The sequence below is a fragment of the Strigops habroptila genome, chromosome 1, assembly GCF_004027225.2.
Source record: "Strigops habroptila isolate Jane chromosome 1, bStrHab1.2.pri, whole genome shotgun sequence".
NCBI classification, from domain to species: domain Eukaryota; kingdom Metazoa; phylum Chordata; class Aves; order Psittaciformes; family Psittacidae; genus Strigops; species Strigops habroptila.
Genome location: NC_044277.2, coordinates 106,228,279 through 106,342,089, shown reverse-complemented (window position 1 = coordinate 106,342,089; position 113,811 = coordinate 106,228,279). Strand labels below are relative to the sequence as shown.

Genomic DNA, 113,811 nt, shown 5'->3' with positions numbered 1-113,811 from the left:
CGGATCCTATTATTATGTTGCCATGGAACCAACTCATGATATTGGCAAGCTTATGTTCCGTATGGGCAAAAATAACACTTACAACTAGTAAAGTATATATGTACTTAGTATGTCAAGACGTTCCCAAAGGTGAGAACAATTATAAGAAAAAATTGGATAAAAAACCATGGCTGGAGATGTTTTGGGTTTTTTTTTTTTTTGTTTTGGGTTTTTTTTTTGTTTGTTTTGTTTGTTTTGTTTTGTTTTGTTTTTTAAAGGATATATTTATTCTGGTCAATAAATCATTGCTAATACTACTGGCAGATGACACACAAAAAGAGTTGGCAAATAGTGGAAATAATAGAGTGGTAAATTACAAAGATAAGTTAATTATATACAGCAATCTCAAATGTTTGGGAAGCAGAAAATAAAAGAGGCTTGAATTCAGTCAAATGGCCACGTGCAAGGAATTGAGGTCCTATCTACGAATTGGAGAACAGTGATTCAGAATAGAAATTATGGATTGCTGATGATTGATATTAGCAAAGTTCAGAGGTAGCCACTGTTTTCTCCCTCAAGGAAATGATTGCTATAGTGTTTGGATTTAAATGTCACTAAAGCTGCCTTTACTCTATATAACCCTATAAGTGGTCATGGCAACCCAAAACAAAGATAAAAACCTGTTGATCTTACTTTAGGTCTGCCAGAAGGAAGGCTTTATCCTACAGCTGAACCACTGATAGCAGGGAGACAGGAATAGACACAAGTTTCTTCAATTGCACATCCCATTTGCTTCTGGGAAGTAATCCTATTTTTCAGTTCTGAAGCTGTATGCTGTTTTCCTCTACAGTGAATCCAGATCCAAGGCTGACTGATCTGGCTTTCTCAGGTTATAACGCAATTCTTGTTATGCTTTAGCTTACCAAATGTAAGACATTGAAATGATCACCCAATAAATAATGTATGTAATTTTGATAGCTTAACATTTATTTTATACTATGGTCAAATTATTTTAACTTTTCGATCTTTCTTTTGTCTTCTGTAACTGGCTGGTGAGTATGTAAAGTGCTGGGTATCATCTGTGGCCTGTGTTTAGTCTAAGTGCTCTTTAAAATCAATGGTCACCCTCAGCAATATACTACATTGGTCTTCAGGCTTTGATCTGGCCAATTCTTGAGCAGTATCTTGAATGTAATCATGTAAGTAGTTATATTAACTGAGAGACTAACTTCCTATTTTCTGCTTAGTCAAAGCTGTATTTGGCTGAATGATGACTTGAAAAGAAGGCATCACCTATTCCAATGCTCCTAGATAAGTTTAAATTTAAAGACATGATGCCAATTTCACATTTACAGATAAAGAGAGTGATCTAAAATCCAGTGACAGATTCTGTAGGAACCTTCCCAGTTAACAGTTCCACCCTTAGCAACTTCAATTTTGGCCAATTCAACTAAATTTTATTAGTTTGAATATCCCAACCTTTCTTTTTTTTCTTTTCCCCCTGGAGAATCAGTTAACCCAGTGCACATAAAATCCTCCTTGGGGATTCAGGATACCAGACACTGGGTTATCCTGAAGCTGAAAAATCATTCTTTTAAAACTAGGCTGAAAAATAAACTGAGCAAAATCTATTAAATCCTCTCAATTTTACACTGAGGGGTTAGGTACCACTAAATGTAAGCTTAATAGAAGTCTATTTTTCGTTACTCCTTTTGTGTGTGCATAACTGTACATTACCAGCTTGAGCAAAATGTTCTATTTACACCTAAATCATGCAGAGCTTATACCTGGACCAAGCTCCTCAGGGTTACTGAGGAGAATTGCTGAGGACGGTCCCTCCGGTGCTGTCCTTGTTTTGTCTGAATATGGATGAAAACCACTTTTAACCACTCTTTGGTGCAAGGTACCTTTGGCTTAATTTTTGAGGTTTTCTTTCAGTGTGCTTCAAAATACTACTTTTGCACTCCCATCAGCAATCAATGGATTCATCAGTCAGCATTCTCATCATTTTGCAAGAGCTGCCTGCTCTAGACTGCATTTCCTTCAACAGAAATAGATTTTACTGTGGTGGCTACCATGACCTTCCTTTGGGATGTAGACATGCCAGAACTGAGCAATAACTTCTGCCCAGGAAAGGATCAAAGCAATTTCCCCTTACCCCCCTCCCCCTGTCTTTCTGTCTTTTTAGCAAATACAATTGTGTATCATGTTTCTGATGATTCACCTGCTAGAAATGGAAGAAAGAACTTGCCAGTCCACAGTAAGAGACAAACTGTGTTCTCTCTCTCCTCCTTGGGTATATTTCAAATTCAATAGAGTAAAAAGAAAATATACAGCCCAAGTGGAAGTGGAAGGTTCAGTTCTGCTAAATTTTAAACTTAATTTTATTTCTATAACAACTACAGAAGTACAGCTCATTTTCCTTACAACCTTCTATTTCAGAGCAGTGTTTCATGTGTCTGCACGTGAAGTTAGAAATGCATGAAATCCTTGGTACCTAGATACAATTCTCAGACCTCCTTAATGAAATAAACTTAGTTGCAGATTCAATGAGCTTTTCTTTGCAGTGGGTGAATAATTTCTCAGGTAGCTCAGGAACTAAATCTCACATCTGGCCAAGATTCCTAACCAACTGGAAGTAGGCATTGGTATTTACTGGCAGAGATTCCCTAAAAGCCTATAGATTGCCCTGCCTTAAGCTTAGTTCTTTCCCTTGACTCCTAACTGGGGGTTTCACTGTCTCTTCTTCCCCAAACTGCTTTGCTCTTCCATTTGCTTCTTGTGGGTCATCCTTGTTGTCTGGATCAATTTGCTGCTTGACTGTGGCCTGAACGCCAACCATGCTACTCCTTTGTCTTGGTATTGGTATGTCTATTTTAACACACTGAATGCTGGCCTAATCTCTGATTGTTCCCATTTCTCCCCTTTGACTGGACCTTCTGGTCTCCCCAGTTCTTAGATCTGGTTTGGTCTGGCTACAGCACTTCTGTCTTCATTGCAAATTTAGCAAAGGCTTGAAGGCTGGGTTCCTCACACCCTGGTTATAATACCATCACAATTTATTGTGTAGGTCTTTATAAAAGATGATGAAAGCTGGGAACCTGTCTGTTCTGTACAAACTTTTCTATAGGCAGCTCTGAGAGAATTTGATTTCTCTGGGGTCAGATTCTTGCATACTAGTTATCTATTCTTTTCCAGCTGTGTTTGTTGTTATAATAAAAGATATGACTTCTACCTATAAACCTCATCTTAGTTGCACTGACTAACTCCCGAGAGGGGATCAGCACCAGCCGCTCTCAGAAGCCCCAAACCTCATGTAAAGTTCCCCTTAGCAGCTACAGATGCTTTTGCCGCTTTCAGCATCTGATGAAGAAAAGGTAAGTGAAAATAAGTGGGAATACTTGAAGAAAAAACCCAGATAGGTTATAATATTGTCTATCAGACACAATCTAGTGCTGTGCAGGGAATAGCTGTAAAGTAGGACAGCTTTTCCCAAGAAGCATCTCAAAGATGGTCCTTCCTGATCCTTCAGGTCTGTTTTTAATGGTGCTTTTCTGTTCTCCAGACTCAGTGAATATCTAGAAAGTCCCCCTCCTTAAGCAGCGGGCTTCAGGAGGGGAGAGAGATACAACACACCTCTGACCTCTCACACCCATGGTGCTGTTCTGCCTGCAAATTGTAGGTACTTGTTTGTACCTTTACAAGTATCAAAAGAACGAGGGTGAGACTGGGGCTATATCAAAGCTGAAGGAAGTTCTGCATCCATTCAGAACTACAAGAAGTACATTAAATAGTCAAAGATTAGTTTTGCTGACTCAAAAATTTAATAAATGCTTCACTATCTGCTTTTAACCAAGAAAATGGGCCAGAGGCTGGGAAGTAAATAGAATCTGAATTGTAATTGGCATGGACATCATGTATAATGTATCAATAGATGTTAATAGGCAGAGAGTGATGATATTTATTTTTGAAACTTCCTTGGAATAATGTTACATATTTGGATAGAAATAAGCACCATCTGTAATTTATAATGTGTCCTAGATTATCAGTTTTGGGTTTTTTTTGTGAATATTTAGACAGTTGATCCACTTGCAACCTCGGGAACAAAGGAAGTTGCCTGTGTGCATAGCGGGAGTTGGGAACAACTGGGAGACTGTGCCTCTGTAGCACAGCGCTTAGCCAAAACCCAGCACAGCAAGTCACCAACAGAAACCACGCAGGGACAAAAAGCTGCTCCAGAGATTTGAAGCACGAGTTTTAAGTTAAGTTTTAAGTACGATCTTTCAGACTAGAAATTCTGGTGTATTTACAGTGAAGGCTGCGCTCAGGGCGGCCCGCCTGGCCCAGCACACCCCGGGCTCCCCCCGACTCCCCTGAGGTGAGGCAGGGGGCGGACAGCTCCCCGATGAGCACCCCTCCCCGCCAAAGCCCGCTCCCTGGCCACGCCCCCTCCGCCACGACCCGCCCTCTCCCGCTAGCCCCGCCTCCGGCACTAAGCCCCGCCCATCTCCCTCCACCTCGGGGCGGCTTGGCCACGCCTCCCGCTTAGCCCCGCCTCTCCCCCGGGCGGTGCGCGGTGGCGCTGCGTGGTGACGCAGCAGCAGGAGGGGTTGGGGCGGCTGTGCCCGTCGTTCCTGCCGCTCCGCGCTCCACCGGACCGTGAGAGAGCGGCGGGGCTCTCCGCCAGCGCCGCTGCCAGGGCCGGTCAGCCGCCGCCGAGGTCTGGGGGAGCAGCCGGCGCTGCCGCTGGCCATGGTGGCTCGCCTGCCGCCGGGAGGGCAGGAGCAGGCGCGGCGGCGGCGGCCGCCATTGCGCGCGGGGGCCGCGGGACTATGAAGGATGGAAGCGGACGAGGTGACGATCCGCGAGCAGAACTTCCACAGCCAAGTGCGGGAGTACACGGTAGGCGACGCCGCCCGCGCACCGCCGTGCCCCTGCGGCCCCTCCGTCCGACCCCCGCGCTCCCCGGCCGTGCGGTATCTCTCCCGCCTTCCTCCCTGACCTGTCACTGCGGTGCCCCGGAGGCCGCGCTGCCGCGGGACCCCCCCCGCTCCCGCCGTGTTGTACTCTCCTCACCTCTCCTTTTCCTCTTCCTCTTCTCTCAGCCCCGTCGCTGGGCAGCAGTGGGGTTGTCCCGCTCTGTCCCTATTTCGTTCCCTGCCCTTCGCTGCTTCGCCCCAGCTCCCGCGTCCAGGCTGACCCGGTGGCGTGTCCCCTGTGGGCATAGCTGTGCGCGCATCTCTCCACCGGCATGGGTGTGAGGGGCCATGAGGGCTGGCTGGTGGGGAGCTCAGCACTTACCCCGGTGTGGGTTTTCCTCTCCCTGTGCGTTCAGCGAAAAGAGGAAATGCTGTGTATACATGCAGGACATAGGTGTGCTTCTGAATGTTCTCCTGTGCACTCTGTTATGTGTTCAACACCTCAACCTTCAAGTGCAGCCTTGTTGGTGTAAGGTATGCATGGGATTTCGTGGCATTGCTTGTGATACTAAGATTCTCGTGTCTTTTGCTGCACTGTTTGCAACGAATGTGGGTAACCTTATGTTTTCCTTTACCTCTCATGTCGTTCTGAGTGCTGCTGCATGCCTTATGCTCTCCAAGTGGAGCAATACAGAGCTCGTCAGCAGTGCTTGTCCTGTCCCATCTTCCTCAACCTTCTGTGGTCAAGTGCAGCACTACACCTTACTTGCAGTTGGAAGGGGCTGTTGTGGTTTCCTCTCTAACTGCCTCATAACTATTTTGAGGACTGTTCAAAGCTCATAGAGGTGTTTTGATGAGGCATGTTTCTCTTCTGCTTCAGTTCAAGGAAGGAAATATATGCTGCACATAGGAGACATGCAGTGTTGCCTACTATGCACGTGCTATCCTAACTCAGCTGGGTAGTTGCGCTCTCTTTGCAGTTACTGCTGTATAAAGAATAATGGATTTCTTGAATTAAAATATTTTTAGCTGTATTGAGAGATATTAAATATTAATACAATATTTACAGTATTTAATACAGTATTAAATACCACTGTTAACTGATTTATGCAGGCCTATGGCAGGGCTATTTGTTAACAGAGACTTGGTTGGATCCCGAGTGTGTTAATTTCTTTTCTGTATTTTACAAATCCGCATATGAAAACCTTCTTTCTTCTGGTGAATTATTATATTTCTGGGATATTTTTTTCTGAGGAGTGCAAAACAAGTCTGTATGAAAAGAACTGTTACTTTAGGAGATCTTCTGGACCCTCGCTATTCTGTGAGTGGATGTAGCGTATGTCATGGGAGCTGTGAGCAGTGGTGGGGCGTAGAAAGAAAAATACTTTTCTTCGTAAAGAATTCTTTAAGCATTCTTAATCTCCTTTGTGCTGTGGAAACACAGGTGTATACAGGAATCGTTCATCTCTTCTGGGTGCTGGCATCTGTCTTTTCCCTAGTGTCTGTTTTCCCATTTATATTTCTTTGGGTAATTGTCTCCTCCTTATGTCCACCAGAGTCTTGTTCCAATACACTGTATGCCACATATCCTGCTTTGGTACCTAGTAGGATGCACACTTTTGAGTCTGAAGGAGTGGTTCTGTGCAGGTACTGTTACAAAGACTGAAAGCCTATTAAATTCTTAAAGAACTAGCTCATCTGTACTGCAGCTACTTTTCTAAAGCTTTTTCAGCCCCTGTAGAACAATTGCGAACTCTTCCTGTTGGTGTAGTCATGTAAGAAATAACATAAGACATCAATAACACATTTTAGAGGTGCAGTGTTGCTTTATTGGAACAATGGAGGCAGAATATTCTTGCTCTTGAAACTGTACTTTGATCTTTAATATTGATGACAAGCCATCTATGGTTTTGTTTAACTAGTGGGGATAACAATAACAATTTTGCCTTTTAAACCATGCATTGGTACAGTTGTGATCTTGTCTTTAATTTATGTTGGAAGGCCGCAGGGTTTTATGAGTGTATAAACTGCTGCTGTCCACAGCTGAGTATGCAACCTTCTTGTGGCTCTCACATAGCTGCAGAAGCATATTGCAATTATGATTACACTTGTGGTTAGTTTAAGCATAACAAAGTACATGGAGCATGTTGCTTACATGTAGCATTATGATAACACTTCCTCCTAATCATTCCTGCTCTTGCTGGTCATGAAGTTACATGGTGAATGTAATTTCTTAAAATATGCAAATAGACAGTTGTTGTGTGGGTAGTGGGTATAATCATCATCCCCTTGGCTGAGGAGGGAACGTATTCCACTTTCTGACACATGCACACGACTTTCATGCAAGCTGCAGGTAGGCTGGGGGCAGTGGAGCGATCAATAGAGAGATTTGATGTTTGTTGTGTAATATTACAGTGGAGGAAACCTCTATGTGCCTGTAAGAAGTCAAATTTATGGTGTCTGGTAGTATTGTCTTTGGAGACCTAGTTGCGTGGCACAATCTTTACTGGAAGCTAAAATGATACATTCATGAGAGAAGAGAAATCAAAGGAAGCTGATGTAATTGAAAAGAAAATCCTTTTCACTTTTCTGTTATAAATGTTCTGTTTTCTTTGAATAGATAAAGAATTTCTAGATTGTGCTTTCTGATGGAGTCCTCAGGGCACAGTAGGCTTAACTTCAGTGTAGTGCTTCATCTCTGTTTCATCTGTTCTCTGAACTGGTGAGCTAGAGTTTTCCATGAAGTTGTGTTAAATAACAGAAATTAAAGCCTCGTTACCCTTCTGCTGGTGGTGCCTGTCTCTTTCTGTAGGTGCCAACTTCTGCTAATCCCACCTTGAAAAGACAGATGCTTCTGACACATGTTTATAGATTGAGCAAGGGTAGTAAAAGATTACTATTATTTTTTTAAATAAATCCTTCATCTGCTTTTGAGGTCAGAGGTCACTGTCTGTGATTTAAGGCTTAATTTAACTCAGGCCCATTTACTTTTGACCTCATTTGGAGTGTCTGTGCGATACCTGTTTTTTTCAAGAGCGTAGCTGTTTGCAAGAAAATAATCTGCCTTGTGTTTCATTGCTTCATGGGGATGATCTTTTAGTAATAGAAGGTTAACTCCCTAGTCTAGTTTTGGCGTGACTCTTCAAATGTGAAACTGTGATGTTGGGGATCTGTTGTTTGGAACGGTTACTGGAAACACCCAGGCTCTTTCAGACTTGCATGAACTTTAAAATTCAGATTCAGTAAAGTAAACACGGAGACTGAGAACTGATGACCCAGTATAAGAGACATGACACAGCTGTGAGCTTGCTCAAAGTCAGTGGGAGCCTGGACTTTAATAAAGCTGGAGTCATACTCAGCTCTAACTAAAAGAGGCGTCTTTCCGAAAAGCAGCTTTAGTTGGTTACAAAATATAGAAGAGTGTCTGTGTTCTGTACTTGTCAGCATTCGTATGGAGGAGTTGTAAAGGGCAGACAATGTTCTGTGCTGGTCTGATACTATCTGTTATTTTTGTACACTTAATTAGTTTGCCTTTCTTGACCCTTTAATTCATTTATAGCTTGTTGCCATCTCGCACATCCATATTTAAGCTTTTAGGGAACTGCTTTTCCCTTGTGTCCTGCTATTATGTTTATATAATGTAATTGTTCCATTTTCCACTTGTATTGTTGTGACCTGTTTATTTCAAATGCAAATCAAGTAAGTGCAATGGTTCAGTCTCTTTATATTCCCCTGGGTTTATTTTTCAGAATATTCTTAGGCTCCTTTTTTTAACAGTTTGAGTCTCCTGCTCCGCAATATTAGTTTGCATTTTTAAAATTTAGATCTACTTTTTGATCTTATTTTTCCATTTACAAAACATAGGATTTTGAGTTTGTAAAAATATACACACACACTTGGTTATGAGGTTTCCTTGGCAAAATAAATATACTGTGCTTGTATTTGTAGTGTGGGAAAACTACGCAAGAAAATAATTCGGTGACACTAGAATTCTTAGTTAGAAAGCTTAAGAACAAAACACAGTATATTTGGAAATGACTTAATTATATTAAATATGTCGTGATAAATATCAGTCTTAGTACAGTAAGTTCAAATACAAAAGTGCTGTTATAACTCAAATTGCTTCTTGCAAGTCCAGGCAGATGTTGAAATGGGTGTAATATGTAGTATTATGATTAATAACAGATGCTTCCATTTGAAGGACTAAATGTTTTCAGGTGTGTAGGCTTCAGATGCCAGGTTTTCAGAGAAACTTAGTTTCTCTACTTAATGCAGTTCCCTCTACAAGAAGGCTTTTTTTTTTTTTTTTTAAACCATCCCACTTATAATATTTATTTATTTTTACAGATGTTATGGTGGTTTAGTGTGTGTCTGTGTAAATCTAAATCTAAAAATAATTTCTAGCAGTTCAGGAAGGCCTTTTTAGGTAGTTGTAACTGTGTCATGGCTTTGTTTTCTTCTCTGTTTTCTTTTTGTACCTTTTCTCTTCCCGTCCTATTTTGGGGTAGAGAGGTGTTCAGGATTCTTCTATATGAATGAGTGCAGTGTGGTTACTGCTGGCATTTTTTCCGTGTAATCAGAGAAAGCTGATTTGAGCACTGTAGTGCTCTTGTTCCTGACCACTTCTGCCTCCTTAAATTTATGCCCCAGATAAAAATTGTAATCTTCACAGATCCTTTTTTATGCCATAATTGATGGTATTCTGATAGTGGGCCAGGAAGAAAATGCTGATGAGAAGCATAGATGATTTTAAAGAAAAAACTTATTTCAAATACCAAAATGTTTTTGATTGAATGTTTATGCAAGTTTCTTTTAGTCCGTGAAGTGGATGCCTTTCATTGTTTTTACCCATATGCTGAAAACTTGAAGAGTAATTTGTATTTTAAACGTCGTCTTGTATCTCAAAAATAACTTTGCCGAGCTTTCTCAATATTGCTTCTTCTTTCTGAAGTATTTTGGAAAAGAACTGTAACTGAATAAAGAAGTATTTGTGGTAGTGGCATGAGATACAAGGCTGAAGGAGTATTTAACATAAATATATAAAATGTTGGTATCCTTCTGTCATTTTAAACAACTACCTTTACTTGTAAGCACAGGTGCTCTACTGAAGTCTAAGAAGTGATGAGTCATCTTCTGGCTGCTGGTCCTGAGGACCAGTGCTGGTGGATCTGTCTGGAATGAGTAGGCATCTCCAAATACATGGCCAAAACAAGTAGATAGACTGATGCTTATTCCCAAAGCAGGAACCACTTTTGGAGAGTTCTGCTTTTTCTGTTTACATGTAATAAGCATGAAAGGCTGAAGTGTAAAAAGTTGCTATTAGTTACAGTTCAAAAGAATTCCTTTTGAACACTGGTGTGTTTCTTTGTGATAGCAGTTGACCAAAAGAGTAACAGACTTCGTGGAAGGTGCAAACATCTGTTTAAGAAAATTTAGATTAAGATGTAAATTAGATTTGAGAAAATCTAATGAGAAGGGGAAAACACTGATGGCAGACAAACTCAGCTATCGATTACAAGACCACAGACAAGCATATCTATCTTGGGTTTTGTTTGGATAGCTGCTCCTGTAGTAGAGGGACTGGGGAAGCTGTCAGGATGTAACTAGGTGATCACAGGGTTGTAATGAATGCCTCAATCTCTGCTGTGATGTAGGGATGCTGAGTGTGATTGAACTCATAAGCACAAGACCCTCTGGAAAGAAGTGTTTTCAGAGATGTTGAGGAGGATTGAGGGGTGGGTGAAGCAGAGAGCAGAGCAACAGAGTAGGTGGTAGATGGTGGTAATGTCAGAGCAGAGGGGGAATTAGGGAGTAAGGTGCCAGTGAAGGTATAATGAAAGTGAGTTTAGTTCTGGTGACAGAAATTCAGGTTAAGGAAGACTATCTAAAGGAAACATTTCATTCAATATAAGCTTACTGCTTTTATTTGGAGGTTATGTAAGTGAGTTTTACTGCAGTGCTTTCTCCTTTCCCGTCTTTCATCCTCCCCTGTTTAATTTAGTATTTATCCTCATTTAGGAGGGTAGTGATGACTCTTGTTGAGAAAGTCTTAACTTCTGCAATACTCTATTCTCTCCACACCCTCCCCCTTACTTTGAAAACCACTATAGCTTTCCTGTAAACATGTACTGTCAAATGACTAGGGGCACTGCTTGGCAACATTAATGTGCAAGACTTTACATAGCTTATAATGCAGGAACAGGAGAGACTTTGAAAGTCATGGTTGTAGTTTGGTTTTATGCATATAATGATGAACAGCCTTGGGTGTTATATCGCTCCAAAAGGTATGCGTACAGCTGGGTAGAGATGACCTGGACTAAGTTACTACTGTAACCCTTTATTAGTCATTCACCTGACAAGTGAAATTGCTTCATACTTCCTGCAGCTTTGAGCTGTTGCTCTTTGGGGCCCAATTTACTCTCATGAAGATGGGTACAAAGCTGTTGTTAATGTTTCATGGGCTTGGTGTTAAATATGTGTTGTAGTGTTGCTGGACTGCTTTCCACACAGGGGTTTCTAATTTCTCAATTAACTGAATGTGTTAAGGGTTTTCTAACTATCACCAACATGGTTCTTACAGCCCAGTGCTTTGTACTGTTTTAATATTTTACTAATTTGAAATTAATTTGGCTTTGAAAATTTTGATTAACTGGAAAATATTATTCTATCAAACTTTATTTCTGTTCCTTCTATTTCCATATCAGGTATGCTTTCTACAGCGAGTAGTGTGTCTATAGGTGGCATTGAAGTTAGCATATGGCTGAGTTTTATATACAGAGGATAGAAACACTATATGTGTGTGATTAATTTATTTTTCCCTTTTGCCTTCTTGGCATATAGCGGTGTGGTTTCCAGTATTAGGCTCCATGGCTGTAATTGAAATGTGGTGCTTCCCAGTTTCACTGTTGGTTTTAAGTGCCTGTTTATGCCTTGAATATCCCATTTTTAACATTACCTGTTATTTCTGTTTTTAACATATTTAGCTGATGCTAATGAGTTTATTTTGAGTTTTATAATAGCAACATGTCTAAAATATTTGCCAAGTTTAACACTGTGATAACTTAGGTCCAGTAGATAATCTGCATAATTGGTTAGAATTATGAAAACAGACAAGTATTGTAGTTTAAATATGTCTGTGTTTTGGGAGTGGTGGTGAAAAAACAGATGCGCTACTTCAAATTTCTACGGTACATATGTATGCATGAGAAGACAAGGAAGAGGATGTTTATGAGTTAGGAGGAGAGAATTCATTAGTTCTGTCTTCTAAAATAATTATGCACCTTGTCCTGGAAATTAATATTAGCCAAAGAAGCTGCCTTAACACAAATTGTTTACCCAATTGTATTAAAGAGACTTTTGAGGTTATTTTTTCTGAAAGGAATTTTTAATGGAATGACTGTGAAGGTTTAATATAACCCATTATTATAGCCTGGCTGTGAAATGTTGAATAATACTTTCATTCAGTGGGAGAATGTTAGCATGATCTAGGTTGGTGCTATTGGTGCTAATTCTAGAGGGTGTTTTTATAAGTCTTGCACTAATGCTGAAAAATATTCTTGAATCCACTTTTAATGGCATTGCTGTAGCCTGTACAGGTATTAAATAAAAATGACTTGCAGTTAGTTTTTTGTGGAGTTTTGTGTGTATTAGTAGGTATAAAATACAGTACCCTGAACAGAGGTATCTTTTACTAAGGGTTGTGGAGGTGTCATCACAACTTATTTTTTTTTTTGCCCCTTTACCCAGCAACATAAATTCATTCCTATTAAGTATATAAAAAGGAATGTAAAAGCTAACGAATTCATATATTGATTTGAATTCCTGCATTAGTTTGAAGTAGGGCTCTGCTGCTGGTGAAGTTAACTTGAAAGTAGTTTTAAGTGGATGAAGTATGGAAGCTCTCTTTGAAAGGGCTATAGAAGCTGGTTTTTATCTTCAGCTGAGCAGTATCTCTCGCACATAGAATATGTTTTGGGATGTTTCATACTTTGTTATATCCTGGAAATTTTTTCCTAGATAAGCAACTCTAGGCACCAAGCTTCTGAACCACTTTTGATTTCTTCATGACTTGGGAACCAACAAAAAAAAGTGGGTCAACCTCTTGCACAGGTCTTAAGCCAGGGAGGAGTCCTGAGAGGAGACCATAGATGTAGGGAAATCATAGGTGTGGAGGGCTGTGTCAAATGAGTAAAATCAATCTGTAGTCATCAGACATGTTTGTCATTTTATCCTAAGCTTGAGTTTAGTGTGTCATGCTGTGTATAAGGCTGGCTGGATTAGAGTGAACTTAATCTACTGATAGAGCTCAGAGTTTTTTTAAAATAAATAGTTTTATTTAGTGTGCGTAGTTTGTTATAGATAACTTACTGTTGACACATCCAAATCAGGTGGCTTTATTTGCTTTTTACATGTCAATGGGATAATGGACTTGTTAGAGCAGAACTACTTGTCTCCACCTGTATTTCTTGCTGTTTATTCCTGCCATCCTTTCCATGAGTAAACAAAAGGAGTTGCCAGGTGGGACAGTAGGAGGATGTTTTTCAGTTGTCCTGTGGCATTTTAATGGCCATTAAAATGCTTTAGCAGCATGACAGCAGCAAGAGATGGGTGTATCATGCTATGTTTAGTTGTTCTCTATTATAGAAATTAAAACCCAGAAGTGCAACACTGGTACTTTTCTGTAGGTGGTAATCATGGTCAAACAAAACACCGACAGTTGTGGTTTCAACTCTTAGATGTGTTCTACAGAGTGGTGTTACCCAGTGACCCCTGTTTTCTCTGTGCTGCCTTCTCTACCTAGGGAAAAGGGCACATTCTCTAAAGTAGCTGTAAGAAGTGGAGATAGTCTTCATTATGTCTGTAGCTGCTTTTTTGCATATCCTTTGCATCGAAATGCTGGTGGATGTAATAGTAGTAACTTTTTGTTTTAATACTGATGCAGCTGCTTTGTTACTTCCTTCAATCCCTTATTTTTTTGGAGCTTCTTGATCTTTCATTTCATAGACAGCATAGTACAATGCTGTTCACTTCTTTCACTCTTCACTGTTTTGCTCCTCCAGATTTACTTCTCCCTATTTTAAACACTAGTATCCAGTCAAGTGGGAGGAAATTATCACTTCTCTGCTTTGATGCTTTTCAAGTGGAAATCCTGAACCTGTGTTTCATGCTCGGAAGTGTGTTAAATCAAAGAACCTTACTAAGGTCTGTGGCTTCTTTCTGAAAAGGATTTCCGTGGCGGTTCCTTACTGCTAAAACTTGTTCTGGAGGATGTCTAGCTTTTTCATAGGGGGAAGACATCCCTGATGCAGTCATATAGGGGCCTATGCTTACATTAAAACTTTTAAACATATTCATAAATGACCTGGACAAGGGTGTAAACTATGAGGTGACAAAGTTTCTAATGATGCTAGTTTATTCAGATTAATAGAAAAGAAGGCTGACTGGACCCCAGCCGCCTGCTTGGAGGAGAATCATCTACAGTGTCGTTCTGGGTTATTTACAGCTTGAAAACCTCTGGGCAACTGGTTCCACTGCATGGCCCTTCTCATGGAGGAGATTTCTCCTTACCTCCAGTCTCATCCTCCCACTGAGCACTGCTGTCAAATGCCCAGCTCTGCCTTCTTAATAACCCCTTCACAAGTACTGGCAAGCTACTATCAGGTCTTCCTGAAGCCTTGTACTTAGGCTGAACAAGCTAAGGTCCTTCAGCCTGTCTGCACCAGGCAGGTGTTGGAGCCTTCTGACATCTTGGTGCTCTTCCTTGCTGCAATTACCAATGTCTTTACTACATTGGAGACTCAAAACTGGATGCAGGAACTACATGTGACCTTATGAATGCTGACTGGAAAGAGGTAATTACTTCCCATGATTATTGGCCTTACTTCTAGTAATATAGCCCAGGATGCTCTTTGGAGTGTTTGCTGGCAGGGCACATTGATTGTCAGGTGTTGAACTATTACTGGGCAATGCAGCTATATGCTTTTTACCTGGTGTAAAATACAGCTGTATTTCCTGCGTGATAGTTGAGAATATTGTGCTATGTAAATAGAAGCTGTTGATCTTTCTGTAGACAAAAATGCAGCTTTTAATGCACACACAAATTACAATTGTGAAGGTTGGTTGTATCTTGGGCAGAAGGAGGGGAGGAGAGAACCTTCTGCATTTTGAGAATATTCTTTTTTAGCATGAAAGTGTAGCTCCAGCATTTGCAACAGAAGATGATGCTTTACCAATCTGAGGCATGAATTTCAGTGCCAAAGTTTTAAAGATCATCCACATGGGCAAATTAGTGTCAGCTGATCTTTAACAACTGTCAGTGAGATAAGTACTACGTAAATTGAGTTAGTTCAGACCTGCTTGTGTTTAATGCTAGGCTCTTCAGTGCCAGCCCCTTAGACACGCATAGTTACGAACTGAAGTGCGTGCAGTTTATCTGCAGCTTCATTCTCACAGGAACTGAGAGCTGTCTGGTACAGATCCAAAGGTATGACGTGGATCATGCTTGGATGACTTTGGATAACAGATTCAAAAGTATGACTCGATGGAAGAATTGGATACAAGATACCTAAGAATGTAGTGCCGTACATCTCTAGAAGTAGCCTTTCTTGGCATGTCTAGTGTGTTATCTAAGCAGGAGCAGAGAACACTTCCTTTCCCAAATGAAGATTAAGAGCTCCAGGGGAAGACAGGTTTCTTTGCTTGTCCTACCAGAGGTTGTATTTATCCTATGCAGAGATGTTAATGAATTACATGCTCCAGGTTTGAAGACTTCTTAACGTGCTAGGGAGCCCCTAAATGTAGCATAGGATCCGTGCATTTTGTTTTCAGTTACTGAGTGGTGTGGATGGGAGAACACAGAAAAAGACATTAAAATTATTAAAAATTGCTTTACTTGACTGTTTGGCTATAACCACATAAAATCCTGTCTCTTCTTAATTTCGTTTATATTTTGATGCAGTTGGTCAAACACGGACCAAGTGCATTTCCCCTAAAATGTGGGATTATAACATAGTTGGGTTTAAAGTAGCTTCCCAGGAGCAGTCTAACTGTGGCAACAGACACAACTACTTTGCCCCTCTGTAAAGTTGGAATGAATTTAAGGAAATAAATTGTAAGATAGGAAGCTATTATTTTATGTGTGGTAGTTCTTAAGTTAACATTCTCAGAGAATGTCAGAAATCCTGACATTCTCTGTACATTCCTGTACATTCTCTGCAGTGTCTTCACTGTCTCCTCAAATCAAACCTGGTTGAGCTCCAGTGAAAAACTCCTTGCAGAGAGCTTGGGATTATGAAGAATATAGCTTGTCCTAGATTTGCTGCATTTGCAGCATCCTTAGCTTTTGTCTGCTCTTATTGTAGAGATGGGTGATGGCATAAAACACTGCTTTTTGGTTGAAAAAATAGCTTGCGGTATGATTTGGATTTAATACGGTATTCCAATATTGGCTCCAATACTGTCAAATATAATAGTTTTCTGAAGAAAATACGGAATTTAAAGAATATAGGTGTCTCCCTGAAGATATCAGTGTAGCTTTATGTGCGGTGTTTTGTTGGTTTTGATCAGTGCCCTATTTCAGTATAACTACCTATGCTTTTTAATAAGTGATCAGAAATGAAAGTTGACAGGTGATTTAGGGTACTATGAACATATGTATATGTGAATTTTCCCTCTCCCAAGGGTTTTCTAAGAAAGTCAAATTAGGAGTCAAGAACTCTATTTTGTGAAGCAACATGACTATTGGTAGAGTGTTTCTTTTGCATCTATATCCAGGAAAAGCATTGAAAGGTATTTTTTAAACTAGGGTCAGCGTGCCTTAGAAGAAGAGCTGTAAAGTGAATAAGAAAGTGGCTAGTAGAGTGCCTGGCCATAGGTGTTGTGTTTGGATCTTGGGGGAAAAGCTACTATTCAGTTTCCTTGGGTATCAGTATTAAGAAAATTCTTGCTCAACTTAAATGGAAATGAAGTAAAAAATTCTGTTGTTAGCACAAAACCAAATCTTTAGGAGATGTAGTCAATGCAAAGGAGGGTTAGAACATGGTGCAGAAAGGACTTGATTACCCTGAAATAATAGATGTGGCGTGAAATTAAGGTATGGTTTTTAAAAGACATAGTGATGAACCCTAAAAACGAGTTTCTACTGTAACTTCATAGCTGCTATGTTGGAAGCAATTGGGGAGGACAGCATGGAAGGATTCAGTGTTTGAAGGATAATGCTAAGTTCCTAGCATGATTCTCAGGTGAATGTGTTGAAATATTTTCGGGTGGATTGTTCCTGGCTGGACACCAGGTGCCCACCAAAGCTGCTCTATCACTCCACTCCTCAACTGGACAGGGAAGCGAAAATGAAGCAAAAGCCTCTTGGGTCAAGATAAGGACAGGGAGAGATCATTCAGCAATTACCATCACGGGCAAAAGAGACTCAACGTGGGGAAATTAGTTTTATTTATTACCAATCAAATCAGAGTAGGATAATAGGAAATAAAGCCAAATTTTGAAACACCTTTCCCGCCAGCCCTTCCTTCTTTCTGGGCTCAACTTCACTCCCAAATTCTCTACCTCCCTCCCCCCAGCAGCACAGGGGGACAGAGAGTGGGGGTTCTGGTTCAGTTGATCACACATTGTCTCTGCTGCTCCTTCCTCCTCAGAGGAGGACTCCTTTCACTCTTTCCCTGCTCCAGCCTGGGGTCTCTAGAAGTCCTCCATGGACTTCTTCAATGTGAGTCCTCACAGGCTGCAGTTCTTCATGCAGCTGTGGGAAGACCTGCATATTCCAGCATGGGTCCCTTCCACGGGTGTAGTCCTGCAGGAACAGGCTGCTCCAGCATGGGTGCCGTCCTTCAGGAACAGGCTGCTCCAGCGTGGGTCCCTTCCGTGGGTGCCGTCCTTCAGGAACAGGCTGCTCCAGTGCGGGTCCCCTGTGGGGTCACAGCTCCTGCCACCAAACGTGCTCCAGTGTGGGCTTCTCTCTCCACAGGACTACAAGTCCTGCCAGGACCCTGCTCCAGTGTGGGCTTCCTGTGGGGTCACAGCTTCCTTTGGGCATCTCCTTGTGCCAGCCTGGGGTCCTCCTCAGGCTGCAGGTGGACACTTGCTCCTGTGTGGACCTCCATGGGCTGCAGGGGCACAGCCTGCCTCACTATGTCTGCGCCATGGGCTTCAGGGGAATCTCTGCTCCAGTGCCTGGAATATCTCCTCCCTTCCTTCTGCACTGACCTTGGTGTCTGCAGGGCTGTTTCTCTCACATACTCCTCTCTCCAGCTGCAGTTGTGCTCTTTTGCCCCCACTTCTTAATTATGCTATCCCAGAAGGTGCTACCACTGTCACTGATGGGTCAGCCTTGTCCAGCAGTGGGTCTGTCTTGGAGCCGGCTGGCATTGGCTCTATCAGACATAGGGGAAGCTTCTGGCAGCTTCTCACAGAAGCCACCCTTGTAGCCCCCCCCCACCAACACCTGCCATGCAAACCCAAGACAATTTTCAGTACAGAAAGAAAGGCGTGGTGCTGTTACATATAGCCATAAGACCTTACCTGGAGTATTGCATTCATGTTTGAGGAACACGAACTTAAGGCAGAAGAAGTACAAACAAGGGCTGTATGTTTTTTGCAGTACAAAAATATCCTGAAACAAAGAGCATTATGAGGAGTAAGAACCCAGGATAGCAGCGTGACATGACAGTGGAATCTATTCTTTGGCTATCATGGGCAACACATTCCTTTTCCCCAACTTAACTGAGTTCCACTCTAAAAATAGTTAGGATGCTGGCTTTTGCTACTCCCTTTTGAAAGCTCTTCAGAATGTGTGGTTAGAAACACTTCAGGATCATAAGTGAATTGAGATTGAAGTGATATTTCTGAGTTTGATTATTGGCTTGTTTTGGTTGTTATAAAAGAATTTTAATTTCTGAATTACCTTTTCTTGCTGATAACTTTAAAATTACATGAATTTTTGGCAATAAACTTCATGAGATGTTTACAAAACTGTTCTCAATTCTGACAGAAGTAGAAGGATAATTACACCAAAATATATAGTTACACCTTATTGCTGAGTTGCGAAGTAGCTGTCATCTAAAACTAGAAAAATAACATTTGGCAGTTCGTGTTACTGGACAGCTTTCATCTGCTGTGACCTCAAAATATCTCAGTTATCTCTGTGGTACCTTCTAAGTGCAGACCCACATTTTCATTGTAACTTTGTTATCACAGCTAGAATAGAGGTCATCTGTTTTATTTGAAGATATAAACAAGATTGTGGTAATTTTTATTCTTGTTTTAAATATAGTTAAACTAATTTTTGGCTTAATTTTATCTTTATTTGGGTCTGGCAGATTTGTAAAGGATTTTACTGACCTGTATATATGATACCTGATTTTCAAAAGTGGATGCCTAAAATTAGATATCTCTGTCTATAGCCTTGGTCTCGTTTTCAGAGGAACTGGAAACTTAGAGAAGGACTCTCTTTCAGCACTGGCATTGTGTTTAATGATACTGACAGGACAAGCTGTGTCAGAGTACTCTGAAAATCCAAGGCTATTCTCAGTTTATTTTGTTCTTCCTGATTAAAAAATAGATCAGCATATTTTTAAATTAAATATTAATAAAATTACTTATTAATAGATTTTAAAAAAATTAAGTTCTTTATCAAAACCTTTTTGTCTTTGGACCATCCTCTGGAAAGTTGGAGCAGTGGACTCCATTCAGATTCAGTAGTTGCATTCAGAGATATAGTTACAAAATCTAATTTTCAGCATCTGTATTTCTGGTATCACAGCTCTGTATTGCCTGCACAGAGACTGAACTCCGTTGTCACTTGTGGACCTGTGGCACTGTGATACTTCTGGGAGACATCTGTAGGGCAGTTGCAGGCGCTCAAATGCTAAACTCAAACATTTGGCTGTGCTTTGTTTTTTTTATCTGTCTGTCTACACAAAAGAAATAACTCTCTTAGTTTATTTTTTATTAGTATTCCTTTAAAAGTCTGTCTTTCTTGATTGAACAATTTGTTTTTTCCCCCCCTCTCATTCTGCTGATCTAGATGCAATGCACTTATTTAGATATAAATTTTTAAGGGCTATCCTCATTACCTTTGCTTTTGTTTTTCGCTTTCACTTAGGGTAGATTTTCTGCTCCTGACTTTAAGACAGTGAGTTCTTAAAGGCAACAAATCTTTAAATGATTGATTAAAGAAATAGATCAGCTACTGCCCAGTGAAGTAATCTTGCAATTTCGGATCACGAAGGAGATAAAGCTCAGACAGAAGTAGAACACATTTAAAGTGCTGATACTGTGAATTGCAGATCCAGGCAGGGCCAATTAAAATAAACCCCAAACCTTGTACAGGTAATATGGAAAAACTCATTTTAGTAGTAAAACCTGCTACAACAGTTTTGCCTCATTCAGTTGGTTAACTGCTGTGTGTTGAGACTTAAGAGCTGGCTTCTAGTATTGTGCATAAGCAAATGAATCTTGACAGTTTGGGCTGCTTCAGGTGGCTTTTCTGCCTGTGACGTACAGGTGATCTGTTTCTGCAAGCTAACAGAAAGCAGAATACGCTGCTGGTATGTAGAACTCTTTGCTACGGCTGCTCAGGTACTTATGGAGCTCAAGGGATGGGATCAGTCATCACGCAATGGGATGCTTCTTTCTTGTTTCATTTCTGACTCATGTTTTTAATAGGTATCAGCAAACAAGATTGAGGAAACAGTGTTGGGTGCCTGGTGCCTTATTCAGGAGCAAATAATTTGTTTTTCTGCCCCCCCCCCTTTTTTTTTTGTTTCCCCACAAAGGCTTGGAGGGTTAAAACTGTCTTGTTGTTTGACTTCTTTCCCCCAAGATTTCCAGCATATTTGTAGGTGTTTCGTTTTTACCAAATTGGAATTGTAGTGCTAAATCTTAGAAACAACTTGATGCAAGTCATGCTGGGTTCAAGGTACATCTGACCTAAATAAGCCACCTACCTTAGGAGGAGGGAGATTGTGCCCTTGGCTTCTGACTGTGAAGGAAATGTTGTGTTTGACTAGCCTGTGCTTGGGCATCCACTGTGGGCAGATGAGTGTCTCGTGTGTGTGTTGTTGCCTGGAATTTGTTTGATTCAAGACGCGATGGAAATAGTAAACAGAATTGCTGTTTTCTTTCCACATATGTTAATAGCTTACTTAAAAATAAATCTTCAAGAGCCCATTGTATAAAATATGATTACCCTTAGGTTACATGTGAAGGGGATACAAAGTGTGATAACTCCTACAACACAAGTGGATTCAAACTTCAAAAAAGAACCCAACCCACCCCTTTCCCAATCACACTGTAAATGAGGCTTTTTTCTTATTTTAGAGTAAAACTTGCTTGCCATATAGTTGATCCAATACCTGTTACTCTAATAGAACTGTTCTTGTGCGTTTAACTTTCTCCTAGTAAGATATAAAACATAATGGTGTTGACGTTTACATAGAATACCCTTTTGTTGATCTGAATTCAATTTTAAACTGTAGATACTGTTTTTTCAGGTTATTAGTATTATAATCTGGGCATTTCTTTGCAACCCAATTAATGCAATGTTTGTTTGTTTGTTTTTTCCCTAGATCTGTTTTCTCCTATTTGCTGTTCTCTACATAGTTTCTTACTTCATAATCACAAGATACAAAAGGAAGGCAGGTAAGCATAAACTTTTTAATATATTAAAAAAATAATTTCATTTTTCAAGTGAATAGGTGATTCTTTTTCTTTTGGCCTCCACAAGGAAAGTGGAAGAGCTAGATCTCTGACCAGAAGTGTTTCTCAGGCTGCTGGTCTTTGGCAGCCTGGACTGATCTGATTGTATATGCTGCTCTTCTGCCCCGTCTGCTCCCTTTTTCCCTGAGCCATAGATTCCCAACGCATCCTTTGTGCCTGCTCTGGCACTTCCCAGACACTTCAATGTTCCTTCTACTATCACTAATCAATGGAAGGAGTGCACTGAAGCATCTCGGGAAAGGATCAGTGAATTCTGTAGCTGGCACTCTCCAATTGAATGACAGTGGGTGCCTGTTATGGGGGTGGTGTGGATGGCCACAATCAGTTGTTCTGTTTTGGCTCTAAATTTGAACTGTTTTGAGAGGGAAGAAAGGGGATAATTTCAAGTAGATGTTTCTGCCTCCCTTGCCTTTAGATCCTCTTGTTCTCCTTTTTGTTCTGGAAAAGCTGACATGAGTATCTTCAGGCTGTGTTCTAGCACTAAAATCGAGTTCAGAGCTTTAGCTGGTAAAGTGAGAAGGTTGTCAGTAATACAGAAGGGAAGTAGTAGATTTCTTCTAAAAATGCCGCCTTTGCTCAGGTACGGTTGTTTCGGTGTTCTCAACCTGTTCCTTATGACCTCACCACTCCTTGAGATAATCCTGTATGTTTTTTTTTTTTCTTTAGAAACATTGTCTGAAACTAGTCTGTAGCAACTCCTGTTACTTTCTTGTATGTTTCTTCTAAAGACAAATAGCATTAAAAAACTGTATAAAATGACAGAATTTGACTCTTGACAGCTTATATCAACCTTGGTGCTTGGTAACAGTCATGGTGGGGAAGCATTTTTATGCATGATGATCTTGGCACTTGGAACTTTACTGCAACCTGTTGATTGAGCTATAGTGACCTGTGTTGTTATAGAGCTGGATTCATGTTTAAAAAAGTAAACTCTTCAAGAAATTTAATACCTAAAAAAAAAAAAAAAGTACATCTCTTTAACCATGGAAAGTAAGGAAGTTAGATACTTCTGATCTTCTGATCCTGATATGTATTTTGGATACTACAAAGCTGCTGCCACTTAGGGAAGAGCAGGGAGGGGGAATGGGTTTGGCAAACACTATTGGATGTACAGGCACTTTTATTACTTTCTGGTAGTTGATGTTATCACCTAGTGAGAGGAACTGCTCTGCAGCTGTCCTGACTTTATGAAAGTTTTCTGAGCATTTAGTAAGGCGAACTTCTGTAACCTCCTAGGATCTTCCTGGGTTAACATGTCTGGAACTCTTTTTCAGGACAAATTGTTTGTTGTTTCTACAACAGGCTCTTTAGCCAGAATGATTCATAAGAGACCTTGACTTAGTCTCTCAAAACAGCATGAGATTCCCGTAAAACCCCAGAAACAATAACCCAATGTACTTTCACAGAAGAATTTCAAAATAGTATGATGTTAATGTTTATTTCAAGTGTGTGCATGACTCTTAAGAACTTGAAACACCTGGCTTTATTTATTCTTAGATTTTAAAATAAATTGAGTTACCACTCATAGAAAACCTGGGAGACTTAAAAGATGACTCCAAAATTATTTCAAATGTAGAAATGCATACATTTGTGTACAGATGTATCTAGAGAAGGATATAAAGAATAAATAAAGGCTACATTATTGATTGACCTCTGAGTTAAATGTTGATGATATTTCAAAAAGTTGGAATATTGATTGAGGATTAAGTCCAAAAAACGTAAGGAGGATTGAGGAGTAAGTCCAAAAACGGACTAAAATGTGAAATAGCAGAAGGGAAGCCTTGGTGTCTTAAATCCAAAACAACTCTCCTTCCCCCCCACCAAATCCTCAGGAGTTGAGATGAATAATGGGAGGCAACCACAGCGTCATCACTACTGTTCTAAGTAGGTTTTCTAATTTTAACACTGCATTAATATTGGAAATGAAACATCTGCTTAGGGATTTAATAGTAGTTAGTATGGACCCTAAAACTTTCCTGTAGTAGCTTGCTTGCTCTCTGTGGTTTCAGAGGTGCCCAAAGTAGACAGTTTGTAGCAGCAGCCATGGTAGTAGTAGTCTGAAAGCTTGTTTGCCATAGAGCCCTCTGGAAGATGTTTCCAGGAAGTTTTGATCTGCATGTTTAAATAAAGTGAAGTAACTTTGTAGTTACATTGATTTGAAAAGAGTTTCAGATAAGCAAAAAAAAGAAAAGATATTCATTTTTGGTAGGAACACGCTCAAAATATTGATGCTAATAAATTCTTTTAGTAATTCTAAACTTTAATTGTAAATTAAAATTGTGCCTATGTATATACATTTTAGTCTGAGGAAAGATGACTAAGTATTGAATATAACCTGCTGTAATGTAATTTTTCAGATGAGCAAGAGGATGAAGATGCCATCGTTAACAGAATATCGTATGTATAGCTCTTTTTGAAGAAGTTCTTTTCCTGAATACATTGTTGTGATAGGAATCTTTTATTCTTCCAAATAAGTAACAGTCCATTTTAAATGTGACAGCAAATAGATTGCTAGAGGGCAGAAGAAAAAGATTTAATCAAGTGGCGCTTTGAGTTGTGAAAGGCATGACAAGAGGCAAGGCAGTTTGGTTTAGGGCTTTTTTTTACCTGTGGCTTTCCTGGTAAGCATGATGTTGGCCAGTATATTGCATGAGCACCTGATGTGAGAGGTGAAATTCATGCACCTGAAGTGAATATCTCATCCTGAAGTAGACATATGTATTTGATCATTTTAATAAAAGCTTAAAAAAGAATAACAAATGGAAGACAAGCACTTGCCAGACCTGTTGGTCTGCCAGCAACTCATCTCCTCTTCCTGTTCCTTTGTAGAGCTAGATATTAATCTCTGTTTTAAATATGTCTGAAGGTTTACAGAACATCTGTGAGCTGTTGCTGCCCTCTCAGTTACGTGATTTGCTAAACTATGTGGACTTGCTGCTTGCTTATTTCAATGTTCTTAGCTCTTCTATGGTGGTACTGTCATCCCCTTGGAAGGAGAGATCATCGAGTGTTTTATTGATTTGTCTTGTACCCTGGGAAATTGCCGAGAACATTGCAAGCTGTTCACTTTTAGTTGTGCATTTGTGGCAAGCTTCAGAGGTGTACAAAGATGATGTAAGTCTTAGGCACACTTCTCTCAGTAGCATCTGATAATAATGTTTTATATGAGTTTTAAATAGTTATTGCCACAAGATCTACTTCAGATCTAGAGACAAATACATGCTTTTTAAATGCTATGAGAAAATGATTCCCCCTCAAGTAGAGGAGCATCTACCCTGTGCTTTTAAGACTATAGTGAAGGCTCTTCTAAATTGAAGATTTTTTTGTAGCAGCTGTGGTCTTAGCCTGGTTCTGAATTTTTCCGTATTCAAAAAGTCTAAGAGTCTTATTAACTGTTATCCCCACCCGCACACCTATGTTCTAGTTTAGCTTTAAAATGCAACAAATATCAGCTGTAAATGTTGTGGTTTAATGTGAAAGCAGTGTAAGACAGGATTAGCACTTCTATAAAGTAATAGCCTTTCACTAAAACTGTTGTTACAAATATAAAATGCTTCTTGTTCTTTCAGCCTAAGCTTTCTTGTTCCTTAAGTGTGCATGCTATTTCCCCAAAGCAATAACTTTCAAACATATGCAGATGGATATTTATTTGTGTAGCATAATTGTCAGGACTTAATGGGCAGAAAACAAAGCCAAGCTGCTCTATCACCTTGAAAGGCTGCATTGTGTTAGGCTTCACAGTTATCGCTTAGAGTACTTAAACATCCTTAAATAAAAGAAAAAATACTTCAAACATGTAAGAGTATTTCTTAAAAAATAGTCACCCAGCCTTTAAGTATTGTGTGAATGAACGATGGATTTGTAGACTGTTAATGAAAAGTCTGTAAGCAGCTTACTGACAATCCTGTTGTAGGAAGAATCTATTTATCTTCTTTGTCATGCAATTTTGAGAATTATTTTTAATTTCATTCTAACATTGGGTTAGTGCCGTAAGAATGTGTGGGGACTTTTGAGGGGTTTTTTTTGTGGTTTGTTTTTTTTTTTCTTTTTGAAGAACACAGTTCTTTTTAATGCCACAAGATGGCATTTAATACAAGTTGTATTTGGGATCTAAAATGTAAAACCTTAAGTATTTTAAATCTGACAATTTTTCTGTATTGAAAAAGCTATCAGAAAATCCCATCATACGAGATACTCAAATAGTGCTTACTTTTTAGACATTATAAGCTGCCCTGATTTTAAAATTTCTGATAAGAGTATAGAAAGTGATTTTTATTTATTTTTTTTTTTTTTTTCCATTCTGAGTGTGCATGTAGGAAATAAACTGAAATAGGAGACTTAGGAAAAGATATTCCATGAAATTCAGTAATTTAACGTGTGTATGACATTGGAATTGAATGTGTGCGAGTACTAGAGAATAATTGTGGTAGTTGGTTAAAACTAATTATTTTTACTGGATTCTGTAAACTGCTTGGTATTTGAAATATGCTTTTTAGAAGTGAAATATTGTGGAAATCAGTTTCTCCTACCCCTTTACAATGTAAGAATGTGTTGCCTTCGGACACTGATTAATAGGTAGGTTAACTACTTTTTTTCCCCTTGTTCAGAGCATGTTGGTGGTAACAGTGGTGCATTTCTTTAAATTTCAGGCTGTTCTTGAGCACCTTCACTCTAGCAGTTTCAGCTGGTGCAGTCCTGCTTCTACCTTTCTCAATAATCAGCAATGAGATCCTGCTTTCTTTTCCACAAAACTACTATATTCAGTGGTTAAATGGCTCACTAATTCATGGTTAGTACTCAGCATAATGTAATTAAAATGGATGTCTTCGTTATACGTGCACAGATATGTTCTTATTTTCAAACTAATAATTCTATTTTCATCTAAGGTGCTAATTGAGTTTTTAACATGTTATCGGCTGGTTTTGCTGCTGTATGATTTATCACAAAAGTCTGTCTTAACTGTTGAGTGGTTTGGGTTTTTTTGTGGGTTTTTTGTTTTTTTTTTTTTTTTTTTTTTTTTTTCTTTTTGTTAAAGAATTATGCAGACTTCATGGAATTAAACCAAATTCACTGCTGTAAATATTAGTATAGAATAAAAGCTACTAGAAGCTAACTTAAAAACACACTCTTCAAACTTCTTCCTTGTGTGTTAAAGATTCATAAGACTGTCTTTATGATGATACATACGAATTTATTCTCAAAATAAAAATCTGTTTCAAGAAACTTGCTAGCTATGAGCAGTTGGGGTTGGATAGTTAAACTATTAGTGATTTATTTGTAAACAAGGAAAATAATAGAATATAAATGTATTGAGTGTGGTAGAGGCGCAATAAAAATAAACTGTTTCAAGGAAAAGATGCAAGGGAAGAATATTACTCGTACTTTCTGCGATGATGCCTTGATGTCTGGCAGTGAGTTTTCCATGCTTTCCGATATTAGTTAACATGCCTACAAGTATTACATGTGTAATGGACACATTACTGCGTCCGGTGTTTGAACACTTCCATGTGTCTAAGGGAAATAAGTGATGGAGGCAGGACACTCTTTGGTAGGTTTGGCTGGAGAAGGGAGATTGTTTCACATAGTGAAGGTACTATCTGGAACATATAATTTACAAGCTAATAGTGCTGTCCTTTTTCTGTTCTTATGAAGAGAGAATAATTGCTCTTGGGAGGATTTTTCTCTGAAAAATGTACACTTTTTGCTAAATATCTAATAATACAGAAAATTAATGAATTTCCTGATCCCTAACTTGCAAGAGTGTGGTGTTTGGTGGTTTTTTTAATTTGTTTTAAGCTAATCTGGATAGGTGAAGACAGGAAATAATGCATATTTCAGCTGGCTAAACCCCTGAGCAACCTGATTGCACCTGCAGTTTAGCTGTTTTAAGCAGCAGATCAGACTACATGACTATAGAGGTTCTTTCTAGTTGAGTTACTCCATGATCTGTTTTGTCACACATCATGGGGAATTGCTAATTCGGTATGAGACATACCATCTTCTACATGGAAGAAAAACCCCTCAGCTAGTTCTTATTTTTCACAAGGATTTGGCTGCTCAGACAGATTTATATTCTTTACTCCCAAATACGAAAAGAAATATTTATGGAAAATAGACCTTCCTTCTGTGAATGAATTGACTTTGAAAAATGACAATCAAATATTTTAGAGAGTGAAAATTACATAATAACAAATTCAGGAATTTTCACTGTCAGAGTTGCTACAGGACTTGAGAAAACTTGGGTTAATTAGAAATCTGCTGGTAAAAGTAGCTGTTGCATAGGAAGGCCTTTGAATTTCCCAGTGACCATCATCTTTTGGTTTTAATGGGACAATCTTTTGAAAGTACCACTTTCAAAGTATACATAGCATCACTTACGTTTCATAAGTCCAATAGTAATGGCTAGCAAGGAAGTAAATTCAGCATCTTGGTGTTTCCGAGTTTGACTGTGTACTGCAAAGCTTATGGTAGGGGTAGACGTAAATGAAATAAACCAAGATTTACCACAGTTGCTGTGAAGGCTTCAGAAACATCAGTGGATTTTGGATCTGGCTACAGATTTCTGCTGCTGCAGCTTGAGAAAAATTGGTGTAACTTTATTTCAAAGCATTACCTTGGGGAAGGGCTCCCTCATGCGGTGTTCAGTAGGTTTGCACAGTAGCACTGCGCTGCTATGTCAAAACCTATTCCATGTAGTGGCAACACCTTTTTGAAGTTAGTTATGAAATACCTGTGCAAATTTTGAAAACTGATAGTGCTATCACAAGCAGTCAAGTCCAGAAAATATTCATATCTCCATAATACTGTCTAGCATAGCCTTCATATACGGTTTGCATACTGCTTTGCAAATGTTATCAAATGGGAAGATCTGTATGGCTTTACAGCACTTTTTACAGCACAAAACCTACAGTTTTGCCAGATTTATCAATTAGAGATGTAGTGTGAGGTACTTGAATGTAGTATTAAGGGTTTTTATATTGTAGACTATTGCATTAGTTGTGGCATGTAGAATAATAAAAAATGTATGCCTCTAATTTTTGAAAATTATGGGCAGAAAGCCCATACCTGGGTCTAGAACAAACACTTTCATATGATGCATGTTGAACTAAACCCAGAAATTCTTCTGAGAGCTGCATGTTCACTTGTGCTATTGTTGGATACAGCCACCAGGTGGGGGTAAAACGCAATGAAACAGCCACGAGTAGAAAAAGGACAAATTGCTGAGGGTCAGATCTATTTGCCAAAGACTGAGAGATTATTAATTTTTATGTTACATTAACTTATTTTATGGGGGATGTTGTTAGGTCCCTACAAATGAAAAAAAAAAAAAAAAAATTAAAATCCAGTAGACTGCTTAAAGCTTTTATATATGTTGATGCCTTCAAGTCTCTCTCATGTAATCTTATGATGCAGTCAGTGTAGTATGAAATAATTATTTTTCTGGGTCTATTTTAATTTGACTTCTGAAATATCAAATTAGGATAAGAAATACAGCGGGGGAAGAAGAGGGCCCTGTGTGTTCTTTACTTTGAAGAAAGTGTATGTATATCAGGAGGAGTACAGCATTGTTCTTACTTCTCATAACTCTACATGCATATTGTAGCCCTGTAGTTTAATATTCTGTAAATGTGGTTCCTATCAGCTGCTAATGTGTAAATTTATGGATTTCTTTAAAAATCACCCCAGATGTGCACTGCTCTGCCCTCCCTTAAAATACTCTGCACATACTATGCAGCTTCTAAGCACTGTTTTACATTGTAGATCTACATGTGATAGAGCCACTGAAATTAGGACAACCAGGTATTCAGCTTTGTGTTAGGTAACTGAATGCACTATCTGTCCTCAGAGAAAACAGCTGAAATGAGACCCTTACCCCATCTAATAGTATTTCTACTCTGACTCTGGTGTCTTAATTTTCTGGAAAAAAAACCTCCCCAAAACCAAATCAAACCAGCAACCAAAACCAAATGCAGGCTATTTGAGTTAATGTACCCCTAGTAAGGGCTGTTAATGACATTCTTGCTGGTGTTGCTATGTGTGAATGTTTCTTGAATGGTAACTGGAGCTTCCTGGCTAAGCAAATTCAAAAGGAAAAAATCCCCCTCTTTGTTAGCTGCAGTTTAGCTACCTTTAGGCAGTCTGTTTTCTTTAGCAACTGAGTATTATATTTCACGCATCTTTTAGAGTTTTCTTGTTTTATTTTCTGTAGCTTATCTGACTAAATTTGGGTCCTGGTGCTGTTAATTGCTGAAGTAGATTTCCTACCCCTCTTTCTTTCCTCCTCCCCCCTGTTTTTATTTCTTGTTGAAGTTTAAATAATTTCCTTTAAAAAAAAAAAAAGGAAGTATATATGGTAAAAGCATTTTTAAGGGGGTGTAGGTGAAGGTAGCTGTTAAGTATTTTACATTTGGAACTAAACACAGGAATTTCTCTCAATAATGAATTCCCCAGACATTCAGTAAATGCTTCTTTCCTTCCCTATTCTTTCTAAAATGGATAATTTCAAAGAAGAAAATGAGCAAGCCTATGCTTGAGAAGAAAGAAATAAACAAAGCTGTTAGTTCAAATTTTCTTATCATGGGGGATGTTCTCTTTTGGATTTCAAGTGATAGAATAGAGTCTTCGTAATTGTGGAAATGTGTGTTTTGGGGAAGGTGGGGGACTAAGCCTCGTTTTCTCAACTACAAAATAAAAGCTGTGTTTTCAGGATGCAGAACATGTGACACTAGTTGAATCTGTTAGCTGCTAAATTGCAGGTAAGCTGTTGCTTTTAGGAAGAACAAACACTGCATCCTGCACAACTTCTGATAGGATGATTGATGATGGGTTCATGTTTAGGCACCAGAAATTGTCTGTTCAGAAGGTGTTCATCTTAGATCTTAATAGAGCAGATACCCTTAATGGAGATCAGTTATCGCTTCAGGTCGTTTTCTAAACCTTTTCCCTTCCTGCAGATGTCACATGTGTCTTACAGATGTCCTAATTTTAGTCAGTTCTAGATTTTTCACCTAGATCAGAGAATGGCTGAAGTTGGAAGGGATCTCTGGAAATAATCTAATCTGACTGCCCTGCTCACAGCAGGGTCAGAGAAGGCTGGTCAAGGCAGTGCCTATTGGGATTCTGAGAATATGTTGGAGTATGAAGATTACAAAACCTCTATGGGCAAGTTGTTGCAGTGTTTGACTACACTCACAGTAGAAAAAGTTTGGGTTGTGTGTTGTAGTGTTTTGTGGGGTTTTGTTTGGGGTTTTTTGTGTTTGGGTTTTTTTTTTTTTTTGTTGGTGGTTGTTGTTGTTGTTGTTGTTGTGGTTGTTTCTCCCCCAGTGTTTCAGTAGGTTTTTCAGTTCGTGCTCATTGCCTCTTCCCCATTCACTGGATACCACTGTGAAGAGTCCAACACTTGTTTCCCTTTCCCCCTCTCATCAGATACCTACGTACGCTTTGTTGTGTAAATGTCCCTGAGTTAACATTTGTGAAGGCTAACCAGTTCCAGCTTTCATAGCCTCTCCTTGTATGACAGATGCTTCAATCCTTAATCATCTTCATGGTCATTTGTTGGACTCGCTCCAGTATGGCCTGTCTTGTATGGAGGAGCCCACAGCTGGATGCAGTTCTCCAGATTTGTGCTACTAGTGCTGAGCAGAGAGGAAGGATCACCTCCCTCGGGCTGCTGGTAATGCTTCTCCTAATGCAGCCCAGGATGCTGTTGTCCACCATTGCTGCAAGGGGACACTGCTGGCTTGTGTTCAACTCCTCTAAGGCCTTTTCTACAAGGCTGCTTTTGGGATGATTGGTCCCCAGTGTGCTTGTCAGCCCATTTGTTCAGCTTGCCGAGGATCATCTGAGTGGCGGGCAACTGCTCCTCCCCATCTTGTATCCCCAGCAAAGTTGCTGAGGATGCACCTTCTCCCATCACCCAGGTTATTAATGAAGATGTTAAACCCAATATTGACTTCCTGGGATATACCACTGGTAACTGGCTTCCAGCCTGACTTTGTATTGTTGGTCACAACCCATTGAGCTCAGAAGCTCAGCCAACTTTCAGTCCAAATCAGAGTCTGCTTACCTAGCCCATACTTCATAAATTAGACTATGAGGGGATTAATGGGAGATGATGTTTAAAGCTTTTGATCCACAAAATCCACTGCTCTCCTCTTGCCCACTGAGCCAGTTATCTCATCATGGAAGGCTGCTGTTGCTGTTACCATCATACCTTCTGATGTGGAGGTGTTGATGGCATTTGTGTATTGCTCATGTTAAAATCTGTGATTTGTCTGAGTTTCTCTTGGAAAAAATGTGGAAGTGAGTACACAGAACTGAATTTTGTGAGATTCACTGATAGTACTAAAATATCTTTGTCCTAAAAACTTTTAAAACAGTTATCTAAAGAGCCTTTAGTGGAATGTTGTGGAAGTGGTCCACCTGAGCTTGCTGTCTGTCTCCCAAGATTTCATACATTTGCTGCTGTTCTAGTTGGTATTCAATTTTTGTTTCAAGGTCATTATACAAAGACATGAGTATTTTTCAGCAATGACCTGTAAATAACTCTATCATAAAAAACTGTTCTGTTAGACTTGTATGTATATTACATTGTTTTATGTAAGGGGGAAGTGTGGTATTTTTAACTTCTAAAGCTAGAAAGCTTATAAATTCTTTTCTTGGTTGTTGCAGGCTTGTGGAATCTTGCCTCTCTTTTTTCAAATTTATGCTTGTTTGTGTTGATGCCCTTTGCCTTTTTCTTCTTGGAATCAGAAGGATTTGCTGGCTTAAAAAAGGTAGGAAAATGCTATTAAATACAGAGTAATTACGGTACGTATTCCATTTTCAGCCCTTGTTTCTGATGAAACTACAAATTTGCGAGAATTTGGTGCTGGAATGTGTATGCTTATGTGAATGTGTATATATGGGTGAACGCTCTTGCATAAGTAGGTGAAGCGAGTATTTGGTGTGTGGCTGTGAGTAAGCTTAGGGGAAAAATTAGGGTCCTTGAAAAGCCATTTATACTGAGATCAAGAAAATGATTGAATTTGATTCTCGTTTAATAACAGAATGTTTTAATAAAGATTTTATTTTTTGGGAAATGATTTTGCTGGGATGCTAAATGGAGAGAAGGTTCAATAAATACACTAGAAATAAAGTAAAAAGAGAAAGAAGTACAGGTTTTTTCCTAATGGGAGTGGTGATTAAGTAACAGATGACCTAGAGAAAACAACCTCGACTTGTGAATTGTAAAGTTTAACAAACATCCCCCAAAAGGTTTAAATGTGGTCAGGATTATCAATAATATGTTAAGAAAACCGTCTTAAATGGGTAGAGAATAACTAAAACCATTAAATCTAGTTGAATATATTATATACACATATATATAAATTGAGAGGGCTGAGTATTTCAGCAAGGCATGGAATTTGGCAAAACAATTTCTGAACAGTAAGATGGTAACGATTATATTAATATGTTAACTAACGAAATATAATGACTATTGCTGTAATGGGAAGCTCAGCAAAATGAATTTCACATCGTAAATATCCAATAAATTAAACTGGAATGACTGTCTGGGGGCCAATTGTAGCACATTTTCATTAATCTTTAGCATCCAAATGATTACAGTTTTGTTTTTTAATGATGGTGTGCTTGAGGGATTTCTGTGCTCTTCAGATGACAGTTATTAGAAAGCAAAGGATCTTGAAAAGTAGTCTGAAATCAGGAAAACAAAATGCATTAAAGATGGGTACAAAAGATGATGAGTCACTGGATCGCACGTAAAAAATCAACGAGGGATGATTGTGGTGGGAAGGAAAACATAATTCCTGGTTGCACTGAAAGGAGTTGGCATTGAGGCAATGAAGTTGCCATTTTTGTTCTTGGGAGAATTGGGGAAAACTCAGCTGAAGTACTACATTCAATTTGGGATTTTAAGATCCATGTGGATACTTGAGAGAAAACAGGACAACAACAACAGAAGGAGATACTTGGAAAGCACAGCATGAAGGAAGACGTTAATTCAGAGAATAATGTGGAAAAAACCAGATTTGATTCTATAGCTGAAGTTACTGGGAGGTGACATAGACTGGGCAATTCAGCCATGTCAGAACGGACCCATGGGACCCAACCAAGATGGTGTGTCAGTACTGGTTTGGTGCAGCCCTTTCTGAGCTGTTGACGCTACTGGAGTTTTACTTTGTATTGACTCAAGTGTAGATGTAAGTTACTTCAATTGCAAGTTTGGATGACCAAGCTAAGAAGTTCAACTTCAAAGGAGTTTGGTGATGGGCTGCTGTGTTTAACTCCATTTATCCAGCTTGGTTGGAAAACTCTCTCCTCTTCTTCCTTCACTTCAGGTATCCATAGGGTTAAGAACTTCTAGCAATTCATTTTGTCCTTTTAGTTTTTAGGTGGAGGTGGCTCCATTTTCCTTTTGACTATAAGTATCTAGCTCAGCTAATGTTTAACTTTTCTTCTAAAAAGAAATAAACTAACTGATTTTAGTGAGGTTGGTCTCTGGCAGTCCAACTAAAACCAAGGATTTTCTCCATTAGTGTACCATGCATGGTATTCCTGGTATGTCCCCTTGACTTCTGATGGTATGTCCCCTTGCACGGTATTGCTGGTATGTACCCTTGATTTCTGCTGGCTCCAACCAGCAGATGCATTATCTATCTCAGCTGCATTAAACTTGCACTTGACATAAAACTTTAGTTATAGTGTAACTTCTAAACTTATGATACTGGCTATCAGTAAACCCCATTCAAGATAAATAGGATCACCATTACATGTTTACACTTGGAAGTACTCATGACTCTAGAGATAGAACCATAATCTGTCTGCACATGTCAGGAAAAAGACAATTGTTGGTGCTGTAGAGTAGTTTTGCTTCTTCATGGGAGTAGATGAAATCAGATTTTAGTATCAAAACCCACCTGGGAGGGGAAACAACCTAATTTAGGGATTTTTTGTTGTTGTTGTTGTTTTGTTTGTTTGTTTGTTGTTTGGTTTGTTTTGTTACTTTGCTTTCTTCTGGATGTTTTTGGTATGTCCCAGAAGCCAGGTCTGATTCTTAGTACAGATACGGCCTTTGTCCAATGTCTGTTCCACCTGGCTGCTCTATTTTAAAGTGTCCAAAATGGATGTGGACATACTGAATTGTTTTACCAGCTTTGAGTGAGCCCTGAAGCTACTGGTGAAGATGTAGGAATTGTAGTCTATTTAATATGAACGTACCTTGTCTTTGAACACTTTTCTTAGAAAGTAGCAAGTGTCACTTCTGGAGGAAGTTGATAGTTAAAATTGAGTTTGCTTTTCTGTTCAAATTCTGATGCAGATAAATTATTCTGCTTACAAGAAGTACTCTGTATATATAATCTAAAGAATTACATCACATAATAGGGTGATTAGAATCTGGGAAAATTTATGGTTACTTGAACTTGGGATTACATGTGAGCTCTTCAGTTCTAGAATCTGTGAAGGGTACTTTCCATTTTTTTTACTTAAGTTTTGGCACATTGTTTATTTCTTTTCAGAGGAGACTTTGAGACCATGATTACTTTGTAGAATTCTGGTAGTTGCACAATATAATCAAAACCAAAATTATTTGTAAATGTTTAGGGGTGTTGTTTTGGGTTTTTTTTTCCATTGATTGGGGTTTTTTTTGTTGTTGTTGTTGGGGTTTTTTGTGGTGTTTTTCTTGTTTTTTAGATATCCTAGTGTCATTCATCACATCAGAGTAATGGGCCGGAGAGATTCAACATCGTTCAAATACTATATTAACTGGTAAAATCAGATTTTAGTGATCTCAATTTAAAAGAACATTTTGTACATTTGGCAAAACTTTTGCCTTTAAGAGAAGAGCAATCTGCTGTAAATGTGAAGACATTCAGTAAGGAGGCTTGACACAGGAGATACAATCTTTAATCTTTCAGTTGGGAGTTGGATGCAAGGAGTAGGGAAAGCAATTGATTCTAGATACTCAGCTGAGCTCAAAATTTGGATAAAAAGACTGTTCTGGTGGAAGCGTTTACGCAGGTCATCTCGAACTTGTCACAGAATTACCTTCATTATAATGAATAAATAGGTCACTTGAGATGTAGGTGTGTGCAGTCAAGATGTCTATTTGAAAGTGTACATCTAAGAATTACTTTTCAAGTTTAATAGTTCTGAAAATGAATGATTAAAAGAAGTTCAGTTCGGAAATTAAATGTTTGGGGTTTCTTATTTCCCTTTTTTTTTTTTTTTTTTTTTTTTTTTTTACAGATTTTTGTTCAGCTTAAATTGCAACAGTAGTTGCAATTATTGCTGTCATTATTGCATGTGGGCCTAACCTCCAAAGTTTTTAGCTATCTGTTTGAGTGCTTATCCTAGATTATGCTGTAGAAGTTGATTTTACGTATTCGCTGTAATGTGAACTTTTGGGGAGTTATGATACTTCATCTAGCTCATACGTTACTATTACAAGCTTTGTATAGCTTCTCTTTCCGGGTTCTTGAAAGGAAGTATTGCCCCCTTCACTGTTTGTTTCATGAATCAGAATGGGTTTGATTAACCGTTTTTCAATTTACTGCAGCTTATTTTCTTGGTTGCTAGTTTACTTTCTAAATGGCACATGGCCCCTCTTACAGACTTTCTTGATTCCCCAGGGCAACAGTTTCAAACAACCAAGGACTTGCATATTGTGCAGAGGAGAGAAATACAGAAATCAGGCTCTCACCATAGACTGATGCAGTGTTGTACCAAAAATCAAAATGATTCTCTGTCTAGTTTTTAATGAAAACTACTATGTTAATTCAAAAAGGGCATATTGGGCCTAAGGGGGGTTGATCATGCCCTTTTAAAGAGCTTAAGTGCTCTTCCTTGTTATAGTTAAGTCTGCAACTGCCATTAAATAGAACTACTGTTATCAGGAAAATAATTATAAAAGCAATATTGGAGGTGTATAATATAGTTATGGGTATATGTATATCTTTATATACGTGGACATGCTATGTGTGCATTTATGCACCCATATGTATTTTCATGCACACATGTGAATTGGGTTTTCCAAGACTACTGAAGTAGTTTGAAGTCGCTGTGATGTGTTTCACCTTACCTGATGCTGTTAACTGAGCTATTGAAGTACCTGAAGTAACTTCAATCTCCTGCGTCAGTGTTAAAAACTTTTTTATATCTTTGTCTTCTGTTGTAGAGCCTGTGCATAAAGTTATATTTCTTGTTTAGATACTCTTTCAGGTCTTTGTCACTGGCCTGTTCAAATTTTGTAGTACAATTATGAAACAAAGCTGTCAACCATTTTTTTTTAATGTCAGAATTAATCTTATTCTTTACCATCCTCTCCGAAAAAGGGAAACTGTGGTATTTGCAGCTGAGCATCTGTAGTTCAGAGTGCTGATGTTTTCATGTCTGATGACTGCACAGAAAATTACATGTGTGCTGCTGTGTGAAAGAGGCAAGCATTTTTAAGGAGATAATTGCGGTACCTTTTCCTGACCTTTAAAATATGCTTTCACTTGATGTAACTTTAACTGAAATTTGTATTTATTTGAAGTTGACAAAGATGAAGATGTTTAGGAGTAATTTCCTTGTAAGAAAATACAAATAGTGCAATTTACCATCGTGAGAAACTGGAATAACTGGGTATTGCATAATCACGAGTGTAGAGTTTTAAAAAGGCTTTATGAAGTATTTTACCTTAATACTGATCTTTGAACTTGAAGTCGTGACATAAACTTTAACATGAGCGACAGCAACATCCTGACCAATTATCCAAATTATCCAGACATCCCAAAATGTTCAGAACACAACACACAGTCTGGATTAAGAGGTTAACTCCTGGAACATCAAAAGAAGTGCATGATAATAAAAACAAATAGTACAAAAATTTGAGGTAACTTCCTTGCTTAATTAATTAGGTAAACCAGGTGGAAGCGAAGAGGCCAGAGCTGGTGCTCAGAATGTCTATAAAGCTGAGCAACATGACAGCACAATGGAGGAGGAACAAAGATTTTTTTAATATACTTCTATCCTGTGTCACAGTTTGAAATTGTCCTGGTTTATGTCCCTTTTGGCAAACTTACATAAAAGTGACCCTGTACTGTATTTTATGACCAGATGACTTTTTTTTTTCCCAGTGGCTAATTTGTATCAGACCCCCATCTTAGAGACTCAGAAATGAGTAGGAAGTCCAAGCCGGTTTGTCTCAATGAGCTTTCATTGCATGCTTTCATTATTTTTGCTTGGTTTTGCCACTGATCATCCATAAATTGTTGGAAATGAGTGATTAAGGAAGTGCTGCTTAGTGTTAGTGGCACATGCACATTCTTGGTATGTTTTTTGTGGGTGAGAGGAAATCGTGTACTGCACAAACAAAAAGGAAGACTCCTGCTGGGAACCTTTCAAGGAAATTTAACTTGCATAATGTTTTGATCTTGGTGTTTATTACAGAAAATAAGAGTAATATTTCACCAGCTATTGTTATGTGTCAGCTAGTCTCTCCATCTGCTTGCCTTTCCTTGGTATTGCTTCCCAAAATCTCATTGAGTTTATTTTAATAAAAGCACCACTTAAAAATATAGCCGTTTATTCATACACTTAAAGCAGGTGAGATGGGCCAGTGTTCAGAACAGTTTATTGCATAGTGCTTGCTACTGTATAAAGATTTGGCTGTCATGACGGCAGAGTCGTGCCTGTGTTAGCAGTTGCAGCTTAGCCCATACAAGTAAAACATGGTGTGTAGGTTCCCTTCCAAATAATGAAATACGGTCGTTTCTGCTGTTAAAAGGCAGATTTCTTCCCTTCCCCTCTTTCACTGGAGCATGGCTTTTAAGAATGTGTTTTGTGAATAAAATTACATATTTGGGGATGGAGTGAAATGTTGAAGCTTTGCGAAAATAGCTACCAGCATTTTTTGAAACTGCCTTTTTTCTTTTTCTTTTTTTCTTTTCTGTAAAGGTAAGCTATTGTGAACTTGCTGAGCAGCCACAGTGTGTGCGTCTTCCATCTACTAAGTATTTGAGTTCATTTGATCCACTCTATATTCATCAATAGCTGTGGCTTTTCCTAGTCATGTTACTATATACCAAGTCTGAACTAAGATTTAAGTTTCTAATGTGTTGTGTTGCAGTGCATTGTATTTGCGAACTCTAGGTAACTAAACTTAGTAATAAACATAAGTGAAAAGTAAACCTGTTACTTTTTCCTTTTTTGGTGGTGTGAAAAATCTTACTTCTGTATTTTTCCACATACTGTACTCCCCAGTTCTGCTGTGTGTACCAGTAGAAGTCTGGTACAATGATAGGTGTAGAGCAAGTCAAAATACATTTCCAGTATGTGATGAAGCCAATGTAGGAAGTATGTTCAAAGTTTGTTTTAAACTAAAAACCTTGAACTGAAATTTAGTTGTGTTTAGAAACTTTTTTGCTGATTTCAAGCAGTATTCCATGAAAAGCAATTGTTGCTATAATACAAAATACTAGGGGAAGTGGCTTGGAAATCCTTTCAATAATGAGATTATTTCTGATTAAAAGCAATTAATTTTCTAATTTTGTCCCATTTTTCCTGGAAAAGTGATTTGGAGAGTGAAAGAATCTTGAATTCTGTTTGGAAACAACATTTGATTTTGTGTTTTATGCTTGCATGTACCTCCAACTGCAATACCCACGGGCCACTGTGTGTAATAGCTCACCAAATAGTCTTGAGGTACCCTGTTAACAGTGTATGTTTATTTGTCATTTAAGCTCATATTTATTTGTCTATAAAATCATGCAGCATGAACTGAGACTTTAGCGCTCTGATCTCCATGAAATGTTTACTAGTATGTAACTGAATTATTGTACATTATATTACAACCCATTTACTCATTCCATTAGTAATACCAGAAACAAAAGTTGTTTAATCAGTCACATCAAAGGCAGCTGTTTGGTTTTGTATTTTTGACATAAGCTGACATCTTAAGTTCAGATATGAAGTTCTTTAAACAGGAGTCATTGAAAGTGACACCACTTAACATTTATTAGACTTTTGTTGTTATTGTTTAGAAGCATATACTGATTATTCTGGTATTCTGATTTCGTAAGTAGCTTGATCAGGATTTTTCCTTCTCCCTATTAAAATAAAAGCATACTTAATTGACAGTTATACAAACCCATAACATGATCTGTAAGATGTAAGGTACATAGTTGAGCACCATATTTTAAATGGTAAATCTGGCACTGAGTGGTGCACATCTTGACTCTTCGTATGCTTTCTTCTTCCATTGAAGTTTCAGAAATGGCATGTATGCAGCTAAATGTAGTGTGTTTATAATTTGTAGTATAGAGGACAGGCACATCTAATACTAAATTTGAGAATGGCAGGAAATGGAAGCTGAGAACATTAGCATACTTGTTAGCATGTCACATTGACAAGTGTCTACATTAAACTCTGAAAACATGTTAAAATTATAGCTTTACAATGCCAGGTCCTTTATTTGCAGTTCTGCAGAGGAAAAAATTAATCTTACTGTACAGGTGTATTTCAGCAAATTAGTCTGAAAAGAGTTATGAGAGTGTTAGGGGCTGCTTTTGAGTACCTGTGATTGGAATATGTAATTATACTGTAGATTAGTATGAGATTGAAATAGCTTTGTCTGTAAACATTTTGCGGGGATGTCTGTTTTTCTGTCCTTTCACAATGACTGCAAGACCAAGTTAAAGACAGTAAGAACATGAAAATTACTACAGTAGGTCAAAAAGAAGTTTGGAGCGCTGATTGTATTAATTTTCGTATTACAAAGCTTAGACTTCAGCAGGCTTTTTAAATCTTTTTGTTTTTTGGTGTCTATATTTAGACATTTAGGAAAAACAGCTGTACAGGTAAATAACATGAATGTGTACTTCAGCTTAGGCCTATGTCATGTTTCAGTGAAAGCAGGATAAAAAGAAATTCAAGAATCAGTGGCTAGTAGAGAGAAGCTTGTGACTGTTGAGGAATAATGGCTTAATGTTAATTTGTTTTTGTAGATATATAAAACCTGTAAGGTTTTATAAGATGTCTTGCTTCAGTCAATTGTGGATATTTTAAGCAAAATCTGTCCCTTTTTATTTTACCATAAGGAGATCTATGGTTTGTTGAATATATGTAACCGTTCTGTATCTGGGACAGCTGAGGGGGAAATAAGTGAATGTTAGTTGTTGCACACATTGGATCAAGATGTGATGAGATGTGATCTGTGCTCCGTTTCATTGAAGTAGTTAAATGTCAGTTGCTTGCTTCCATAAATTAGAGTGTACTTGTTTTAAAGAGGCCTCAGAGTAAGTTACAAAAAAATAGGCTAACAGGAGATAAGCTAATAGTATAGCTTGTTTGGCATAGCTTTTCTGCACTACCTGCCTCACTGCGGCTTCATTAGCTGAGCAATGATTCAACCATTCTGTAATAGTTTAAGGGTTTGAGTTTATAATTACTTTTTTTGACCACCTCTTTAATGTCGATAGAAAAGCAAAATGTGTCAGGTTAGTCTGTGATCTTGCAACACTTTCATATACTTGAGCTAAGGATTGTTAGTAATACTGGGGTAAAAATACTGTACAAAGAAAATCCCAAACATGCTTAGTGTTATTTCAAAATGTGGTTTTCTGACCATTACTTCTGTAGCACACTGTAAGAAACTAAGTGACTGACGTTATGAGTAGGTAGAGTCATCTGTAAAACTAATTAGTTTTAGAAGCTAGCACTGGAGCATTAGTTATTCCACCTCATCTGAGCCAGGAATGAAATGCATTGCTGAACTTTTGTGCTTTCTCCACTCCTACGTTGTTCTGAACTTGTACATTGTTGCTGTATTCAGCATGCTTATGTTTTGCGGAATTTCCATAGTTCCTTGCTAAAAGCATTAACATGTAGCTGGAAACCTGCATGTGGAATAAGATGTGGTACTTACTGACTGGACTTACAGCATGACATGCTCTCTTAGTGAATAAATTGAGTGGGGTTTTTTTATGTTACAGTTTTTATTTGTTTTTAGGATAACTTATGGAGTTCTGCATGAGTAAAAATAGACATGCTGAATACTTCTGCTACTTGTAAAGTGTACAGATGGTACAGCTACCAATACGAAGCTTGAATCTCTTCATTTATCATTGATGTAAACTGAAGCACTGGGTTTTAAATTTTATCCCCCTCCACCCCCCCTCCCCCCCCCCGACACTTTCTCAAGCAGAGATCAGTAGTTTTCAAACTTTGTTTGGATGTAGCATTCTTAATGCCCTGTATAGAACCCTTCTGTTTGTGGTAAATGATAGCTCTGTATCTTAAATCTGAGATGTATTTCTTCTGTTTTCTTTTTTTATTGCCTCTTTATAATAAAATTCATATCACTGTTTCATTTAGACTAGAAAATGTTGCCATCCTTTGGGAAGAAAGGAGGTATTCACTCATGCAGGTTCCCTGAAATGGCTGTGATTCTGGGGATCTAGAAGCCTCCTCTCTTAGTCAGTAGAAAAAGGCAGATGCCTCTAAGAATTTGGCATGTCTGAGTTAGAGGCTTCAAGATGGCAGTGGACACACCTTTCCATCTGATTTTTTTGGTTTATTAAATGGTTAGAAACATCTCCTGCTGTTTTGATTTGAGCACAGTGATTTGTTTGACAAAATTGGCTGTTACAAGCATGTAAGGAATATTTTATTAAGATTCGAATGTTTGAATATTTTCACATTAGTCTGCATCTTCATTTGTGTTTTCATTGACATCAAATAGTGGCCTTCCAGGACAAGCAAAAACATTGTACCTGTTTTAAGTCTCTTTATTCACATTTGTTACTCTATATAAAAATTTAAAAAGACTTTACTGGTTTAATAGAAATGTCATTTTAATTCACAGAGAGGAAAATTGCTATATAATTTTATATTGATAATGGCAATTTTTAATATAAGTATCAATCATAGAAAGGCATGAAACCATTTTCTGATAGGTTTCATTTTATTAAATGAGGTTTTACTAGGTAAACACCATTTCTGATTCTCTCTCTAAAAACAATTTAATTCTGATAACCAGTAATGTGATATGTAGATCTTTAGTCTGTATTACTTATTTAGTATTACTAGAAATACTTCACATTAAGGATTGCTCTATATTAAAAATTACTTATTTTAAATTGACAATGCAAGGAAGGAGCTAATGCATCTGTAATGAGTTTTTATAAGGCAGCCAACAACTTTATTTACAAAAGAAGGGAGGAAGGGGGACCAATGAGTTTGTCTCCCATTTGTGGCCTTTTAAGGCTTTCTCAGCTTATTAAAAGGAATTTTGGCCAATTCCTAGAAATGCGCTTTCTTCTTGGTCTTATTCACCCTTGCAGGGGTTTAGTAATAGGTATTGACACAAAAACCCCCTTCAAGTTTCTCTTTATTTTAGAACATGAGTAGTGACCTGTGCGCTTCTACGTGTCATTTGCTTTTGGGAACTGTCTTCGTGGTTTCCTTCTGCCAGAAACACAATCACAAATTCCAAGTCTGTCTTTATACTTTTGCATTACTTATCTTAATTCTCTGCCAAGCTATAAAGACATTGGAAAATATCCATTTATCTTCCTATCACTCCAGTCTAGCAGGAAAGACTCTTTTTCATCCAAAAGTAAACGATTAGAGGGAGGCTCACAGTGTCAGAAATCCCACAGCTCCCATGTTGTTGTTGCAGGTGGCTTTGGAAAGTCTGGGAAACTTGGTAGGTGGAGGGAGTGGAGCATCTAAGAGCTAATTAGTGAGTGCTGGGCTAGCCAGTGGAACAACAGAGGAAACTTGTGGGGAAAGGGGTAGTGTTGGGACAGTCATCATTTTACTGTGTGTATCTTTTCATTTCTTCCTTTCCTTCTCCCCAAAAGGTTTGGGTTTTACGCTTTTACTATAGTGTCAATAGATCTGCATCTGTCCTTTTTAAAAAGAGCTTAGATGTGGTCCTTGTGGGTTTTTTTTTTCTTCCCTTTTTTTTTTTTCTTCCAATATTTTCTTTCTGCAAAGGAGGGAAGGGAGTCTGCAGCAGAGTAGTTGAGTAGTTGAGTACATCTGACAGCTGTTGGCTGCAATTATTTTAGTCCAGCTAGTAAGAGTTTCGCATCTTCTCTGATACTCTATCTAGCTTTTCCTCATTTTAAGAAATGGGTATATCTTCTGTTACAAAATTTGGAGGGAATGTTTTTCCAATATACAATTTCTAGGGTAAATATGTGAGAATGATGACCTAGATGTGGAAGAGCCAGTTGTCTGCTCTTTCCTTACATAGTTTGAATCCATGTATTTGAAATGATGCCTTAAGTGCTAGGCAATAAATGAATATCACATTGTCATGCTCACTGGAGTTCCTCTTGTATTGGGTAATTAAATAGATTCTAGGAAAAAAGTGAGAGAACTTTAACCAGTCACAGGGATGGAAGTCTGCAAGGAGTCCATGTTGGTTCTTAAGTCATTTCAGTGAGTTATTTGCACACAATGATATCAACAGGAAAGTTTGACAGATGTGGACCCCAAAATATACTACACACTGTGGTTTAGACACTCTTCTGGGACACTGGAGAAGAGGGCCTAAGTTTTCTTTGGCAGAGTCATCATTCCAGTGGGTGTAATGTGTCCTGGATAGATGTCCTTTTCACCAGTCCACTAAATAAAGACATCTTTTTTTTGGTTTTTGACCTCTAGTTGAATGATTTTGACTCTACATTTCCAACTTGGCAGGCATAGCTCTAACGGTTATTGGTACATGTCTTTAGCCAGTACTCAAAGAATTCATCATGGTTTTTTTTTTTTTTTTTTGCATCCTTTAACTTTCATTTTGTTTTTCTCTTCAGTTCTTAGTTTCTCTGAAATTTCTGGGTTTTGTTACTTATACTATGTAACTATTAAATTCTGTATAGTTAAACTATTTCAGTAGCCTCCTCTTGCTCTGTAGACAGAACGGTAACCACTGTGAAACAATTTGGGAAAAGATACTAACACGAAAAATCAGCTCAAAGTTGCTGGGATAGTTTTGTGACTGTGAATTTTAAAGATTTGTTATGTGGAAAATAAATACAAACTTTAAAATACACTTGTGTAGCAATGAAAAGTGTTTCCACAGGCTGAAAAGATTCTGTGAGGAAGAAGTGGTGTGGGAGAAGACGCAGTCAGCACTGGTTGCAGTCTGAGGTCTTAGGTTCTTGCATGGGCAGGGAAACTTTTTTTTTCCCCTGATTGCTTGAATCTGATGCCTGAATACATTACTTCTTGGTTAAAATCTTTTGGCCCATTCTGTGAGGGTTCTGAGTTATTGGCTTCTATGTTTTCAAACTGAACTGTGTTTTCCTACAACTACAGCTTCTGTTTCTGACTTGGTAATTTGTGGTAGTCTCATAAGGTAGTGACCCCTTGTCTAAAATATCAGTGCACTAAATGTAGTTTGTGTTTCCATGTTACCTGATGGAAAACGGGTCTCCTTTACTGATTTAAAAAAAAAAAAGTGTCTGCACTGAACAGGTCAGAACAAATGGCTCCAAGTATAGTTTCCAACCATAGAAATGGTTAGAATGCTGGAAATGATCTCTTCACTAACACTCACAAATTGAGAAAGGGGGGATCATGTGCTAAAAATGTAATGATGTTAGTACAGAATGTCCCCAATCTCGTACATGCTGTAATTCTTGTTCTTTTTCAGTCCCTCCATTTATTTTCTGCAAATGTTAGCATGCATGTTTGTTGCAGTCAGCCTCTCACTAAACAAATCTTAAGGTTACTAAGACTCCTTTTTGTCACATGAAAACAATGGGCTTCATGTGTACTTTAAATGTGCCATGATTGCAGAAATGTTTCCCAGGCTTTCCCAGTGGGTCAGGGCATGTAAAAACTGATGTTTGCCTACCTTGCAAGAGGTCAACATGTCCAAGCAGAACTGTATTCAAGTATTCAGCACCATAGAAACTTTGTTAGGACTTTCTGGTTGTGTGTGTAGTGTTGTAATTTTTACTTAATTGATAATAGTGGTTTTGATTATTCTTTTATCACAATTTGCAACCAAATTAAAATGTAGAATTAACTAGAATTAACAAAAGCCATAGCATGTCCTACAGTGGCGATTTAGTTCCAAAAATGTCTGTCTTATAGAAGCTCATAATGGGTTCATCAAAATCATTACAACCAGGTAATGTTCCAGCAAAGAAAACTTTTTCTAGAGGTAGGGGTGGGGCTGTAGCTCTTTGGTTTTATCAGGAATTTTGCCTCTTATGGAAAGAGAAAATAACATGTTGCAAGTTTTTTTACTCCATCAGCATTAAAACACAAGAACTCTTGGTAAGTATTACCTGTACATAGATGATGAAATCCTTATAACGTTAGAAAGCATTAAAAATTATGCTTAAATTGCTGGAAAATGTTTATGTTCTTAATCACAACTGGCAGAGCAAAAATTGGCAAAAAATGGCTCGATTGCCAAATTTATTTAGTAATTTTTTTCCCCAAAGGTAACAAACTGCGAGTTTCTGGCACAGGATTGTGTCACTGCTTGGAAAGTAAGAGTGTCTTCCACAGTGTATTTACTGGATATATAGTGCATGTTTTACCTTAGCTTTGAAAGAATGAGAGTTTTTAGATTTCCTTTTAAGCTTTTCCAGATTTTGCACGTGACTCTCAATGGAGAGAGGAGCAGTCAACAGGTTTCTTGCCTGTGCACTGTCCTTGTGAGTCATGTAGTCAGGAAAAATCCCTGTGCTAACTGCTGATTAACACCCGAAACCTTGTAGACAGCCAGTGTGCGGAGCAAGGTCTTCGCTTGCTACCAGTACCAGCTTAATGGCAAATTGTTCTGTTTTGTTACCTTTATATCATTCAGAATAGTTACAGAATTTCAAAGGGGGAAATACCCTAACACTTCTGTTTCCATTATCAAGAAATCTCCCTTTTCCTATTGAAAAGCTCTTAAGAAACTGTCATCAAACATATGTTCTTTTGTAAAGTAAAAATCAACCTCTAGGTGTTGTGTGTGAACACACATAATGGGAAAAGCCTTAATGTGTGGCAAGTGACATAGTAGTCATCCTGCTTAACACAAATGTACTGGGGAGGAGAGGTGGTTTTCTGAGTTAATGATACTTTTTGACTTGTATGACATTTGTCATCCCTTCAGCACTGTTGTTGCCATTTGTACTTCATTGGGCTTTTTGGCTGAAGAATTACCCTTTTTTTGGGCCATGTACTGTTTTTTTAAACATGTTTGGATATTCGTCATCCTGGATGATTTATATGTGTTAATAGTAACGGGAAAGAAACATGGTAAGAGTTTGATGCCTTCCAGAGTAGCAACTAAAAATCTGTCAGAACACTTCTAGAATAATTAAACCTTTCTTGCTGTAATTAGGCTTTTCTGGAAACATGAACCCTTAAGCTTGCTGCTTTGGGCAGTGTAAGTAGCTCAGGATTAAAAACTGTGAAAACTTCTAAATGTCTTGGCAACTGAATTTTAAAGAAGTTGAAGTCTGAGAGTCAGATCTGCAAGGCTGTACAAACCACAATATCCTTAGAACACATTTGTAGGACAGGCTTTATTTGTAGGTTGCCTTGAGAGATTCAAATGCTCTGTATGTTCATTCCACCGCACCCCCTAACTAGTGTACAGAGAAGATGACACATATTACTAGGCTTCTGGCAAGTTCCAGGCTGCTGGGGTTGATGTGTTAGACATAATTTCTTAACTAAAAAAAACCCAACCCTAACCAAGTGAAGTTTTGGGTTGATTTAGCACTCATGTTGCAGAACTAGGTGGATTTTGAAAATGTGGTGTGAGTAAAAAATATAGGTGAGCTGTTGAGTCTGAACAGTGAAACTTTGAAGTAAAAAAAAAAAAAAAAACTAAAAAACAAAAAAGGGAGTAGGGAAGGAGAGGTTAGAGGGTATAATCAGCCAGGTTTTTTTCCGCACTTTCTTGACAAACAGTTTAACTGTAATTTCTATCATAGTAGTTGGCTTCCAAAAGTTTTTGTTGACTATACCTTTTTTGTATCCTCCAAAAGACTCCTTTTATATGTCAAGTTGGCCTGTATGATGCCAAGATTCTGCTTCCCTGACAAGAGGGAACCACACAAGTAATTTGCTTTCAGAAGTGTGTTTTGGCTTCTGGATAATCTTGAAACTCACTTGAGGAAATTGAAAGCTCTTGGATGTGTTCTGTTTTCCTGTTTAGCAGTTACTGAAGATCATATATGTTTGTAGTGCTGGAAGCAATGATAGTTGATGTTTTGTTCTAGATTCCTTCATGGAAAATGGCTTGGAAATTGGGCTACTAAAATTAAAATCACTTTCCAGAAAGAGAAAATTGTGGTTCATGCTTGCCAGGGGATGGCCCTGAGTCAGAAATAACATTCCTGTCATTTTTGGACCTACAGAGAAATTTGTTTGAATTGAAGACCAAAAATCAGGTTCTTCTCAACACCTTGTAGCTTGCATTATTGCTCTCTTGTTCCCTTTTGCTTAAGTTTCATTTCCAGTTCACCTCTTTCTCCTTTAGTGTCTTACAGCTTTCCCTCTTCTCTGCATATCCCCAGGGAGCAGGAGCAACACCTGCAAAAGTGAGGATAATTTCTGAGCCCCTGCTCTAGATCTAAAAAAAAAAAAAACCAAAAAAAAAAAAACAACCAAAAAACAAAAAAAAAAAAAACAACCCAAAAAATCTCAAAACCCAAGCATGACATGAACAGATCTTCAGGGGACGTCTGGTTTGAAGTACCATGGTCTACATTGCTTCAGCCATTTCCTTTGAGGACTGTGTGTTCTGGTTACAGAGTGAGATTTTCTAATCTTCCTGATTAGAAAATCATATTCCTGGCACATAATCCTTCTAATCCTAGGCTTTATTTATAGACAAGTTTTCTAAAAAGGAATATTTTTTTCCAGGTCCTCCTACTTCCCTTATTTCCTTTACACTCCTATCTCCTCATGCACACAAACGTAAGTAGAAGTCGCGGCAATATTCTTAGCGTATAGGAGTGAAAATATGAAAACCCACCACTCTAACGTGTATTTTTATTCCGTATGTAATTTTATAACTTCAAATTCAATTACACTTTGTGTAGACTGTGATTTGCTTTTTGATACCTGGTATCTAGCATTGTAAAAAAGATTTTAAAATGTTGGTGTGGGTGGTGGTGTTTTTTGTTACCTCTCCAACTTCACCAGTGTCCCAGCAGTAACTGGCCAAGAGAAAGTAAGGGATTTGACCTCCTTAAAATTGACATGCTACTAAAAGTACTGCAGGGGTCAGCTTGTGTTACTGAACATAAAGCAAGTGTATTGCCTGAGCTCACTCTTCTCATTTAGAGTTGTCTTCTCACTGTATTTAAAAGCAACATAATTTAGCCCAACATGGAGGGAAACATTTTTAATTATTTCCAAGGGCTATGGTTGTGTTCATCTCGCAAGCCTACAGCATGGGAGCCTTATTTAAGACTGTGTAGTTGATGCTGTACTGAAATCTGAGTTTTATATTTGAATTGGTAGTGGTCTCAAGGTTGTTCTCCTTATGGCCCCCCCCCCCCCACCCAAAAAAAGTTGTATAGACGTCTAGTGTTTGTTTCAGTCTGCATCTTTCTTTGATTTTTTTTTTTTTTTCTTTAAATACTACAACATAGGATAGATGTAAACCAGTGTTTTCCTCACTGTATCAATATCCTGGAGGTATTCTTCTGGTGCTTTAATGTGCAATCCATGCTTGGTTTGGAGGTAAATAAATCCCTCCTCCCTTAAACCAGGTTACATTGCAAGTGGAATTGTATTAAAATAATTCTGAAGATAGTGAATTAATTGGGATATATGCATTCTGTTCATAATGAAGGACACCTTAAGAATGAAGGAGTATTTGTGTTGCCAAATGCAGTTTGGAAAGTTTGGAAAGTTGAGATCTAGAATAACTTTTTGAAAACCCTCATGCAAGCTGCTGGTTGTATAGTGCTTACTTTCCTTGTTCTTACCTGTCAGAACCATTAGGAAAAGAAGACCAGATGCATACTTGGAGAACTGAATTTTTCTTCTCAAAAACAATATGGAAAGCTAAAAATACAAAGTGTTTTCCCACTCTTCGTTCTTGTAGTCAGTTCAGTTTCCGTAGGAATGTTAAAGAGCGATCATAAGAGCTCATGAGGTAATTTCTCTGGATGAACCAATCAAACTGGAAAACTGATGTAAAAGGTGACTGTTGCCCCCTTCTCCCCTTACCTGCCCCTGTATTTGTACATACATAGGCACGTGCACACACACTTAACTTGCTGGGTAGCCACCTCCTTCATTTGTGTGGTAAAGGTTTCCTTTGTTTCCAGTTGTGCGCAGATGATTAGAAATCAAAGAACTCTTCCAAGTGATTCAAATGCAGTCACTCTTTTGACAGTAAGATTTAGTGTTGTATGACTGGTTTTCCTTGCTTGGTTAGAATGCTGATTTGAAGTGGTCCTGTTTACCTACACTACATTTTTTTTTGTATTGTACTCATTTGTTAATTCTGTACTCGAGACAGATACGGTGGTGTAGACTGAACACGAACAATAAATGTACTCTTACAAGTTGATCTGAAATTTCCAGGTTTAGGTGGGATTGTTGCTGTTTTTGAATGTGTCAGACTCTAATGCTCCTTTTCACGCAGGAAAAAAGTGAGGAGTAAATGGATTCAAAAAGTGCAGCAAGTGTTATGTGAAATAGAAGTGGCAATATCTTTTGTGCTATGAAGATATGCCATGACATTTGGTTCATCTGAGAAATCTGAGTAATATAATGGGGCTGTGGGAGAGAAGTGAAATGACTCAAAATAAAAATGCTAAGCCAAAACCAAAATGTCAGTGAAAAGGTTTTAGCTCAGAAAAAATAAGCATTGAATTTCAAGCTTTATTTGCATAGCTTTGCTTTTATTGAAATAAAATGAAATCTTGCTTGTATTTACGTGTTCTTTTCCCCCTCTGTTTTCAAAGCCGGGAGAATAGATTTTTGCCTGGCTCTTAAATCAGTGATGTTATTAATGGTGATGTTCAAGCTTTAAATTTTTCATCTAAACAAACAAAACTACTTTCAGCAAAAAATAAGTATTACTGAGTGTATCTAAGGCTCACCTGCTTCTTTTTGTACTGTGAGGGTGCCTGAGTGCTGGCACAGGTTGCCCAGGGTGGTTGTGGAGTCTCCATTCTTGGAGATCCTCAAAAGCTGTCTGGGCAACCAGCCCTGGGTGGCCCTGCTTGAGCAGGGTGGTTGGACTAGATAACCTCCAGATGTCCATGCCAACCTCAGCCATTCCATGATTCTCCAGAACTTATCTGCATGTGTGTGTGAAAATTCTGCATCTTTCATTCCTTACAAATAGCAGTTATTTGACAGAGACACTGACGTATGTAAGTATGAACTAATGTGCCTGGAACATTAATGTTTTAATAAGCACAGCCATATGGGTGCGTAATAGAGATTAAGTATTTACCTATATGCTTTAAGAATCTTAATTTTTTTTTTCTATCTTGGACCGTTATCAGGTATTCATTAGTGCCTGTTTCTATCTAGTCACTTCACTGAAGTTCTTAAAAATATTTATATTTCACTATTTTTAAATGATCATCATTGTATGAATCCTATTGTGTGTGCTATGTAATATAAAAGTTGTTCTGCTCTTGAAGTGAACTGTCAGTCCTGCTTTTCAGTACATACATGAGACTGCAGTATTGTTGGCGTATCACATAGCTGCGGAGATAGGTGTAACTAGTGAGAATGGAAGATGATTGATCCAATTTTCTGAGAATCAAAGATTCAAACTAGCATAGAAAACAAAAAATGGGGAAGGCTCGTTAGGCAGCTAACAGGCTTTTGCTGGAGTTCGTGCCAATGGTACTTTTGGCCAAAAGCAATGGTTACCTCCAAGTACTTGCTTTGGTCATTTTTCTTTTTCTGAGAGTGAGTGTTATTTGTGTTGTTTTAATCTTACCTGTCTCCAGAGAACACTTGCAGTAAATATGAAAAAATGATGTCTACAATTGACTGTTTCCAACACAGTGTATTTCTTTATCTGTTTTGACAATTCTAATACTCCATCCAAGGGAGAAGGATTTGATGGTCAGGTTGCCATGTAAAATATTTTCCAGGTTTGTCTAGAAGAATCTGTTGCTGTGGAACTTGAAGTCAGAGAGGCTGAGATTTGTGCATGTGTCTTATAGTAGGGAAGAAGCCACTTTCTGTAGCTAAGGCTTTCAGAAGCCCAGAAGGTAGCTTTATATTTTCCTCTGCCTAGGAGAGGAAAGCAGTCTTCAAGGTTTTTTGAAAGCTTGAAGCAGGTCTCTGTGCATGCATCCTTGAATGTCCTGGGTTTTCTTCTAATCCTGTGACTTTCTTCTGTGGTAAAACGAAGACTATATCGATGCTTACTACTTAGACTGTAATCTCTGTTTCCTGGTAACTTACTGCTCAGGTTCACAACTTCAGTGTTAAACATACGGCTATTTAATCTTCAAATACCTATATTTAGTTTAGAAGCTCATCTTCAAATAACTCATGGAAGATTGAAAGCCAGTTTCTGAGCACAACAAAAATAACATTTTAATAACTTTTAACAACTTAAAAGCCACTGTTGTTGTACACAAAATACATTCTAGGAGTAAAACCATATCCTATCCATACTACCTTTAATTTGAATTCTAGTGTTTGAGATTCTTTATGGAGTTGGGCTTAATCTGCCCACTTAAGCCTTAAGAGGGATTTTGTGAAGGTCTCTCTTTGTCTGTTTTTCCTTTGTACTACCTTAGCTGTTTTACAGAGGGCTGATGGCGGAGAGGAACTGGTATGCTACAAGAGATCAATGCTCTTGATTAGGATGTCTGAGGTCTTCAGTCATGGTTGGATGCAGTGGTTATATAAGGGAGAATAACTTTCAGGGTAAATGTCATGTAAGGATTACCCTCTTGGGTTAAGCAATAAGGGAAGAGGTAATAAAAGTAGATAATGAAGTAAACTATGCTTTCGGCTTTTAACTGCAAAGTAGACTTTTCAGTGGAATATGCCCAAGTTGGGGTGAGCCTGTATGAGAAACAAGAGATTTGGTTTGCTTGTGGAGAAGTATACTGGCAAACAAAGAAAAATAAAAGTAAAATTGTTCTGCTGGTCCCTTAATGGCAAGGATGTCAGAAGAAAGTGTCCCAATAGCTCTGTTGCTTGCAATTAGTAAAACCAGTGGTAAAACACCAGTTTAAAGAAAAAAAAAATTAGATTTTGTATATTATTTGATACATTTACATTTGCAAATCTAACACTCAACTATTAGATGGTTGTCACATTTTTAGACTCACGAGCAATTGCTGTGCTATGTAACCTTGTGGACCTGCGGGGTGTGTGTGGTGTAAGCAAGAAGCACACATCTCATTCGGTGCGAAGCATGCAGAGATGGGAGGTAAAGGATGTGGCTGCACTAGCAGCAGTGTACGAGCACTTCTTCAACCGTACACTTGAGGGCTCTGAAGACTGAGAGGAATGCTGCAGAAGCAATTGCAGTCGAAGAATGTATTTTAACTAAATTGGTGCATTGTACCTGCACGGGGTTTAATGCTTGCTGGGCTATTTGGCTATTTGCCATAATTGGCTTTCCATTCCCTTGATTGGAATCATAGATAAAAATTTGCTAATCCACTTTCTTTGCTGAAAGTATTAGAAAAGTAATCCATCTTTTAAAAATGCTTGAGCAAAATCATATGGTATAAAGAATATGTTATTGAATAATGAGATTAATGAGAACTGTAAGGCATATGCAATTTAAAACATTTTTCTATGGTTTTAAGGGGAAAAATGCAATCTGGGCACTTTAAAGCCATAAGTACTTCCTTTTTTTTTTTTTCTTTTTTTTTTAATGCAATGCCTTTTAAATGTGCATTACATGTTATGCTTTTGTCTACCTCAGAAAATGTGAGTATATATTTATGAAGAAGGAACTGCTATTTATTTTTATTTTTCTTGTGTTTGAAAATATCTGATGTAAATTTCTTGGCTGTGTTCTTTCCTCCCTCTCCATTTTTCTGCCCACAGGGCATCAGAGCACGCATTTTGGAAACCCTTGTAATGCTTATTCTTCTTGCACTGCTTATCCTTGGAATCGTATGGGTGGCTTCAGCACTCATAGACAATGATGCTGCCAGTATGGAGTCTTTGTATGGTATGGAATTCAAAAAAACACCACACTAATTTCATTTTAATTATGGAAATGGATGTTTTCAATTAAATGTATTTCGAGTAAATGCTATGTGAGCATTGCACGGGTAGTGATGAAGCTGTATTAATTTAGTCAATACCATTTGTTTTGTTAAATCAATTTTTAACATGCTGAGAAGTTTCATGTTGACATGATATATGTTAAAAACAAGAGACTTAAGTGGTATATTTTTCCATGTAAATTATTTTTTTAAGCTAAAGTACTTGAGGATTTAGTTGCCTGCAGGATTATTAACTCAATAATTCTCATCTTGAAAGTACAATTGTTCAATGTTGAATGCTTAAGAAAAAAGGTTAATTCAGTAGTGTTTGTGACATAAGTAGCTTTTTTGTAATAAGCTAAGGCTGTGCCCAATATTTTCTTTACAGATCTCTGGGAATTCTACCTCCCGTATTTATATTCCTGTATATCACTGATGGGATGCTTGTTACTTCTGTGTAAGTATTTTCCAGATTATTCCAAAAGATGAATGTTTTTGTAGATTTTTTTTTTTTTTTTTTTTTTTTTTAAGATTAAAGGAAACTTCATTGTGAAAATCAAGATTGTGAAAGTTGAGTGTGATTTCCCCCTCCTCCCCCATTTTTAACTTTAAATTGAGATGTAAATGCTTTAGGTTTGGGTTTGAACAAATGCTACCTTACATATTCAGGTTTTGAGTAACTTCATGCCTCACCCAAAATAATTTCAACTTTTAACTTTTTAAAGCAGGTATTTGAAAAATAGGGACTCTATTCTGCAAAGGAAAGCACAGTTTTTAAATGAAATATCTGCAGGTCAGTAGTACAGAGAGAAAGTTATTTTGGAACACTTGGTTTGTCCTGTATTCAGTAAACTACCCTTCCTCCTTATTTAATTGAAAATGTTCTCATATAGACAGAAGTCGGAACAGTGCAATTATACCTATTTTGTGATTATGAAAGATGTCTGGAGGTCAGTTGGACATTTGCATATAAAACAAATGCAGTAAAAACCCCAGCCTTACACCAACTGGTCCTAGCGAGAGTTCAGTCATCCATGTTCAAAAAACATGTAGATGAGGCCCTTAGTGACGTGGTTTAGTGGTGGACTTGGCGGTCCTGGGGTGGTGTTTGGACTTGATGACCTTGAAGGTCTTTTTCAACCTAGTTGATTCTATGATTCTATGTTTAGGGGAATAAGATAGGTGATGGAAGCCTCTAGATCCCACTTATAATTTCAGTCCCTGACTGCCCTCTCCAGATAATTTCTAGAAAATTGCTGTGAGGAGGACAGAACATCTCCCTTTCTAGATAATCGTGATTTCATTTGTTCTCTAGGCTTTATAGGTTTACAGCTAACACAGGGTTGTCATTGTGGAGAATGATAGTTCAAAACATCCTTAAGACTAAGCAAATCTGTTTGTGAAAGGTGTTGCTCACAGACACGTTGGTGAGTCCCCTTAGGTTCTCTGTATGTGGAGAGTCTTAAATCAAGTTTAATTATTTGGGGGGGCCAGTTAAGGGAAAAATAAAAAAAGTAGTTCTGAATGTCTCACATAGGCTGTTCAAGAGTCTGAGTGACAGCAGTTGCTGAATGGTTTTAATTGGGCAGTTGGCTTAAAAACTTCCTACTTGTGTGTTGCAGTTTGTTTCAGCAGAGCTGAAAACGCAGTGTGTTCTGGGGCTGTTGTAAACCAGTTCACCAAAATAACTGGGATTAAATACCAATTTTTGGAAGAGTTATTTGTAACTTATACAAGTGAATCACTGAAGTAAAGGTGCTCCAAGCTGCTATATCTGTGTAGCTGAAAGGTCATCCTACAACAATGGGAAGGTGATAGATGGCTGGGGTAGAGCTTCATTATATCTTCAGCTGGCTTAATTGCTGAAGCAGTGTATGAGTATTGCTGTGGTGATTGGAGCATCACTTCCATTCTCTTTTTTTCCTTTTCCTGCAGGCTTCCTCTGTCGTAAATGAAGACTAGCTTAGCTTAGCCCTTTGTATTTTTCCTGTAATACACAGTAGCCACAGTGAAACACCAGTTAAAAATGAATTTAATCCTTCTTTTGAAATCTTGTGTGCTTCTCTGTTTTGGCAACAGTGTTCTGTTATTATGGAAACTATGAATGTATATTCTCATCCATACTGTTACAAATTTGTTCTATCTCACACACTTCAGTATTTGAAGGCTGTTCTCCCGAAACTGTTGATTTTTACTAATAATTTTCTATTATCATGGTTTGAGCCTTTCTCCAACAAGCACACATGCACCATACCTGGGAACAATCACAGCCTATGATCAAAAACGGCCCATTGTTATTTCAGAGAAAAGTAGCTTAAGGATTTGGTATCTGAGCCTACTATCAATTGAAGTTGCAGTATAACTTCCATAGCAAAGCAGCATCACGATCTCTTGACCTCACAGCTACACCTGTGCTAATAGACTAAATGGGCCTGCAATGTTCTCCAGTGCTGTGGCCAAGTAGTGTCTTTCTGTCCATGATATTGCAATATGCAGAAGGTGGCTCTGTGAGTGTTGCTTCCTGATAATGCTTTCTGGACTGCAGGAACTCTAGAACTGCACCTGAGAATTGTTTGGGAAACTGCAAACTGGTCCAGGGCAAATCATGCCATGGATAGTTCTAGCAATTTACTGGTGTAGGCAAGCAAGTCTTAATGCCCAGGAATGTATCCTGGCACTGCTGCATTTACTAGTGTAGACATAGCCTCTGGTGCCACATGCTTTGAATAAATAATTACTTGAGCAACTTTAAGATACCTGATTAGATGGTGTTCCTTGTTTACAAAAAAAAAAAAAAAAAATAAAAATCAGTTATGCTCTTGGAGGGGAGAGATGCTTGTCTTGTTCAAAATTCATATGATAAGTGTGTTTTAAAGTACGTATTGGAGCTTGAAGCTCCTGCAGTTCTCTTCAAAACCATGCTTGGTTATATGTGGAATAGCACTTCGAACATCCAAATAAAAATTGGTCCTTGACTTACAAATCACTGTTTCCAATGATCTTTTTTCCTCTGCAGTATGCACCCCAGTGGGACTTTCACGGATGTTTACAGTAATGGGTCAGTTGCTGGTGAAGCCAACAGTAAGTGTTATGCAAATCTGTCCTCGTTTGCTCTCTGTTAGAAGGTGGAATGGCATTAGGGTACTTCCTTTTTGAATGCTTGCGCTTCTGTATAATTCTCTTCAGCTCATCAGTTTCTATAGTCAATATTTCTGTACTTGTTTAAAAATTTTCATAGAGCACAAAAACCTATTTTTTTTAATAGAAAAAGTTTTTTTTAATAGTATAGGCTTCTTCTGATTTTCCAATTTATATAACTGCTACTAGTACTAGTAATTATTGCCAGTATTGCCTACTGTGTTTGTTTTGTAAATGCCTGAAAAATGTGGGCTTGTTCTGAGTTCAGGAGCAAATGATACAAAACTAAGCAAAGGATACAAAACTAAGCCTGGATAAACAAGAAGGGTACCTGGAAGTACACTTGGGTGGGTGAAATTGAAGTAGCTGGCATCTCTGAGAACTTCTTATACATAGATTCAGTTCTTGTACTAAATGTTGTGAGGGAAGGGAGAAGTTTGCATCATGTACAAGTGCTCTAGTGACTTTGCTGTCATGTTTCTCAGTTTGTATTTGCTAAAATTTGGATGCACTTAGGTCTTGCATTCCTTTTCATTAGTCACTTCAACCCCGAAGATACAAAGAAAATACGTATTGTTTGGCTATCTGGAAGCTTTAAACTCAAAGCACCTGATAGTAAGGTAGACAGACTTAATTTATTTTTTTAGCTTCCAGTAGCAGTTTATATTTGCTTGAAATACTGGCTTATGTGAAAAGTCACTTTTTAATATACTTTTTCAAAATCTGCAGGTATTTTTATTTAAATCGAGTGTGAAGGTGGATAGGTTGATATGATTTGAATATATGAGGAGAAGGTCAGATGTTCTGTCCGTTCCCCTGTTCCTTAAGTCTCTTTAGATTCAAAGTGAACATAAGAGCTTTAACCTAAAATGAAAACTTAACAGGAAGTTTGCTTACAGTAAAGAAATAGATTTGTAACAGAATGGAATAATCTTTTGTGGAGTTCTTATTTGTATCAATATTGTAAAGTTGTAGATTATGTATTTAAAATACAGGTTGCTAGAACAAAATGAAGCTGACTAGTTGACTGCGGTTTTTCTAAACAAATGACTCTGATAGTCAGTTCATGTTTCTGTTTACAAATACAGATCCTTGAAGACCTAGATGAGCAGATGTACATCATCACTTTGGAGGAAGAAGCAATTCAGAGGAGGCTTAATGGTATGCTTGTTCTGATACTGCTTCAGATACAGTATTTAAACTAGAGTGGTTCTGGTCAGGAGCATTGATCTCACTGTTGCATAGCCTCTTCTCTCAAAATAGAAAATTTCAGCATCTTGGTGTGTAACAAGCATTATTAGGCTTACATTCCATTGCTCACTGTGATGTTCAGGATTGGCTTGTGGTGTTTACTTTGATTTTGTTTTCTTTAACATGTTCATCAGCTTTAATATGTGGATATTCTGAGACTGAGAAAGCAGATTGAGTAGTTGACCAGACCCACCACCCTTACTGGAAAATATTTTGGATTGGTAAATGGCTGTATTGTAGCCTTGTCAGAAGAACAATGAATTTATATTAGCAAGAGGTTCAACTTCCTGCATTATGAGTTTTGGGTTTTAGTTGGAGGATTTTTTCTGTTTCAGTTCATTATTATTTAGAATGTTAGGTAGTAATTCATTAAACATCAGAGCAGTTCTTTATATTCTAGGAGCTATTTGAATTTAACAATTTCAATAATCCTATTAATAATTAAAATGAATAATTATTCAAATGTTTTAGAATTCTTGTATGTAGTATTGCAATTGTGCACTTCTTAGTAAGGTGTTTCTGTTTTGATGTACTTCAAAAATAGTATGGAGTTTTGGCTTCTAAGAGAGAGTATTGCAGCATGGCAGGCACCAATTACAGAAAATGTAATGACTTTTACAAACCTGGAAATGATGTTGTACAAATTCTCTTCTGGATTGTTTTTAACTGCACGGATAAGCCATCCATTCACAATTTATTACAGTTGCTTCAGGTTGGAAAACCAAAGAATATTCATGTCATGACACATCCATTGTTGGATGTGACTACATCCGTTGTTGTCTTATGACTTATTTTAGCCTTAATTTTCTTAATGTCCTGCCTTTCTCTCTTACTCTTAAGTCTTCTGTCATATATCTCAATCTTCTTTCAAGTCTCAGTCTCCTTTCAAAGTTGCTTGGTCAGGGAAAGTACCTTTGATAACAGCAGATCATGGTGGTTGTCTTTATTCCAGCGTCTACAGTTTGTGGAGGACTAGTGACTTCTTTGTGCTAAAGTCAGCCATGGTTTCCAGTTTAGAAGTAATGTTCACCTTCGCTGATTTAGAAGCTTAGGTTTTTATACTGACATGGATGAAAATATATATATATATGCATTCACATACAGATACACAAAAAGTGCATGCAGTGAATGTCTTTGAAGCTGCGATGGGGTAATTACTGTTCTGTGTTTGATGTTAGCTAGCAACTGTAAAATATTTGTTACTGAATATTTTATGTTGTCATGGTGATTGTGCTTATGTACAAGAAAAGCGATACAGAAAAATGACACAATAGTTATTCGGGTATCTATTAGATGTAGTGCAGAGTGGTTTCCACTATTCAGGTAGAGAATGCGATTATTTAGGTGATGAGTGACTGCTGCTGTTCTGTGTAGAAGTCTATGCAACAGTTGTTTATATTGCAATTTAGTAATATCACTTGTGAGGTAGACTTAGCCTGTTTGTAGGCATCTACTAATGAGGTCTGGGTTTAGGATGTGTGCAGGTGGCTCCCCTCACCACTAGCTGAAAGACTAGGTTTTCTCAGTGAATTGGTTAGTATTCAACATAAAGTGGAGCTGCAATCCATTCTTGTTTCACAGAGCTCTCACCAGCCTACTCATGAGAGGTGAAAGGTGCGGGGCTTAAATGTTCTTTGACAGGAGAGGGAACTAAATTCTGTTTCACATGCTGAGGGAATGTATTGACACCACTGTCTGAAGGAATGCTTGAAAAACCGTAGCTTGGTGTACAGAGGAGATTAATTGATTTAAGCTGAAAAGTAAATAAAAATCTAAACTTGGATTTAGTTTGTAGGTGAGGGGCAATATGTCATATGCACAAGAATATACCCTGCAAGATTTTTGTGAGTAATTATTTAAGTAATTTAAAGTATGGTTCTCAATTATGTGGCAAGCGTGGAAAGTTTCATCTTTTCTGCCAGAAGTGTTTCTAATATATAGAAATTATACCCAGAAAAATAGATACCATTTTTGCCACGATGAAGACTCATAATTTTTTTTTTTATTGCAGTTTTTATTGCATTTTTTAAAAATGTATACAACTAGAGGTGTGGTGCTGTGATATTAGAGGCCATAATCAGTGACTTAACACACAAATTGTGCAAGTATTTTTGTTGCTGTATCAGAGCAGATATATTAGGCTACATGCTTCCTGTGCCATGCCACTGCCACAACTCTTCCATATGTGGTAGTGGAAATATATGTGCTTTAGTAACCCTGCTGGACAGTTTTGCAGTAAAGTGTTCTAAAATGTATACTGCATTTGTATGTGTAACCCAAAAGTTGAATTTTTATCAAAACTGAAGAGGACTAGAGCACAGGCTTAAACGATACTTGGTGATTGTTAATGCTAATTTTTATTTTATTTTATTTTCCCCTTGATAGAATAATTGCTATCACACTCATAGCACTGCTTTACCTGATCATAATTAATGTTTCCTCAGACAGTGTCTGGACATAGGAAAGGGCTAACATGAATCGCTGTTCCCACTGAATGGGCTGGGTAAACCCTGTTTTCAGAGGAGGAAAAATGTTTAGCTGTGTGAGCTGGTGCCATTCTTGATTCATATGGATTTAACTATGTGACTGTGATGCAATTGATAGGGTATTCTGTAAAGCTCTTCATATTTGAAAATATATCTAACTGTGAAAATGCATATCTTCTTTGCGGAAACTAGTTTTCTTCCTTCTCAGGTGTCTACAGCATATAACTGAAAATTGGAGGAGGAGGGAGGGGAAAGTTTGATCGTGTTATCTACCCTAGTATTTTTATCTGTTGAAGAGATACTGGGCTTTGGGAAAATGTTTGTTTCCAGTGTATTATATTTCAGTACCCACATCACTCCTACAGTCGAAGAATAAAGCTGGGACTTTTTTATATTAAAAGAAAAAAGTTGCCTTCAGCTATTAGTTTTCCTGAATCCAAAGAGACGGGTGGGGTAGGATCAAAAATACTTACTTGATCAAAGTTATTGGCTCTGAAGGTATCCTTACCTATGTAAGAAAGATGAAAGGTGTTGTTTTTATTGCACGCTAGTAACAGTGTAATTTTGAACTAATTGGTGTTGAACTGCCAATCACCTAGGGGGAATGCAAATAGATACTCTTACAATTTCCTTTGAGGTACTGAAATCTTATGTCGAGGCTGGAAGAAAAACAGAATAATACCGTTAAATTGACCTTAAATGAGCTGCTTTGTGGCTTTCTTGGAGAATCCCTTCTAACTTTTCATTGCTAGTCCAAACAAGTCTTGTCTACCGATTTGATTTATTGGCTAGACAGCGCTGACATTGAACTTTGTGCATGTTTGAAATAAAGCTAATGTTATAGAGCCTTTAAGAATTTAGCTGCATCCTTTTCAAATACTCTTTTGACTGATCTGAAACTTTGCCTTCCCCTCTTGTAAAATATCCTTTTGTATAGCAACCTGTTGTTTGCTACTATTTTTAAGGAGGAACTACAACAGCACTTAAATATGATTCAGAATTTCTATTGAAGTATCTCTTAGGGACCTAATGTAATCATGCTGACTTTGTTGGAAATACTCCCATGAATATCAGTGGTTTAAGCTCTAGATTTTTATATTTGGGGCTGGAAACAACATATATCTTGAATAAAGCTTTTCCTCAGAGACCCCTAAATCAACTCTGGAGAAGAAGAATATGTAAGATGCTACCTTGTTTTCTTTCTTTTTCAACTGCTTCTATTAAAGTTCTTGAGACTTTTTCCACTGAGCTCTATAGCTATCCTTTTTCTCAACTCATAGTAATTAGTCATTCTATAAAATAGATGGTTTTGACTTTTATCAGAGGGAATGCATCAGCACAAAACCTTATTTTTATAATGATAATTAGATTTTTTTTTTTAAAGCCAGCTTTTTCTGAAAACCATATTGTGATTACTAATTTTAAATACACAGAGAAGTTAAACTGACATTCATATTGCACATACTTGAAGTGAATAGAAATTGTTAGAAAACAGCATTTGTAGGTCTTACTTGTTGGTCCTGGGATTTGAAATATTTATATATTTGAATCCCTGTAACTATTGCCACATACACATTATGTCACTGATATCAAAGATAAATATTTAAGCATAGCACAGAGTTTGTTATGTGCAAAAATGTGTATGAAACAAGCATGCAATTAAGCATTTAAAAATCAATTTTTGAAGCAGTTGGATACCTCATCGAGAAAGTCAGTATTAATACTTTGAAATAAAAAGAGTAGAGGTTTTTTGGGTGGGGTTTTGGTTTTGTATTTTTTTAATTTTTTTTTATTGTTGTTGGTTTTTTTTTTTTTTTTGTGTGTGTGTGTGTGGTTTTTGTTTTTTTTTTTTTTTTGTTTTGTTTTTTTTTTTAAGTCCAAGGAATACTCTTGTATATCTTGGTTTTTCAGGTAGAACTTCACTGAGCTGGAATGTGGATAATGTGGGAGCTGGATGGGATGAGAAATTTACTTTATCTTGTACTGAGATTGGATGGATGAGCAGACAACAGAAAATAAGGAAATAATGAGACTGGAATATAAAGTAGTGTTAGTCTGCCAGCAGCCTGAGTGCTGTTTAGTTCTTATAGGTGAATGATGAAGATATGAGACAAAAGCCTGGACAAGACTATTAATCTCAGAAATTTATTAGAGTTTATTTAAAAAAGGTACCTGGAGCATGGTGCTATTACAGGTTAGCCACAATCAAAGGTGAGGTCGAAGGTAGGGGAATGGTCATGAGGTGAAGGGCATCAATGTGAATGGAGAAAGAAGATAACAGGACTTAAGGTTTATTAAGACCTTGAATTGTCGCTGCCACAGAGAGGGACTGACTTGGAATAGACAGGGAAAATATGAGCCCTCTTAACTTATTGTCAGGTGAGATTATGCAGAAAAAAGGGATGAAAGTAGGGCAAAAAGAGAGTGTTTCTAACTTATGCTGGGAAGAATATTTCCAGTGTGTGATTGCAAAGGTTAAAAGTTAAATAATGAGATCAGAACTGAAATGGCAGATCTCTAGTCAGTGTTCCAGAGCTGTATCATTGCTTCAACACTGTACAGTGTTTGTATACAAACTGGAATCCAGGAGAGAAACCACAGTGAGCTTGCACTGGAAAAAATGGGTGGTTGGAAGAGAATGGAAGGTAGAAGAGGAAAAGGATGGAGAGGGAAAATGGGCTGGATTTCCTGGAGCACATGTATAGATAGGAGGAAGAGTTGCTGAGCAACTTTTAGGCAGAAAATTAGCAAGGGAGAGAGGAATTTATGTTACAGTTGTCAGTTTTCAGCTGCTGTAGAGTAGAGTTTGAGGAGTTGCACAATAGTGACATGCATATGCTGTGAACTCTAAAAAGGAAAGTGAAAGAATGTGATCTCGCATGTGGTTGTGAGGAAGATCTGATTGTGGTTGTCAGAGGGGGCTCCGTGGCACAGAGAGACTGACCAAATAGGGTGAACAGATATGACCAGAAAAGAAGTCAACAAGCAGGTCAGCAATATGGAAACTGAGTTTGCCAAGTAAAAAGGACTGGGGAAAGGGAAGGAGTGGCACAAGCTGAAGCTGCAGGTCTAGCCACCAGCTTACTTAGTTTGGAGGCAATGGTCCACTTTGCCTTTAAGTTGCTAAATAATAATGCCCTTGAAGGACATCCAGAGATTCTTTACATCTTGATATATGAATCATTGAGAGAGAGACGAATGGTTTCAGACATCCAGTCTCAGGCTGCCACACCATAACTGGTTTTTGGACCTGCGCAACAGTTCAGCAGTAGCTGCTCTTAGTTCTTGCAGCAGCCAGCCAACAGAATAGGCAGGGATCCAAGAAGGTCACACTGCAAAACCTCTGATGTGTTGAACTGTTCTGGTCAGACAGAATTAGAGAGTTCTCAACTAAGCCTCTGTTTTTTGAAAAGTAGTTGAAAAGTCTCGAAGAAACACCTGAAGTTTAAAGCCACAAGTGTTCATGTGATGCTTCCTAAATCTGAATTGTTACAGTCTGTCTTACAGCACTATAGTTAGTCTCATCCAAAAGAAAATTCTGTCTTCTGTGTTAATAGGTATATCTTCCACGGTGGAATACCAGACAGCAGAGTTGGAACGGGAACTTGAAAAAGTGAAAAGCAGGAAAACAAATCTAGGTAATAAACTTTTTTCCCCCTACTGTTTCATGTGGATTGCAGTTTAATAAGTGACCTTAAGATGCTGCGTTTAGCTTATAGCAGTAACTTCATTGATTCCAGTTTGTTCTTAACCAAATTTGTGCATTTGCAATCCTTTCAAATCAGCATAGTTTCTACAGTTACGTTACATGGAATCATTGCACCCCTCTAACAAACAAATTGAAGTAGGGAGTCTGAATTGAATCTTACTTTTAACATAACTTTAGAGAAATTGTAACATCTTAACTTCCTTGCATAGAGCTCAGTAGCATGTTTTTTCATATATATAATGATATGCTTATGATTATTTGGGATAATCTAAGACATTACTTTCCTCTGTGTTTCTAAATCACTTCTATAAAAGTCAAATTGTTTTTAAGAACAGTAAAATAATTCTTAGCAGGTTTGTGTCTTTTAAAACTGGAAAGTGATACTTGTGGTAATGGCAGCCACTTGACAGGAGTCTCCTCATTTATTCAGAGGTTTGCAGGATTTTTGCATTTATTGGTGTGTTATGTGCAAAACTAAGACTGGGAAAAAAAATTGTGTTTTCTTTTTAGACATACTAGTGATGTGCTGTGAGTTAGTCTTGTCTTTTTTGCCTTACATTGCAAGAAGAAAATACTGTTTAAATATTTGAAATTCTGTTCTGTCCCTTCAGGTTGTACAAAATATACATGTAAACAGCATATTTTAATATTAGGTATATCTAACCTTTGCAGAATTGCTGTATGCGGGGTGGGGGGGGCCGAAGTGTTGTAGTGAAACATGCCTGTAAACAAAAAAAAAATCTGCTTCTCTCTGCCCAGCCTTTCTCTAAAGAGGATTCATATTTTGCATTGCTTTGTACAGCTCTTCAGGGTGGGTGTTTTTATGAACTGGTTTGTGTCGGTTCAAGATAAGATTACTTAACTATAGTTATAAAAAGTGCTTATAGACAGCTGAATGATTTTTATATGTGTTATTCTAAGGTGATGTACAGTATTAAGCTGCTGTGTTTTGTCCTCTGAACAGAACGGAGGAAAAAAGCTTCTGCTTGGGAAAGGAATTTAGTCTACCCAGCTGTTATGATACTGCTACTGATTGAGACGGTAAGAATTTTTGCCTTTATTTCCTTTTTCCCCAATAAAAAGTATGAAGAATTCTTTGTCATCTGGGGGGATAGTTTTGAAATTGAGTGATGTGTGTTTAAATGACAAACTTGATACTCTTCTTGAACCTTTTTTTTTTTTAAAAAACTTAACATTGCAAAATCTGGTGGGGATAAATGATAACATTTTAAAAACGTGGAATACTTTTAAATAACAAGACTGTTTCTGCTTCCTTACAGTCCATCTCAGTCCTCTTAGTTGCTCTCAACATTCTTTACCTGTTGGTTGATGAGACTGCAATGCCAAAGGGATCAGGGGTAAAGTAAACTTTATATATGATTTCCATAACTGTAGTAAAGCTTTGGAGCCCTTAGAAAAGGGCAAGTGAGAACTTCTGCTTTAGTAATACTGAAACTAATGAGCCTCCACCTTGACTTTGCTTCTAGGTTTCGGCCCTGTGTGCACATAAACATTTATTTCATGTCATAGTGCATTTTTAATAAAACTAGTCCAGAATCTTAGTGAAGATACAGTGAATCACTAAAGTAAATCAGTAATCTGGAGTTTGCATTTTCCTCATGTTTCCTACTTTTATATGGACTAGAAATTTTTTTTTTTTTTAATTCAATTTCAGAAACTCTATTAAAAACCAATACAGAAAGCCTGTCTTGGTTTGTGTTCCACTTAGAAAACATGACATTTTTTCCTCTTTTATAATAAAAATCCTTCAAGAAAGTAAAGAACAGCACACTGAGGAGTAGTAGTGTCTTTAATCATGGGGATTTCTTTATGAATTTAGTAGTGCTTTCCCTTGTGTATTACTGTATATGAGCTTTCAGAGCTATGAAAGGTGTCTAGCAGTGATGGCTGCTCTGCCTGTGGTATTGTGAACAGCTAGAAGTGTCACCCTTTGAGACCTCTTATTTTAGTTTCCAAAGTAATGGAGTATGTATGGAATGTAGCATGGTAGGATGCAATATGCATAAAATATGAATGATTGTACTTTCTGTCTTAGTAATACATTTCACTCAGGTTTGAAAGCTAGCTGATGCCATTGCATAGGATGGGAGACTTGAAGGTTAGGACATCAAAATGCCCCTTAAACACTGAATTGAGAGAAGACTATTTCGTGTAAGATGTTAGGTTTTTTTGGTCCTGGTAGAAGTTAACTTTATGACATAGTTGCATGTATCTTACTTACTAAATCATGCAAAATATTTTTCTCCTTGTAGGGGCCTGGAATAGGAAATGCCTCCCTATCCACCTTTGGTTTTGTGGGAGCAGCACTTGAAATAATTTTGATTTTGTATCCTTTCTTTAAGAATTCTGTCTGTTAACAAGTATTCTGTCCAGTTTTCTGGGACACTGGTAATTTACTAAGACACTTGCCTGGGAAGAAGAGATACAGGCCGGTCCTTCTCAAGCACTCGAAGCATTTGTGGTTTTTGTTGGTGGAGTTTTTTTGTGGGGGGTTTTTTTTTCCCCTTTGGTTCTTAAGACTTTTAGGAGACTGCTGAGAACTTGAATGAAACTCACATTCCTTGGAGGTTCCCTTTTCCTTGATTCTCACAGCTATCTTATGGTGTCCTCTGTCGTCGGCTTCTACAGTCTTCGTTTTTTTGAGAATTTCACTCCCAGGAAGGATGACACAACTATGACAAAGGTAAGGTAAAGTCTGCGAGGGTGATGGCCCCCTCTCCTCTTTCTTGCCACCCAAGACAAACTGACTCTTTTAGTTAGTAATTGCCCTGAATGGCTCATTTGCGGTGATCAGTATTTGTTTGTAAGCTGGGTAAACACAAACTGGAAGATTTTCAAAATGCTGAATGAGTGGGAAAAAGGATGTGCTCTGTTTAGTTTGGATGGCATCCATTCACTTGTAAAAAGCCGGGAATAGCAGAGCTTGTTAACTAGCTATAGAAAAGCTAGTGAAAGAACTTTGTTCAAAGGAAACGTATTGCTAATGAGTAACTTTGATTGTGCTAACTGTACTTCAGGGAGCTTGTTTGAAATCTGAAGAACTTGGTTGCTAGAAGTAATACAGACAAAGTAATTCAAATTTGAATAATTAAACTAAGACTGAGGAGGTATATTCAGCATCATTTTGCAGTCTGAGGCTAATTTGACTTCGTACAATTTAGCACTGGCTTTAGAATAACAAGTGCTGTTACCTAACGCAGAGGAACATGCTCAGGTTTTTGGTAGAATATTCCCACAGCTGACAAGGGGAGGTGTTCAGTAACCAAGGAACAGATGACGAATTTAATTATTTTTTCCTTTGTGTTTCATTGTTTGTTTGTTGTTTGTGTGTTTTTAAAGTAATGTGTAGACATTTTTACCATAAATTGCTGGAAGTGAGAAAGTAGATAAACACACAGAATGGTTATAGTAGATAATTAATAGGGAGTTGGAATGTTCTTAATGTTTTCTAGTAATTGTTTACAGTACACCAGGAATAGTGTAGAAATAAACAGTGAATGCAGAAATGTCTGTCTACTTTCAGGAAGGGTTTTTTTTTTAATTATTTTTTGTTTTATTTCGGATTCTGATAGAATTAGAGCTGAAGAAAGTGATCTCTTGTGAGAGAAAGTTTCAATTACTCTTTACAAAGGCTTCACAAAAACTGGAGTAAAATCTAACAGCTGTGAATTTTTTCCTACTATTTAAAGTAGTCAACAGGCATTCAAGTGAAAGGAAGCTCTTTGTTGTAATTTTTTAAATAATGCTAATCCTGCAAGCAGTTACATACAAAGCTTAAGCTGATGTATCAGTCATCTATTCTAAGCCTGTGGAATAGGTCTTTTATCAAAAGTTTGCAGGAATTAAGTAAACAGTTGATGCTTTGCAACATGGTAGTCTTGAATTATTTTGAATCTAAGTATGATTAAAAGCAAATGATTACATACTTGAAATTTTTCATCTTGTGTGACACCATATGGAGAAGTGTGACAGAAGTGAGCAGGACTAGCGATATGTTACTGTAAATTGCTTTAGGTTCAGCTTAAAGGATGTAACTTTCAGGAATTCTTCTTTCTTATCTTGACCACCGTTTTTCTTTTATTTTTCCTTCAGCAATCCCATAGCTAATTTAAACGCTGTTTTATCATTTTTAAACAGATCATTGGAAACTGTGTCTCAATCTTGGTGCTGAGCTCTGCTTTGCCAGTGATGTCAAGGACACTGGGTAAGTAAAGTGGAAGTATAACACATTGTAATAAAGGATGTTTAATTGAGTTAACAAAACAAAAAGAACTCCCAAAACAGCCTGTACCTTTCATAGTATGTATTTAATTTGCCATCGCTTTCTGTAGAAAGAACATCTATGTGTGGCCTTTTCTACACTAACATGAGCTGTTGAACATGCATTCTACATACGTGAATGCAGAATATACATTCTCAAAAAAAGATGCTAAGCATTTTCTACAGAATATATTCTTTTAAAAAGGTAGGTTAGGTTTTTAAACTTCTGGTGGGAAGAATAGATATGGAGACTGCTTGATCAGGGCAGTATAAAATAGTTTCAACTGTTCACTGTGATAGTGCTCATTTTTTATGGGGAAAAAAAACCCCAAACAAAACCAACCAACTAAACATTTGGGGATTTCAGGTCTAAAATTCGAGATAACATTGAGTGTAAATGTCATCTTAAAAACAGTTAATAACTCTTCACTGAAGTTTTTTATCAGCAACGATACCAGGCTACTTTAATTTTTCCCTAAAATAATCTGCTTGCATTCTTTGTTACTTCAGTTTTCAAATATAAAAATTTGGAGTCCAGCATAATAGAACTGAAGAAGTTCTGATTTTATTGTTAAGAACTGGCAATAGCATTTGAAGTGGAAAAACTATTTTAACTGTTTGGAAAGTCAAGGTGTTTTGTATCTTCACTTTGTTTAATTAGGTAATCTTCAACTTGATTTCTTGAAGTTAGGTTGCAAGGTAGTTAATATTTTCTGCTAAATTATACTGTACATTTTCATGCTGTGTGTATCTATAGATGAGTTTTATTAGATTTACTAGATCATTTCTATAACAAACAAAAAACCCCACCTGTAATGCATTTTAGAGGGTTGAATCTTAAAATACACAATACAGAGCTAATGTTTTAAAAATCTGTAGGAAAATTTCACAAATGCAAAAGAACAGTTCAAGTACTTAAAATAGTGCAGTTTTAAAGTATAGCCAGTAAGATTAAGATAAAGACCTAAGAATTAAAACAGTTCTAGCACTTAGAGCAAGATTCTATGTTGAAAAATTAGTGGTTTAGAATAGAATTTTAACATTAGTATCGTGTCCACTAAGTTACTGCATTCATCACTTGTTTAAAAGAAAAAAAAGAAAATAATTGTTAATGATCTGTGAGATTAGCAGTTGATAATAAATGGATTCTGTGGAAGTAAGTATACGTGCTGGGTGCATTGTTGTCTCATAGGAAACAGATTAATGGTAAAACTCACTTAAAAAAAAGACTAACAAATGAAATTCCTGAATAGTTTGCCATAGAGATAAATAAAAGAAGAAAAAAGATGGAACAATTAACACACAGCTAACAAATGCACAGTCACAGCTGTCCAAACAGGATTAATAGAGTGTATTAGAGTACAGTGAGTCATGTGGTGCTTTGCAAAAATATCAGTGTGTTGCACTACATGCTACCGCCCTGTGGCATTGAATAGATGAAAAGAAATAAATATGTTAAGCAGATTCATAGCCTTTTCATTTTATTAAAAAAGCAAGTTTCTAGACTATATGGAAAAGCTTAGACTTCTTCATTATGGGAAAGGTAAAAAAGCAGAAGTTATCTAACACATGTACTGACCTTTTTCAAATTTTAAAAATGAAAATAGAATTTTTTGCAAGTTTCATAGCATTTGTATTAGATATGCAGGTGATGCAGGTCTCTAATAATTCTTTTAGAACTCTAGGAAAGTTTTTACTAAAATGAGTTCGTGCATTTTTTTAGCCTTTTAATAGTCCTCCTTCAAAAATGTTTCACACCAGCACCATATTGCCAACCACTGAGAAGCAAACTGGGAGTAGGGCACTTAACAGTCAAGAAAACAGAAACAAAGAATTGCAAATAAAATTGGTATTTCTAATATACAAAGTTTTCCCAGAATTCCACTCTGGAGTGTTATCGTTTAAGTAAATAGTGATTTTTGAACATACTTGCATGTACAATCTAAAAACATAGTGGGTTTTTTTTTTTGTTGTTTCTTTTTTTTTTTTAAATCTAAATAATTCTTTAGTATGGTAAATTGTTGCCAACTTTCTTGGGTATGTTTGTGTCCACTACAGCCGTCGCTTTCTGTTCAGCTACTGAATATTTTTTCAAATTGGAGTCTTGGAAATGTTTTCCTTTGTGGGCTGCATAGATACTGCTTCTGTAAGAAAGTCACTGAAAGCTTTTTAACACTTTTCTCCCACAAATTTACAAAATTATACTGTCAGATCTTCTCTGATGAGCAGTGACTTTATTTTAAGAGAAAAATGTAATTTATGGACAGTATTTTTCCCACCTGCTCTAATAGAAGTATCAGGCTTAATTTTTGTTTGTCCTTACAACGCCTGCTCTATTGCTAGCTATTCTTCTGAACCTCGTTGTGCCAAGGAGTATTATTTCTTTTCCAGAGAACTCTTCACTCAGTGCTCTACCTGTTTTGTTTCTTTTCCTTTAAAGGTCTGGAAGGCTCTATGTTCAAACCTGACTTTCTCAATTTTCCTGTAGCTGTACAGTCTGACTAAAACACTCTGCTTCTTTTGAGAATGTTAAGGACACTGTTTGCCTTCAAGTGTGAAAGCAGCTTTGTGTTTATTGTCCTTCATCCGTTTACCAGTTAATTCAGTTGGCTGGTTTCTTCTTTTTGTGCTAAGACCTTCTGTGCTTTTTTGACATTTCTCCCTGCTTCTCTTGCTAGTTTGATCAGCTTCAGTGACTTTTTTCCCCCCCTTATCCTGCTTTTCATTTGCTTAATTTTTGACATGTTTTTCTTAGATGTCAAATTTGATTCCCATGTTTTTAATTTAAACAACTGATGCTGAGTACAAGGAGCATTTGTATCTCTTACTATTGTGATAGCTGGCTGTAAGTCTTGGGTCTCAAGATACAATGAGATTCAGAAGTGCCAGGTTTACCCTTGAAAGGAAGATAACTGACCCTTTATTCTGCCTCTCTTCATTTATTATCACTGTTGAAGTCATGGTTCTTCAAAGCCCCCAAACCTTTTCAAAATAGGATGATAGGAGACTCACTTCCAGGAACTTCTGAGCCAGGTTATTTTCTGATTGCCTAGTTTTCTGCTGCCATTTCAGTTCTGGGATGAGGAAAGCTTCCTTCCTTTGCACTGTAGGTCTCAACTGTGAGAGCACACATCATTGACATCATCTGTGCAAATCTTTTTGGGGAATATAATGGTTCATCAATCCTAGACAACTGTTGTTTGGGTATCATCTCAATATTCTGCCTTTTATTCAGTGCAGTCCTGACACAGGCCTGGCAAAGGAACAACTGATGGCTCTTCCTCTTCTGCCTTCTGGGGTGGACCCTGCAGCTCATAGGCACTTCGACATTTTGGAAGAATTTTGCTCACTTAACTGTAGTGGTTGACTAGCCTTTGATCAGCTCAAAGCTCAGGCATCAGTGTTATGAGGTCCGCTGTGAACAGCTGTCAGCACTGTCTTTCAGTCAAACTCTTTTCCTTCTGTGCAAATGCTTGGTGGCTGTGGTGGTGGGTAGATCTAGGAGAAAAACTACAGTTGGAAAGATGTCTTTGAACTTTGGCTTCGAAAGCAGTGGCTCCGAAAAAACACTTACAAAGGCTAAGTGTTTGCTGTAAGATGTTGTGGCTCTAATGGAAAGGCTTTTTGCTACCTATATTTTTAATTAAGAAAGCCCACGACACATTTCGTCCTTTTCTGGAATAGATATGGATTTCATATCTATGAAGATATGAGATTTCAAGCAGTTTTCATACTAATACTGATGTTTTTCTTTCCTAGTTATATTTACTGAAGTTACAAAAGCAGAATTCTTATCTAAATAGACAATTTACTTAAAATCACATTATTCAAGCATTTCACTAGGAAACTTAAGAAACACTTTGATAAGTGTGTCTTACAGTTTTATAGTGGTCAATGAAGTGGAAAATGACTTGAGAACATTGTCTTGTGTGTGTTAACCATGTGTCTAGTGTAAGTAGTGTGTTGTCTGAAAGAATTTTCCTTCCCTATGTAAAAAATGATACAATGAAATTTTTGTTTCTTAAAAAATGTGATCAAGGCTTTGATGTAAATCTTAAATGCAATTTTAACAGGAATCACCAGATTTGATCTGCTTGGAGACTTTGGAAGGTTTAACTGGCTGGGAAACTTCTATATTGTATTATCTTACAACTTGCTCTTTGCTATCATGACAACATTATGTCTGGTCAGAAAGTTCACTTCTGCTGTGCGAGAAGAGCTCCTGAAGGCATTAGGTAATATAGCACTGAAAATTTAGTTTGTACTTGAACATTTCATTTCTCCAGTGTTTGATAGCCTTCATGTGCTACTGATAACTTTCTGTTACAACTGACAGAAAAGTTTCTTTTGGTGGAAGTTTCTGTAAGTTAAGATGTGAGAATGTATAGCTTTGTAGTATTTTTTGTGAGAGTTGAGAGCTAAGGTACAGTGTTGATCTTAATGATGTGCCCATGTACTTCCTGATCTGCAGTTACATTATGAGCCTTTAGAGAGCACAGAAACATTCCAATTGCTACCGAACAATTATTTGAAAATACAACTTCCACTTGTGTGTGGGTTTGCTTTTTTCTTTTGTGTTTAAAGCAGTTTGTTAATTCACTAAAAACAGTTTTGTGGCAATCTGAACTGCTTTGTTGTGATGCCTTTTTTGAGCACTACCTGTTCAGAATATACAGAAACTTAGTAACTGGCAGAGTAAAACCTGTGCTTGATATAATCAAAATTTTGATCAAATCGTGCATTCATGTTTCTTTGCCATAGAAGAATGCTTGAAACGTATTTCATACTAAGAGGATAAAATGTACATATTTAGCAATAGTGTTTTTACTACATCTTTAGTGATTAATGAAGCTCCTACCTCTTTAGAACCCTAGAATAGTATTTACTGAAATTGAAAGGACTAATGGTGAAACTTCAGTGTTATTTATAACTGTGGATTCAGTTTGTAGTGCCTAAAAGGTGCTCTTGTTAGTTTTCACTGATTACTGTTTTCCACAGTCGCAACCCTGATAAACAAAATCCAGGCTTTTCCTAGAGTGCACCTCTACTGGTGGCAATTAAGTTAAAATCAGACCTACTAAATAGGGAAATACAAAATGACTGATTGTGTAGGATTAAAACAAGCCATTCTGTGATTTTTGATGTTGAGTTTTGAAGCTCCAGGGGAACGGATTAGTAGGCCAGGGCTGTGTAAATCTCTCCATTGATTTTTATGCCGAAAATGTTTTCAGAGAAGTTCCATTGTTGATTGAGACAGATATGTGATGCAAGTATGATGTATCTGACATTATCCCCCAGCTTTTAGTTAAGGTTGTTTTATGAGAAGACCTCGATTCATCTCTTTCAGTTGACTTGCATAATCCTATTTTTTTGGAGCAACTGTTTTGACTGTAAAGGGATTACTTTGTATAATGTAATGGCTGTTGCAGAGCTCTGAAGGAAATAAATTAACATCAGTCAGCATGGGCTTATAGCAACAGGTCTGGTAAAACTTTAAAGTTTCTGTCTTAAAGCAAATGATTTAAAAGATTTATCTTGATAATTCATGGGACATCACTGTATAAAATATACAGTGTTTAGATAAAAAATACAGGCAAATTAAAAAGCTTCAAAATGCAGGTGTAGTAGGATAATGGTCACTGGATGGCACCACTTTAAGGGATATTTTAGGGATTTTTTTTTTGCCACTTGCTATCATATATTGTGTGACTTTGTGAAAATATTGTGATCAAAATGGAGAAGAAATTGGTAAAAGGTTTACATTTGACAGAAGCAGGAAGTTATAAATCCTGAAGAGTGCAGGTTTCCTGACACAAACTGGGTTTGTTTTCAATGCTATGCATAACAAACAGTGGTGTTAAAAAATGTCTCATGGAATTCAAAGAATGAGAACCAAAATTTGTGTGCTCATTTCTCCCACACGCTGGGAACTGTGATGCTGAGGATTAGAGGTTGGTGGAACATCACAGGTAATTATTGGAAGTTAACATCCCACTGCAGGCTTGTGACCAAAAGAATTCATGTAATATTGGGACTTACAAGTAATACAGTACTGAGGAGCTCTTTGTTTGTGTTTTTGAGTAATGCAGTCAATTTTGGAATTCCAGTGATGCAAGAAATTTAGCTTGGTACATCATGGTACTTCAGTAAGACGTTCTGTATAGTCTATGTTAAATGAGTAAGAAGCTCTTTCCATTTTTGAGCCTTAATTTTAGAGACTTGATAGGAGACTTCAGAGGGAAACCGTAGCAAGCAAGGAAGGACTGACATCATGCCTCTTGTGGATAAAATATGGCTGAATGTACCATCTTTCCCCACCTTCCTCCAAAAAAAGAGCAGTTTAACTACTTGCCTGGGGCAGGATGGGTGACCTTAATTAGCACTTGTAGTAGAGAACTCTGCAATAAGAACAAATGGCTGGAAATGGAGATAAACCAATTGGTAATAACGTAGACCTAAAAATAATATTAGACATATAAACAGTTTGGAGAAGTGATGGGGTCAGCACCAGTGATCTGAAGATCAGCAGCGGATGCTTTTCAGAAAGCTGCTATACTTTAAAAGAAATATTTTTAGGTAATTACGTTGTTCTTTGTAGGCTGGCAGAGTAAAATATTGCAAGCCTTACTCAGTTCTTAACATCAGATTTAAGCAATGTGCAGTTAGGCCTTTCTTCCTTCCATGCTTGTCTGTTGTGATGGACTTTTTTCACTTAAAACGCAACTGAAGACATGTCCCAGAAGTAATTCTTATCAGAGCTAGAATCAGTTCTGGTCTTCAGCAAAAAGTCCTTCTCACAAATTAGAATTTGGTTTGTGTGCATTCTTTTGAATACCTGTATTCATGAAACATGGGCGAATCTCAGTTTTTTCTTACTGTGCAATGTTTTGCAGGATTAGATAAACTTCATCTATCAAACAATCCAAGAGACTCGGAGACAAAGCCGTCTGCAAATGGGCATCAGAAAACACTGTGATTAACAATCACCTGCAATCAACAAAGCTGAAAACATCAACCTCATGACATTCCTGTCATCTCATCAACATTTTTATATTGATTTTATTTGTTGATAATTTGGGTCCAACCTAGTCTCATTTTTTTGTTGCTGTGTGCTTCTGAGGAAGTTAGGTATATCAGCTTCTTCTCTTTCCAGTGAACTTTTGGTCTGCTTGTTTATTTCCTGGTAAGTTAGTGCAGGAGGTGCCTTGAAGACTGGAAGCTGAAGAGAATAATTCATTCCTTTTTATTTGCTGAAAGTCTCACATCTTTAGATACAAACCTGCTACCATTTGAATGCACAGTACCTCCTGTGTTACGCAGACACAGCTATAGAGAATAACTTTGGGACTTGGTTAAAAAAAAAAAAAAGCAAAAAGGGTACCACTTGGAGCCCACTATGACCCTTACTGGAAATGTAAACTACCTGGAGTAGGTATCCTTGACAGTAGATAAACAGTTCCACTAAGAACATGTTAAAAATGGCAGTAACGTGTAAAGATCACAGTCCTTTCATGCTGGATACAGCAGGCTGTTCACAGCCAAATGTCACGGAGCTTTCTTGGAAGGTCAGCGTTTTCAGCTTTCTGTTCTTAGCTAGAAACGCCAGGTTGCTTTACTGGTAGCCAGACAATGTCTTATTGAAGTACAAGATGAAGATTAACTTCAATGTTAAATCTGAGCCTAGTATGCTTTGTAAAAAGCTGTGTAGACCCCCTGTCACAGCTCTTACAGTTCTGTAAGCTATCGTGCCAGGGAGGTCACTTACCCTACCAAGTACATCCCTGTAAAATTCTTTATGAACTACTGTGTATAAGCAGTACTTGTAATCAATGCAAGTAGCGCAGGCCTGGGAGGCTGCAGTTGCAGTTTTTTACAGTTGTCTTTCATTTGTAGTAAATTATTTATCTGAATTTATACTATAGTTAACCAGGATTTCTGTTCAGTGGTGTAATCCAGTATCTTTCAGTAGCCTGTTTTTTTTAATGTACACATGAACGTGTATATAGGACTATATGTGTAGATATAAATTAAATTCTAAGCTTCTAGAGATGGCATAGGCGGCTTGGTAAGTAAAACTTGTGCGTTTAGTCTTGGTAGTTGAATTTCTGCGGTGTTACAGTTTAACTGCTCAGAGGCCTTAGATTCAGGATGGCGTTGGTGGGTGGTTACATCCCTTTTCTTAGCATTACTGCAGCCTTAGGAATCCTTCAAGCAGTTTATGGTAAATTAAAAAACACTCACCAACCAAAACCCAAATAAGTATTCAAAATCTGATTGCACTTTTGTCTTGCTCTGCCACAGGTTATCTTCAAATAGGTTGGAACAGGGACACCTTCAGTGTAGCGAGTCAGATAACGTTCCTGTTGATTTCCTGTTTCTGTAAAACAAGTATGTCTGTAGCTTGAGGTCTTACACGTGATGAGGCGGTGATGACTAGCTCTCCAGTGTGGTTCCGAAACAAGATCAACCTTGTGTCAGAAACCCTTTGGCTGTTCGCCTGAGATGACTGCTCTGGGCTGTAGAACTTACTGCTGAGTGTGTGAATGTGAGCTTTTCTTTTTTTATTCCCTAGAGTGCTTCAAAAATCAAGCTCCAGTATACATGAGGATTTCTCATTTTTGCAGCTGCCTTTTCTGACTCATACTGGGGCATAATGTAAATATTGCTGTAGTAAATATGATGCTAGAGAGTTATTTTTTTGTGTGTGTGAATAGTATAAATTCAAGGCTTATTAAACTGACTATTGATGTGTTGTACTGAGTCTTGGAAGACAAAGTAAAATTGCTTGATTTCATTAAGATTTAGAAGCATCTTTTCTGTTGTTTGAGTTTAATGCTGACATTTTAGCGAGGAATCTTTACCTGAGTCAAAGTTCTGCAACCAAGAACAGGGAGCTGTAATTAAAAGTTGTTTAAAAATGTGTTTACATTTAAAATATTGGGAGATCTATTTTTTAGGGGCATCATTCAGGTATTCTCAGAGCTTGTCGCCTTACGTATTAGCATTATAGTTAAAAATAACTGAAATGTATCCACTTGTCCATGCAAAGGATTGTGTGACCAAAATTGTCCTTGTGTCTTAACAGGGCTGGTGAATTGTGGTGTGTGAGGCTAGTTAGCATTATTAAAACATTGCTATGACAACTCTTCAGACAGTTACTTAAATATAGTCTGTGAAACTGAGGAAATGAATTTAAGGAATAAATTTAGGGAGTATGAACCAGCATAGGTCTTGCTCTTCGTGCTTTTGGAGAGATGTTTGTCCCAGCATCGGTGACCCAAGAACACAGAAAAAGATGAGATTATGAGGTATGTGTGGTTTCTGAAAGTGAGTTGGGCAGTTCCTTAGAGGAGAGACAGTTCCTGCTGAGAAACACACAAGTTTCAGGCAAGAATTTGAAACTCTCCTTCAAAACAAACATTACAACCTTGCCTTTCCCACCTCTTCTGCTGTTTTCTGCAATAGGAGAGATGTATGGGTTAAGGCTGCATTAGTGAAGATTACAATGAAACCTGAAGGGTGGTTTAGATGCTCTGTGGTTTCAAGAAATTCAGAACTGCCCTGTGCAACTACTGACAGTGTTTTGTTTTAAAACCAGTTGTTCATATTCTGACACTGTCCACATTAAAATATGCCTTTGGCCTGGAAAATGACATGCTTATGCACAGCTTCTTTACAGATAAAACGCTACAAATATACTACGTGTAAGATACAGGTCACTGTATACTTTTCACAGAAGCATATGGTCACTTAAATACAAGCAACTGGTAATTCATTAATGGATATTGATACATTCCTAGTATTTTGACTCATGTAGAGTCAGGTGGTCTATACCTTCAAGGTATATACAGCTGATCTTAGTAACATTAACATCTGCCTCACTTCTTATGAGGCAAAAAGCACATGAATGCTTCCATCTTCAACTAGATACCACACAAGACCAAAAAATAGGTGTAAACTAAGTGTTTTAAGTTAGCCGTTTCTTGGCTTTATTCAATGTTGGTAGCACAATATTAAATGCAGTGGCAGAACTGTAACAGTGTGGGATTTCTAAGCATAAAGTACACATGCTTATCACTTTAAGCTAAAAAATAATAGTATTGGTTACTGTACAAATAACAGTTTTTGCAGTCATAGGAAGCTTTGTTTACTGTCTGTAATGTGGTGTTTATCTTCTGGCCATGTTCCTCTGATACCTTTTACCCTGTTGACTGTTTTAGTGTGATAGAAATTAAAGGATTTGACAAGTTATTTTCCTTGTCTGGTTCCAAAGTACCACCTCAAGTACTGCACAGAGACATGGTTGCGTGCTGTGGTCTGGTCCAGTCCATGCAGACAGAGCTTGTGCAGCCCTGTGCTTGATAGGGTGAGCACGTGAGAGGATTCTGAGGAGTGCCCCTTCTCCTGCCTGTCACCAGGAGTGATGAGAGCGAAGGGGCTGCAGCCCTCGTGTCCCACCAGATCTCTCCTGCTTGCTTGTACGGCTCTGCAGCAGCTTCACGTGTGCCCACTGCAATCTAAATTAGAAAGGAATAAGGTAGAAACAAAGGACAGTTGGCGTCTTCATGCATGTGACTTCCCTTGAATTTTCTAAGAATGTTATAGGTTATTTTCCTTTCTTTTATCCTCCTCTTCCAGAAGTAGGATGGGCTCAGGTGATGTATGTATGTACAGCAACTGAGCCTTATGCTCGGTGGACTAGCATCTCTCACTTTGAAACACCAAATCCAGCAAGACAGCTAAATCCTGTTGGTTTTACATACATCCTAATTTTTAAAATCTAGGTAAAGTCACTGAAGCAGAGACAATACACTAAGGCCATGTTAATAACCTCTTTAAAAGTAAAGGGCTTAGTTTTGTTTAAAAAAAAAAAAAAAAAAAAAAAAAAAAAAGCATTGATGTGAACTGTGAACCTTAAAGACTTTAAGGAAGTAAGATTTCCTGCCCTCTAGTGTTAGTGTTGTTATTTTAGTGCTGACTTGAGACAATATTGCATACACTAATTTCCCTTCCCAGCCCATATGTTTCAGGAGCTAAGTCTTTGAGCTCTTGAATATTGGATTTACTACTGGTAACTGGCAAGTTATTTCAGTTGCATGAACAGCTTTCGAACTTTACAAAAATGCTGCTTTGGAATTCATCCCATTCAGGGAGAGCAGTCTAATCCACCGGCCCTCACCCGTGTGCTCATAACCTCGGCCGCCTTTTTCTGCCTTGCCCAGCATTCTTACTTCTGGCAACTGGTCTCTGACATTGTCGTAAGAAGTTGCGATGCTCCTTTTCTGTTCAGGGTGTGAGGAGATCCATCTCGTGGCTTGTCCATCTGTTACACACAGCTCTAGCTGCCGAACTGGGTTACTTTGGGGATTACAAGCTCCCAGGGTTTCCAGGTGGTTGATGTGCATGTGCTTGAACTTTTTGCTTTCAGCTCAGTTTTGCTGGGGCTGAGAAGTCATCCCACGCTTTCTGGGTGTACATTTCTGTGCAGGCCATTTGCGGGGGGAAATGTGAGGAGGCAAAGGAGATAGAGCTCACCTGTGCAGACGGTCTTTTTTTCATTCTTTTTCTAATCAAGCTTTACAATTCCATTATTACTAAAAATACATTTAAAATCCTTAAGTTCATGAAATTCAGGAGCTGGTGAAACTTTTTCTCATCCTGGCCCTAATTCTTGAAGACACCTAACATCTTGGCTTGCTTTCCTCTTTTATATGTTCAAGTCATTCAGTGTGTTATTTGGTGGCTTTTGATGTTAAGAACAGGTCTTGATGTAGACAAAACGTGAAATGCCAGAACAAGAAAAATTTACATAGACCTGATGTATGCTCTATAAGAAGACTACTTCAACTGGGAAGCTTTTCTGAAATGTTTTACAATTGAAGCACTCAAACCTCCTCTTTCCAAGAGAAAGAAGACAGGTATCATTAAGATAGGAAAATTAATTGTATGTTCTCTAAAATGCCACTAACACTGAAAAGAACTTCATAAATTCTCACAATCTGTTTTGTGATTCAGAGTGCAACACAATCCTTGACTTTAGAAGCCTGTGAACTTTTGAGGATAGCTCTGTCTTGGCAACAGAGAACCTGAGGATGCTTGATAGTTCTGTGTTAATTACCACATTTTTCTAAGTAACTTTTTCAGTTGCATTTATTGCTCATTGTTTATTTGTTTGTTTAAATATACATAACATTAAATGTTCTAATAAATATAGGAGGTGACTTCAAACAGTCAAAGGGATAGTGTCAGAAATATCCTGTAAATGTTGACAATCCTGACCTGCCTAATTCTAGGCTACTTAAAAGCTGTGTCTTATATGAACGTCTCACATCAGCATAGAAATTAGGAAATCCCAGTTCTTTAAGGTTTGACGAGGTACTGGTGAGATACCCGACTGTTCCTTTGTACCTAATGAGCACTTTGGGATACTGCTTCTGCATTGCTTCTAAATGTTGTATATTAACCTCAAATGTTTGCTGTTGCTTCCACCCCCCCATTCCATTAAGTTTTATAGTCGGTATCACTGGATGAAGCTCCTTTAATGAACAAGGCTTTGTTTTGCATTCCTTGTATACTCAGCGCTTCCGTAGATAGCAGCTACTGAAGTATCGGGGCATTTGCTTGGATTTTAATATATTTCTTTTCCCACAGAGTCCATACAGAGACATTCCTTAGTTAGAATGTTCTTCCATGATGAAAATGTTAGTATTTATTTGTTTGTACTTCATCTGTTTTTTACCACTAGATTCCACTAAAACAATCCTGTCATTAGAGTGGGTTTTCTAACAAGAGCTCATCTAAGTCTGAATTAGGAGGGAGATGAAAACGGTTTAGTCATGGCACATATGTATGTACTTTTAACCTTCAGTAGTGCAAGGCAAACAGCCCAATGTAGAGAGCATATACAGCCTGTGTGAGCCTATGTGATGGCAGTTACTCCAGAGTAGCTGATGTTCTGTGGAACTGCTCCTCAGTTACCTTCCTTGTACTTTCTAGAGCAGGACTACAGCTCTTGATGTGCCTTGCTGCCTTACTTGGCTGGAGATGGAGACACACTGTTCGGGTGTGTCAGCAGCACATAACTCTTCCATGTTTTGATCAAAGTCAGACTTTGCATGGTGCTGAGGTAAGACGTGATGCTCTTCACATGTTTTCTGTACCTTTTCTATTTCATGTGTGGTTTGGGCATCTCTTTCCATGTAAAATGATTGTTCAGAAAAGAGGTGCGATGGCCGTACCTGCATGGTGAATTCGGTGCATGCGTTTTACAGAGGAATTTAACCAGTGCCTGACTTCCGTTTTCCCTCTAACCATAAGTTTCCCAGTCTGAACTGAAATACTTAGAATCACAAAATCTGTGTCAGTAACTTTTTCTCCTTCCTGGCTTTATATAACAAAGTTGAGCCACTTCTAATCTTTAAAAAATAGGTTTCAAAGTATTCTTGTCTGTCTTGGCCTGAATTCTATTGCATTAAAAACGAATGGATAGAAAATGAAGGTATACTTGGGTGGATTTGAAATATTCAAGTTTATGAAATGCGTACTTGTGCACAAAAACCATGACTAGATTTCCTTTACTTCCTGGTGGGGTTAGGAACCTAGTGCTGCATTACCTAAGCAGAAAATACATGTTGCTGTTGTCTTCAGGAAGCTTTGCGTCTCAAAATTCCCACTGTAGAGACTGAATGCTTTGAGTGCTGCTGGCCATCTTGCCACGTGGCATCAGCTCCACACAGATTTGGGTGGTGCGACCATAATGATACAGCTCTGGACTGGCGTGTCTGGGGGTGTTGCTGCTGCTGTAGTAAAAGCAGGAGGGATCTCCAGTCCTGCACTTCCAGGTTTTTCACTGCAGAGTGACTGGTTAAGATTTCAGTTTACAAAAAAAAGTAACACAGTCACTTACACAGTAAGTAACTGGGTGCAAGGCTGAGAGGTGCTGAACGGAGTCAGCAGTTCCCTCTTGGTCTGATTTGCGCTTAAGGCTTTTGGTCTTGAGCAACTCACGTTTCTTTCATGTGGATGTATCTTTGACCAAGGGAAAATATAGCTGAAAAAATATGCTTTTTGGTGTTACTTTAATCACAACAATTTTCTGTGGTCATACCTCCTCCCTACCCAACCCTTCTCACTTTATTTTACATCATCCCAACATATGTCTTACCATGTTCTCAGTTGTGGATACTTTGCTGTGTTACAAACCAAACAAAAATACTCACCGCCTTCACCAGGTTGAACGTTTTGTGAAAAGCAGTGGTAATATGTTGTGGGTTTTTTGTTTTTTGTTTTTTCCTTTGTTTGAAGTGTTACACTGAATGTTTTGTAGAAAGTTGTTTTTTTTTTTTTTTTTTTACTGTGTTTTCAATAAAGTTAAAGTGTGATTCATAGCAGAGTTTTGCTTTTCTTTATTTCAAGCAATGAAAAATATTTCTGTGGCATTCTCAATTCTCCTGTCTGTAGTTGGTGGGAATAGTTGCTTTACTTTCTCTTATTCCTTCCCCCAGTTTGTTTATACAAGAGGATGCTGATTAAGTCCTCTTCAGTAGCTCCGTAGTTTGACTGAAGGGCAATTTTTAGCTACTAAAACCTGACCGCTGCATTTCCTAAACTGTTTGAAACTGAACAGCTTCAGACTTCCATTCCACGAGAGATTTTAGGCTGTTTTTAAAGTTGAAGAAGGGAACTGGAGATGTCCAATCTGCTCAGCTGCACAGAAGTACCTATGCAGATGTTCCAATTTGCAGCAGGTATCCAGGGCTGATACAGAGGTTAAAAGCATCAGGTCTCCACTGATGGACTGTTATCCTTCAGAGAAGTCACAAAGTGGAAAACCAGGATGTCTGCTATGGGCTTTGTTAAAGACACAATAACCAATGAGAGAAGCAGCATCTTGGATGTTGTCTTTGGTGTGTACTTTATGACCTACAGCCTGAAGTACATTTCTGCACATTGCACATAGGCCTAAGCAGTCTGGTCACTGTATCTGAAGATGCTCCTATCAGTGCTCAGCAAAATAAATACCTAAAAGCAGTAAACGCTTTTCAACACTTACTCACTTGAGTGCAATCCCAACTCACTGTGACTGCTTTGTCTCATTGCTACCACAGTATCTGAAAGTTCTGTAGGGCATCACACAAGTTTTACACTTCTCTTTTGTGACTCTGCTCGTCAGAGCTTTCAGCAGCTTTAAGGAACATTTCAACACATGTACCATGACCATGCATTGCGAGCCTTTCTCTCTATGTATTTTGTGAGCAAAAACCTGGCAGGAAAACAGGGAGCTGTCTTTTCAGGGAGGGTGGGGTGGGGTGGGAAGTGGGAGGTGAGGTGGCAGAAGGGTTGTTGCCAAGGTCAAACAGCCTGATGGTACCTGAACGCTTTCCTGTTGTTTCATTTCAGGGTTTATTTTGGTGGTCTTTCTCTACCAGGACATGTGCTTCGTAGCATGTGTCAGAATATTCAACGGGAACTTTTCTAGACCTAATGGAATCATGAAAAAACCCACAAAAACTCTCTGAAAAGGTCATTTAACGTTATGAGATTTCATTTAAACTTTGATTTTCCTAAACGTCATTTAACGTTATGAGATTTCATTTAAACTTTGATTTAGGAAAATCAAACTTTTAAAAGTTTTACTTTTAAAACTATGTAATGCTCAGCAGGGTTTTTTTGTTTGGTTGGGTTTTTTTAATTATATCAATATAATGTGCACCTATGAAAGCATCTTCCATTGAAACCCATAATGTTTCTCAATAAATACTTCAGAGACAAACATTTGAAGCATCCAGGTAAGAGAAATAGTGAAAACCATCACGTAAGGCAAGTTGTTTGCTTCTTGACATTAGATTTGATCCAGTGTTCTCTTAATTTTATGGTCTGACTCACTGCTGAGACCCATTATGACTTACCATTATTCCAAATGATCCCTAACACAAGAGTATATTGAAAGGCTGTATCGAACTGTCAGTTGTCATGGTTTAAGCCCAGCCAGTAACTCAGACCAGGACATCAGTACAAACCAGATTTAGTTACCTCATTAGGTAATGCTGATGTACACCATAACTTAAAAAAAGGAAAAATGAAAAAATTCCCCTCAGCCCCCCTGTACAGTGTATTTAAATCAGAATGTGACAGGAAAAGCAATAGTCCCTTCTGTATTCCGTGAGAGAATTCCTTGTCCAGCAAAGAGCAGATGGGTAATCTTGTGCTCCCCTCATGACTGTTCACTGACAAGAAGAAAAAACCTAGCATAGTAACCCTGATTCTATCCCATGCAAACATGCACACTGACCTTCAGTGGTATGTGTAAACCAAAAAAACAAACAAACAAGCATCCCACCGCAGGCCTCCTTCAATATTTACACTTTGTGGTCTCCAAACAATCCCAAATGATGACACTGTGAGCTTCCTGAATAAGACATGAAATACTAAGGCACTACGCTTTAACCAGTTTATGTCGTTAATATGTGATTATTTAATTAAGCACTTACGGTCCTAGTAAGTTTTATCTGCATGTCGTTTCCTAGATCCTAGAACTGAATCTGCTCCACATTGCAATTTTAACTGCTCTTACTGATTTGATTTTAAAATCTAACTTCAGGAATAACAGGGTAAGATTACACCTAAACCTTACAAATTCATGGTTTCTGTGCAACATCAAGGTTGATCCATTTGATTTGATTTATGCTTGGTCTTCATTTATATTGGTATCAAACTTTGACAGACTTGAAGTGTTTTCATCAGAAAGCTAGGGAGATATAATAGAAAACTAGAGCAGCCATGACTGTGCTTTTCAATGGCCTCTCAGAACTCAAAATTTGAGGAAAAGCAATTATGTTTTAACTGTGCCCTTATCCAGGGTCTGTTTCTGCAAATGTGAGGGTAAGGCAGGCAGTATGTGGTCGGTTCCAGGACTAGGCCTGTCTTGTGAGCTACACCATGACTAGACAGGGTGCTGGGGACAACTAACCCACAGGGAGATCTGAGATCTGGGGGTAGAGAGGGGCCGGGGTTGTGTTAAGCAAGCAGTGCCTCCTTTGTGCCTCTCCTGCTTGCTCCTTTTTCCCTCATCAGGGAGAAGCCCTCAGTTTCCTCACTGAGCTTACATTTGTGCTTCTCTTGCATTTCCCTAAGCAAGCCTCAAAGTCCTCTCAGGAGCCTCCTCAAGCAGAATCTGTAAATATAAAGAGAAGAAAACTCTTCTCCTGCCTGAGACCATGATCTATTAAGTTCCCCTGGTGCTAAGATACTATCTGCTTTGAGCTACTCCTGTATTTTCTGCAGTATGACCTGACCCAACCCATATTCATCAATCAGCAAATAACATTTAAGGTTGGGAAGAAAAAAAGTATAACTGAAATTTAAACCCAAATTTTTGTTAACTGGCAAATAAGTGCCAGCTATCAACATGAACAGAAAGGAAATAAGCATTTTGTATAGCTTGTTAACGTTAGCATGTTCTAGGATTTAAATATTAAATCCTGCTGTGTTTTAATGAATAACCTTTTTTCCCCTAGAACAACTGAAACTGATTAATTGAATTATTTCCTGATACACCCTCCCTCTGTATTTTATGCCTGTGACTTCTTAAAACTCGAACAGAATGGCATAAACTGAATATTTGAAATGCTCTATTGGTATGCAAAGCTACATCAGTCATCTGTACAGCAGCACAAGACTATGATAAAATAAAACGATGAAACAAAGCACCGAGGTGAACTTTGTCCACAGGGAAGCCTTTTTAAGTGATCCAGTGTCAGCAAATTGCTTACTAATGTGTTGACTTATGGCAACCCTCAAAAGTAAAATGAAAAGACTGGAATTTACAGCATATCAATGAATCAGTTGATAAGCTTTTACTGGTTTAATATCCTCCTAGTTTTGCTGCTTGGAGCCACTTCAAGTTAGCAACAGAATGTTTACCATCTCTCTGTGATAAAGGAAGTCAAAGGACTAAACAAATTCCAGGACCATTATACTGTTTGGTGAGATTTAATTTAAAATCGTTGGGAGAAATCATGTGGAGGGGGAGGAAGAAACTAAAGTCAACTGCATCATTTCACAGTGACTCACCTCGCTTCCTAAACAATGGCAAGATTTTTAGCAAAGCTGGAGATAATGTAATGCATTTGAAAAGATTTAATTGCACCAATAAAAGACTATACCACAATTAAATGACATACAGAAGTGACATTTATAGGTAAGATCAAAGAAATTCACTACCTAACATGCTGAAGCAACAACCTGCTTTCTGTGTATAGCAGTGCTAAAAAGTAGCCTACTTTGGTTTCAGTGACCTTTCTTATCTCCTTTGATCTAGATTATTAAAAATTTTAATGATAGCTCTAATAAGGGCTACTGTAGCACCCTGAAACAAGTCGTATGTGTCCTAATAGCACTAATACTTCAGGCTTTGTTTTTTATTTTGTGATATTTAAGCATATGAAACTTCACATTTAACCTTTGTGATCCTTCCAGAGGAGGTAGGGTTATTAAATATTAGATTGGGGGGGGTTTTCCTCAATTGTGATGCCATTTGATTATGCTAATGTTTAGGGAGTGACATTTTAAAAGCACAGAACAAGTTTGAGAGGCAAAATTTTTTTAGAAAAGCTTTTTAGCATCTGGAAGTGGATAGCTCCTTGTGAAAAATTTCCTTGGCGTTTTCATTAACTGACACTTAAAACGTATAAGAGCAAAAGCAGGAAAATCTCATCTACAATTCCCACTTCAAAGCCGCTAAGAAAAATAGTATATAGCCTTTAATCACAATTGGTAGTGAATTCATTTAAACCTGGCTAATCCATATAAGAATTTATACATTTATTTATAATAGAAGGTGAAAAAGTAGTGCCCATTTTGTTCCCTGCAAAGTCCTGAAGCGTTACATGAGAGAATGATTCCCTACTACTGGGGACTATATATGGAAACTATGTTAAATGAAGACCTACCTACAATCACATGATGAAATGTGGGCAATCTATCAGGCTGTTTCTCCCTAAGACAGGTATCTAAGCTGGGGGCCCTAAAAGGTACCCCTTTGCTGTAGCAAAGGTACCCATTGCTGTAGCTTGGCAGACTGCTACTGTAGCCATCTGAAGTTTGGTGAGAGAAATTGTAACAACTTTCTGCATATTTAGAAGCCTTCTTCAACTTCCCCTTACTGAGACCTGTTTATAGCTAAGCACAGTATCTTGAGCCCACAGAACACTAACCACCTTATTGGAAAATAAGCATATGGCTGCTTCCCCAGTCTTCCATACAGAAGAATCTAAGTGTTTCTATTATCGGTTCTCATGATGCTACTTGAGGACAGTCACAATCCACCCAAGGATTCACTTCTTCCAAACTGAAGTGTTTGAGCACTTTCAAGTGTAACATTAGCTTTCCTCAGTTACCTCCGTATTCATTTTCTCTGTTACAGGGAAGGATTTTGCATTGATTACAAAGGTAGCATAGCAACCAGCATTCTGTCTCAGTGTTACAGCTGAGAACAGTATTTCCTTTCTCTCCCCTGCCACCACACAAGTGGAACAGTGGTACCAGTTTTGTTGCAACAATCTGCCAGATTACCTCTATGGTACCAATCTTACTATCACACATAACTGCGTAACACAAGAGAGGGTCTTTGTCTCCAAAGCTCTCCTCCAACAGGATACAACCAAGTAAGCATGAGAAATAATGACAGTAACAAGGCTTTTTCTGCAAGGTCTCTTCTGTTTAACTAAAGCAGTGATTTGAAAAAACCAAAACTAAAAAACCGATTTAAGTACTGGTTTAAACCTGCTGCTGATTTAGCTTGAACCTTGGGTAAGAGTATTTCCCTAGTTGCACACACTAGCTACACTGCCATGGCCATCCTGTGTGGCTTTGTTAATCTCTGCTAACAAGGCTGTCTGGTAATCTGGACTGGAAAACGGCTTCCCTCACTCCCTGAGGGACCCTTTGGTAATTGCTGAGGATGTGTCAGAGCAGTTTTTGTTAATGAAGAGCTGAGCTGGGCTGGTTGTTACTGCACTGGGGGAAGACTGGAAGTTGCAAAGGAGGACATGAGGGTTGCACAGGGATTCTGCAGCAGCTGTGTGCTTAAAGGCAAGCAGGGTCACTACAAAATGCTTGCACCTGATTTGGTTTCATTTGTATGGGGTCAGGACCCTAATTTATTACGGTTGGACTTGCATCAGAGCAGAAGTTAGAGAAGGGCAAAGCTATGGAATGGAAATATCCAGTTCAGTGTCCAGTGAGAGGACAATGTCAATGAAAAGAAGTTATGATTGTTTATGTATTTATTTGTTTCTCCTCTTACTACACCCCCTTCATATAATTCTATAGGGAAGGAGATTACTGTGATTTGTCAAAAAGAGAAGGGAAATACAGAGCCTCACAAAAACCCTAGGCAAAAGTCAGCCCTTAAAACTAAATATTTAAATTATTTTCCTTCTACATTGTAAAGAAGATGAAGGAGTAAATTAAAGAGTAGAGAGCTGATATTCAGGAGTTTTCATTTAAGGCTGCTGAATCAGACCAAAGAAGGAAATGCAACATACCTTTTTCTCAAAGAACTGCTTTCTTAATTTTCTATCTTTAGGAGGCACTGTTTCTCTCAGTTTTTATCCCATTTTCTGACAATATATCCCCTTCAGGAAGCTTGAATTCTGTAAGACACAATTTTGGTTAAGAAGAGGAAACTCAAATTCATATAATTTTACTATTTATATGAAAAAATAATTTTATGAATATTTTTTAAACTTTTGTACTGCATTCATTCTCTTTAGTATCTTATTAAAGTTTCAAAACATTTGGAACATTATTTAAAAATAAATATTGTCCAGTGACAACACCTGTAGAAGTATGGCTTATCTAACAGCGCACTTGATTTTGAACAAGCGTGCCCCGTCATGTACTACTCTGGTCTGATACTGCTCTTCCCTACACAAGAGAAGGACAAGACTTTTTACCTGTAAATTTTTCAAGGCATGCCTCTTAAAATAAGTGCAATCACTTACAACATATATAAACAAGATAGATTACAGAATGTGAAAACAGTTCATTCATCAATCCATGAACACTCTACAAGAGGCGTATTTTTATAAAGAGTTAAGAGAATATTGTAAATCTCCATGTATTTGCATGAAATTTCATGAATTAAACTATTCCTGCTTAGTATACAAATGTATAGCTTAGTCACAAACAGTGTTTTTCCCATTTTTAAAACCCATATGGTTTTAAAAAAGGTAATAACATGGCATACAGTGCTTCATCATGAAATAGCCTTGAATTATATTTCTTACCATGAAAATCTGGAATCGAAATTACTTTTTAAGATTATTGCATTTAATTCATTAAGATATTCACTTAAGTAGTTTAATTTAAATAAGTCATGTATTATGTGGTGGAATAGTTATATAAAAGCGTACTCACTTTACGGAATACATGGGAACATGAAAGCAGCACCTGTTTTTCAAAGGAAAAAAACCAAAACCTGACTTTTAACCATTCTAACAGCTGAAAAGTAAAAAATGCTGACAAGAAGAACACTGCCTGCCTGAAAGGTCATCAGTTTCTGTCTGTTACTACTGCAGTCTTTCCAGTGAAAATAAAACTGGTCTTCTTTAGAACTTACTTAATAAATTACATCTTAAACCAGTATGTGAATTTTGTGTTAACACCACATGGAGTGGCAGGAAGCAAGAAATGCCAACTGCTACTGACTGGAGAAGATTATAAAACAAGTACTTCAAATGAAAGCCGATTAATTTTTTTCCCCTTTTCCCCACAGAGACATTAAATTTCAAGAAGTGATATACATCAAATGCAGCATTTCACACATACAAAAAAAAAAAAAAACCACCACCAAACCAAAACACAAAAAACAAAAGAAAAGTATGTTCACAGGCTACAAGAAAACTTCACCTTTATCTGACCTAAATTCCCACCAAATGCTGATGATCTCCACCCTGACAAAAGATACAGAGTTGGACAAAAAAGGCAGTTGGCTCTTAGAGGAAGGAAAAACTGGGAAAGGAGTGAAAACCAGAACAAGTAGTGTGCACTATTGAGCTGGCAAACACAAAAGGATTAATGGCTAGCAGCCAGCTGAAGAGAAAGCTTTCAGATACAGTGGCTTTTTTTCCCTTGAGGGAGGAAAGCTAACGAAACACTGTGAACAAAAAGAATTCCAGAGGCATTTCCTTTTTTGTGCCAAATCTAAAGTAACCTTTTTAATGAGTGCTGTCTTTTGCTCTCTCTTGTCAAGCTTTAGGCTTTCAGGGTAGCCAGAAACTGGCAGAATGGTCTTTTGCCAGATCCATCCCACCTGTCTGTGGACAATTGTACACCTTCAGTTAATGTTGATGTAAAAGGAAACAAAAGCCCTGTATCTAAGGTTATTAAAAGACCTTGATTCACATCACAAACTTGGCTGTAAAAACTCTTCAAGAAAAATTAAAAGGGACAGCAGGCAGAAAAAAAACAGCCTAAAATGCACTGTGGTAGGAAACTTGCAAGCAGTTGGGATAACTCTTCTAATTACCATCATCACCTCTCTGAAGCAGAACTCCAGTCAGTCACTTGTCCCTTTTGCTTAATATTTTAAACATGACAGATGAGAGAATCTAATGAAGTGTGATGTCTTTATGCTTATGTTACACACATGCCTCGAATAAAGCCAACAAGGTAAAATACAAGCGTTTCTTCAGATAACCTGAGAAAGTGACTGTCTGGTACTACGAGTACACCTACTTCCACGTGCCAAAAAGAAATAACTGTTGAACTAAACTGCAGTTAACAGAACTTGTGAGAAAACAAAATATATCTTAAAATGCATAATTAGTGGGTATTTACCAGTCTGATGAATGAAGGCTGAGATCCTATCTAACAAGAGTTTAAATGAAGTGGAAAATAAGCAAGCAAGAACAGATAAAAAGGCTGATTACCTTCTCCTGTACTGTCATAATTTCAGAAGTGAACACTACCAACCTTTCTCTACCATATCATGTCCAAAATACTTTCAGAGTTAGTTATTAATAGCTGGGTCCAGCTATTAAATAATAAATGGTATCTTACAGTACAATCTTTCTTTCTTTCTCCAGCTAATGATTTCTAGCAGTAACACTGGAAAAAGTCTTTAAACACAATTGTGTAGTCCACACAGTTATACAGTCATACACGTACCTGCGGCTGAAGTGCAAATTCTTCTCTGGATATTGCACAAGGCTATATGGAATCTCTGCGCCGTACAGATCACTGCTTTATTTTTACCCATTTTTCAGCAGCTAGTGGCAAGGAAGGAGGCTCAACTAGGCCTGATTTCTGAGCTGTAGTCAGTAACACCAACAAACCACTGAATAAAACCCAAATGCAGACAATGGATTTTCTTCATATGAAATTCATCTATGATGCACTTATTTAAAAATACTTTATACAGATACTTCATATAAATCAGACAAACCACTGGCAGGTGACATACTTCTTAATTAGCCAGTCAGTAACAGTCAGAACATTTTTACATACAGGATTTATGCAGAAATTTTTTTTAAATGTAAATTTTATTTGCCGAGTAATTTGAATTTAATACCTTATCACAGCCATTAAGATGGGGACTATTAACTAGATAATGTAACAATGCACAATAAAATAATTTCAAATCATTGGTATATATAAAATCTCTGTTAGAATTAATTTGTGAAGGTTTCTTCAACATTGCACTTTTGTACTCTTAAAATAGAAATAAAAATTAGTAAGTTGATATAATAAAAACTATTGCTGGTGCAAAATCCTGAAGTGTAATGAAACTGTGATGGGTGCAAGAGAAATAAAGATCATAAAGAAATGAAGAGATGGTCACAAGACACTGGTGACAGTGTCACTGTGATAGCTGAGCTTGGCCATCTTGGATAACTGTGAGGTGCCTTGCTGCATGTCCTGGAGACCTCATAGCAGCCTTCCAGTATCTGAAGGAGGCCTACAAGGATGCCGAGAAGGGACTCTTCATCAGGGACTGTAGCGATAGGACAAGGAGTAACGGGTTTAAACAGGGGAAGTTCAGGTTAGATAATCATATAATCATAGAATGGTTTGGGTTGGAAAGGACCTTAAGATCATCTAGTTCCAACCTCTCTGCCATGGGCAGGGACACCTCACACTAGACAATGTTGCCCAACGCTCTGTTCAACCTGGCGTTGAACACTGCCAGGGACGGAGCATTCACAACATCCTTGGGCAACCTGTTCCAGCGTCTCGCCACCCTCACAGTAAAGAACTTCTTCCTTATATCTAATCTAAACTTCCCCTGTCTTATTTTGAACCCATTACTCGTCCTATCGCTACAGTCTCTGAAGAAGAGTCCCTCTCCACCATCCTTGTAGGCCTCCTTCAGCTACTGGAAGGCTGCTATGAGGTCTCCACACAGCTTCTCTTCTCCAGGCTGAACAGCCCCAACTTCCTCAGCCTGTCAGCACATCTAGTTTAAAGCTGCCTTGACCAGCCTGGCAAGTCTCCTACCAAAGCAGCTCTTCCCCTTGTCTGACCAGCTCCACCAGCCTCCAGTAGACCTGGCCTCCCAAACTGAGTCCCATGTTCTAAATAACCAAACCCCTGACTATGGCACCACCATTTATTAACCTGCCAAATCCACCTGGCCTTTTCAAGGTCCTCCTCTTTGACCTGGAAGATCGATGAAAAAACTGTCTGAGCCCCGGAGCCCCCAGCCACCTCTCCCAGGGCTCTGGAGCCCTTATTAATGATTCCCAGGCTGCCGCTACCAATATCACTGGCACCCACATGGACCACAAGAAGTGGGTAAAAGCTGGACTTACTAGACCAGGCAGCCTCTCAGCAACATCCCTGATGCAAGCCCCTGACAGGCAACACACCTCCCTCGGGACTGGGTCAGACCAGCAGATGGGTGCCTCTGTGCCCTTCAAAGTAGAGTCACCCACTGCTATGACCCGCTGCCTTTTCCTGGAGGCACCAGTACTGATCCTCCTTACAGGTGCATCAGCTGGTTGTTCATTTGGTGCGGTGTGCGCTTCCTCGTTAGCCCCTGCAGAACTGTGAAGTGGTTCTGGGTGGGGACGTCGGAATTTGGAGGAAGCCCCTTGCTGTTAATTGTCCTCTTCCTCCTTTTTTTGTTGGGTTTTTGTTACTAGCTCCCAGCTTCCTGGATTAACACCCTCCTTTTCTGTATGCGCTGTGGTGGACGCTGGTGGCCCCTGCACAGTCTGGGCCCGGAGCAAGCAGTCCAGCTCCCTCTCAGCTCCCCGGACAGCTTTCAGCTGCTGACAGCGCCCCGCAGCTCAGCCCCTGCTGCAGGAGAACCTCCACCAGGGCGCACCGAGCGCAGCCCTGCCCATGGCGCACCCTCGCCCCCAGAGACCAGCGGAGGCACTTCGTGCGCCCCGAGCTCCGCTCCGCTCCGCGCCGCAGCCTCCCCTCCCCTCGGCTCTGTGCGGAGCAGAGCTCCCGGAGCGGGCCCCGCCCGGAGCCGAGCACTCCCCGCCCCGCCCCGCCCCGCCCGCTGCCCGCCCGCGCTGCAGGCGCCAAGGGCCGCGCCCCGCGCTGCTCCCGCGCTCCCCGGGGCGGGTGCTCCCCGCTCGGGCGGTGCCTCCCTCCCGGCGCCGCCCCCGGTGAGTCCCTGCGCGCGGCAGCGGAGCTGGGGCTCCTGGGCAAGGCCCGGCGGGGGCTCGGGGCTCGCGCGGGGGCTCCCGGCGCTCGGAGCTGGGGCTCCGGGGCGCGGGGTTTGCCTCGCCCCGGTGCTGAAGGCTCCTTTCTGGAGATACCTCGGCAGATGACCAGTGACCAAAAGAGGAAGTTCTTTACAGTGAGGGTGGAGAGGCACTGGAATGGGTTGCCCAAGGATGTTGTGAATGCTCTGTTCTTGGCAGTGTTCAAGGCCAGGTTGGACAGAGCCTTGGGCGACATGGTCTAGTGTGTAGTGTCCCTGCCCATGGCAGGGGGGTTGGAACTAGATGATCTTAAGGTCCTTACCAACCCTAACTGTTCTATGATTCTAGGAAATCTCTGTCTTCTTAAAGAAGGAAGCAGTTAAAACACTTAAAATACACGAACGGCAGATAAAGTCCAGTGTCAGTATCTCAGTAGTAAAAGATGATGCTAGGAGGTACAGCAAAGAATAGATCTTCATCATCTTTGAAGACCAGAGGAAGTAGCTTGTGTGGACTGACCAGAGCCAATGGAGGAATGTCCAAGGTATGTGTAAAAACCCAATAACTTGAGTCCGCGATGAGCCTTCCATAGTATTTGCTACAACATGGAAGAAGGACATGAGATAGTTAGAACACAAGCTGATGATACCTAGATGAGAGTTTTAGTTCTAAATGGGAAGGATCAACTCTTTCATTCACACGAAAGTCTTTGCATAAAGCAGACATTAATAAGCAGCACATATTCTGTATAAGATTTCAAACCCTCATCAAACCACTTGTGTGTCCAAATCCATTACACTAGTTAGTCATGAAGAGAAAAGGAATCCTAACAAACCAAAGACTGGGGTTTTGGTGATCTACTTGCTGAAGTATGTCGTTATTCTAGGACAGGATTTGTTAATTTTCAAGACAAGAATTCTGCTCCTGAGCTCATCCATCTACAGATGTGTATCGTTAATCATTTAAAATTTGCACAAAACTGTCTTTGATCTTTTTAAAGAACTTCTGTGACGTATTAAAGAAATTATAAAGAATACTTTCTTCCCTTAAGTTGAACTATCTGCCTTTACCTTCTTCCTTGTGAGGTCATGACATCCTTCAAACGTAAATCAATTTCATTCCACACCTTACAACAACAGGATAGCTTTGAGATTTCAAGCTGGGTCAGTTTCTGCTTTTGGAACAGTGTGGAAAGTGCTTTTTCTACGGTTTGGTTTCCTATGGTTTGGTTCACATAGACCCCACCTTGTTACTGTTGTTACCCTTGTAAAGGTATCAAGTCAAAGGTGAGCAATGCATGTAAGCCTAAGTATCAAGAGAACATTTGAATCAATGAATGGCATAGATTACATCCATGATCATACATGAATTTTCTCAGGGTCACAGAGTTTCAGTTCCTGGGCAACTCAATACCAGACATAAATGCAGCACCTCCACGCGTGCTCACAGCTTTGCCTGAAGGCAATGGGCTAGAATTCAAACCATTCCACGTCAAGCAGCAAAATGCATACATATGTATTACAGCATCGTAATTTCAGAATGTAAAATATATACTGTATTAACATAAAATAGCATTGTTTATCAATTTTGGTGTGGTAAAATGCTTTTATCTGGCACTTTTGATGGTAAAATATAGTATGAGCTTAAGAGATGTATAAAGGATCCTGTAGAGCTTAAATACTACTTCTGAACATGTGTTTTGCTTAAAGCTTATGCATGCATCGCTGAAACTGATAGCTGAGTAACAATGAAGTTTTCCTAACCAGGAGTCCTTTCCCTCTTGACCATTCAACTCTTGAAGAGCATATCTTGCAAAGATCAGTGTTTCTGCTACAAAAGTAAAATCAAATTATAAAATACATGGTACAAGTTTCAGTAAAATAATATGTGAAGTTTCATCTGACAGTAGTACATGGGGGTATCAGTGAATGAGTAAGGAAACAAGATCCCAATTTGATAGCCCAGTATACACAAAGACCAAGCAATGGTCTTTATGATGAGAAAATCTAGGTGCACAGGGAACAGGATAGCAAACCAGTCACAGCATGAAAGACAGTATCACAACGTAAAAAGTGCCTAGCCTTGATTTTCTTCCAAGCACTGTGGTCAAAGACTGTTTTAAGAAAGACAATGAGATGGCTTTGTGGAAAGCCTTTTGTATACCCCCAGGGTAAGAAAAAATGCTTATTTAAAACTTTCACAAATGGATGATTAAAGCTACCAAATAGGAAGAGATTGGCGGCAAAACCTAACTTCTAAATAATATAAACCAGATGGGATATTTGTGAGGGACAGGCTATACAGGTGTTTAGAAGGAAAGCTTTTACACAACATAGTTGATGAAGGAAAACTGGCAGCAGGACACACAAGAAGGGATATGTGGTTGAAGCAAAAGGCTCTACAAAGGTATTCTCAAAGTAGCACTTTGAATAAATACAAGCAATGAAAGCCTACATTTATCACAGCTCAAGACATCCAAGAGTTTTCACCCTTATGCATCAAGTTTACAAGTGCAATCCTTTTACTGACACACCCATTTACAACCCAGTTATTTATCATAAAATGAACATTAGCAAAGTGATCACATACATTAATCTTTAAACTGTTATTATTTGATTTTAAGACTCAAGTCCTAAATTGAGAAAAATTTAATGATAGTGGCCTGTAAGATTTTGGTTATCAGCAAACTCAGGAAGGAAAAGTCACATTAAACTACATTTTCAAAGTTGTTTCACAGCTGTAAAGTTTAAACCACGCAATTCTTACTAAGAAGAGAAAGCTTGACACAAGCCTTTGAAAACAGTGTGAGACTACAGGTGAAAATACTAATAAGCAAAACCCAAAATCAATTGCAATTTTAAAAAATCTTTCAGCACATTCTTTGAAATCACTTGCACAAGCAGTCAGAGGACAGTTCAGTCAATGAGCCAATGCCATGATTTAAAGAGAAAATACTTCTTTCTTTTAATTGCAGAGAACATGCTCACACTTGGGCTGCATTTTTTTACCACAACCTTTAGCTTCCACGATCACTCATTATTTATATTTGTGTTAACCTCAGTACCTATCTGCTGTTTCCCCCTCACTGTCCTCTTTTCTTTCAAATTCCTCTTCCAAACAAACCAAAGAAATAACCCTCCCATCTTTAGAACTATAACCGTGTAAACATAGTAATAATCACCTTTGTCCTATCACTTGTTACACTCACTTGTTGTGTATTATCTTCAGTTACCCTCTTAACCTTCAGCTCATTACAAATGGCAGATGCTTGTGCTTGTATGGAGCCTCATTGATTTACATGGTTCTCTTTAGAGCTGGGACTGCTGTGACAGTTACGATAGCAAAGGCAACATGATCTTCAGAGAGGCCTATAAGGGCATTTTTATGAAAAAGAATAAAACAATTATTAATGATGATGAAAGTTTATTATGTTTAAAACTGCAAACTGTGGAGATGGAAGGTCCTTTAAGAAATGCCTAAACAAGACAACTGAAAAGATGGAAGCAAGATGTTCATGGCAAGGATACTGCAGAAACCTTTAGAAAAGGGAAGTACAAGGCTGAAACTGGTCCGTGGGGAGCGCATTTGGACTCCTGGTCTGTAAAGATGCTCTCTGGCATTGTTTTTTTTTAAGCAATATTGTGTGTTGCTGCTGTGCAACTGTATTATTATAATACTATTTAAAAGTGAGTTTTCTCACCAGGCATCATTCCAAGCCCTCACATCTGTGACTTTTATCTTGCTGCATGTTTGCTTCTAAATTTGAAAAAGGTATTTAACTACAGGTGTTAATTCTTCTCGGGTTTAGCCCCAGGACCATTGTAAAACCAAACCTTTTTAACTTTGAGTAAAGGTGGGTATATATTAACAAAGAATACATTTAATGCAACACTAGTAAATGTCTTTTTACTGAATAAGGAATAAACCAAACCATTTCGAATAGATGTAAAAACCCCCTCAATACTAAAACATTCCACCAAATAAACACAATCTCAAAATCACTGTTTGCTTGAGAATATGAGGTAAAGAAAGTTATGACACAAACATACTAAAAAAGTGTAAAAAACTTTCACCTCTTAAAGAATTCTTCTTCATCAAGATGCACTAGCTTATTCAGTTTTATCTTCATTGTCATGAGAATAATACTTTTTAATACATTTCAGGTATGAAAAGACATGTTCAAGCCACTGATGGGCAATTCCATTGTTTACACCTGGCCTAAACTGCTGAATTTAGACAAATTTCAAAACAAGATTTTATGCTGTTTAGCATTAACGTATCTTACTGAACAGAACGCTTAGCTTCCTCAGTTTATTTTAAATAAAAACAAAAATTCGCAAATCAGAATGGTTTACCTAACATTAACTGTGGAGGACTGGGATCAAGAACATACTCCGTTATCTGCATCTTCTTTGGTTTTGTGATGAGTGCTCTTTTTTCTTAGTCCAGCATCTACTACTTCTCTGATTATTTCTTTGTTCATAGGTTTGTAAATGTTCTGGGTATTCCTTGTCCTTGACTGAAAAGGATCTGCTAATGAAAGATCCTGGAGCTGATGACTGTGTATTATGCGATCCTGTAGACCAACTGCAGAAACTGCTATTGTCTTTTATTTGGAGGAGTGGCCCTAAAAAGAAAAAAAACACAGATGTGACTAATTATTGTTATAAATTATTAAAAACCATATATAATATACTAAATTAAAAGAAACTCTGCTGTTAGCCAATATTTTTGCCTTGTGAAAGGCTTTTATACACATGCATCTCCCATACTTGAAGCCTAACATACAATTACCATAATAGGAATTTTAAGATTGATGTTTGACACATCCTAGTTTTAACTTATAAAAAGTCAAATGAAATCTTTGATTTCTCATTTATATTAAAATAGCAGCATTTTTTAATTACTGAGCTTATAATTATTATATGCAATAAACTCATGATGGACTATAAAAGTTTGGCATGCCTGAACACATTTTTACTTCAATATAATTAACAACAATCCCAAAGGCTAATGTTGCCTTCCAGAACACTGAATATAAACAAGAACATATTATTTTTATACAGGGAATAGGCTTGTCTACCTATTCCTTCATTTCCCCCCACCCTTCTGCCTTATTTTAAAGGATGTGAAATCGTACCTTATAAAAATCATGGTGCTCCATTGATAATCTTTAGCTGATTTTACATGAGTAGCATGGTTCTACAAACAGACATGTACAAGAACTTGAATAATATTTCTCAGCAGAAACAGCCTCATCAACAGCAGAAGAGAAACCTACAATTTCACTCGTTTTCTCCTTGGCCTACCACGGGAGACAGCTTAACATGTACTTCAGGAACAGCAATTAACTCTGAATCCATAAAGCACCAACTGTGCCCTTCTCCTGTCAGCCTCATCTCACCCCCAGTGCACTGCTCATAATGTACACAGAATGGCTTCGAAATGAATGGCAGTAATCATGAATTCCAAACTGATCTGAGGCAAAAATATGGCCATAGCAATAAACCTCATTGAACTGTTCTGCCAGATCAGTTTATTGTAGACAAGGAAGCCTGTGATACACAGAGCAAGGAGGATGTAAGCAACCGCTTTGGGGCTGAAGCTGCTCTGCTGTGATCTCCACATCCTCATTAGTACACCTGGAAACCCTGTGGTGTGGGTTGGTAATGGAGAGGGGGCTGCGGTGACAGACACCCTTCAGTGCTGGCTGTGGCAACTAGGAGCCACTGCTTACAATGCTATTCCATACCAGCGGGTAGCTGTTCCTGGTGGCTTTAAATTTTAAGGAAAGCTAAATTACTGCCATTTTGGGTGACCAGTGTTTTTGGCAACTCTGTACAAAAAATAAAAAATAATTCTTTACAAAAAGAACAGATGAGTGGTATCTGTATCAAACCAAATATGGTATCAAACCAAAGATCTCTGTCACCTAATGTCCCATCTCTGTCCATGGCAAAAGGCAAATGGCTCAGGAACACTGTAAGACCAGGGTTAATATACAGCAGCAGCTCCTTTAGAGAATTCCCAGGCTTCAGAGCAAGGCTTCCTGAGCCAGCAGCACTGCCCTTGTTTTTAATAACCACTGATGGGTTTCCTTCAGATCTAGAATTGTGCAAAGATACTTTTAGCCCCTAGTAGGAGTGTAGCTTCCTTTGGCTATTTTCCTGGTTATTCTCACTTGGCTGCCCTTTATTTCCCAAGAAGAGGACAGGTACAGATGCTGCCTGAGGTCCAGGTGTACCATTTCTTTAATCTTTTGGGTGTAAATAGTTGTCAGAGTCCTTCTCACCTGCTACTGACTTGAGAGATTTGTTTTCTTATGGCACTGACATTTTCCAAGCAAAAGCAGGGGGCTGTCCTGAGAGTAATCCTTCAAGCAGCATATAAGTGGAGTGATTAGTCCACTGGATGCATTTCTTCTCTGTAATTATAAGTAATTACTTTAAAGTCAAATCTGCAAATGAGGATACCTCTGTGTACTGTAGGGGAAGATGTAAAAAGCAACTGTAAGTGGCTGTCTTTAAAATGACATTAAATCACCAATTCTTTCTAAAGACAGGAATAAAAAGATAAAATAATGAATATTAAAATGAACTTGCAAGTTATCCTGGCACCAAACATGATTACTGTACCACAAAGGGATATTTTACAATATAAACTTTTAAGATTTTTAGTAATGATTTTTAGTTAGTAAATAAAGTAAGAAACTTGATTTTCTGCTGTCTAAAATTTAAATGAAAGTGTACATTCTCTAATATTTGCAAAAATAAACCCATTCAGGTGTAGAAAATCATTAGAGTGTATCAATTTGAATACAAGGATACCAAAAAATACCCCTCTCATACCTATTTTGGCTTCACTGTTTTACACTTGAACTTGGTCCAGCATTCTTGTGTCTTTTTAGTACTGCATTATTGTGTTTTGGTTTTTTTACAGGAATCCTTGACTGAGTTTCTTGAAGTTGCTAATAAGCTTCTTTTAAAATAATGTTTGCTGTCTCTTCTGTTTCTGTCATACCTCATTAATGTGATCCTCTACACATGTATGCTTAATTAAGGCTTTTCATTAAAATAAGCCTTTAATCCAGAGGTGCTGGGCCTTAATTGAAACTCGGCTAAGGTTAGTCTTGTTTTTTATTTTGGTTTTCACCTTTACTGTACTTCCTACTGCTTCTAAATGACAATGTCTGTATCGCCTTAGCTGATACATGGTCAGGAAGGAATTAAAATTCATCCTGCAGTCTTCTGGAGAGTAGCATGTCTCAGTGATTGCCATTTCTTATTAAGTGCCACCTTTCACCAAGAGCCTCCACTTCAAATGCAAAAGGTTGCTTTAAACACTCCAAGAACATTAACATAATGAACACGCTGCCTGTTTTGAAGGTGACTAATAAGTGACTAATGATACCTAGTTTTATCCATGTGTGTAAATTTAAAGTGTTAATTGTGTGTTTAAATAGTGCTGAAATTATGGATCTGCCTAGAGTAGTTGAGTTTTACAGAATTCTTTTTAAGAAGATTTAGGAAAAATGAGAATTTTACCCACAGGTTAGTAGCACTCACCTGAGGTATCGTATGATGTAATATGTTTTAAAGTCTTTTTGAAGGAGTTAAGACACAGATTTAACAACTTTTGGTCTTCTAGAACAAAACGCACTAGCCAAAAAGCAAACCCCTTTTATTCTTATAGACCTGCAACTGAGCATGGTACTAATTAGCAGAGGCAGGTGGCCTGCTGCCATCAGTGGCAGGAGAGTAACTTTTCAGGAAGAGCTCATAAATTGTGTGAGTAGAATAAATTTGGTACAGCAACAGCAATGCTAGGGTAAAGGTTTGAAGTAAACTTTGTAGTATGTATAGCTACTGTAATGAACTTCACTGGGACTGGGTCTTTCTACCATGATACAGTCTGATAATGATGAGTATTATGTTTGTCATTATACATGATAATGTATTATGTTTTTACACTTTTGCCATGTTAGAGGAATGTAATAAAAATAGTAATGTGTTTGAAAGGAATGTAGTAGTTTGTGGAGGTTACTTTGAATTGATCAACATTTGAATGATGGTTTTAAAAGAATGTGATAAAAATGTTCCTTGATACAGTAAGTAAAGCTTGTGTTGTAAACAGCTAGAACAGTTAGTGCTATACATTTTTGTAAGCTTATCTCTGGAAAGGTGGTTGTGTAGTGTTCTTACAGTGATATTGGGCTGTGATGCTGCCATGAAACCAAGCTCCAGGGTATGGACAGTGACGTTTGCATGTGTAAAGATGCAGGTTTCCACCTCCAACCCCTGCTGGAACTAAGGGCATTTATGGTGTTGGAAGTGTACAAGACAATAATTCTTTTAAGAATCTAATGTGCTGCTGTCACAAATGATGAGAGGTGGGTCTGAATGTGTTAACAAGGAATTCCAGCTTGAAATACTTCTGCTGGCTGAAGAAGGCAGGTTTTGGCAAATCTGCACATGTGAGCCATGCCTTTGACTCAGCAAGGAACACTATGTCACAGAGCTTTGTAGTTGCCCACTGAAAGGTTTTTTAAAGAGAACTGAGTCAGACACCCTTAATTATAAAAACACAGTGTCTGCTTTTTCTCGTCAGAGGTTTGAAAATGCTTTACCTTGTTTACTACTTGTTCACATAAATAGTAAGTATATTTGTTTATATGTGTGTGTACACACATATACTATGTATTTTTCAGTGTTGTGCTGATTGTTTACTGTTTGCATTTTCTGCAAGTTTCGGCTAACTTTCGGGCATGTGCTTCCAACTCAGTAGGAAAGCTGCAGAGTTTTAGTTTGTAAAGGTAGTAGAGATGTTATTAGGTCCCATTTAAAGCCCTTTCAAGTCCATGAAAAGGCTATCACTGGCTTATAGTTGAATTCAAAATCTGTTCTGTTAAGTAAATACCTTGTCCTTCTCAGGGAGGAAAAGCTTAATTTAAGGGGAAATTTGTATATGTACATTTTTGGAACAAGTTAGATTCCAAGCCAAAGTTCATGCATAACCATTAATTTTTATCGAGCATATGTCATAGTGAAAAATTTTTTACCCCAATACTGCACAGATTAGTATGGATTTATAGACCTAATTTGCCTTATATTTGCAGAAACTTTAAAATATTTTGTAAGAATGCATTGGAAATTACTTAGGTAATTTCCTAAGTAAAAAGAATAAACCCAAAACACCTGGTTTGCAATATTTATGGTGCCCGTGCATTAACTGTGTATGGTCCTAGGTTGTGTAACACTGTAGGTGTATGAATGTTTAGTTTTGGATGTATCTGTGAAGAGCTGCGTATGTTCTAATTTGTAATTTCCGGTTAGATGAATATTTGCTTAATGAAGACATTTTCCACTGTGTGGGAAATCTGTTTAATTACGTAGAGGATGAATTTTCTACAAATGTGTACTGTTGAGCACAAGCCTCGAATTCATACCATTGTCGGCATTTAATGCACTGATATTGTTTCTTCCCCTCTGTTTGTCTTTGGAGAGGTCCTCATTCCTTGAGGATGAAGTAAAGCTCTGGTTCCATCACTGCAGTCTTCAGAATTAGCACTGAAAACACAGGATTCTTTTCCTGGGTTGATGAAAGTAATTTCTTGTTTGCTGTGTCAAACAAAGCATGCTATTTGTCACATTGTGGTTTGTGTATCTTTTAAGAAGCTTTCAACTTTGATCTGAGTCAAGGTACACTCAGTAGCACAGATGACAGAAGTAACAAACCAGTGATGTGCATTGTCATTCATACAAACTCTTTAAGTCAACAAATACAGAGACTTAGATGTAGAAAACCATATTGCTTTTGAGGGGGCTTGTGCATTCTTGTGAGAAAATGCAGACCTTTGCTTTTCTGGTTTCAGACAAAGGTGTGGAACAATTTATTAGTTAAGGATTCAGTTCAGTGTCTGCAATCAAAAGGTGCCTCTTCTAGTCCAGATTCTGGCCCTTGCTTATATTTTCTAGGTAAACAGTTGCATTTAAAAGACATTGTAGATGTAGGCTCAGTAGCACATAAAAGCTGCTTTCTTCCAACTGTCATCACAGAGGTTTTCAGAGCATGCTTTTAATACTTCCAGTGCTGGGTTTGTGTCTCTTTCTCCCTCTCTCTCTTTATGTGAAATGCTATTTGAAACGGGTGTTTTTTTAAATGCGACTTTCACCTGCTTTTTACTTGATCCGTCTGTAGGGAAATTAACCTTTTGTGTAACAAGACAGAGGGTTAGAAATCTGTTTCACAAAATTACCACTTTAAGAGAACACAGAAAAGACGATTCCAACAAACAAGCAGTTGTTCTGAATGGTTGTGTGATTCTGAAAGTTATGTCTTGCCATATGTTAAAACTCTCAGATTTGGGGCACAATATGATCATTCAGCCTGGCCTTCTAAAACTACGAGGGATTTTATGCAGGGATTTTAGCAAAGTTTAGAGCTGAAACCATTTGTTTAAATAATATCTTTCAGAAAGCCATTCAGTTCTCATCTAAAAATTTTGTAACTTGGGGGAGGTTGGTTGTTCAAGTGGTTAATCATCATGACTGTTACTCTTTATTATATCTCATTTGAATTTGTCTGGCATCAGCTTCTAGCCATTTGCTCTTTTTGTGCCTTTCTCAGCTAGGCTGAAGAGCTCTTTATTAACTGGTATTTTCTCCTTGAAAAGATACATTAACAATGTCATCAAGTCATCCCTCAATTTTTGTTGCTAATCTGAATAAATTGGGTTTGTCAGACACTCTTGAGACGTTTGGCTTGGCCTGGAATATTTTCTTGTCTGTTTTCCACCCTGTGCATTACACAAATTTTCAACAAAATTAAGATACCTGAACAATGTAGTGTTCTGTTCTTTGTTTCATCGGCAACTTATACAAAGCAAACTATTTCTTATTCATGCCTAGTACTGCATGTTTCCTGATAGAACAGAAGTGTATGCAGCGAAAAACATTCTTTACAAGAGTGTTTTTCCCATAATTTTGCTTTTTTTGTCTTAGTATTTTCAGGTGAAAATGCAATGTTTCTTACATGCTGTTCAGACCTCTCATCTTTGCAAAATATATCTAATATGAGATTCAGTAAAAAACTGCAACTGTGGTGCAGCAAAGGTGAAAAGACACATCGAAAGAGTAACATTTCAATAAAATAAAATGTGCAAATACTCATGTAAGGAGCTTAAAGAAAACTCTGTGTAGGGCTTAATGTCTGGCATCAAGATAATATAGGTATAATTTATCACTTGTGAAATATGGTGCTCATGAAAAAAAATCGATGAAGTACAATAATTCATTTCTATATACCACAGAGGAAAGAGAGATCGGGATGTGGAAGTGGGAGTCTGTTCTATAAATCCCATAGGGGTTTTTTTTTAGGCAAGAAAAGTGAAGAGTGTATGGGACCATCAGAGAGTATTTGGGCTAAATACTGCTTTGAATAGGATAAGCATGATAGCAAAGACCACAAAGCAGAGGCCGTTTTCTTCTCCAATGGGATTTTAAGGAAAGTGTGAGTAGAGGTAGAGGACATGATTCAATGTCATGTCAAAATGTGATATACAACACAATAGTTAGAAGAAACCTGAAGAATGTTTGTAGTTATAGTGATAATGTGCTGGAAATGCATGAGGCCTCACCAGGGCACAAAGGGAACAAACTGAAAAGACAAAAAGCTTGTGCAGAAACAAAATATTTTGGTAAGTATTCAGCAGAGCAGATTGTGAGCAGATCGAAAAAAACTACCTGCCTCAGCCTTTGCTATTTACAAACAGCAAGCGTAGCCACAAGTGGTGATGTATATACAGTTTGCAGCAACCCATGGGATTAAAGGACAGTGAAAGTCAGAACACGTGGCATTCATCCAAGGAATCTGAAGGAGCTAAAGAATTGCTAAGTGAGTTCCTATTAAAACTTAGGTAATTAATCAGCAAAATGTGACGCAATAGAGTAAAACTGAAGGTAGACAGCTTCGTACCAAACTTTTTTTGGGGAAATGGTTTTGAGAAGGATTCCAGGAATTAGAATGTTGAATCTTGCTTTGCTGTCAGGAAACTTAATTGGTAAAACCACTAAAGATAAAAAACTATAAAGAACCTGGATGGAGAAAATAATTCTAAGGAAAAATAACTGTAACTGTTGCAACAATATGTCTTGCTGCTCCAGCCTTATAGTATATATTTTGGAAGTTAACAATTTAATTGAGAAGGTTGGCGTTACAAGTACATGAGGTTTTTAGACTGTAGTTAGTAACACAGTCAATCATAAAGAAAGAACTTGGGAATTAAGGTGACACAAATAAAGCCAGTGTGGGGAAAAGCTGGGTTGGTGATAGAAAGCAAAAGATTTCATCAGAAAAAATCAGGGGAATGTCCAAGGATCCTTCTAGATGCATTTAAACTGCCATCGAGACAAAACATGTGCCACCTCTCGTAGTGAGGCAGCACAGCAAGCTGGTTGTACTACCTGAGACACCATGGAAGCTATGCTACATGCTTTCCTTCCTGCATCATGCCAGACGTGAAGGCATAGCAGCCTGGGACAGCACTGTTGCAGAGCTTTTTGTGCTGCACCCCATTGTGAATGTGTTTGGAGGGGAGGCTGGAAGTGGTGACTAACGACATCCCAATTTGCTGATGAAACAAAATAAAGCTTTTTATTGCTGCATTTCTAGGATAAAAACCCAACCTCAAACACAGGAAGGGTCAAGGGGGAAAATAGAAATGATTAGAGGCATGTGGGGAGCTTCTTTACAAGTAAATTAAAAAGAATGGTCCAGATTTGCAGCTGATGAAAATTGGCACAGTTCCACCAGGATCAATGGCACTGTGCCAATTTACACCAGCAGAGAGTCTACCCCAATGTCTTTTTAATGTGAAAAAACAGGGCAATTATAGCAGAGACCTACAGTAAAAGACCAACATAATTACAAAAGCAAGGCTGCGAAGGTTAGGAAGTGCCAGTATTCATACTACGTGAGTCTTTAGGGATAGGTTCTTTTCCGAGTGTTGGTTAGGATCAGTTTTTATAGTCAATACAAAGTTGCTTCTTGGTTTATTTTTTTTCCCTGTAGAATGCAGATTTCTCCTGTCTTATCCCAGAGTACTCCGGTCCAGCCTTTTCTTGTACCTTCTCCCAGTTCTTATTCAATATTCCATTGGCATCAGGGAGGTTTTTTTTAACTATCCTGCCTGGTGCACCAGAGTGTAGAGGGGAGCAGTGAAAGCACAGGAGGCAGCTCCAATGCCCATACTGCTGTCAAGATGTGCCTGCTCGTCTGCCATCATGCCCAAATTAGCTTTAAGATGGGGAACTCTCCTCTAGCCTCTAAGTCTTTGCAACATACAGCTTAGCGTGAGCTGTAAAACCTTTCTGGAAAACTGAGTTAACACCGAGGTTGGTTGGCCCACATTGAGATTAAGTTGGACTTGGCTGTGTTATTAAACTGCCTGGGTTGTTGTCTAGGTGCGTATCCACAGATCTGAGGCTGCAGCCTAAGAGTAAAAGCTGTAGCTTTTCTGACCTCAGTCCCTTTGCTTCTTGCGCTGGATCCTCTGGTTGCAGAAAAAGCCCTGTCTAGACTTTCAGGGCAAGAATAGAGAATGGTCACCTGCTGGGGTTAATGTATGGTCGATGTGGTTTTATTTTCAGAGCTGTGGGAGGATGGAACATGCCAGCAGTAGACAGAGGCTTTAAATCTGCCAACTCTGATGAGACTCCCTAGAGCATACGTAGGACTTGCCCAAATTTTACCTCTTCTGCAATTGCCCCGCCAACAATATGCGTGAAAGGCACAAGTTTTTGAATGTAGACAAAACAGTTTTTCCACTCACGCAGAGGGTTTTTACAGAAACTTTCCATAAAATTTTCTCCCTGAGTCAGAAACCTGGCATGGAGAACAATTGGAGTTTGGCAAGGATGTAAGCAACTGAAAAGATGTAATAAAGTGGTGTTAAACCACTTAATTACACAGTTACCAGCTAAATAATTTGCATAGTGAAGATGTGCTTGATGCAGCTAATTGCTCTTCCTGATACTACCTGAAATAAAAGGTGAATTAATGAGAAGGAAACACAAAGTTGATGGGAGTTAATAAGATAAAAGACAATATGCATATAGATATATCTACATGGGGGAGAGAGAGGGAATCCATGTTGCATCTGTGGGGCAAGCTACTGCATAAAGTAGTAATTCCTTCTATAATTCATTATTCCCTGTGAGATTTCAATTTGTTTACCAATCACCATTTCTTTACAAGATCTTGTCACAATCTTTCTTGCTCATCTTCTCACTTGCTCCTTGCCTCCTCACGTTATTGCTATTACAAATTTTTTGTTTTGGCTTGAGTGCAAAGTTCTTCAAGGAGTCAATGTGCTCTTCTCAGAGAGGAGAGGAAGAGGGGGATACCTTAGACCCTGGCTCTGCATTTGCTTGGCATTGTTTATGGCTGTCATCACTTTGTGTGCATATCCAGCTTGACAGAATACAGTCCATTTTGGGGGGATAGGTGTTACTGAAAACAATTTCACATGACAACATTAGTAACCAAAATAATTTGTTTCTAGTCATAGCAACTACGACTGCTATACAAGTTCAGATAAACCCAAGCTTTTCCTCTTAGCAGTGTGTTGCACAGAATAGATCTTTTAAAAGGATTGTTTCTTCTTCTACAAAGGAATTCACTTAATAATTTTAAGACCTGTCACTGGGCTATTGATGGACTCTGATGCCCTAGTATTTCCAATTTTAAATTAATTCCCCCCCCCATTAATTTTTAATAGAATTTTTAAATTTCTATTTTAAACACCTATTTAAATGTCTATTTAATTTCTTAGTAAAAGAGAGTGAAGATGCATCTTCACCCTCCCTTTAAAATTTCCTAATGACCTTGATATTTCTAATTAGAGTTTATCTCAAAGGTGGAAGAACCTGTAAAAGATTTGTTGTATAGGAGACACAAATACTATTGCTAGTAATGTGGTCGTTAGAGTGCCTGTGTGAGGCTTATGTGCGTGAGAGAAAATAAATACTTATTCCAAGTATATCTGTTAATCTAACAAACATTATTAAGTCTCTTTACATACATCATCCATCCTAAGTAGAGCTTTGCAATTTTTTTTTTTTTTTTTTCCTAAAGGTTATTCTTCAGATTTGGAAGAATGAGTAAAATCAGACATTCTGGGGGAAGAAAAAAAAAAAGCCAACATTTATGGTAGTCCATACAATTAAAAAAGTAAATCACAATTTAGGTTTAGCCTTTATGCTGTCAATACTGGTGGAAAGGTAGCTGAGTAGTTCTTGTTGAATGAGATTTTCTCTAACGTTTAAGCCACCAATAAAACCCCCAGTTAAGCCCTTCATAGGAAACTTAAGAATTGACTGATGGGAGTCACATGGTTAAATCAGTGCTTGTTATTCATAATTTATTCAATGGTTGATGGAAAAAAATTGTCCAATTATTTGACAAATACTGCTTGGCAAGATGATTTACAGAGAATAATGCAAGTATTTGTTGAAGAATTTAAAGTGACAAAAAATGCCAAAATTACGGCCTTTATTCTCAATGCAGTGATTAGGGCTGATTGAATGATATTCAGACAGTTTGACTAATTTTGAATAGTCCTTACACAGGCAATATTCCTATTGACTTCAGCTGGAATTTTGCCAGAGTAAGGACTACAGGATTGGGCCTTTGAGTGTAAATGTCTTGAAAGGGTCCCTTTATAAATCAGCAGCTTAAATTCTGAACTGCAATGAAAACCCATTTTCACTTCTCTCTGTTACTTTGCCTGTTCTGTGGAATCGCTCTGTATGAATGTTAATCCCATTCCCTCTTTATCAGTAGAGGGTGCTATGGGAGTTTTGTGCTCTCCAGTAGCCTTTTGTTTATGCACAGTTCAATCTAATTTAAGTTGAACTGACCATTTCAATGGGAGTCAAGTGTGTATTTAAATGGTGTGTGGGAGCGCCATAGTTTAATGGCAAATCATTTCCTTAATTGATTCAAGTTAAAGAAGGGAGACATTTTAAAGTGGATAGTTTCAGATTCCTGGCCTCTACCCCCATACCCTCCCAAATGGGTCACTGAACGTGGTCTTATACCCTTGTGTGATTGATAAATGATAGCATTTTCATGTATTTTTGAAAGGCAGATTCAGTTTTCTAAGTTACTAGAAACATATAATGAACTAATATTTTTGAAGATGAAGTTCAGTGACTTTTTAAAGTTCCCGATTTTTTCAAAATATCAGTAGGGCTTTAATACAAAAAGGTGTTTACAAATCGCTGACATGGAAATACTCAGAAGTGGAAAAATGGTTTTTGGTAAGCCGGTATATCAAATGCCTTGTTACAAGAGTGTTAAGGTTGTAAAGTCAAGTGTAGAGAAAACAGAAAATACATAGGCAATCTTAATTCTGGTAATTTTTCTGATTGTTCATCCACATCCTGACAGGGATATTAAATTACATGATTGCACAGCTACTTTTTTCTGTGAGACGTCTGTGCCTTTAACATGTACAATAGACACCACTGAATAGGAGCTTTATGAAATGTTTCTTTTTATCTGAATTGCTTAGTGTATGCCACTGAGTTATTTGCTGCACACCATTCTGTCCAGCATTGAATGCATGATTATCGACTTCCTCAAGTACCTCTCTATAGTGCTAACATAAGAGGTAGTTTATTAATCCTTTGATTAATCACTGTTTAATGTACTTCTGCTATTTAACACAGAGACGAAGAAAAAATGATGGTGAAATGCAAGGTAAAAGTGATCACTAATCCAATCTGGGTTGCCTTAAACCTGATACATTTCAAAATACTTTGCACTTCTTGTAGAGAAAGCAGATGTGTAGCTGATGACTTCTGCGGTTCTGAATTCTCATCTCTTCCATAAATCAGATTCTGTGATCTCAAAAAATCTGTATTTTTGGCAAATAAGGGCCAGACAGTCAGACTTCAGCAGTGAGAAGTTCAGGGTGAGCTTCTGAGCCATGTAGAGGCTGTGGTCAAAGCTGAGCAGACTCCAATACTTGAAGATGACATTTTTTAACCTTAAGACCATGCTTTTTTTCCTTTGCTCATGCACTGCCTGTCTTTCAACTCGTGCTGTAGATGAGAGAGGATCTTAAAGATGGCAGTCTCATTTCCTACAATGGGTTCCTAGAGTGTTGGCCTCATTGTACAGCTAATGAAATGGCTTCAGTGGATGAACATCTAATAGTTAAAAACTACTCAGGTGCTGAAGTTAGGAGGAATTCCAGAGTGTTGGGTCAGTTTTGGTGGGGTTTTTTTTTTTCAGCCTTAATATTTATAGTGTCATCCCATGGAGAGAAATAAAACTTCAAAATTGTTGGAAAGCTGTACCTAGAAACACACTGATTGCCTGAGTCTCTGGCAAGGCCAAGATCCTTGGATGCAGTGGACAGTCTGCAGCCATTTGTTGTTCTTCGTTATGTGTCTCAGCTTCTGCTGTGCACTTTGTAGTCGAGCTGTTTTATCCAATCATCCCCTGACTTTTCTGCCTGATCCTCATTCCACTGTGGTAATCTGCAATATTCCTTTCTAATCGTGGCTGAGGAGAGGAAGGATAACAGACAGAGACAATAAAAAGCACAGGAGGGAGAAAATTTACTGCTTTCATTCCTAGGCAGTGGGTCTGGTGGCTGTGCACAGGTTGAAAGGCTAGCAAAGCTGTGCTAGGGAATGGACCTGCAATTCAGAAGGACGTGGCATGCACGCTTCAGTTGGCCCAATGGGTTTAATGGGTGGAGCTTGCTTCTTATCTGCTACGGAGTCAAAATTTCCACTCAGTCTGTGTGGGCAGATTTGTGGAAGCTCATAACTTGGCTCAATCTGTGGACATTTTCACAATAAAAACATAATATTGACGCTATGGCAACTGCTATGCCATGTTTCCAAAGCCTGATCTGAGTCACGGAGGAAGCTGTAGCATCTCCACCAAACAGCTGTAAAAGGTGTCTTTTATTAGGGGGGAGGGTGGGAGGGAGATGGGGGGAATGGGGGAAACAATGTGTTCATCCTCTCATCCCTGAGAAAGAGCAAAATTGGCTTATGTCAACATTTCTGAAGAACTTCATCCTTAGTCAGAGGTTTCCCAAACTGTTACAGTTTGAGGAAGCTGTGAACTCCTGGAAAGATTGTCTTTTAATGGGAAGTCTGAGACAGCTGTGTTTAAGAGCGCTGTCCTCTGCAGGCAGTGCATTCTCTGCTGTAAACTGTGCTCTTGCAGTGAGAATGTTTTGTTCACTACTTTTGAAGTGCCTGCTAAACACCTTAGAAATACACATATGTTGTTTGACTCCAGTCCTTGTTAGCTCTGCTTCACATGCAAATCTGGTTTCCTCTGGCATCATCAAAAGCCTTTTTATGTTTGGGGATTTTTAAATGGCAGTTGGAAATCCAAAGGTGGCTTCTATATTGTTTGAGGCTACTGCTAGAACAGGTGTGAGATGATGAGTTCCCCAAAAATGCTTGTAATAATATAAAAAAATGTTGGCTTTCTGAATTGAAGACTATTCATCTTTTTGTTCTACACTAATCAGTATGCTTCACTTCCAAATGTGTGTAACTGGAAATTTTGCTTATTGCTTACTTTCACAGTTGTTTTCTTAATGCTTTCAATAATATAATTTTCTTGTAGGTCAAGTTAATGTCATTCTTGCTTACTGGTGTCTAGAAGGTAGTCTTCCTTTCCAGCTACTGAGGAATAAGGACATTATTGTTAAGATATTAGTATTTTGACATGGCTTTTAAGTACAGAAATGAAGAATGTCTGTATTTAGGTAGATATTTAGGAAAAGTGATAGAATACTCTTCTTAAACCTACTGCTAAAAGAAAAGTTTTGGCTTGTTTTTTATTTGCTTATATTCAGTGAATTGGAAAAAGATTTTAAAGGAGACCTGTACTAGAACAAAACAGATGCAGAAACAGTAAGTGAAAGAATTGCACCTTAGAAGATGTCCTAGCAAATCTCTTCTACCCCGCTAGATCATTTATCCTGACTGGTAACAAGCAGTCAGTGACGAAGCCCATCATCATCTGAGTAGAAAATAAAGCAGTTCAAATCATGTGTGTATCCATACTTCACTCATAATTGTGTGAAGAGTTGTCAGATTTAGTTGTGCTAAAACTCTTCTTAGGGCCTGATCTGTGCTTTTAATTGCTTAAAACTGACATGTCCTGTATAATGAGTGCATTGTCACTTGGGACCTTATCTGAAAAAATGCTTGAGCATGTGCTCAACTTCCAGCCTGTGAGTTAGCCTGTTCATTTAATATATACTTAAATATCTGAGTGTAGGTTGGATTCACTTCCAGGTTTGACCGTGTAGCATCGTGGCATGCAATGAGAATCAGTTAGGGGGGGTCAGTGTCTGTGGTGTATTGCTTGCATAGTCTTTGCTCAGAGCTTTCAGTGGTAGGTTGTGACAGTTAATTGGAGGGATGGTATGGCCTGGCA

General features: G+C 38.1%; 2 protein-coding genes across 8 annotated transcripts; one reads left to right on the top strand and one right to left on the bottom strand.

Annotated features, from left to right (window-relative positions):
* The first annotated feature begins 4,565 nt into the window (after positions 1–4,565).
* On the top strand, positions 4,566–81,505 carry LMBR1 (limb development membrane protein 1). 7 transcript variants are annotated; one of them, XM_030480894.1, is made up of 18 exons: positions 4,621–4,881; positions 5,346–5,432; positions 21,476–21,548; positions 23,984–24,023; positions 26,276–26,415; positions 32,298–32,401; positions 53,640–53,766; positions 54,192–54,260; positions 56,820–56,884; positions 58,030–58,102; positions 64,236–64,316; positions 65,352–65,428; positions 65,668–65,745; positions 66,661–66,734; positions 67,001–67,091; positions 68,546–68,612; positions 72,742–72,903; positions 75,562–81,505. In XM_030480894.1, the coding sequence occupies exons 1-18, from the start codon at positions 4,819–4,821 to the stop codon at positions 75,642–75,644; spliced, it is 1,554 nt and encodes a 517-aa protein (XP_030336754.1). In that variant the 5' UTR covers positions 4,621–4,818; the 3' UTR covers positions 75,645–81,505. The 7 variants fall into 7 exon arrangements, with proteins under 7 accessions (XP_030336928.1, XP_030337172.1, XP_030336754.1 ...); XM_030480982.1 differs by having other exon boundaries at positions 4,820–4,881; positions 5,315–5,432; XM_030481068.1 differs by lacking the exon at positions 5,346–5,432 and having other exon boundaries at positions 4,566–4,881.
* Positions 81,506–81,660: 155 nt separating this feature from the next.
* On the bottom strand, positions 81,661–99,581 carry RNF32 (ring finger protein 32). The gene is given in 10 exon segments (XM_030483485.1): positions 81,661–81,906; positions 89,215–89,273; positions 89,276–89,322; positions 89,507–89,607; positions 89,609–89,647; positions 90,089–90,121; positions 91,841–91,983; positions 98,688–98,727; positions 98,729–98,959; positions 99,473–99,581. Coding segments are annotated over 10 exon segments (963 nt in total). The 5' UTR covers positions 99,497–99,581.
* Positions 99,582–113,811: the final 14,230 nt, after the last annotated feature.

Bases quoted from the DNA above. Each gene is read 5' to 3' on its own strand.
- LMBR1 (XM_030480894.1), top strand. From the start codon at position 4,819: ATGGAAGCGGACGAGGTGACGATCCGCGAGCAGAACTTCCACAGCCAA. The intron at 5,433-21,475 runs GTATGCATGGGA...TTTTTTCCCTAG, and splicing joins TGCAGCCTTGTTGGTGTAAG to ATCTGTTTTCTCCTATTTGC. The intron at 72,904-75,561 runs GTAATATAGCAC...AATGTTTTGCAG, and splicing joins AGAGCTCCTGAAGGCATTAG to GATTAGATAAACTTCATCTA.